The sequence below is a fragment of the Heliconius melpomene genome, chromosome 3, assembly GCF_056956725.1.
Source record: "Heliconius melpomene rosina isolate 202511_hmr_F chromosome 3, ASM5695672v1, whole genome shotgun sequence".
NCBI lineage: Eukaryota > Metazoa > Arthropoda > Insecta > Lepidoptera > Nymphalidae > Heliconius > Heliconius melpomene.
In genome coordinates this window covers 10035953-10177296 of record NC_140391.1, presented here as the reverse complement: position 1 = coordinate 10177296, position 141344 = coordinate 10035953, and the positions used below count along the sequence as shown (strand labels likewise).

General features: G+C 33.0%; 10 protein-coding genes across 18 annotated transcripts in view; 4 read left to right on the top strand and 6 right to left on the bottom strand.

Annotated features, from left to right (window-relative positions):
- Positions 1-2945: 2945 nt before the first annotated feature.
- On the bottom strand, positions 2946-6420 carry LOC146540167 (salivary peroxidase/catechol oxidase-like). Its single transcript, XM_085207658.1, has 4 exons — positions 6181-6420; positions 5480-5653; positions 4883-5069; positions 2946-4116 (listed from the first exon to the last, which is right to left on the bottom strand). The coding sequence occupies exons 1-3, from the start codon at positions 6287-6289 to the stop codon at positions 5032-5034; spliced, it is 321 nt and encodes a 106-aa protein (XP_085063784.1). The 5' UTR covers positions 6290-6420; the 3' UTR covers positions 2946-4116; positions 4883-5031.
- A 540-nt stretch (positions 6421-6960) lies between these two features.
- On the bottom strand, positions 6961-14283 carry LOC146540166 (putative transporter SVOPL). The gene is made up of 11 exons (XM_085207742.1): positions 14127-14283; positions 13362-13523; positions 12149-12311; positions 11918-12039; positions 11336-11580; positions 10525-10673; positions 9912-10038; positions 8326-8460; positions 7899-8044; positions 7464-7591; positions 6961-7186 (listed from the first exon to the last, which is right to left on the bottom strand). Exons 1-11 carry the CDS (start codon positions 14176-14178, stop codon positions 7116-7118), a joined length of 1500 nt encoding a protein of 499 aa, XP_085063868.1. The 5' UTR covers positions 14179-14283; the 3' UTR covers positions 6961-7115.
- A 13716-nt stretch (positions 14284-27999) lies between these two features.
- LOC146540165 (putative carbonic anhydrase 5) lies at positions 28000-41482 on the top strand. Its single transcript, XM_085207592.1, has 8 exons — positions 28000-28261; positions 33574-33606; positions 33991-34158; positions 34456-34579; positions 35344-35446; positions 36052-36161; positions 37189-37312; positions 38653-41482. The coding sequence occupies exons 1-8, from the start codon at positions 28216-28218 to the stop codon at positions 38902-38904; spliced, it is 960 nt and encodes a 319-aa protein (XP_085063718.1). The 5' UTR covers positions 28000-28215; the 3' UTR covers positions 38905-41482.
- A 4145-nt stretch (positions 41483-45627) lies between these two features.
- On the top strand, positions 45628-50935 carry LOC146540164 (putative carbonic anhydrase 5). 2 transcript variants are annotated; one of them, XM_085207386.1, is made up of 7 exons: positions 45641-45820; positions 46834-46960; positions 47394-47496; positions 48277-48389; positions 49344-49467; positions 50288-50460; positions 50804-50935. In XM_085207386.1, exons 2-7 carry the CDS (start codon positions 46863-46865, stop codon positions 50835-50837), a joined length of 645 nt encoding a protein of 214 aa, XP_085063512.1. In that variant the 5' UTR covers positions 45641-45820; positions 46834-46862; the 3' UTR covers positions 50838-50935. The 2 variants fall into 2 exon arrangements, with proteins under 2 accessions (XP_085063511.1, XP_085063512.1); XM_085207385.1 differs by having other exon boundaries at positions 45628-45820; positions 50288-50866.
- An 834-nt stretch (positions 50936-51769) lies between these two features.
- LOC146540163 (FAST kinase domain-containing protein 4) lies at positions 51770-59594 on the bottom strand. Of its 4 annotated transcripts, none has more exons than XM_085207378.1 (11): positions 59378-59594; positions 59004-59172; positions 58628-58815; positions 57753-57980; positions 57280-57452; positions 55430-55655; positions 54590-54740; positions 53942-54172; positions 53582-53648; positions 53127-53232; positions 51770-52972 (listed from the first exon to the last, which is right to left on the bottom strand). In XM_085207378.1, exons 2-11 carry the CDS (start codon positions 59170-59172, stop codon positions 52847-52849), a joined length of 1665 nt encoding a protein of 554 aa, XP_085063504.1. In that variant the 5' UTR covers positions 59378-59594; the 3' UTR covers positions 51770-52846. The 4 variants fall into 4 exon arrangements, with proteins under 4 accessions (XP_085063504.1, XP_085063506.1, XP_085063507.1 ...); XM_085207380.1 differs by having other exon boundaries at positions 58628-58776; XM_085207381.1 differs by having other exon boundaries at positions 58628-58776; positions 59004-59251; positions 59378-59501.
- Positions 59595-59776: 182 nt separating this feature from the next.
- LOC146540162 (uncharacterized) lies at positions 59777-116572 on the top strand. Of its 5 annotated transcripts, XM_085207377.1 has the most exons (15): positions 59777-59929; positions 63141-63206; positions 64270-64336; positions 95204-96613; positions 96704-98660; positions 106029-106206; positions 106501-106628; positions 107036-107157; positions 107480-107580; positions 108196-108245; positions 109632-109735; positions 110033-110104; positions 110524-110603; positions 110911-111008; positions 111241-116572. In XM_085207377.1, exons 4-15 carry the CDS (start codon positions 95219-95221, stop codon positions 115461-115463), a joined length of 8508 nt encoding a protein of 2835 aa, XP_085063503.1. In that variant the 5' UTR covers positions 59777-59929; positions 63141-63206; positions 64270-64336; positions 95204-95218; the 3' UTR covers positions 115464-116572. The 5 variants fall into 5 exon arrangements, with proteins under 5 accessions (XP_085063503.1, XP_085063501.1, XP_085063500.1 ...); XM_085207375.1 differs by lacking the exons at positions 59777-59929; positions 63141-63206; positions 64270-64336 and adding exons at positions 75752-75963; positions 93525-93901; XM_085207374.1 differs by lacking the exons at positions 59777-59929; positions 63141-63206; positions 64270-64336 and adding exons at positions 75752-75963; positions 93522-93901.
- A 219-nt stretch (positions 116573-116791) lies between these two features.
- Positions 116792-126954, bottom strand: LOC146540160 (mitochondrial protein C2orf69 homolog). Its single transcript, XM_085207384.1, has 10 exons — positions 126780-126954; positions 124010-124160; positions 123000-123127; positions 122697-122801; positions 122126-122234; positions 121579-121631; positions 120395-120550; positions 119678-119784; positions 119429-119541; positions 116792-119140 (listed from the first exon to the last, which is right to left on the bottom strand). Exons 2-10 carry the CDS (start codon positions 124136-124138, stop codon positions 119012-119014), a joined length of 1029 nt encoding a protein of 342 aa, XP_085063510.1. The 5' UTR covers positions 124139-124160; positions 126780-126954; the 3' UTR covers positions 116792-119011.
- LOC146540161 (TWiK family of potassium channels protein 7) lies at positions 124857-126743 on the bottom strand. Its single transcript, XM_085207383.1, has one exon. It carries the CDS (start codon positions 126415-126417, stop codon positions 125344-125346), a length of 1074 nt encoding a protein of 357 aa, XP_085063509.1. The 5' UTR covers positions 126418-126743; the 3' UTR covers positions 124857-125343.
- A 239-nt stretch (positions 126955-127193) lies between the features above and the next one.
- On the top strand, positions 127194-132295 carry LOC146540159 (uncharacterized). Its single transcript, XM_085207365.1, has 7 exons — positions 127194-127358; positions 127872-128288; positions 128620-128715; positions 129014-129487; positions 129970-130179; positions 130693-131498; positions 131964-132295. The coding sequence occupies exons 2-7, from the start codon at positions 128005-128007 to the stop codon at positions 132290-132292; spliced, it is 2199 nt and encodes a 732-aa protein (XP_085063491.1). The 5' UTR covers positions 127194-127358; positions 127872-128004; the 3' UTR covers positions 132293-132295.
- A 6441-nt stretch (positions 132296-138736) lies between these two features.
- Positions 138737-141344, bottom strand: part of Fkbp59 (FK506-binding protein 59kD) — an 8617-nt gene continuing 6009 nt past the window's right edge. Inside the window, exon 7 of the mRNA XM_085207368.1 lies at positions 138737-141344. This exon is cut by the window's right edge and continues 332 nt beyond it. The gene's annotated coding sequence lies outside the window, so the exon portion shown is untranslated.

The window sequence follows — 141344 nt, the reverse complement described above, 5'->3', positions numbered from 1 at the left end:
TGCGAATATCGAGAACCAGTACCAGTACCTACCAGCACCTACCAGTACTGTACGTACATACGTGGGGTGTCGTAAATCAAGACGGGCAGGCGCACCTTGACTTTGAACTTGGACACTTGTGTGGAAAAGTGATTTGCTAACTTTTTAATTTTTGCTAAAACGAAAATATTGTTAATATTAAAAAGGTCGTGATGACGCCGCGGTGCAGAGTGTGATTGCAAACGCGACGGTTGTGCGTTCGATTTTGACTTGGAAGAATGAATTATTAAAATTTTTATGCTCTGGTAACAAATCGAAGCGTGGCGTGGATACTGTCTTGACACTAGGTTCCTTCTACTTAACATTCTAATGCAGAATATAGCGTGAATCCAAAATAAAATCAAACATGCATAAAGCAGATACCGTCCACCTTATTTAATGGACACCGTCGCGACGTTACCATTTTTAAATAGTTTCTAAAATAGTTCTTTTATTTCGTTTAGTGTGAATAATACCTACAAACACATAATAAGTATTAAAAGTATTTTTATATGGACATTCTCTCAGTTAAAAACTTGTCGACTGTGCTGTCATAGCTGAGTTGAAGGAATGCTAATTGTACACAAAATAGTTGTATATTCCTACTACTAAGTTAGAAATGAAAAAATATGAAAGAAAATCGGGGCGTTGAGTTTCGCAACAAAACGTTTCTAATATTGATAGAAAGCGTGTAAATACTGTCTTAAACCCGTGCCACCCGCTATAAACAAAATGGTAAAATAATCTATATATGTCATTAAACGTTTTCCTCTCATCTGTACCCAGTTGGAGGTTTTCTCAGTAACAAAAGTAAGAATAAACCAATTTGCGTGGCGATGTTTGCGGCCCGCGCCCGAAATGTGGACACGACCGCGCCGTACCCTCGTGTGTACTCCGCTTTATAGCTAAGGATCGTCAGACGATAGTGAATATAATTGCGACTTTATTATAATAGCATATTTGTTTTTTTAAGTTTCACGCTTTTTATGGAAAACAAGGCAAACGAGCGTACGGGGCACCTGATGGTGAGTGGTCACCGCCGCCCACGACTCCGTGCAACACCAGAGGAGCTACAGGTGCATAACCGGCCGTTGAAGGGTTGTTTTATCCCGCATGTAGCGTTCCGCGTTCCGTTCAGCGTTGCGCTTTGCTTACCACTGTCAACACAGGGAAATAAATATAATTCTTCGTCCAGGTGAGGAACGAACTAACAATCATCGCGTGTACTAATAAACCATATCCCACTGGGTCCAGAGTAATGATTAGGTATTATATTAAATATATAACAATTATGTTAAATTTTAATAATAGCCGGCCGACCTCAGAAGTAAGGCTTAGTCAGTAAACACGACGAATTTGAGTTCGACACCCACTCAGATGTTGAATTATTATCAACTGGGTTCCCTCGGCCTACCCTGTCAGATGCGGGATAATGCTGTAAAACAGCGCAGACACACCAACCGTGTGGAACGACACTAAACGTCTAAAAACTTAGTCTTTTCATTTTGAGTTGTAATTTATCTTCAATCGATTCACAGAAGTGCAATGAGCACGTCGGAATTCGGACGCCGAGGACGAGACGAGGACGAGGTATCCTTGATGTAAGGACAGTTATAAATATTGTCGGACCTACTTTCTTTTGTCTCGAAAATTAAAATATTTTATGAAGTCTTAATAAGTAAAATGGTTATAATATAAAATTGAAAATCAAAATCAACTCTTCACATTGTATACCGCACACAACAGGGTAGGCAGAGGGAACCTTATGGTAAGGCACTCTGTTACTTATCCTGCCTTGACCAGAGCAAAGAAATGAAAATGTAAGTTTAATAAATATTTCACTTCGCGTCGCGTCACGCTGTACACTGGTGTAGAGAATGGTGGAAAAGGTGGAGTGGAGAATGAAAAACGGATTGCTTTAACAATAGGTTCCCTTTGTCCATCTTTCTGTCTGTATTTATAATATCTATCTTTGTAAAAATATTTTCATTTTTTAAATTTATTTCTTAACATAAAATTTCTTGAATCTACAATATTCGCGTTCACAGTCAGGCGCTGTACTGCTGCGCCACAATGGTATTTTATTCACCTAACATCATGTAATTGAAGTTTATAGTTTGATGTTCATATTCATTTATTTTTTCAAAATGTATGTATGTACTTAGATACATATTATACTAAAAAAACTCGCAAATTAAAAGACTTCGTCCTTATGACCGACTTTTACAAAATGATGTCCAGTTATAATGACTTGTGTCATTTCTAATATCTTCAATCATTTTGGTAACCGTTTTTTATTAACAATCTGTGTCATCGCATATTATTATATTAACAGCATTGATATAAAAAAAAAGTATTTTTTACTAATTTTTATTCTTAATATGTAATATTAACTTATATATTACAATAAACTTTTTTAAATTGTGTTACTACGTTTTTTTTCTAATAGAATCGTTTTTACTTTAAGTTCCTATATAATAGAATAGTTTAATCAATTAAGGATAAGTAAAGAGAATTTAATTTTCTAATGGCACAACGCAAACATAGTTTGTTCGGAGCTCACGTTGTTATTACGTGGTGACTGTTAAAGTTCAGCGACAGTATGCTTTTTTGTTATTATTTAATTTTCTTTCTTAGCTTCATGCTATATTCCGCATAGCAGTAATCAAATTTATTCCAAAATGCAAATTAAATACATCATTTAATTTACATATATCTGCGTATTTCTCTTTCATACCCTTATTTTACTAAAAACATTGATCGAATCTTTTCCGAACTTTTCGCTTTGTTTTTTTTTAACATACAAAGGCAAGCGCGTCAAAGGCATTCAAGCGTTTATGATGGATTGGATCTTGTGGATGCTTGCCAAGCTACCGGCAAGCGTGTAAACGAACCATAAGGATTGGACAACAAATAAAATGATCGTAAAAATCCATTGTAATTTTATTTAAAAAATTGAGAAAAGCATGCAAATATACGACACATACAAAACGTAATTTCAAGACGTTACATTATTTGTACAATATTCTATTGATCATTGATTTCATTGAAGTGAAGGAGCTCCTTAACTTATTATATAAATAAATTTATATTCATACAATATTCTATTACCACAATGAATTTAATAAACAGTGAATGATAATCATAATTATTATTAAAATCAAAATTTTATAAAAATAATTTTATTAATTGTTAAAAATCCTATCAAAATCGACACATTAAAATATTTACATACAACCATTATAAGCAAAATTATATAAAAATTTTGATTAAAATACATAAAAAATTGCATGGCAACACCGCTCTTATCGTTTCACGTAAAATTAATTAAAAAAACAATCCGTCCGTTGTCGTGGCGTAAAAGGCACTGGAGATTATTTACAGATGATTTTTGGCCGACGGGTGCACTGAGAGGGTGTAAATATTTTAATGTATTATAGATATATAAAATTATTATCAAAATGCTATCAAAAATGTCTTAAAACACTCGATTTCTAGATTTTTTCTATTAAAAAATCACTGAACCGAGTTCTTTTACATACCTCGACAAAATTAAATTGAACAATCAATGAAAAAAAAAGAAAATAGAAAAAGAAAACATAAAATAATAATTAACTATAGCTATAATTTTTTTTCTCTCTCAAAATTCACAATCTACTATAGAAATAATGAAAGAGAAAAAACGATTGAAAATCAAGTAAAATCATTTACAACAATCAACAATATTACAAAAGGTCATAATCATTCATTAATAAAGAAAAAAAACCGCTTTTGCAACAAAATCATATTGTTGTAATTGGATACTCATTTTTAGTTATTTTTTTTAAAATTAAGAAAGAAAATATAAAACACAGAAAATAGAATGAAGATAAGATAGACTTAAGTTTATAAGTTGATTGCTCAATTTAAATTAGTCGTTCATTCAATAGTTTCGTTCCATTCGTTCGTTTGATAGCATTTATGATTTAGTTAATATTAATGATGTGCGGAATTGATGATATTATGTATTGAAGACTGGTTGAATGGTTTTAAATCTCCGTGAATTTCCTGCTGTGTCTTGTTGGTATAATTGGACTATAGCACTGCACTGGTTGGTTCCTAAAAATTTTAAATTATAATATCAATTAAAGCGTAAATAATTAAATTTATGGGGAACGGAGGGTCTTAGCAGTAGATTCCCTTTGCGTACCCTGCTATATGTGGGATACAGCGTAAACTTGAGAGAGAATAATTAAGCAAAAAGGCAAGAATCAAATCCACACTGTAATATATTAATTTCAAATTATTCTTTATTCAAATAGACTATTATAAGCTCTTTATTATTCGCATGCAGTTATTATACAATTTTTTTCAATTTCATACTTACTTTGGTTTATCACAACTTATAAAAGCTTCCCATATGTCACTGTTGTCACAAATAATTCTTGGTAGTGTAGCTTCCTTTGACCTGAATTAGAAATAATGAACATATTCTTAAGCCTTACGTTACCTATGTATATATAAATAACAATGTCATCTTCTGCATATATTTGCACAGTTGCCCTCCCTCCTTCCCTCTGCCTACTATGCCATGCGGAATACAACGTGAGGCAAAAAAAGAAATAATTGATATATAAAATGATGTCTGTATAATACGTAGTTTCTGCTATATTTATTACGTAAGTTATGTATCTTTATAAATATATAAGATAAATCAACAATTCAAGAATTTTTATCGTCGTTTCAATTGGATTAAACAGAACTAGGCTAATGAAGTCAGAAGCAAATCTATTATACGTTTTAAACATGAGAGGATTTTTTCACTATGTACCGACAGATGTCAGCAGAAAATACCGACAAAATAATAATACGACAAATACTATACCAGATATGAAGCAGGCAGCCCCGTCTTGGATATTGAGACATGCCCTTTTCGTAAGCGGAGGCAATTCTCTTCTATAGTCTTGGAATACATTTAACAATCCACCAGGCTATGGCATCATCCCCGAGATCAAAAATAAATGGAAGGCAAGCTTAATATTGAAGGTCTGGAGGAAGCGCTTCGCCATTTCCTGAGCAACATATAAATGTTCTATCGTTAAATATGCAAAAGGTATGAAAAATACATGAATATCTTAAAATAAGGTATATAAATGGAAAGTTACTTGAAAAGCCAAATGATAGTTTTTTGCGAAATTGAAATTTACAACCATTAAACAGAAATATTGAGGCTGTAGGGACACAGCGGTACTGCGTCTAACTGTAAACGTGACAGTCGTGGGTACGATTATAATTTAGGGGAATTTTCTGGTAACAAGATAAGGAGCGGCGTTGATCACGCCACCCAAAACACCTCGACAGTTTGGTGAAGAGCGGAGATCATAGTGTCTTAACACCAAGTTCCCTCTGAATCCCCTGCTTTATGTAGAACACCGACTTAAGCTACCAAAAAAAATAAATATTAAATACTATTATTACATACCAAAAGCAAAATCCACCCCCATACTGACATCATAAGATATAAATTGTCCAAATTGTGTAAATATTAAATGGTATGTAGGACTTAGATGATGACCTTCTAACAAAAGTTTCTTACTGGCACCTCTGACACTTGGGAGTGGAAGACCTGATACTGAGTTACGTGGTGCCCAGATTCCTGTAGGAAAAGATAAAACAAAGAATTGTTTTTTATAATATTTCATAACACTTTTGAGAACAATACAATATATCAACACGTACCTACTTAGCTTAATATAATTGCACGTTTTCATAAAAGCTTTATTTCTGTAGCTTACAAATATTTTATTCCCACGAGTGGTAACATAACCCACAATCTGTCATAAGTAGGAGAGGGAGCCGAGTGGGCCGTGCCCACCCCAGGAATTTTACTTACAAAATTTGCTCCGAAAAATAAAAAAACAGCATGTACACCATGGTGGTTTTATTAGTATTTCATATAATAATATTTTTAAAGTGGAATGAATCCTTCTTATTAGAAAAGAATGTTAAACACATTCTTTACGCACGGAACGGAGAAATTTTGATTGACTTTTACATACAAAAGAAGTAAAGTGGATGAACTAATTAAACTCACCGTTTTCTTTCTCCTATTTCGAAATCAATCAATCAATCCAAAGATAATTTTAATTATATTTTTAATATGAATAACTACTGACTACTAACCTTTATCACCATGCGTTTTATAGCGACTCCTTATTGACATAACCTCACTTATTGGCCACGAAACTATTAAGAACACTAAACTATAAAATAATAATTTATTGAAAACCATATTTATAATTTAAATTTTATTTAAGAAAATTACATTTATATTATAATTTGGAAATTTAAAATAATGAAATTGTTTTACTTTATCACGTTATCATTGTCTTGTCCCGGTGTAAATGACCGATACATTAGTTTCTGTTTGTCAAATATGATTGTAATTGTATGGGGGTAGAATTGAAAAATATTCATATTGAATAATATATACTTGAATTTAAATAATACACATATTATCTGAAATATTATAAAACAATTATATAACACAAAATATTTTGCAATTATTCTTTTAAAGGATATGAGTGTATAATTTTAAAATGTTCATCTGTCAGTTGGTCTAACATCTGGAAGGACCGACGAAATATCATAATAAATCGATAAAATTTAAGAAACGAGGAAATTATACATTATCCAAAGATAAAATATTGAAACTTGAGGACGTAGCAAGGAGTGAACAACTTTTCACTTGGGGCAATGACTATATTCAAATTATTTACTTTTCTTCAGTAAAACAAAAGGCAGCCATGCAGCAAACGCAAGATATCAATATGGAAGCATGCCACTAGAATTAATGAGGAGAAAAGAAAGAGCAAGTAGATTCAGTCCAAAAAATGGCCAAAAATAAAAGAATATTCAAACAAAAATATATATTTTTATAATATTAAAACCTATATTATACATCCAGATACACTCTAAATCACAGCAGACAAAAATAAATTATAAAATTGTAAACTAAACACTCTTATTTCTTTTTATTTCCTCAAATCAGATCTCTAAAGAGATTTCATATATTGATTGATATTTATTTACACTTTGCTTATAGTTATTTCGTTGGTTCAGGTGTCAATAGGTTTGTCCTTCTTTATTTTAACGTCACTTGGTAGTAAAAATGATATTACACCGCCAACTGGAAATAAGAAAGTAATAATTAGATATTATTAGATTTTTTTTAGTTTAACGCTTTAGGTTTAGACAGTTAGCCAGAGACAACGGAACGCCAAACGCTTCAGCCTCTGAACCGCCTCGTCCACTGTCTTCAACCTCTAACCTTAAATACAAAATTCTTGACTTCTCGTACAGGAAACAATGTCATCCTCGAAAAATCTATCTATGGCGGTCGAAAAATTACAGATTATACACGACTAGTTTATTTTTATAAAAAAAATATTTGAAATTAATCTTACCAAGGGTCAAACCGCCGAACGAGTAGAACGCCAACTCACAGTTATGTACCAGCATGTGCTTCAATATGTTGATACCAAATACTGAGCTACCTCGACCTACCATCAACGTTAGGCATACTGCCATCGCCCTGGAAATAATTTAAAGTTATATCTTAACTTCTATTCTAATACCACAAAGCTGAAGGTTTTGGTTTTCCTATGAAGCCAGTCGTGGTGCAGGGGCACGGGCGTGTGACTGTAAACACAACAAGGTTGTGATTTCAATTTCCAATCGAGGACATGAAATATTTAATATATTAATTTCTTCGAAACGCGACGTTGTGTTCTGCCACTCAACACGCAATGCCTAAAGAATTCGGCGGGTACTGGGAGTGTCTTAGCACTAAGCTCCATCTGCCTAAAAAAAAGTAAGAAATTTTCAAATTCCCAACTCACTTGACATAAGTAGGGAACACGTCGACACTAAATGTGAACAAGAAGCCATAGTTAAGGACTCCACATATAAACATGATGAAAAAGAAGGAGCTCAGCATCCACGAACTGGTCATACTGACACAAATACCTCCTATACCAGCGACCCACTGAAAAATATTATTTATTATATATCATATTTAATTTAAAAAATCAGAAAAATCAAATCAGCTTCACGCTATATCCCCCGCATACAGCAAGGTAGACAGAGAGAAATGTTAAAACACTCCGTTCCCCACTTTATACCTAATTCTGGACGCAATGCGTGTTGAATGGCGGAACTCTCACCGGGTTATACCTCGACACCACAACGAAGAAATGAAAATATAGATTAAACACTTTGCCCCTTCTACCTTTGTAATTTTTATAAGTATTTAAATCATCAACTCACCTGAACAGAGATCAACATTCGTTTCCTTCCGACATAATTAATGGCAGTACTTAGTATGGTGTTCAAAGCCGCGATCGTGACATTTATGACGCATACTGCCACCATGGCAAAGCTATTTAAAGTGCATTCGTGGTTCTGAAAAGAAAAAAATATACTTCCACTATTTTACTAAATAGCAGGATTTACTAAATGAAGAAAAACGTGCTCAGGTTAGCACAGCTCAGGTGTTTTGGGCACGTTGAAAGAATGAGAAAAGGATTTATGAAGCAAGCATTTGTGGAAAGAGAGGAAAGGTGAGACCTCGGTTGACCTTCGAGAATACATTAAACACTCTGTCGAAAATCTAATTGGTCAAAATAGACGATGTGATAACAATATGCAGAGACTGTAGCGTTTCGTCCCTTCGTCCTTCTGGATATCCCGAAATGGATAGTGTTAAGCTAAAAATACTGTTGAAATAGCCATATCTATAGATAGGAATTTATATTGTACTGGACTTTAGTCTTGAACATATATCTTCGTGTAAATTTTTTCTTTTTTATAATATTCAGGGAAAAGTTTTTGATAGTAGTTGTTAAGTTGGACTTCTGAAGGAACTCCGTGTTGAGTGGCGCAACTCAATACCGCGATGGTTACCAGAGCCAGAAAATGAAAACATTATCATTTCCTCGGGTGGGAATTGAACCCACAACCGGTCGCTCAAATATATAAAGTATAAATGATTTATCATATCAGTATTTGTATTTCACATAGCGCCGTTATATTGTAATTGAAGGCTGTTCATAATGTGACCATTCTTCGTTAGGCTCAAAACAGGACGTCGATTTTATAATTTACAATTTTAATTATTTTTAACTATTATTATTATAACTATTATATTTATTTTTTTAGGGAATGCTTTTGGTTTATTTGTTTGAGGTGTACTTTCTTTTTTTAGGCTTTCGGTTTTTTTTAGTTTTTTAGTTATAATACACTACATTTTAATTATAAATAATTTACTACTCTCGTTTTTTTGTGGACTATTACGTTTATTAACCTTTTCACATACCGCGATAATCGCGACAAATCTTCGTCCAACCGACCAAATTTACGTGCCGAAAGAGCGGATGTACGTCGTGGCGCCAAAAACGGGACAGTCCCGTTAAAATGGGACGAGTGGTCACTTTAGTTAAACATAATATAGGTTCAACGTATAATGTTAACAAATATATATATAAGTCTTTATAAACATATATATCTTGATAAATATATTTATCAAGGCAGTATTCTTATTGTATCAATTCGTAACACGAGAAAAACAAAGAATAAACGAGACGTTTGTTGACAGCAACAGAGTTTTATCAGTAGGAATATGATGTAATGAATATGTAAAAAATAATTATATTTAGTCGACTTTAGATAGAAAGATGATAATTAATTATGTTTCTCTTTAAGAATTGTTGTTTTAAAAAACTTGGTCCTTTGAAGAGCTTGTATAGATACAGATCCAACACGTAATACGAAATGGAATTTAGATATACACCAGGGCACTGTGGGTTCGATCCTCGCAAGGGGCAATAAATAAAAATAAAAAAATTGAACTTTACCTTTGATGCGCTTTCAATGTCTGCTGCTCTTAACATGTCACAAAATGTTATATTATCATTTCCTTTCTCAATAGATTTCATGACTGAATCGGCGATGTATGGCAGCCACGTTAGAAAAGGATTTACACTGCAAAATATGTTCAATAACTTATTATGATCGGTGTTTAGATGCTAAAAGTCTGTTGAACGAAATAGTTTTGGGTTCTTATTTGAAAAAGTAAACGGCCAGCTTCACGCTGTATCCACTCCAGACTCCCCGTTCCCCGCTTTCCGCCGAATTCTGGAGGCATTGCGTGTTGAGTGGCAGAACCACACCGCGCTTTGCTTCGGCACCAGAGCGAAGAAATGGATATATAAATTTAAATAAATATATTATCTCCTCTAGTGGGGATCGAACAAACAACCAGTCGGTGTTACAGTCACACTTTGTGCCCCCATTTCTTCGCTCTGGAACGATTCAAACGCAGCGTTGAGTTCTGCTACTCCATACCACCCTAATGGGGAATGGAATGTCTTAACGTTCCGTTTCCCAGGTCCCCTCTGCTTACCCTGCTATGTGCGGAATACAGGATGGAGCTGGAAAATAATAATAATAATTTCAAATTTAACTTACCCAAAATAAACTATAACAAATAATACAGAGAGAAGAACAGTAGTTTTAAGTAGAGGTGGTTTCAGTAAAGGCAGTGTTTGTGATGATATCGAGGACCATAATCCATTTGTGGGCTTTCTATTGTCTTCTCCTAATATTACAGATGATACCTAAAGCGATATTTAAAATTAATTATAATTACTAAATAAAATTAATTATATAAATTAAAATAATTGTATAAATTTGTATTTTATTTTTTAGGTCATGTAGCTATATTATCTAAAAAACCAGAATATTGAAAATTCTATCTATTCTACTATTAAAACACTTCCGCTTCCCACTTTCCACTATTCAACAGCGCTCTGTCTCGTTAACAGAGCGAGAATTAAAAAATATGAAATATTTAATTTCCTCAAATAGAAATCGAATCCATAACCTGTCGCGTTTACAGTCGCACGCTTGTGCCCCTGCACGACGACTGACCTCAAACGACTGAGTATAAATATAAAATAAAATAAATCAGCTTCACGCTGTATCCCGCACACAGCAGGGTAGGCAGAGGGAACCTAGTAACACTCCGTCCCCCACTTTCTGCCGAGTGGCAGATCTCAACGCCGCGCTTTGCCTTGACACCAGAGCGAAGAAATGGAAATATAAATGTAAATAAATATTTCACTTCCTCGAGTGGGGATCGAACCCACAACCGTCGCGTTACAGTCACACCCTTGTGCCGCTGTGCCACGACGGCCTCAAGTATAAAGATAAATATGTAGAAGTTATGAAGCATTTAATTGTAATAAAATTAACTTTGAAATTATTTTTTAATATTTACATTATAGTCATCGCCACTCTTCCCAGTATTGATAGTAAAAATTCCTTTCAGAATTTTCAAAGCTTCCTCTTCCTTGCCCACGGTGAGTAGGAACCTGGGACTTTCGTAAGAGAAGTACACGCCAGTCGCTCCCAAGGCGGAAGGTGTTGCAAATACGATGGTCAACAATCGCCAGGAGGTAAAGTCAATATTGAGATAAGGTATGAAGTAGTGGAACTTCATTTGCAGTACAGGGATTAATATTACTGAAAAAAAAGTACATAAGTTACCGTTACTCTCTTTCGGTTGGTGATATGGCAAATCTGTAGGTACTTCAATGTTCAATGTTGCTAACTTTATTTTTAATGTGCTTATTATATGAATTTAGATTTTTTTATAATTGTATAAGACGCGAGATTCGAACCCGCACCTCTTGGATAGTTTCGGAAACGGAAACTGCCAAAATTTATTTTCTTTTGGTTCTAACAAAATAGAATATATTTTTATTGTTACTGTAAATTTAATTATATTGGGCACAAGACTATTCTGGGGTAGGCACGGACCACCCCTACTCCTTCCTAGGGTCCTGATGAAAAGGCTCACCCGCCATAAGTCCAGTGGCAGACAGAAATATGGTGCTAGTCAAAGCCACCATTATAGCACGACGATGCGTCGGCGTGCATTCACTCATCAGCGTTAGCGATAACCCGTACGTGCCGGCTACACTATTAGAAAATAAATAAATTCATATTTACAATATTTCTGTTTGTCTCTAATGTTCCTTCAAAGGTTTCTTTTAGAAAAAAAAACGAAATACAAAGAATATAAACTCACGCGCATGACGATAAAAACTTTAGAACGCAAAACACTATCCAGTCAGGTGATAAAGCGGCTGAGGCACCAAACAAAAACGCTAAAGTCATACATATTGCCAATATTCTCCTTCTCCCCTTTGTGTCGGCCAGGTATCCCCAGAAATGAGATGTGGCTATAATACCTAAAAAGAATATTGTCAATTATAAGCTTGTAAATTTTAAGTCTATTCCAGTATAACCGGGTGGGCGAGTGAACCTAGTGTTCCGACACTCCGCTCTCCGCTATAAGTCAAGACATCGTTTATGGAGTAGCGAAATTTAACGCCGTGCTATCTTTACACAATTATTTATTTATAAATATTTGTATAAGTATACTTAAAAAGAAAATAAAACTTATGATTTCACTTTAATTTTCACACATTTGCATATACACAGGTCACAGCCAGCTCGTATAAAAATTTAATTTATCAGCTAGTCAGCTGATAAATTAACTTTTTTACTTAAGTGAAAAAAACACAAGTAAAGATGTTTTAAAACCAAGTTTTTTACTTATCATTTAGCTGATGATTAATTGCATTAATCAGCAAGTTAAAAGGAGACGATATCGACGTTGGAGTAACCCACTCAACACACAATGCCTCGAAAATTCGGCGGAAATTAAGGAACGGAAGTGTACTAATGGAGACAGAGTGTTTTAAACTAGGTTCCCAGGTTCTGCCTACTCTTCTAAGATGTGGTCGGTACAGGATGAAGCAAAAGTAAATTTAAGGCTTTAGTAAAGAGGCTGTGTTGATTGACACACCCACATCCACACATTTTAATTTGTGTTGTTTATAAAATTACTGTTAATTTAATTTTATTATAAATTCATTTTATTATGTATATAATTAGTGAAGTAATAATTAATTTTAAAAAAATGAGTAATTACTACGAACTTGTTAAATTAATTGAAAAATTTTAAACCTTATTATACTTTTTAATTTTTTATATTACCTCACAACGGTAGCAAAAAATTTACAATCTTATATGATGGCTTAATATTATATAATAGTCAAATATCTACTGTAGATAACTAGTTACGCAGCCTTTTGTTTGTTTTAGATGATAATTATTTATTACATGTAAGGCCAACAATTTAGTTAAGGAAAATGTAACCTAGTGTTAATACAATCATTCCCATTAAATGAATAATGGAAAATACATAAATATAAGTAAATATAAAAATAAATCACCTAATAAAGGCACCCCAGCCATAAGTCCTTGCTGGAAGTTGGTAGTGCCCAATTCACAAGCACTCGCTGGCACCAAGTACGCCACTGACATGATTTCAAAACACATACCCACTATCAAGCTTATGTTGACTAGCTGCACGAGAAAGTTGAACTTGCCGAAACCTACGAAAATATAAAGATAATTGCTTATATTTTTTCTTAAAGTGGTAATTGACAGTTAGATAAAGAAAATACTTTTTAGAAAACATGATGGAACATGGAGCAATGGGAAACGGATGTGTCTTAATGGGAACGTAGTGTCTTGTCTTGATACTAGTTTTATTTAACTTAAGTTAGAGAATTAACTTAATTAAGAGTAACTTAAGTAGAAAAAGTCTTAAATAGTGAATATAACAATAAGATCCCTTGTCTTATTGTTATATTCACTATTTAAGACTTTTTTTACTTTCTGCCAATTTTAATTACAAAGCCCACTGATTGCCCTGATTTCAGCCTCCCAGGTTATAACCTGGGAGGCTGAAATTATCTATGTAGGATAACTGTGATTAACTTTTACAAAGAAATCAATTAAAATATTTTAAACTGTAATTTTACAACACAGAAAAATGAAAATATTTTTAAGCATTCTCTTAAAAGGGATTCGAAATTATAATCACTGTGTGCATAAGGCTCGGCTCAAATACGCTTCAGAAGCCTTTTTTTCAATTAGCAAAATAAAATGCCTTATAATTATAGCACAGAAATAAATATTTCAACTTTACATACCGGTCATGTTCAAAGCTTCCTCGAAGTGCACCGAATGCATTTTCGCAACCATTTCTCCTTATTTCACTCGAATACGGTAATCCAATATAAATTCTCATTAATAAAAAATAAATTGATTGTAGAAGAACAACTGAAAATGCAACTCTCTATAGAAAGACGTAACCTCACTGATATAATTATATAGTACACCCTGAGATTTATATGAGCCGTTATCTTGTGCATACACAGCTGTAGTATATATATATCTGTTTGCAAGAATTATTTCAGCTTCATAATATCATTCGGGGCAACTTCGCAGAACGCAGAAAGCAGCACCTCACCAACGTTGCCAGAAGTCCCGAGGACGGGACGTCCCGATGTTTCGCCCAAAAATTAAATGTCCTGTACGACAGTAAAAGTTAATCCCGCTTTTCACGCTTTATTCCAGTACAGTTAGAAATATTTTTTATAATTAATTTAAGATTTTATTTAATTACTAATAATTTCATACAAATACAAATAAGTTATGTAAATCTGAAGACTTTCAAACCAAAACAATAACGTTTAAGTATAGTGACATTTTTTCATAAGAAAATATCTTATGTTGATATCTATCACTATTAAAAGCTTTATTTAAAACTTGTTTGTCCCTCTTTTAGCGAAAGAATACCGTTTTTTTACTTAACATGTTTAAAAATAATTTGCAAATATAATAAAGCTGGTACGTTAAAAAATTCTCGCCAAATATATTGAATAATACCCCAAGTGAACATAGAAGTCGGCACCCGCATACATAACCCATTCTTTTGTGGATGAAGTCTAGAGCGACGGATTACTTAACATTTTACTTGGCTTTCACATTTATATTTATAATGTTAATAACTATTTTTTAAATTTTCAGTTGTTTTCTTTCATTTTCTTTTTTGATGTAGGTGCCTTAAAAGCTTCGACCGGCATTGTATAGGTATGGCTTAAATTCAAAAATGTTCACTTTTAATATGATTCTAATATATTTTTAGCAAGATGCTTTACAATAAAATAGAAACTTAAGGGGAGGGGTGACTACGGAGCACGTAAAAGCTTAAAGAAATAAAGACCTCAAAACATTCCTTTTTCCTTCTCTATAATATTATAGTAGTGACAGTATCCCGCACACTGCAGAGTAGGCAGAGGAAACCTTGTGTTAAGACTCCATTTCCCACTTTTCGAATTCCGGAGGCATTGTGTGTTGAGTGGCGGAACTCAACGCCGCACTCTGCCTAGACACCAGAGCGAAGAAATGAAAATATAAATTTAAAGAAATATTTTCATTTTCTCGAGTAAGGATCGAACCCACAAGCAGCCGCGTTTACTGTTATTTTATTCCGCCTTTATAAAACATTTAATGATAACAATCTACTCTAATATTTATTTCTGACGTACAAAGCTATATGTATTTACTCTGTCATTCAAAATGTAATCCTACGCACACGCAAAATTAGTTTTTTAATTTTATTTATAAATATTAGATCATTTTAAATTATACATAGAATATTTTATTAATAGTTTTAAATAATATCTTCTGCTATGCTGCTGCTATGCTTGTAATATAACGAGACTGTGGGCAGTGGAAGAAGTGGCACCTGTGTTTGGACTAATTAATACAATATATACTCGTATGTTTGCCTGCTGGTCTGAGCACACACAAGTGTGTCGCGTGGTAGATCCAAAAAGTCTGATGTCGATTTTACGCCGTTTTTTTCAACCGACTTCTCCAAGAAAAAAAGGTTATCAATTCGATTGCATTTTTTTCTGTTATAAAACTACGTTTGTTCAGTTAAATAAACATAACATTTTTACTATTTAACCTAAAAAAAACATCACGTTGGAGCTAAAAGTAACAACAACTCAAGGTAAGTTGTGCCAAGTGTGTGAACTGAACTTGATTATAGGCTAAATGAAGTTCAGGAACGACAGATATACAGACTTTAAATTATAGATAATAAATAAATCAAATACATCTCTCTCTCTCTCTTTCTCTCTCTTCAGAATGTCCATACCAGCCCCGGGTTCTCCTACTTAACATATTATACTTCATAGTGGAAAAGTACTTGAGTTTAAGTGATGGGGGTAAAATATATAAAATGCTGTTTGTTGCACGTTTTAAGGGAAAAAAGGAAACCTTATAAAATCACTCAGTTGTCCGTCTGCCTATCTGTCAAGACCCCTTATCTCAAGGACGCTTGGAGATATCGGGTTGAATTTCAAACCATATATTCAGATCTGCGGCCACATGATTTCCTGATAAAAACATATTTCAATATTTACTTTAAAAAAGATATAGCCTTGTATCGCAAAAAAAGCGTATTTTGACACTATGAAATTCATAGGGTACTTCCGAGTGACCTCGAAGTATGAAATTTGGCAACTTGCATCTACAGGTAATACTAGTTCTGAAAAAATCTAAAACTACACTTTTGTGGTTAAATCCTAAAAATAAAATAACATAACCTTAAAAGGGAGGCAAAATTTGGTATTAAAGCCGCTAGTTGAAGTGAGGTATCAGATGAAAGGGCTCTAGCTAAGCTAAGCCTGAATTTCAGAAAAAGCTTGAGACCTCCAATTTCTCGAAAAAACTCTCGGCGAGCGAGAGCGACTAGCGTTTATCCAGTTTTTTTTTTAATAATAAAGGTATATATAGTATAGAAAACATCATAATTTGAGTTTAGTGGGATTCGAACCCACGCTTTTTGGATACTGTCCGTATGATTTAAGTTTTTTTTCGTATACATGTCTCACGCTTGTGTGTGCTACGACCTTACTGCTGCTGTTGACCTGGCCTGAAATACATTATAAATACTAATGGTTTCAATGAAAAAAAAATTTTCATCGGCAATAGTGAAATTTCAAACAGCTATCGTCGCCTGCAATCAGATATGTCGCACATACACATTTCGACAGCATAGAAGTGTTGCTAATATAAAAATGACAGGAGTCGCTTTTCTCAATTAAAAAAATATATATTATGTCGTGTCGTATGATCAAGCGTGTTATTGTAAATGCAACAGATTGTGGGTTCGATTCCCACTCGATTAAATGGTACATTTTATATTTTCTTTTCTTTTTTATTTAAAAATATATCACTAATACTTGTAATGTTATTTAGGTATTTCAAAATAAAATTTTGGCTGTCTGTAAAACTGATTAAAAAAAATAAAGTAATAACGTCATAAGAAAACATTGATGATTTTATTTAATTGAATAATTTGATAATTATAACTCAGTGATCTGAATTATTATTATTTTGTATAGAACTAGGGAGTTAATTTAAAAAAAAAAGTATAAAAAAAATTTTAAGTTAAACGGTTTTATATTGCAGATAAATGTACTAAAAGCTAAAAAATAATTTCATAGAAATTATGATTACTAAAATTTAATCGTGGGGCACGTCCAATATCTACAATTGAAAGACATAGCGTGAGACTTCACCCACCTAGTGGTAAGTAGCAAGTGTCCCCACGATTTTATTTTAGTAATCATAATTTCTATGAAATTATTTTTTAGCTTTTAGTACATTTATCTGCAATATAAAACCGTTTAACTTAAAATTTTTTTTATACTTTTTTATTTTTAAGTTTTTAGTTTTTATTTCTCATGCTATTCAATTCGTTGAAATGAGGCTCGATGTCTCATTATTGCAAGGTTAATGGAGAATGTTACGAACGACCCCCCCAGAGGTCCAATAGAGGGGCAAGGCTATGTACAACAAGATGTGCCTGAATCTTGAGGGGAAAACGCTAACGACATATCATTTTTATCCACCTAGTGCCATACAGTTCTCGGCGCGCTTTTACCTTTTACCTTGGGTGGTACCCCTAGCGACGTATCATTTTTAGGCACCCTATAGCCACACAGTCCTCGACAGGATACCAGATCTTGACTTAGGTGGGAGATTCATATTGTAATTGTGTATAGTATACTGTATTATACTTACCAAGCCCTTTATTTTGATACCCATATTGATGGGATTGAAAACTACATTATCCGCCATTTTGTAGCAGTGGCCATCTTTGATTTTGATTTTGTATAGAGCACTGAATTCTACTTGACAAGCCCTTTCATTTGATACCCATATTGATGAGATCGAAAAAACTAACTTGTCCGCCATCTTGTAGCGGCGGCCATCTTGGATTTTGATTTTGTATAGTCCACTGAATTCTGCTTGACAAGCCCTTTCATTTGATACCCGTATTGATAGGATTGAAAAAAACTAACTTGTCCGCCATCTTATAGTGGCGGCCATCTTGGATTTTGATTTTGTATAGTCCACTGAATTCTACTTGACAAGCCCTTTCATTTGATATCCATATTGATGGGATTGAAAAAAACTAAGTTGTCCGCCATCTTGTAGCGGCGGCCATCTTGGATTCACAATAATATTGAATATGGATAATTGTATTGTCACCAGAATCAAAGGCGTATACCAAATTTCAGATCAATCGGTTAACGGGAAGAGGGTTAAATTTCAATTACTAAATTTGACCCAAACAAACAAATAAACGGGGTGAGCTAAATAAAACCGTTTAAAAATACAATTTTTTCGATAAATTAATATTTATATGCAAGTTTAGTTCACAAGTTCAAATATTACCTAACTTATGCAGATTATATATATACTATTTAATTACAACTAACAATAAATGGATGAAGCGTCACAACTCGAATTCCTAGCCTATCGTGGGTTACAATCACTTCATTTTTTTTTATTGTTATAGGTAACACTAACATTTCCTATACTTAAGAGATTATTAAGTAAAATGGAAATAACCCTTAATTACTAAGGCTGGTAGCAGTGGAAAAATATTGAATTGTATTGAAATTATTCTTTATTTCTTTAATTATTTATTTGGCACCTTTATATTGCAACGATTTTATATCGCCCCTAAAAATGAAGATTAAAATTATAAAATTAATGTTTAAAGCGGCGACATGCATCAAAACGGATTTCTAATTTTAAAATTAAAAAGTGAATCATTATTAGACTTCAAAGAAATATTTTTATCAACAAAATATTAAAAAAAGATATAATCTATAACTTATAAGATTCATCTATATACTTATTATGTGTAAAAAAGATGGTAATCGATAAACATATGGTTTTAATCTTTTTATGCATTCTGTAGGTTTTTATTTTTCAAGAATATATTTTTATGTTCAATCTGTATATATAAAAAAGAGCTGTAAATTGTAATTAGTAAGTTATTTTAAAATTCATTACAATAAGAATCGGCATCTCAACGTCAGTCATTCCCAATGCAGTCTATTTAAATTTGAATAAAAATAAAAAATAAAATGCACCCGTCAATCAAACGTCAAAAGTACTCAAGTTGACGTCATGAGTCATTTAAAATTAAGCAATTTTCTTTGGAGTAGGTATGTCCATACGTTATTATTATAAGCATGAAGGAACGACTTTAAAATATTTTTGGACATTATTGTAATGCCAATTAATATAATATTATTGTTTTATTTTCTTTTAACATACAACGTATGAGCCCAGTCGTGGCGCAGTGGCACAAAGTGTAATCGCGATAGGTTGTTGATTCGATTCCCACTTGAAAAAAATTAATATTTAATATTTAATTATCTCGTTCTGGGTACGAGGCGAAGCGTTGAGTTCCGTCAATCAAAACGCAATACCTCTAGAATTAGACAGAAAGTGTGGTAAGGAAGTGTCTTAATGGGAACGGTGTGGCTTAACAATAGGTTCCCAAGTTCCCTTTACCCTTTATCTACCCTGCCTAGCAGGATACAGCTTGAAGCTAAGATAATACAAAATACGCGGACGACTACTTATAGCATAAAAATGATTACCAAAGTAATTTACAACAGATAATGTAATAATATTTATATACTTTTTATTGTATATATAAATTTTGTTTTATTATTTGCTTCATTTCTTTGTTTTGTGAAAACATTTATTATAAGCGACACGCATCATTCGCGTGGAGCTGACTAGGCGAAAATTCTCCGATCCCTGCCTAACTTCAGTTGTACCTCAATGACTGTGGGTTCGATTCGCACTTGGATGAACGTTTATTTCAATACCCGTTGACGGTACAATATTTTTATAGTAATACTCCCCTGTCAAGAATGAATGATGAGATTTAAAAGAAAATAATTTTGAGGCCAGTCGTGGCAGTCTGACTGTAAAATCGACTGGTTGTCGACTTGAACAAATAAAATATTTATTTAAATTTATTTTTTCATTTCTCTGCTCTGGTATCGCGGCAAAGCTCGGCGGTACTCGATACGCAAATCCTCCAGAATTCAGTGGAAAGTGGGGAACGGAATGTCCTACCACTAGGTTCCCTCGGCCTTCCCTATTGTGAGCGGGGTACAGCCTGAAACTTTATAATTTTGAACGACTTTTTTTTTTTTTTAAACTACTTTATGTTTAACTATAAAAGTTCAACATAAAAGATTATATAATAAGATCCTACTGTAGAATGGCCGTAATATACTTATCGATATACTAATGATGAATCACTGATGAAGAATGACGCTTTTAATCGAAAACAGTAATAATTAGAAAAAAGTATGATTCATTACTTTAATATCTAATAAAAAAAATCTATATCTGTAATTCATATGAAATTGTAAGCTGTTATTTTTGATTTTTAAGTTATCAAATCTATTAATATTGTAAGCTATGTTATCAAAAAATAATAGTGTATACTTACAGTGGCGCGTAGAACCTGTGACTAACCAACTGTACATGCAAAAGTTGTAATCTCTATCCCAACTCGAAGAAAGAAATAATATATGTTTTTTTTACTTCTATGACTTAACAGACGGAGCAGAGAGAATTTAGTGTCAAAATATTCCTCCAAATTCAATTTCGCACTTTGGATTCACAGAGAGGAAAAATAATTTGATTCTAATAGAATCGTCACTAAGTAAGAATCAAACTTGCAACCATTAATTAACCCAAGCTAATAAACTCATAGCGCACATCACCGCGGCAGGGTGGACAGAAAGCGAACCTTGGAAACTAGTGTTAAGATACTCCCGTACGATTTCAATAGAACCATCCCCGAGAAGGAATAGAACTTGCAATCATCGCATTTATAATAAAAACCTGTACAACGTTTAAATAATTATTATTTTAGAGCGTGATATTAAATTCAAAACCCATAAGAATCCCCTTTAGGTGTAACTTAAATGCGTCAGTTGCGTCTAATGATTTTGTTAGCTAAGACACTCCGTTCCCATTTAGACACCGTTCTTTACTTATTTAATCATTCATTAATATTTGTAATTCAAAACAATAAAAATGCATACACACAGCTCGTGTTTCAAAAGATAAATTAAAAGATTAAGTAACATTATTTATACGATATTGATCTTAAACGATATGATAAGAGTTATTTTTAGCCATTTTTGTCAGTCCCTAGATAAATTATTTAATAACATCCGCTAATGGCACTATAATAAAGATTTTTTTATCAACTTTGCAAATAAATTGGTATTTTTAAATGTTTTGTTTGTCTTATACTACCTTTCACGTTTCATTCCTTACCTCCTTGTTTTTCCAAATTAATATTGTTTTTTAAAGTATATAGGTCTACACCTATATACACGTACCAATATTAACACGTTACTAGTCAAATAATATATAAATATTTGTCTGACATTCTGAGTGTTAATAATATTCGAAACAGCTGAACTGATTTTTATTTATCATATATTATCGACGGTCGACGCACACCACCTTGAAACACCTCCAAATGAAGCAACGGAGTGTCTGAACACTAGTTCTCTCTGCCCTCTGTAGGTGGCTACGACACATGACCCGGTATGGTACAGATCTTGATGAGATACAGCATCACAAAATAGTATCAGTAATCAGATGATTACTGCGCGGCCGTGACCTACAAATGAAACATTACTAAATCTTCATGTCAGTGACAACTGGCACTCGTATTCTGGGAGATAAATAAAAACCTTGGATATCTATAGAAACTAATAGAAATATCTAATGTAATATAGAAACGAAAATTGACATTAATTTTTGAGTTCCGTAGCTCAACGCCGCTGTTAAAATTATATGAACATGAACATTCTAGACGGAACCAAATGTTAAGGCGAAACTTAACGCCAAATGAATTATTTTGATTTTCCCATTTTCGACACCAAATCGGAAAATTTAAAATAATCCCGTGAGTGGGAATCGAACCCACTACCAACGTTTTTATTGTCAAATGCTATACCACTACATATATACATACATTATATATTATTCTAGAATATATATAAATAAATAGCCTTTATTGTCAATCTGTTGATAAACTATAAACTACAGTCTACCTTCGGAAGCGGGTAACGGCAGTCATTGACTGGCATCCGCTTTACGTTATAGAGCAAAGAGTATGTTGACCAACAACTATATTGTTTTTTTGTATTTTCTTAGTAATTATACAATCTATATAGTATAGAAGAACTTAAAGCAAACACACTAGGTTTTCTCAATATTTTAAAAATAGTCTTACATTCATCTCACAAATATCTATACAAAACGCGGCGTTGACAAAATGTATCAAGAATTCGGCGGAGAGTGAGAAGCAGAAGTCTTATCCCAAGTTCCCTCTGCTATGTGCTAGATCCAGCGTAAAGCTGAAAATGGTTTTTATTCAGCTTCACTTGAACTTAAGCTTCTTCATAAGGAAACTGCGGACTGAGTTATTATATATAAGGAAGTTATTATGGTATGCTTTCCTTAGTACACAGTAGGTTGAATTATTTTTAAACATAAGCATTGTGTTTGAAAATGAATTGTGGAGAAATAACTTAAGGCCCTATATCTAGCTTATATAGTAAATTACTAGCTTAAAAAACCAAAAACACAATTCGTAGCTTACTTTCCAGTTACATCGTCGATCCTAGGCACAAGGTGTAATGAAGTGTCCAAACTCGCTGGTTTTCATAAGAGACGTCCTAGGGTTTCGTCTCCCCCCATCTGACTAGCCGAATGATACCATATTCAACTGAGCTTCGAAACAATTATTATTAATATTATTATAAAATGTTGTCAAAGATGCATATTTACAAATCAGCTCAAAAATTGTGTTAATGATATAGTAGTATTCCGCTCGTGCACTGTTTTGGCTATCTCTATAATTTTATAATAAAGCTACCTCTACTATAAGTGCTCTGTGTACCATAGAAGACAGTTCCATAACTAATGTGGTCATACAACCTATTTTAAGACTTTATAGTTATAAACTTATAATATAAAAACATATTTGCCACTTCTGGGTCCATATTATTAGTTTTAAATATCAATCATAATTTATTTGATAAAAATTGCTTTATCTTTGATGTGAAGATCGACAAATTGCATTTACATGCTCATCAATTTGCAGCTATCTATTTAATGAAAATGATATAACTTGAAATTTAAATAATAAGTTTATCTTTTTACTGATTAAAATAATAGATAATATATATAATTAGATCGTGGTTTGAGGCCAGTCGTCGTAGTAAACGCGGCTACAATCGGTCGGTCGATCTTAAGATCGTTATACATGCCCCCAGAATTCGATCTACTCCAGCTGTTTTTTTTAGTTCCAACTGTCAAATGAAAATAGAGTTAATATATAAGAGTATACTTTAGTTTAATGCCACATACTCAGTGCCAGAGGTCTAAATAACCTCTTGTGTCACTTATTTATATTATTCATACTAAAGAAAAGTGTGGACCCATAAATAATTAATAGGATATGATACAATTCTCTATTAACTCAAGAGGTCAAATGAAACAGCATTTCCTTATTTATCAAAGCAATACTTAAAACAATTCTTTGCCTTCAGCACTTCCTTATATCCTGGAAAGTTTATCATTATTCTATTTCATGTAATACAACATCTATTGAAGTACAATTGTACAAAATAAGTTTCACATTTTGGTTGGATTTTAATCTAGTACCTTCCTAATCAACCTGTAGTAAAAACACCCTTACGCTTTTCCCGCATAGCAGAGCAGGGTATGCCGGGGAAAACTATTGTTATGACACTCCGTCCCCCAAGTGCAGCCCAACTTTTTAAGCCATTGCCTGAGGAGTAGCAAACATCAACGCCGTGCTTTGCCTCAACACCAGAGCGAAGAAATGGAAATATAAACGGAAATAAATATTTGACTTCCTCGAATGGGGTTCGAACCCACACCCTTGTGCTGCTGCGCCATGATGGCCTCTTGACTTCGTTTTCATCCAGTTCCTATTCAAACCGCTTTGATTTGATGCATTTCATTCATAAATAATTGATCTATTGCGTATTATCCCGCGATAGCCTTGATCGTGACATTACTGTCAACTACATATAAAGTAAGGGCACGGCAGCTAGCGAACCAAGGTTTTCAGCTTTCGCATTCAATTTAATATAACTGTAAGTTAGCAAGTGCTGCGCGCGATATTTTCGCGCGGGTTCAAATCCTTTTTATACTTTACATGCTTCAAGCTTTGTCTCTAATAGGGTAGCCACAGAGAACGGGGCACTAAACGACTCCTTCATTCGTTTTGTCCACTGTCATCAATCTCTTATACATATGTCCTCATGTTTTTTACGTAATTTTCATTCAGTCTCATCGATACTGTTCGAAGGTTAATCGAAGTCTCTTCTTCATCGTTATTGAAGTAGAGAAATAAAAACATAAGAAAATATTCTTCGGTGAATGAATCAGTGAATTCTTTAAATGAGAGAAGACAGAAAATAAAAAGAAAATTATATTGGAAAGTTATAATTTTTACGGTAGTTTTCCATTTCAATTGGAGGAGAAACTATTGTCCCAAATAAAAAAATAGATGTGTAGGTATATCTAATGACATTATCTCTATCTAATCACGATGACAATTTTCTATTGGAAAATCAAACATGATGTTTAAATTATTATCATTGTCTTATTATTATTATTTTTAACTTCACGCTGTGTCCCACAAATGGCAGGGCGAGTAGAGGGAACCTGGGAACCTAGTTTTAAGACACTCCGTTCTCGTTAAGACACTTCTGTTTCCCACATTCCGCCGAATTACCATCACTCAGTGGTAGAACTCAACTACCAAATGCCACTGTACTACGACGGCTTCACTTTATTATTTATACTAAGTAATAGGCACAAATCGTAAACAATAATATTTTGCGAGATAAAATCTGGGCTATCTTGAATTAAGATAAGAAGATACGTCCTAGAGAACAATTGATGTTCAATAACTATTACATATTTTATCATATAGAAGCGTTAGGTACCTACTACATATTTTTAGGACGATACAATTGTAATGAAAATTGATACTTCCATATAGATATAGGTTATGGGTATAATTTTTTTTTTCAGCTTTACAGTATCCGCATCTAGCAGGGTAGGCAGAGGGAACCTAGAGTTAAGACACTCCACTGCCCACTTTCCGCCGGATCCTGAAGACATTGCGTGCCGAGTAGCGGAGTTGACTTTGCCTCGACAGCAAAACGAAGAAAATGAAAATATTAAATATTTCATTTTCTCTAGTGTGAATCGAACCCACAACCATCGCGTTCACATGCAAACGCCACGACTGGCCTCATAACATGTCCAGACGTTTTGATTTATTCTACTGTAGGTACCTGAGGTCAGAGTTACCTCGGTTAGGTATGTACTTAGAATGTGTACAATTCTTAGTAGTTTCACAGGCGAAGCCTCTGAAAGTGCAATGGACAATATTTGACAGACGGACAAACGAACAATAAAGTGATCAGATCAGTAAAAAACGTTTTCTCTGGCTACCCTGCTATATGCGGGATACAGCAAGAAACTCAAACAAAAAGTTGTAAGTAAATAATAGTGTAGTACAAGCGGGCGAACCCGCGAGCGGACGGTAGTAATAAATAAAAAACAAACAATCATATGACTACGTCAATATATCTTGAAGATTGACAGGAATTACGACGGCGGAGCGCGTGCTACGATTTAGAGTAAACCACTTGACTACTGCAACGTTGATAGGAAAAATTGTTTAAAAAACATCAAATCATGTTCTCTTAAAATGCAAAAAGATACGTAGAAAATATATAGTTCATGTGAAACGTCAATCAATTTAGCACGAGAAAGTTATTAGCTAGAGATCAGTCGTAGCGCTAGGGCGTAGCGTGCGACTAAAAACGCAACTGGTAGTGAGTTCGATTCCCACTCGAGATATTCTGGTATTTTCCTCTTTCGGGTAATAGGACAAAGCACTACGCTGAGTTCTGCCACTCAACATGCAATTTCCCAAAAATTGGACGAAATATGGGGAATGGAGTGTCTTGACACTAGTTTCCCTCTGGCTACCCTGTTCTACATGTATGTAGTATTCCTAAATATCAAATTAAGATATTTTACATAATCATAAACTAGCTTCACGTGCGTTTGTGTACAGCATTAAAAGATTATAGATTCCTTACAATATAAATATTTCTGTTTCCATATTATTATAATATCTACATTTGATCGTTTGTTTTTATATAACTTTACCTACTGGCACTCACTCAGTTAGTTGTGTAATAGTCTTCGAAATAATTACAATTTGTAGTTTTTTCACGCAAAGCGAGATAAACAGAGCCTAGTGATAAGATTCTCCGTTCCCCATGTTACGCCAAATTTTCGAAACATTCCTTGTTGAGTGGCGGATGTCAACGCCGCGCTTCGATTATTAGAGGCCTAGCACTGGGCCCCGACGACATCAAATATGTATTTTATTATTTGAATTTCAAAATTTTCGAAGGTGAATAATAAATTGATATAAAGAAAATAAACAAAATTGTTGACCCTTTAAATTGTCCAAAGAAAATAAAAAAAAATATTTATTACATTTATTTTTATATGTAATGTTAAGTAAACCTCAAAAGAAAAATAAATTACGCAACAATCAAAGATTCAAATCTCACTTGAAAAAATAAGAGAAGCATACAAAAAATAATAAAAGAGGCCATCTTCTTCTTGTTCTGAATGGCATTAGTCCTCGTTTTTATTGACATGGTCTGTCTTCTGTCTCAATCTACTCTACTTTCCACGGTCTTCAACATCCTCGGCCACTTAGATCTTATGCCCTGCATCACCAGCTACCGTTTCCTTAGACATCGGGGAATCGTAACTCCAGAATTAGATATATAGAAAAGCTAAAAAACATTGTGTAATCAGACCACATAGTTAATCAAAGCGCAGTATTGAAATTTCATCATTCACTCAACATTTTTGAATTAATTAGTGAAGAACAAACATAATGAAATGAAAATGAAAAAGAGAATGTAGTAAACATTCTCTTTCTTTATTGTACAAACCGGAAATACGAAAAAAAAAATTTTTTTTTTGGGTTTAAATTAGTAATTTAGTTATTTATAACTCCTGTACCTACCAGCTATATTTCGGGACTCATACAAAGTGTACAAGCCACGCCGGTAGAACTTCCCAAGAGATTTTTATTAGTAAATTAGGTGACCTGCGCAGAGATATTCGTATTGCGACACACGGACACCGTCCTTGGTGACGTATGAAAATGTATTATCTTCTTAATACATTTCATATGTCTTATGTAAAATTTTACTAGAACTCGGATTAGGATAGAAGGATTCTAAAAAGAGCAATTAGAAAAAACTTCTATATTTATTTATTTTTGTTTCATGTTGTAGCTTATAAAGATACGCAGAAGAATTGTCTAGTGGTGGAACTCAACGCCGCACTTTTCCAACTTTTGTGTACAATTCCAATTCTAATGCTAAAATAATATATTTGTATTTAATTCTATAATTTCTCTCGAGGATAACTCTACTACATTTATTAAATAGCTATAATCATTTCTACACAGCAGTATGTCACGCAGTCTTTATCACAGCTAGAGAAGGCGCGTCGGTGCAGTATCAACGAAGCCTCACGCCGCTACGCCAGTCTCAAAATATCCTAAAATGTATAAAAACTTGGCGAAATCAAACTTTACCTCAGTCGGTATTCGATCCCGGTACCCTATGCATGTTGAGTAAAGACTAAATTGCTTAATAAGCTTGACAATCTTCAAAAATTTTATATATTTTTTGGCATATTTTTGGATTATTTTAGAAACAAAAAATGTGGATTATTGCAGTGTTTTTGACTTCAATAGCGATGAATTGGGGTAAGTTGTTTATTTACGTATTACTTCAATGCAAAACGCGCCGTTAATCTCCGCCGCTCAACTAACATGTCTCGAAAATTGTGCCTAAAAGTGGAGAACGGAGTGTCTGAACACTAGGCCCTCTGCCATAATGTAATCGTTACATTATTATTTAATTACTGTAATCTAAACTTAGAAAGCAGGGAATGCAAAAAAATGTTTACAATTGAAAAATAACCAGTTCAGTGTTTATTAAACACCATTTTTATTTCGAATTCTTATTATAAGCAAGTTATTTTAATAGAAATAATAAAATTATATTTTAATATTTCTCTTATTAAACATAAATAATTTATAACTGATAAATATTAGAGGTTAATAATTATATGTTGTCATTTTATAAGTATATCTATATAATCATTGATAACATGTTTAGATCACTTCGATATGACATATAAGAACCTATACTATACTTTACCTTTTTTCAGCTTCACGCTGTGTCTCACACACAGCAAGGTAGGCAGAGGAAACCTAGTGTTGAGGCACTCCGTTCCTATTAAAACACTTTCATTTTCCACTTACTTTACCTAAAATTTATAAAATCCATTAAACGACGATTTATATTATTCCATAGTTAGTCTATATACAAACTTATATTTTATTAATATAAACAAAAGAATATAAAAAAATGTTTTATTATTTTATATTTACCTTTACGAAACAGAAATAATAAAAGCTATTTAAAATGTCATGATATAAATTCATTAATTTATATAGTTTTAAATGATATCATAGTGTCAATAAGACGAGTAATTTTATTTTTACCTAAAATGTGAAAAAATGGCTATCATCCAATCCCGTCTCGGCGGAATGGTACAACGCCTAATTATGAACGCGACGGTTGTGGGTTTGATTCTGAGTGAGATGAATTATTTTCATTTCTTTGCTCCGTTGAGTTCCGCCACTCAACACGCAATATATCGAAGATTCGGCGATACAAGGGGAAAAGAAGTGTTTTAACACTAAATTTCCTCTGACTACCATGCTATTTTAAGGATAGGGAAATAAATCAAATAACATAAATATTTTTTTTCTATCTACTATCTATTTATCACACAGATTATTAATTTGCATACAAAGAATTGCGGATTTGATTTTGGAAAAAGATAATAAAAAGCGATTTATAATCTAAAATATGTAAAATTGATAATAACAATTATCTGTAAAATATAATATGCAATATATGTATGTATAATTACTTTTGTGGGGAACGAAGTATCTTAACACTAAGATCCCATTCCATAAGTACCGAGATGCTGAAAAAATGTATAATATTTCTATTATCCATTTTACTTAAGTTTAATATTATTTTATTTTTTTCTTGTTTGTTTGTTGAAATCCATATTGGCGCACGGATCCGCATCTGATTATTATAAGTGCAACATTCCTCCCTCTAGAGTCCGAACCCGTGACCAGTAGGTATTTGCTGTTAGACCCAAAGCGCCCCACGATAGTGTGCACTCATATCTACCTGTATAATATCTTACTAGGCCAATTTTGATAAAGGTAACGTCAATCAATTGTCTTCGAGATGAGCGAGCTGTTTATTTAAAATACATATAACATATTATGCTGAGGCTAGTCGTGGCACAGCGTCACAAACGTGCGACTGTACCTAAATGGGGCAGGTTATGGGTTCGATGCCCACTCGAGAAAATTAAATATTTATTATTTTCATTTGCTTACTCTGGTAATAAGGCAAAACGCGTTGTTGAGTTTCGCTTTCTGCTAACTTTTTAAATGTTATCTACACATATCTATTTTTTACTCTCATGAATTTCTTTATCACTCGAATTATCGGCCATATAATATTATATTACCATAATATTTGTAATCCTTATTATTAATGACGTAAAGCATTTCTAAATCACTACTTAATCTAATTCCTAATATCTAATTCCTTCTTGTAAAAGTTGAAATATTTCCTTTATTTAATAAGAACAAGAAATCTATTACAAAAAAATTTAAGTCTTCTTGACTTATTAGATAGTATTCCTTGAGGTGTGGACCACCAAAAAATATTTAAAACTTGTAATAGTTCCTAGGATTGGTGCGTTTAAACAAACAAATACATAATATAATAGATACTAATATATTTCAATACAATTATAATACAATAAAATATGGTTCTGTTACATTACAACGCATGTTAAGTGACAATGGCAAATTTTACGCTTCAATGTTAGGAAAATCCAACATTGAAAATAGAGATTGTATAACAATACACTGCTATGCTGCTCTATATATCTGATTATATATAAAAGTTTTAGGTTCAAACATTATTGGAGAGAGAGTTTAAATTATTAAAATAACAATATTATTATTTTTCCAGTCATTGATCATCAATCGATGGCTGCTACTGATTACTGACTAACTAACTACTAGAAACTACTAAACTAAACTTACTAAACTTACTTAGAATATCAAAATTTATATATACATACGTACAAAATAAATTAATATTTTTAATAAACATTTTAAATAATAATAAAGAATAGAATTCATATCGAAAAGAGATTATTAATTTGCGTACAAATACTGTGCATTTGATTTTTGAAAGAGATAGGTGTATCTGTCGATAGGTACCTCATCTGAAATATGTGAAATTGATGATGCTTATTATATTTGAGACGTGCATAAAAAAAACAATAATTATTATTAAATATTATGTAGTTCGAAGCCGTCGAATAATCAAAGCGCAATGGTCGACAGCCACAGGTTCGATTTTCACTCGGGACAATATTTGTATTACAATTATTTTCATTTTTCCGTTCTGTTATACAGTTTGGAACATAACGGACTTAACAATATGTTCCCTCTGCCTAACCTCCTATGCGCCGTGCTAATATATAAAATGGGTTCCATTTACAATTTAAATTAAAATTAATTATATTTAATTAGTGCCCCCTTACACACCCCAGGGCAGCATTCTATCCCCCTACCTCTTTATGTTTGTCACTAAATAACGGAAGAGTTTCGTGTATTATATAGATTTACGTACCTTAGATATTATACTAGTGTCGCTACCTTACGTTGTCTTTATTATTGTTTTTGTACTACTTTTATGAAGAAAAACTACAAAGGTACCGACAATAGACCGTGAAGCCGCTTAATTGCGCCTAACCTCATCTACATACTCGTATTATCTGAACATGTCTCTTCTGATCCTATTGTCCACATCTAAGAAAATCTTCTATGAAATATTCCATCAAATTTTATGTAACATTTCAACAAATCAAACCTCGTTTGTTTTACTTATCTATTAAATATTTAAACTGATAGTTAGTTTAAATATTATTAAACGTATTTTAGTAATTCTGGTGAACGGAATAAAGAACTAAATCTACAATTCAATGAGACCATTGTGGTGGAGTGGACTGCATCTTTAAACGTGATGGGAGTAGGTTCGATCCTCATTCGGGATATTGAATTCATTTAATTTTCCTGTTCCAACAAAAAAAGGCCGGCGTTGATTTCTGACATTCGACACGTTTCGAATTAAGAGGAAGATTTAAGAACGAAGTATCTTGACACTAAGTTTACACTGCCTAGTGTCAAGATACTCTTACCCTACCATGCGTACCAGATAAAGAGGTTCAAAAAAACGAATAAAGAATAAAGAGCATAGAGTAACTATAAAAAAATATATATTGATAAAATTCATTATTCATATAAAACTTGAGCAAATAAAGACTCATGTTCCGAGATCCGAGATAAAAATAAATTCAAACAAGAAAAAGACAAAGGAAGAGAGTTGCAACACTTTTCAAATATTAACAGAGCTTTGAACAGTACAAGCGATGACCGCGGGTGCAATAGTAGTTCGAGCATATCTAGTGTCTAACTTCCGTCATATTCCGTTAACACTAAGATAATTGTCGTGACTCGTCCGACTAATTAAATAATTAATAATTAATTTTCTCTAAACTTTCTCTAAGCCCTAGTGTAATCTATTCTCCTAATTATGTGTTATTCTTAAATATAAATTTAATTAAATAAACAGATCCTTGCAGATTTAAGCAATGGGATCTCGACCTATATGTAGATTAAATTTTAATACAATACCATGATACCATCGAGCTGGTCTGGTGATTGAATTGGAAGCTGATGGAACTTTGGACTGGACTTAGACAGCCATCACTGAATAAATAAAATGAGTCCATCGTGGTGAGGTTGGATAGGCTTTCATCCACAAATATGTAACAGGATAATTAAAGAGATTATAGTGTTAAGTGACTCTATTTGACAACTTCCGCTCGATTTACTAGACGCGCGGCATGCATTGTCTGCCTGAGCGCGAAAATGAAAATATTTAATATAGTACCCCCCAAGGACAGAACTTACAGCCCTCGTTTACAGTTCCATTGCACCACGATGACCTTCATTACCTATAGGTACAAGTTACCTCATTACGATTATCATAATGTTAGTACACCGCCGTGTCCGGCTCAGTCCAGTTCAAACGGCGCGAGCGCATCGAATCTGCTTTATAATTACATAAGTTAAAATAATTGACCCACTGGATTGGATTAACCGATCACTAACTGACATTTTTTGGCTTCACTCTGTATCCCGCAATTAGCCGGGTAGGCTAGAATTCAGACGGTCCAATCCCCACGCACCGTCGTGTTAAGCGGCAGAAGTTCATCCTCCTGAGTGGCAATCGAACCCACCACCTGTCGCGTTTCTAGTCGCACGATTGTGCCTCTGCGCCACGACTAGTCTCTATGTGGCCTGGCCTGACCTCTAAGACAAATATTATTCATTATTGTATGATTCAAAATATTATTATTGTAAAATTTAAAAATTTAAGCTGTTTTAAAACTTACCTTACTAACAATTTATATTTAAAAATTCCATCTAATTTTGTATGGATTCACATATTCATTTCTCGAGGGAGGTCGGCGAGGAGTCGAGTCATATTCATGAGGTTATTACCCAACTACCCCTCACAGGGTGTAAGGTTATACTTTATAGTTTTCGTACGTAACTATGGATTTTAAAACAAATTTAAATTATTTAGATTTTCTATTCATTTTCATTTTTCTATTCATTTTCTATTTCTATTGAAATTATAATATTGATTTATTTATTATTTAAATTAACGTAAAAAGTAGGTACTTTAGCTAAGTCGACATTTTTTCAATAATATATATTTTTTTAATATATGTTGTTAATTTGAACATGAAAATAAATTTTCTTAAGCCAAACTTATCTGACAAGATTATGTCTTTAAAATTTAAATAAAGCAAAATTGTTTTTTTTTGTTACAGGTGTCGCTACCGGAGATGAATGGTCATACGACTGTAAGTATTTCGTATTAAATTAAGTGATTCTTAATTTGTAGTATTTCCATAGCTTAGTATTTGTCATTATATTTTTTAACAAAAAGTTTACCAAATTAGTTGAAATTTGCAACCATTTTTCATACTTAGTTCCTACTTACTATTTTTCATTTTTCATTTTTCCTCCGCAACTCATCACTCAATATTACGAAAATTTCACCGGGTGTGGGCAACAGAGTGTCTTAACACTTATAGGTACTCTGCTATAACCGGGACACATACACTACGTTCCTTATACTTTCTATGTTCTGGATACAGCATGAAGTAAAAGAAAGTCTAAAATTTAGATTTTATAAACATATTTTATATTAAGAGTAGAATACAATAAAAACAATTATCCCACAGACGAGACCAGATGGCCCGGCGAGTGCAACGTAGGTCTGCAACAATCACCTATAAACATAATGACGCGCGACGCTCTGCTGGACAAGCAAGAAGTACACATTAAAGGACCTCTAATGTTCCGGGGGTATGGGAACGTCAACGCATCTGCCAGAAATGATGGACATACATGTAAATATTTGTTTTTTATATATATCATTTCCATAAAAAAATAGAGCAGTGTATCCCACATATAGCAAGGTAGACCTTAGTCATTCGAAATAAGTAGGAGATAATGAAAATATTAACGTGATTTACCGCCTATAATCTCCCTTAATAAATGGTTTGTCCAAGACAAATGCCGTTCTTTAATTGAAACCAGTAGTTCCTTAAATTAGCGCCTTCAACCACACGAACTCTTCAGCCTTATAATATTAGTAGCATTTATTTAGTATATGTAGTATTGTTGACGTGAGTGACATTCCACAGTAAAGTGGACGATAGTAGAAGACGATCCCAATCCCATTGTATCGGGCGGTCCGTTGAGGGGCAACTACAGCTTCATACAGTTTCATCTCCACTGGCTTTCTGAACACGCGATTGATGGAATGAAGTGAGTATTTTAGTGACTTTAGCGTCGAGACACTCTGTTTTCTAACTTCAGGCTGAAATTTAGACACTGCGTGTTGAGTGCAGAAATCAGAGAAATGTTAATATTAAATATTTAATTTCCTCAATGAAATATTTAATATTTTTATTTCCTTGTGTGAGAATCGAACAATTTCCGCGTTTACCATCGCATACTTGTTCAATTCAATCAATGGCTTCTATTCTACTTGGGAAATTGTTTATAAAAAGTCGACAAAAGATAAAATTACTTGATTTTAAACCAAATCGAAGTTTCACCAGCTTAAACATTAAAATTTATGCCATTTTTATTTAAATGAATATATTTAAGTCTACCATTTAAAACTCCACATATCTATTTAAAATATGAAAGGAACGCTTAAAACTTTTACGGTCACCCAGTACGTGTCAAAAGATATGCATTTAGTTAAAACTGAAATAAAATAAAAATATAATTTATGAAAAATTATGCACTAACATGTATCCATTACGTACAACCTTGACCGATGTTAGATCAAGCGACGATAATATTACTATTATACAATTGTTACATATTTACTTCGTAAATAGGAATTAATTGGAAAAATTATCTATTATTAGTTATACTACTCATATCTTAAAATTGACCGACTACGCACAAATGAATGAAATGAATTTTAATTTTAATGGAGTTCTTAGCGCCAAGTTCCCATGCTAAGTTTTCCCCATAAATTAACAACAAAAAAATCAACTCATGGTTATCGTCATCAGGTATCCCATGGAAATCCACATGGTCCACATGAAGACAGGCTTAACCGTCGAAGAGGCGCTCAAACGACCTGACGGCTTGGCTGTTATCGGCATCCTTGCCCAGGTAAAACTTTATAATATGCATTTAGATTTAATAAAATATACATACTTTATATACAGGAGAATCTTGTAAGTGGCTGGACCAATTTGTGAATACTATGGTATTATCATTATAATTAAAAATTAAGCCTAATAATTTATTATTTTTTAGGGTTCCGTACCACAATAGAATAAAACGGAACCCTTATAGGATTTGTTGTCCATCTGCACGTGTTAAGCACATGTTCATTTTTGTATCCATCAACGTAAATGTAAATAACAAAGGAAAACTTTTATGTATTGAAAATCCATTCTACGGTTATACCAACTTTAAGCCTTAAGTGAAAAAGCGTCCCGACATTTTGAAAACTTTTAAATGAATTCCTATACTCCGCTTAACCTAGTTCCAGAGTTAATATGCTACCGAACTAATATTTAACTAATTACAAATTGAAATTTTTAAATAAAACTCGCCAGTATTTTTTTTTGTTTATTTTAGTTTAAATTCATTTTGATATGAGCAGCATAGTGGTAATTTCTTTATTTTTTTCGCTCGCTATGCCACTGGGTAGTCGTAAGTTCGTTTTGTATTTCTTCATTGTTATTTTCTATTTTCTCGTTGTACAACAGGTGCACAGCGGCGAAGAGAGTGAATACGCTTTAGGAGAAATCACACCAGCACTTCCTAAGCTGATTGAAAGGAGGGAGGGATACTCTCCCGCATCCATTATTGACTTAAGGTAAGTTCATAATATTAATTTAAAAAAAGATTTTTAGATCGCTAAAAAATTTTACGTAAAATCCATAAAGACTGATCACTACGAAATTGGTATTATTTAGTAAAAATTTCCCTACCGAGATAACATATATTATGTGGTCCGACTGCTAAGACGGTTTCCAAAGAACGCAGCTTCGAATCGATATTTATCAACATATCAATCTAATAACTCAACATTTATTGATCAAACGACAACAACACAAACAACACTGAGTCACGATATCATATTTCGGATGCACGGGTGACGGGAGGTACACACGCACCCTTCTGTCAACCATAAGTCGTAAAATTGTAACTTTAAAATATTTTTTATGTGGCGAGCGTGTAACTGTTAACACGACAGTTTGTGGGTTCGATTCCCACTCGAGGAAAGCGATAGGTTTCCCCGCTCAACACAGTCTTAACACTATGTCTTTACACAATACCTACGGCATGACACAAAAAAAAAATATCATCTTGAATTTTTTTTATAAACTTATTATGTCAGATTTATATTCAAAAGCCACGTGGCCTGGTTTTTAAAAATAAATCTTTATACGCTTATATCAAGTAGTAAGTAACCTTCACATTTTGCATTCGTATAATTACGAACCGTTTAATGAAAGATTTAAATTTGTTAAAGACTGCATTGAATACATAAATGAGCTTTAAAAACGAAACAAAATGTATTTTTAATTGCAATGGATATTTAAATATCACTTGAAGAAGAATTTACATTTATTTATATTATAATCTTAAAATGATTATGACTTCTAATCCTATATACATATAAACAAAATTTTAATAAAAAAAAATCAAGAAATCCTCTTTTTTTACTCTCCTCTCCAGACTCTCCTACACTTTATACTCGCTCTCGTTATAAATGGTCTTGACAGAAAGACAGACGGCCATAAAATTATGTAATTCCTTAAAGGACTCCTATAAGATTTTCCTTCTTTACTTTTGAGGTACGGAAAATTTCAATAAGTATTATGTTTTATTTTGACCAGGCGTCTATTTAGCCCGGACATGCAGTCTTTCTACACTTACCACGGATCGTTGACCACGCCTCAGTGCCAGGAAGTGGTCACTTGGATAGTTATGGACAAGCCCATCATCATTTCTGATACACAGGTAAAATTTTTTTTAAATTTAGACTCCTGATGCAAAAAGTTGACAATATACGAAATATAGAATCGATCAGACTAATGGAAGTTGCTTCCATCCTTTTATCTTTTTTAACCAGAAAAAAAGGTGATGATCTTCTAACAGCTGAACGTATTTTCTTGATTCATGGCTAAGAACACTGTCGATTGTCAGTTGGGGCGCAGATATACACAGACTTGTAACACCCCTCTGTTTGTCGGGGGCTAATAAAATAGAATATAGAATAAATCATTATATCTACTAATGAGTGTTCAATTGACCTAGAAAACTTTATAAATCCAGAACAAACCAGACTAAGCCAGTTTTAACAGGGCTATTTATAAAATATCTATTATAAAATATACATATTAGATGAATAGATCCAAACGGTCGATATCGATATTAAATATACGATAGTTGTCTAATTGAAGGATTCATATTATTCAGACCAGACTATAAACGATACCGATGTAAGTTTAATTAATAATTGGTAAAAATCGATGTCAAAGAAATAGGAAAGGAAGTTTGAAACGATATATCTGTAACTTTCTCTTTACGCTACATTCCCTCTGCCTAAAAATAAAAATATAATGAATTGAGACAAGATACTAAATTGAATAATATACGTAATCAATGAAATCAATTCAAGTACAAAAAATATCAATTAAAATTATTATTATCAATAAAACAATTATGATAATTAAAAATAACCTAATGATTTTATCTGTAAATGTGCAATATGTATCAATCATAATTAAAAATAATTATTTCCCCTACCCGGTAGAGCGCATTGAAAACAAAGAGATTAGCTTAAAATAACAGTGATAAAAGTATTTTTTTATTTATGCTAAAATCTTATCAGCTTTTGTCTAACAAGGAACAGACATTATACATACTAGGTGCAGCAATTTATTTTGCCAATGTGGAGAAATTAAAATATTTAATTCCCCCTACTGGAAATCGAATGCACAACCTTTTACAGGCAAATACTATACATACTATACGTACACAACAATGTGTTCAATTTCTATGTATTCCGCTTCATTCTGTATACACAGGCATTGCGTGTTGAGTGGCGGAAAATATTTCCACATTTAATTTCCTCGAGTGGGAATCCAACCATGAGCGTAGTCGGGTGCCCACCCCAGAAATTTAACTTGCAACAAAATTTGCACCGAAAAATAAAAAAAACAACTTTTACCCAAACATGTCTGTTCAAAGCTAAAGTACCTACAGCCAAAAAAAAACTCTTGATACGCTAATGAATCGAACCCGCGACCTTTCATTGATTTTCTCTAAAAAAAGACTAATTAACCAATATTCCACAGTACAAACTGTTCAGCAAAGTCGACGTAGGCGGCATCGACAACTACAGAAGCTTGCAGCCGGTCAACAGAGTTATATACAGAAGTGTGGCCTCCTGCGCCTCTATCGCGTTACCTTCTCTAGGCCTTCTAGCCACCATTCTAAACCTGTCGGCGTCCATGTCAAGTATTTTGAGCAAAGGAGTATGTACTTTGGTGAATTTAAAGAAAAAAATCTTAGGAAATAAGATTGTTAAATGTGAAAAAACTGATTGAAAGGAAGAAATTGTGAGTGATACTAGTCATGTATTAAGGTATGTTGTTATTTAGAGGGTATTACATAAGGTTACGGTTGAACTCTCAGCAGGAATCAAACCTGCATCTACTGGGTAACAATATAAATTCAGGTTCTCCAGTAAAAAGTCAGAGTTAAAGTGTATGATAATCTTTGGCTTGCACATAATTCCAGTAATGCTAAAAATACCTAATTAAATGAAAAAATGCTGTGAAAATAAGTAATCACCTTATTCGTATTTTATCTTATAAATGAATACATATTAAATGTAATCTTTTTAATATTACTAAATTTTAGCAGTTATTTCTTATCTGTATATCATAAAAGCATTTAAGAAAGATAAAATAATCGATAATTAAAAACCCCCTACACAAAAAGCTCTCAAAAGAAAACAACTGGAAAAGAATTAATAATTTTCAAACGTCTGAAAATATATTCTTGAATCATATCTAAGAACAAAGAAAATTCAATCAAAATCGGTTCATCCGTTTGGGAGTTACGATGCCACAGACAGACATACAGATGCACAGACGAGTCTAACTTATGACTTCTGTCGGGGGTTATTAATATGTATATTGTAAATAATACAGAAACCTTTGATTTCTGATATTGTATTTACAAGAAGGTAGTAATATGAAAATTGGGACTAAGTCATAGGGGAAGTTCAATACTTTAAGTAAATGCATTTGATATTTTGTCAGTAGTTAGTATATTTTATAATACTTTAAAGTGCTATTTAAGATTAGAAAACTATAATAAAATATAAATAAGAATTATTAATTAATGCTATTAATTATTTTGATCTTTTGTATTGGTTATCTTTACCTTTGAGTCCATGTCAGTGTTGTCAAAATCACTAATGTAGCTATCCTACACTAGTGTTGATAAGTTAAAAAACTTCTTCACCCCCCTTTTTTGTCAAGAAGCGGCCCTGCTTAAATACAAATAGACTTAAGTGGTTATGTTATAGCTATAGATAGGGTTGAGGAACCACGAGTACAAGGCATGCAATTGTAAAAATTTAAGTTGATACGAAGAATCTTTATGATAATTATGAAATTTGATATTTTTTCATATCATCAATTACTGCTTGAACCGGTACAATCGAGTATTTATCGATAAATATTATCTATCATTTACGGTAATTTAATTATTCTGTTACCTAAGCATTTATGTCACAAAAACGTAAATCATTTTGTTATCTTTTACGCGTAAAAGTAAATTGCAATTGATAATAATATATTTGTCCTTAATATTTTACTGACTAGCTATATTACTGACAATAAATCATCTTCAAAATGGTATACATACGTGGACGAGTATCTCTGACGTCAAATTTATTACTCTAGCGTGCAAGTACCTAAAATTATAGGAAATATCTAAAAAAAATTACAGGGTATAGCAGAGTAGGCAGAGAGAATCTTGGAACTTAGTGTTCCGATTTTCCGCGGAATTCTGGAGGCATTGAGTGTTTAGTGGCGGAACTCAACACCGACCTTTGCCTCGACACCAAAGCGACGAAATGAAAATGTTAAATATATTTTATTTTAACTTTAATCAATGATTAAGTTAGCCGTTATAGAAATTATTTAACATATAAATTATATTACACTGATATAATACACCTATTATATTGCGGCGTTGAGTTCCGCCACTCAACACGCAATGCCTCCAGAATTCGGCGGAAAGTGGGGAGTAGAGTGTCGTAACACTAGGTTCCCCCTGCCTACCCTTCTATGTGAGGGATAGAAATCGTGAAGCTAAAAAACAGATATTATATACATATTATGATAAAATATCAATGTTTTTAACAATATTAAATCATTTATTACTGAATTAGAAATAATAATAAAGTAATAGTTTAATTAAAGCCGGAGACAAATAATGTTTTAATAAAATTTAATTATTATAATAAAATAATTAAAACAAACATGTTTATTTCAAAAAAAGGACTCTCCTTTATCGTCTCTATCATGACATTACTCTATAGTGTATCATAAAATTTGAATTTTATGAAAAGAAAAAGAAAGGTAATATCATTTCCTATTAACAAAAGTTTTTAATTCGTTTTATTAATAAATATTTTAAACTAATATTTTAATATTAATTTTGATCTTTTTCTGTAGATAAAAAATATTTTTACCTGCTATATATATTAAGATTACTTTATATAATATTTATTTCTAGAGGCTGTGAATTGTAAAGATAATGAGAGATTGATTTATTGTAGAGTGTTTATTCCCAACATGGATTTTATTGTAAATATTATATATACATACAGTACGGTTGAGAAGTCGTGGCCACCCTAAAGATACATGTAAATGGCAGAGCAGATTTGATTTTAAGATTTTTCTTATTATTGACAATTTTTTTCCCAAATGAAAAATGAGCAAAAGCTTAGAAAAATCAACTTCGGCCGCGATTCGTCGACCAAACTGTACTGTATATCTGTGCTATAAATACGTTTCGAGTAAAAAAGTTTTGTTAAAGGTTGTGTTTTGTGTTCTCTATTTGTTAAATTATATGAAGATTTTTATGAAATATATTATATTAAACATATTTATATTGTTTTATTGTTCCATTTATTAGCACATTATATACGTTTAAGTGATTTCTTTGCTTCCTTTTCCAAAGAAGGCTCTGTTCTGTCTCTGTTAGATTTTACATTTAACCACGCGTGCGAAGCCGTAGGTTAAAACTAGTGTTTTTCTAAAATATAGGTCAGTACTTACACTGACAACTTTAGTCTTTATTTAAAGTTCAGCTGTTCAAGGATCATTTGTAGAGTACATAGTAAGTTTGATAGCCTTTGACACAAAGTAGCTTAGGAGTTATCGAAGACATCAATTAGCACTTGTCTAAATAACTTGTCAATTATAATTAGTATATTTTCATATAGAAACAAAGAGGCTATATTAATGTTGTATAGTAATTTATCTATTTATATTGTAATTTTATTTTTAACCGACTTCTGTAAGAAAAGGAGGTTATCAATACGACTGTATTTTTTTTTTATGTTTGTTACCTCATAACTTTTGACTGGGTGAACCGATTTTGAAATTTTTTTTTATTTGAAAGGTGAAGCTTCTCGAATGGTCCCATTTTTTTTGGTCCATGTCTGACAATGGTATCCATGAGAAAATCACATAAGTCTTAAATTTGCATTAGGTATGTGCGCGACAAATAGACGAATAACTCAATGTTGCGCTAACCGATGTTGATGATTCTTTTTTTATTTGAAAGGATACACTTCAAGGATAATTTGGTGAAAGTTTGGTTTGGTTCCGATTATGAGATCCGGTGAAAATTGAGAAAGTTTGTTTTCTTTGTTAAAAAATTGATTATACTGTAATAGTTACAAGCAAAAACTTTTTAAATTGATGTCAGAAGTGAGATTCCTGATCGTTGCATTTCTTTTCAACCAATCTCAAAAAAGAGGATGTTCTCATTTTCAACCAACTTCAAAAAAGGGAGATTCCGAATTTACCCGAATACTTTTTATGTATGTTCTTGTCAATATACCAAAATGTAACTTTGCACAAAAATAATAACTAATTAAATGAAGTTTTACATGGGACAATCACAACCACTCGTGGACAACCACTACTACCACCACCATCACCATTCGTTCAAGAAGCATCATTTTAAGATGTACCCATCACTAAAAATCGTAAAATAAATTAATTTTTAACAAAAAGAAAAACCGACTTCTAACAACGAACTAAAAAGTGAAAAATAATTATATAAAGATTTTATAATTTTGAAGTCGGTGCAAAGTAAAACAAACAGGCTTAGTAATTAGATTTGACACACAATTATTTTTCACTTTTTAGTTCGTTGTTAGAAGTCGGTTTTTCTTTTTGTTAAAAACTAATTTTTACTTTTAATATTGCAAAACTACTACTGCTTTAAAGATTATATCCGCTGTGTTGCTGTGAACGCTCTGTAGCTTTATACGTGTGTATAAAATTAAATTTGTACTTGAATTTGAAAAATAATTGAGAACAAAGTGTCTTGGCATTTCTATGAAGAGACATTAAAGACACTAGTACCTACTAGTGCACGAATAAAAACAACATCTCACATAACAATACTTGTACTGTTGACTGTTAACATATATATTTTATATGACACCTGATAGCGTCAGTTAAATCTAGACTAATCAACACGTCCTCCCATCTAGATCTTAGCTAGGGTCTCAATAACCCTCGTTACCTCATTGTGATGCGAGATCCTACTATTGTTATGCTGGATACTCGATAACGATCACTTTCAATAAAATTAGATGTATATACTTATAAACATTCTTTGATAATTTTGTTGACAGTTGGTGATGGAATATTGTATCTGATTACACATTATGATGATTTTTGACTCATTCAAATACTACCAAAACATATAAGTAAATGTTCATATGAGAATAAGCGACATAAGCGGGCTCGATTCAAAATCGAGAAAATGAAATGAAATATTGAATATTTTCAAATCCTCGCTCTGGTAATTAGATATATCGTATTTGATATAATCTGGCGTGAATTTTCTTTATTAATGTAAATGCAAAAGAAATAAAAAAATGAGGCATTTACGAAAGTGGCAAGGATATAAAAATTCTATTTTTAAACAGAAAATTTTAATTCTAACATTCTTATATGTTATAATTTAAATCTACAGGTTAAAGAAAGAGTTTTTATATCCTTGAGGTATTACGAGGGCTGCCACTCTACCTATGAATTGTAGTTTACTACAATAGTAGCGTAGTACTTCAAGACTTATAGTAAAGTCACAGGATACAAGAGCGTTGTTCTTATAAATGTGGCAGACAGGAAGTAAGAGATTCTCTTGCAGAACAATTGAGTTCACACACCGGTGAGCTATTAATAGATAGAATACATCATCCGTCTAGTTTCTAGATTATAGATAGTTCTATAAATTTTAAGTACATATAGTATAAATAAATGTTAGTAAAATATCGTAAGATATTTATATACGAGTATAAGGACATAGTAGCCATTGTAATGAGTAACACATGTATGAGTTAAATCATTACTAAAGTGAATTCTATACCAAGACTGGAATATTATATGACTAATCCATCTTACATACGGGGAAACGGAGGGTTTTAACACTAAGTTTCCTCTGCCTGTTTTACTATATACAAACTAAAACGTGAAGCTAAAAAAATAATAATAAGGCATCTGCTTTTCCAATAATTGCTTTTGGAACAATATTCATTAAGTTGGCTGCGTAATTATTGGAACTACAAAAAAAAACTTTTCTGTAATCCTTAGTATCGTTTATAGGTTAAAATAAGTAAAAAAATGGTTTTCCTTAGGCGGATTTCAGCATGATGGATAGGCCTGAAAAACCTACCTTAGAACACAAGTTAATATCTCAGTATTACACGCATACTCTACTCATTATTATTTTAACTCGGTGTTCTTCCACAATACATTCGGAATGTTTCCAAATTATAAACAATACAATGAAAACAATCGTCGTGTTCAAATAAACAAAACATTATACGACATGTTAATTTTCTTCTTACATTTGTCATTTTTCATTGTGTTAATTTAGTATGAGGTGTATTGTAGTGATAGTGATGTATTTAAGTAAGTTTTTTTTTTAAATATTATTAAATATACTTAATTTAGTGGTCAGCTATAACTTTTTGAGCGTGGAGCTTAAAATGAAAAAGGAAAAGTCCGATTTTTCCCGGTCCTCAAAGAATTTCGGGAAATATTCTCTTAGAGTACTTTACAATCGCTAACCTTTCTACCTTTCACGAAAAGCTCAGAAAGAAAATAAATCTACCTAATAGTAATATTTCAATTTAGCCTGATACTAAAATAGTTATATACTCTTTCTATATAAAATATAACAAGTTACAAAGACAAACATGGTTTTTTTACTTAAAAGGTAAAGAATTTTCACACATTTTTAAAAGGCAATTAGCCCAAGTGCTCTTCTGCAGCAGCTAAGGTCAAGAGCAAGGACAGTGTCTTGTTCACAAACTTTAAACATTTGCTTTTACTTCAAAGCAACTCTAGTAAATAACCGACTTTTTTTTAAATACTGAAATATTTTCGAAAGTAGTTTTTTTAACTGTGCTATTTGAAATTGGGGAACGGAGTGTTCTAACACTGGGTTCCCTCTGCCTACCCTGCGGTTTGCGGGATACAGCGTGAAGCTGACATGATTGACATGAAATTTATTAATGTTAGGAGGATAAAGCGAGTGCTTAACAAAAAAAATATCGATGAAGTATATATTTGCCTATTCATGTTTTCTCAAACAAAGGGTATTGTAATCAATATTGTTTTCACGCGACGACTGCAAAAAACTGCTTCTTATTCTTAATTGTATATATATAAATTTGATAGCATAACATTTTTTTTTTATTAAAAAATATAGATTTCGCTTCACCAGTCTCCTTCTACGGTCCTACGTGGAGTTATAATGGCAAGTATACTTAAAACATCTTTATTTACTATAATTTTCTTATTTTACAAAGTTTCCATCTTCTTCTATAATTAACTGTTAGAGTATAGCAAATCGTAAACTGTGTGTACTTTCGTAGGAGTCCTAAAAAATTATTACGAAATCATCGCTTCGAGTGAAACTTATCCCCATTCCACTTTTTAGAAAATAATTACTTTTTGCGTTGGTTCTTAACTTTATGCCTAGATATCTGTCAGTAACACTTAAAGTGTTTACTTACAGACGAAAGCTCCTGGCCCGGAGGATTCTGTAAGAAAGGAGGGAGGAGACAGTCCCCGATCAACATCCAGACGAGGCGGGTCATTACAGATTATGACAAGCAGTTTATTAGACACGGCTCCCTCAACTTTATAGGATACGAAAATGTATTATTGTCGGGGGTCAACAATGGTTATACAAGTAAGGATTTTTTTATTATTTATTATTTTTTTAACTCCGCATTCCCCATATATTTTGTTAGTACTGAAACTTTAAAAACTTAAACAATAAAGCTCTATAAAAACATAATCATTTTTTGTAGCTACAAAAGTAATTATTCAAGTTTATATTATAATTTGTAGTTACATAACTTGTATCGAAAAAAAATCAGCTTCCCGCTGTATTCGGCACACAGCAGGGTAGGCAAAGAGAACCTAGTGTTAAGACACTCCGTTCCCCACTTTCTGCCGAATTCCTGGAGGCATTGCATGTTGAGTGGCAGAACTCAACGCCGCGATTTGCCTCGACACCAGAACGAAGAAATGGAAATATAATATAAACGTAAATAAATATTTCACTTCCTCGAGTGGGAATCGAACCCACAACCGTCGCGATACAGTCACACCGCCGCTTCGCCAGGACGGCCTTGTATTATTTACTTTATTAGTATAGCAGAAGTAAGCCTCAACAAACTAACAGAACAGTCAATCAAAAGTTTCTGTAATACCACACTATATCTCACTTAGACGAAGTGAACAACAAAGCGCGCCCCATACATAATAGCTCGCGAGTTCTATACAAAGTAAGTTTTGCTTTTGTAGGCCAAATTGAATTGCTGCAGCGTATACGCTAATGTACAACCTTTGAAAGGAATATTTGTTTTATTTTATAAAAGACGCAAAGTGAGAATGGAGATATCTGTCACTTTCATTTTTTTTTCTTATCTTATCACTCCATTCGTGATGGAATACTTGCAGAAATATCACTACCAGATCACCATACCAAAATTTGCAGATTACAGAGCAGGCAGACAACTGTTTCCAACTCCTCCACTCCAACCGAATTTCCTCTATTGAAAATTACAAGATTTTCTCGAAATTAATTAATAAAAAAAATATATTTCTAAAGTAGCGCTTAAGCTCCAAACTATCATCTATTTGATAAAATAGAGGTAGATTAGTATTTGCATACCTAAATTAGTGTTTTATTTATAGTTCAATTCAGCACAGAAGGCGATAAAGAAATGCACCCACTGGTTACTGGAGGACCTCTACAGCATACGTACCGACTGGAACAGCTACATTTCCATTGGCTATCAGAACACTCTGTTGACGGAGTTAAGTGAGTTAGATCGCTAATTTGAAGTCAGATCCAATTTACTTAAAAATGAGCACAGTTGGTCAGATCACGCACACTTTAAACCAGGTGTTCCTCCTCCCGAATTTTTAGTAACAAAAAATTAGGCTTGAATAATATAAAAAACTTTAGAACAAAAACACTAATTCAAAGCTGAAGTCAAGTCTCTGGAAAAAATATCTAGATACGTCTATGTTGACATGCCAACCAGGACAGCATCGGGTATATTATAGTGCGTTTACTTAGTTTAAAATACTCTCAATTCTCTCTCTCTCTCTCAAGTCTCAATTCTCAGTCAAATATTTTTTTTGCGCTATAATTTTCATAATTTCAGTTTGTTTTCCGTTCAACACTTAGCCTTCAAAAGACTTTTTAATATTAATAATTTGGCTCGAACATTACTTTTTCCTTGTTCCAGATATCCAATGGAAATCCACTTCGTGCACGTTAGAGCTGATCTCAAAGTACCAGAAGCTCTAAGTAAAAGAGATGGGCTGGCTATTGTGTCGGTGTTTTGCGATGTATGTTAATATCGTTTCTTTGTGTATTTTCCGTAGTTAATCTTGTGTCCTTATGAATGAGGCTTCGTGGGACAAGCGTGCGACTGTAAATGTCAGGTCAGAACAGGTTCTGGATTCGATTTCCAACCGGGGGAATAAAATATTTAATATTTCTATTTCGTCACTCTGGTAACGAGGCCAAGCCTAGCATAAAACAGGCTTGAATTTGAGCAGAAAACGGAGAGTTTATAAAAATATTTTAAATACTATTACAATGACTATTTAATTAACAAAACTAAGCACAATTTTAGTAAATGTAAATATTTTTATTTGTTCTTAATAAGATTGCTGCACACAATTCTAATTTAACAAAATCTTATCTAAATATCAACTAAGCATGATATAGCATAATTATACCACACAGGTTCTTTAAAATTGTTATCCTATCTTTAACCCGCGGTTTTGCTCGTATGGTCAAATGGAAATTCAGTCGTGACTCAAGACGCAAGGACACACGACTGGTTGCGAGTTCGATTTCTACTTGAGGAATTGATACATTTACTGGCTCTGGTAACACATAATGCCTTCAGAATTCGACGGAAAATGAGGAATGGGACACTGCCTACCCTGCTATGTGGGAAATACATCGTCAAAAAAAACGAACACTTGAATGTGACAGCAGGGTAAGCAGAGCAAACTTAGTGTTAAGACACTCCGTTCATAATTTTCCGAATTCTGGCGGCACTGCCTGCTAAATAAAAAAAGCAAATCTGAAAAAATATGATGTTATATTATTTATAGGTGAAAACTCAATTAAGTCATAGCCAACAGGAAGCTACTGAAGACATTATGGAATATATACCACTACTATTAAGAACTGGTGACATCATAAGCGGAGTTCTCTTAGATTTAAGGTATTTGACAAGGAAAATTATATTATTTGTTAGTATTTTATTAAACTATAAAAGAAAAATGTTATATAGATATTTTTGTCATATTGTTTTGTTTAAATTAAACAATATTTCCAGCAAGTTTTCTGCGACCAGTCTACATGGTCTACAACTTACAAGCAATACGCAAAAATAAATCATAATAAATAAAAAAAATATTATTATTATCAGTTATGTTAGTAACAGCTAGGCTTAGACCTAGTTTAGATCTCCCGGTTACCAACATAATAATATTTATTTTTTACATTTTTAAAGTTTTATTTAAGAAAGAAAATTACTTTTTTAGAAAACATATAAAAATTCGATCATAGTGGGATTTGAACCCATGCCTCTTTGTCTTGGACTAGAGGCGCAGGTATTTTATGTTTTCTAAATAAGTATATTAATATTTATTTTAACTTCTAAAATAAGAAAGAAACATTTGTAATCAATTCTTAATCGAATAAACTTAGAATTTAGAACTTCAATAAAAAATTTAATCTGTCGGCCGAAGTAGTGACAGACCCAAATCAAACAATCATTTCTTTCCGCCGATTAATTAATTCAAGACCAATTAGGTACATACAAATGTTGACTGTCCCTACGCAGGGAGTTGTAGGATAAGTAGCATTCTTGTAACAACGTTGTAACAGGTTCAAAATATGGAAAATAATTTAAAAAAAAAACTTAATTTAGTTTCAATTAAATTAAGTCACCGTGGCATTTAATCGTGGTGGTATTTAATCGCGATGAAACCTCTCTCACGCATAGGAGTGATGAATATCATTTCTTTTCCTGCTCTGGTAAAAATGTGGCGTTAAATATAGCCATTAGCACTAAAAAATATTATTTTAAGAACTGTTATTTTGTTTCTAACCTATTATATTATTATTAAAGTATGTATAATTAAAACATTAAAATTTCTTTTCTTTTTTTCAGAAAGCTTTTAAGCCCAAACAAAAGCTCATATTTTACATACTTGGGCTCCCTGACATCTCCAGAATGTAATGAAGTTGTAGTTTGGATCATTTTCGAAAATCCAATATTTATATCTGACGCTCATGTAAGTACATAATAAATATGTAATTCAAATATCAAGAAATGCTGAAACTGAGATATAAAATTATTAAAAACGTATTTATTTTAATGACACCATTCGACGCATCACGCTCTTCATATATTTTCTATGCAGGAGTTATGTGGAAAAAAATAGAATCAAAAAATTCACATCTCGTGTAACAGAAATAATACCACTTGTCTTAACCTACATTCGAATCCAAAATTATTTCTAAAGTGCACAACAACGTCATACATTAGAAAATATGTTAAACATAATTTTTATCAAAGTAATTTAAAATCCTCAGCTCGTAAAAATTATAATCAGTTTGTATTTAAACTATTTGGGACCTAAATAATAAAATATTTTGCGTCATATATGTACATATATATATTTAATCTAATAAGGCCAAATATCTTCATAAAATAGAAAAATATTTAAATTATTAGGTTTAGACGTAAATCAATTTTATTAAGAAAAGCAGACCAATAGAATGAGCTATATATAAGAAATACAATACATTTTTGATGCATTTGTTTTATTTCCACATATATTCTCTATCTATAGTAGATACCTACGAAAGGGAGAGTAAGACCACTAGAGGCCAATAGTGGCACAAAGTGTGACTGTAAACGCGACTGGTTGTGGGTTTGATCCCTACTCGAGGAAATTAAATATGTATTTAAATATATATTTTTATTTTTTCGCGTCATTGTGTACGGGATACAGCGTGAAACAGACTTTGATATTTATAATACTAAGTATGGACGTAGTGCTAAAACAATCCATTCTTCATTAATATTTTAATTTTTTGTCTTTATTCCAGTATCGTCTTTTCAGTCAGATAGGCGTCGGCCGTCACAACTTCAGAAGTTTACAGAAGGTGAACCACCACATGGTGTTCCAGCCCCCGGGCTCGTTCTTCACCACACCTAGTGGGATCCTCGTTATGGCAGATGTTGTTCGACGAGTTTCGGATTTTTTTAAGAAAATTACTAAGTATAATAAATATGTAGTTACTTTCTTTTTATATTCTATTGTTTATGGGCGTCACGCTTTTTCCCGCCGGCAGAGGGAAAATAGTGATGAGGAGCACTCTAAAGAACTTCCAAATATTCGACATATTGCGTGTAGAGTCGTGGAACCCAACACCGCGCTTGGCCTACCAGAGCGGAAAATGTGATAAAATATTAAAAATTTCCGAGTGGGAATCTAACACACAACCGTCGCGATTAGTTTCACTCTTTCCTATTGCGCCACGAAAGCCAAATAAAAAAATTATAAAATGACATAAGAAAGAAGACACAAGAAGATATTGATATATAATAAAGTTTTTTTCCAGGTTCGTGTCAAGAAGCTTTAAATCAATTTCATGAAAGTGACGTACCTATAACTATTTATTGAAGAGAAAATAATAAACATTTTGTACAAGTTCTATTTATTAATTTATTTATTTTAACATTTCTGATAGTCACACGCTGTGCCACTGTGTCACAACAGATGCTCTCGAGTTGATTGAGTGCGTCATTTCTTAGATACATTTTCTTCACTTTTTGCTATAAATAATTAAAATGTCATTACATAATTGTAGAGTTACTTATAAACAAAATGATGATTTAAATTACTTGTTCCTTTCTTTACTTTATCTCTTTATAGCCAGTACAGAAAATGATTTTTTTTTATTTTTAGGTATAGCGCGCACTAGTGATTTTTGTCACCGTGACTGTTGCGCGACTGTCACCGTGTACATTACACTAAATGAAGGTGCGCGCATTTGGATACGTGACAATTGGGTGACTTTTTGTCCGCGGAGGCCGGCAACACGCCGGTGACGCAACTGTCACCGCGTCCATAGATTTGTATGCCCGTGCGCGCATTAGCAACTAAATGTCACCTCCCCCTTGCGGTTTCCATACTAGTCGTCTTCCGCATAAACATGAAACAGCAGCGTGTTGCATTGCAGCACAGAATTTTTATGTCAATAATTGCGTCAAGTTCATCACCAAGGCAAAACGTGTGTTTTCATGAAGATGAAATAGACAATGACAATACTGATTGACGAAATTGAGTTGAGGCTATTGCTCTATGACAAATGAAAAGTTAAAAGCCAATATTTTCTACATTTGCTTTTTTTTCTATTTCTTAATATAAGTGCACAGACAACCATCTCTTCGAGATCCATTTTATCAAATGTAAAAAATTTCGTCACTGTCATCGCAAGTGCGCGCAGTGGCGAAAAGTATGGTGACATGTCAGTGACAAAAAGTTTATTGTCACCGTGACAAAAGTCACCAGTGCGCGCTAAGGGTATATGCAACAATTAATTACATCGACGTGAAATATTGTATATTACAGTAATCTCAGAAGTCTAAGGATCAGTATAATTAGAAACCATTTCAAAATGATTTTAGGTAACTATGATAAATAAAAATTAAGAAGCCCTATTCTAAGTAACAATAACAAAATATTAAAACATTTCAAATAATAACTAAACTATTATCAGCGACAGCCATTTTTATTGCGACAAATTTTAATAAAAATATGTTGCATATAATATTACAAAATGTTTCTGTATAAATTAAGCGAAGATGGCGCTAATTTAATTAATCTGTGTCTGTGATTATTGTTTTAATTATTATTGTTTTAATTGGTGTAATGATAATATCTTTATTGTAATTATAAAATTAAGTATCTACCTACTCAATAGTAACTTTTACTCAATTATGAAGTAAAATTTTTTTTAGCTTAACATTGCATCCCACCGCATACAACAGGGTAGGGAACCTAGTGTTAAGATACATCGTTCTCCATCCTACCTTTTTATTAAAGATTTTAATTGCTAGGAAAACAAAATTAATCGGTATAGGTAATGAGTATATATATAATTTATTAATAAACAAATAACAGTATTTTTAGAGATACAAATGCAAATCTCATTTCACGCCTCGCGAACTGTTTAAATGTATGAACTGTCGAAATTATTGTAAAAAGAGGAAGCAGTTGATTATTTTAATTAAATAACTGAATCAAGATTTTTTTTAATATCATGATATAAAATAGTTCATGGAGGACTAAATTCGCACCTTATTTTGTTGCTTTAATAATAGAATTTATAGAAGTGTTGTGAAATTACGTTGTTTCGTTTATAAACGTATACCATTATTCCTAAATAACCAGCAATTGGATCAGTACGATGTTGCCACACCAGCAATCTTATCCCCACATATTATATACAGCAAAATGTAATAATTACAAATTGTTAATTTTAAGTTAGACCACTTACATTTTAAGGTGACATTAAGGTTACACAACAGTACAGTCAATAAAAAGGAAACAGATACAAATAAAAATAAAATAATTTACTAATTATAATATAATATAAAACCTAGCTGACAATATCTGGCTTTTGACTGACAACTTCCTTTAATCTCGTCTCAATATACTGTACCCTTGTCACTAATTTGTCTTTTGGATTGAACTCTGTGTATGGAATTTGCAGTACTTTGAAACCCTGGAAAAGAAAAAGTTCATTATCAAATATGAATATTTACAAATATTAAAATTAAATAAAAATATTAAAATTAAAATTACAAAAAATATTGAAAAATATTTTTCATTTAAAGTGACTAATTACATATTTAAAAAGGCTATAATAAAGTATTTACCTTCAATTGCAACAACTTATTATACAATTTGTTTGCACCGAGAGGTACCGGTTCCTTTCTTGTCAAGTCATGGTAGTCTAAACCTAATACTGCTATTCTGTGTATACTGAAATAGAATAATGAAACTTAATATATTAAATTATAAAAAAACACAATAATTTATTGGACAGTTATCCACTTGATTGCGACCATTATGCTGTTCCGTTTATAGCAAGGTAGGCAGAGGAAATTTGGTGTTTTACACTCCTTTCCCTACTTTGACGTGGAATTGTGGAACTTAACGCCTTGCTTTGCCTTGCGCGAGAAAATGAAAATATTAAATATTTCGCACTCACTCAGTCGAAGGCACAACCGTCGCGTTTGCAGTCACACGCGACAAGACGGCATCAAGGAAATAAAGAAATAATTAAACTTGGTATATTTAATTATAATAAGGAATAAATAAGATAACTCACTCATTTCTGCCTTTCGCCTTATCTAAAGGTACCGGGTGACATTTTGAATCCACTGCAAATTCCGCATCTACGAAGTAAATACACTTAATTATAGAAAACGCAAATACCTATTACTCGAACATCACATTAAAATAAAATAAATCATCCTAAAATTAAAAAAACATATAGCAGGGTAGGCAGAGGGAACCTAGTGTTAAAATTTTCGATACATTGAGTTTTGAGTGGTGGAACTCAACTAAACCTTGTCTTTTTACCCGCTTCGTCGTCCCGCGACACTCGTTTTGGAATGTCTAAATGGAAATCGAATCCACAACTGTCACGTTTACAGTCAATTCTCTTAAAAATTACATAAAAACATACCATAAAGAAATCCCATGCCCGACTGACATTCCTTTTTAAGAAAATTCTCCGACGACACTAAGCTCTTGAACGTGTCCATAATACTTTGTACATATAGCGCCTTTTCCTTTGTATACACAATGGGAACACCCACTGAAATGTCTTCAGCGAGGCGAGGCACGTTCGATGGGAACTTGAGCCCTACGTACGCGTCTATCGCCATTAGTTTACGACGTGATGGTATAGGGATTTCTGTCAAAGAATATTACAATTTGTAAGTTAATAAAATTACTACGGTAAAGAAGTCGGTTATTTTTTTAAATTATTATTAAAAACGTTGAGTACTTTATACGTTATAAAACTGGAACCTAGATCGCAAAATATATTAAAGAAAAATATATTTTATTACTTTTTAAAATTATCAGTATGATCGTTATTTATTATTTGTTACTTATAAAATTTGGGCATTTTTAATTATTTTTTTGCAAATTTATAATGATTAGAAACATTGGTTTAATCATTTGATATCAAATATTTGATTATAAGTCCGAAAACTAATAAATTGACATTAACTAATAAATTGAATTAATTGACTTTACATTTTTTAAAAGATATATTCAATCTAAAAATAATCCTAAACTCATTGCAATAAGATCTAAAATCACTCACCACCAGAAGATAACAGTTTATCAATAAACTCTGGCTGCAAAGTCGATATTAAATGGTGTTTTTCCGCTTTGTCTAATATAAGGAGTGAGAAGACCAGGTCCAACCATGAAGATGCTTTAACCAATTCATCCTCTTTAAGCGTTAGTGCTGCCTGAAATTATATATTTTTATATTTTAGCTTCCACATGTCCATTGGGAAACCTAGTGTTAAAGAGTTAAGATACTCTGTTTCTCACGCACTACGTCTTTTCAAGGCATTATCTTTTGAGTGGGGGAACTCAACGCCGCGCTTTGTATTCTTAATAGGCATGATGACAGATTTAGTGAAACTGTATAGTGTTGAGAAGTATATAACATACATAATTGTAGACTGACCACTGTCCTTCGCAATGAAATAGCTTTGATTATATTTACTATATTGCAGATAAGAGTTCATGTTTGAACTTTGGTAAATAAGAATTGAGTATAAAGAAGGCTATGGGTTCAAAGTAGATTTTATGAGTCATATTAATAAAATACATTGCTTTTACCTAAAATACTAGGAAAATCAGCCAAAAATATTTGCTTTTAAGCTAGTTATATATTAAAATTGGCGAATATTAGACTATAGACACAAAGACATAAAACATCATTTTCATCAAACATCATTTCAATTAATATTTCTTTTGCTATTCCCACCTATACATATTTGAAAAAGACACTTAAAATATAATTATATTATGTATCCATCCATCCATCCATCCATCAGCCTTTCAACGTCCACTGCTGGACATAGGCCTCCCCTAATACTCGCCACTCTAACACTAAACACTTAAAACACCTAAAATATAAAACATATACCTTCAATAAATATTCAGCTTGTACAGGCAAGTAATCAACCGTAGCCAAAGTAACAACCGCCGAAGCTATATCACTAGGTCTACAGACATCTCTGTGTGAATTTATCCATTCTATCAAAGACGATAGAACTGCTTCATTCCTATATTTAAGAAGACCTAGAGACACTATGATTGAATTCACTACTGCTGGCTTATCTTCATTTGATGGTAGGTTGTTCATGACATCACTGAAAAGAAAGATTTCATTAAATAAGTATAAAAAAGCCTTGAAAAGCAATTCTACTGAGAAAAGGCAAGAAATTCAAATAACAACAATATTGTTTAATAATACATAATATATATTATACTAGCGACCCTCTTGCAGCTTCGCCCGCTTTTACTACTGGATTATTTATATAATGTATGTTTGCAAAGCACTTTTAAATGTGTGCTACTAACCTTTTCAAGTACTTATTAAAATATATTTAAATGACTATTTTTAGATAGTTAAATGATTATTTTTAAACGGAAGAAATTATAAACAAAAGCCTACCTACTAATAACTACTAAAAAAAATAAGAAGCCAAATATATCGCGCTGAAATAATACATTCAACTCCAATTATCCAATACGTGCAAACGCATCTAAGTCTTCGTTGCTATAAAGGCAGGCGGGTTTTTTTTCCGAGCTTGTGGTTAATGTTGTTAGCCCTATTGGCTTTTACAGCGACACCGGGTGGAAGAGGGTACTCTGTCCCTGATGAAAAGCAAACACTACGTGGCTGCCTGTGAGGAAAATTAAATAGAATGGATCGGCCAGGAATCGAACCCGGGCCGCCCGCGTGGCAGGCAGGCATTCTACCACTGAACTACCGATGCGTATAAGGCAGGCGGCGCGGCGGACGCGCTTGTATAAGCAAAACGTCGCGGGGCGCGGTATTTTTTGATATTGTAACAACTTCTAAAGTACTTATTAAGATGAAAAACAGTAAAAGACAGTTTTGATCTACATTAAATGGCCAACGTAACTAATATACTTATTTATATGCTGAGAGTAAGGGATAAGTGAAACTCGACTCGATACAGTTGTGTGTGAACGGCGTGATGTGTCAATAATAAAATGCGTTTTTCTCTAAAACTATTCGCAATTTCGAAATAGTGTAAAAAGCAAATTTTATCTTCGTTTAACGTAGAAATTTAATAAAGTATTTTAAAGGATAAGGATTAATACCATTATGGAAAAATATCCCTCACAATAAAAAATATATTGAAATTACTATTTTTAGACAGAAATATGATCACTACACGTTATTCTTGAAAGATATGAATATGCTGTCGCGGACTTTTTTGTAGATCTTATTAAGAGGAACAATACTCCAGAACATTATTTTCATGTAGTACTTACCATTAGAGCAGCGCATGCGCGAAAGTGTCTCAACGGGTAGGACTTTATACATATTTATCGTATTTATGTTAATTTACATAAGAATGTACAAATAATAAACTATATATAAACCTTCCCTGAGAAATACTCGACCTAATAGTGAAAACCGCATAAAAATCCGTTGGGTGGTTTAGAAGAAGAAGAGTTAGAAAGTTCAGACAGACACGAAAAGCGACTGTTTTATAAGATATAGGATTTATAATATATTTATTTTGGCACAATATTACTCTCTACTTACTCTGATATAATACAAAAGATGAATTATTAAAAAATATGTACAAAAAGTAGGCTGAGAAGAAGCTGTTTTTTAAATATTTTTAAGACACATCATTCTCCATCACCATTTTCTTTATTTCCACTTTTCGTTCAATTTTCAAGACATTGCATGTTGAATGGCGAAACACAACAACACGCAAGAAAATATCGTACCTTGATATCCTATCCAATAACACTGGGTCAGGGAAATTCAATGCCGCCATAGAGAATAGTAAATCTGCTGATTTCTTCAAGTCAAGGGTTTCTGGCTGTTTAGTTATGTTGAATGATAGGGCGCGTAGTAAAGGAGTGCTACGACGACCTTTTTGCTGGAGGGCCTTTATTACCTATTGAATGGGAAATAAGTATAAATAAAAAAACACGACTTTTAAAATTTCTGGAGTAGTACTATAAAAAAATGTTGTTCAGAAGGGGTTAAAAATCGTTTCCTATTAATTCATCAAAATTTGTTTCTATAAAATTCTCTACAACAATTTTTAACCTAGATTTAGATCTTCTGTACATTACTGTATTGTAACAAATTAAAAAATACTCCACTACACTTATTATAACAGTGTACAATTTATATTTAAAAAGTAACTAAAATATAACTACCTCAACTACTTTAGTTGCTAATTTATGCATACCTTGATCATTTGTGTTAGTGATAAATTAGCTATCAATCTAGCAGCTTCATCATCTCCTGTGATACCCAACACCGTACCTAAGTCTTCAGCCATTGTCAAAGAACTTATCGCATGGTTGGCTGGACTCTTGCCCAAAATGCGGCAAAGTTTTAGAAACCGTGGGTCTTTTTCAAAATCTGATATCTTAACTTTATTACTACTCGACCATTCTGATAGTATAGATACCATCTGTAAAGAAAAGTTGCTTACTAAACTAAACTAAAGTACTTTTTAAATGGTATATGTCTTTAGGAAAATCCTAATTGTTGTGGATTTGATCCTCATTGAGAAGTGACAATTATTTATATACTCTAGCAAAACAAAGCATGATGTTGCTGCCAGCTACTAATCATGCTATTTAACATGAAATTTATTGAATATATGGCATAAATCTGAAAATAGAGTTGCTTGTAACTAGGCTATCCTTATATTTATGTTGTATGCAGGATATAATGTGAGATTCCCCTGAGTGGGAAATAAACCCATACTTGGCACACTTACAGTCAGAGCTGTGATCCATACTATTACTACTATTACATTATAATAATACTAATATTCTTACAAACATATATACATACACTTCTCACTTCACATTTTATCCCTAGAGGGGTAATCAGAGGAAACAGATCACCCAATGCTACAGTCTCTACATATCACTTTCGCCTCGTCCACTGTCATCATCCTCTTCATACATGCCCTCCAGGGGGTCCTCATACTTTTTACATTTTCCTCTAGTATCTTTGATACTATGTTTTCGAAGGTTAACCAAGTTCTGCCCCTACCTCTCTTATCACTCGCTTTACACAATATACTTACTAATATTTATATGTTATTACCTTTAATGCATGCCTCCTGGATACAATGGGATTTTCAGCTACAACTAATAAACTATTTACATCATTAGCTTTCAGTATTTGACTGTCAAGGATCTGAGTTCGGCTTTGTTTTATAGATTTATGACTGGCTTTCTTCTTGTACTCATCATCTGGAGTATTTAAAGATGCAAATGCTGCAGCCACTAAATCTTAAAAATATATATGTATAAGAGAAATCACAAAAATCTTAAAAAAAAAATTGAATTGTAAATTAAGTACTAAGCAATAATTGTAGGTTTATATTATGCTTCATGTTACTATTACATATTATATAATAAATCAATTAATTAAACAAATAACATGGAGTTAGTAACACCCTTACTTATTATGTACTTACTTGAACTTTCCTTTATGCCTGACGTAGTAGCTTCGACATTTTTATCAGTAATGTTGCTTGATGAATCACCTTTATCAGATTTAAACACTGTTACGCTAGGAGCTGAATATTTTCTTAAGGTACTTCGTGATCCTAACCTCCAAATGACTACACCACTAAATTTCAACATCTTAAACAAAAAGAGATGATATTATCTACCGACAAAGAAAGTTGTCATAAAATGCCTAATAAATTTAGGACATTTTCTCCTGTAAATAATGTAAAAACCACATAAATAACTCAAAATTTGCCTTCTTACATCACGACTAAATGTTTAAACTATGACATTGTTATTAAAATACATATAATATCATAATTAAGTAACATGATAGTACCTTGTAGTTTTATATATATATTATTTATTAGAAATAAATATTTCTAAATACATTTATTTTATATACTAAATCAAAATTTTTATGAACTTGACAGTTTTATCAAGGCCTTAAGTCAGAGCAAAAACAAAACGAAATTTTTGAGTAATGATAAATTTTATAAAGAAAACATGTATAAGACACTTATAATATATATCTTTTGTGTCTCTTTCTACAAAATAAAAATATAATATTGTACATTTTTACATTTATCATTATTTTTTAATAATAAACAATATTATATTTTAATTTTAATTTCTATATCTTAGATTAACCGTAACGTGTTACAAGTACTTGAAACGTTTAATTTTCTTGAGGTTGGCACTTGACAATATTTTTTTTAATATCCTTTGCGTTTGCACTTGCAGATCCAAGTAAAACCTTAACTTAAATTTAATCTGTGCTCCCGAAAGAAATTGCAAGCGGTCGTAGGTGGGAGATTTGTTGTGATTTTTTTAAATTATTCAATGATTTAGACAAAATAAAAGTGAAAATAATCTAATTATCCATAAAATGGTAAGTATTCTTTGTTCTATAGTAAAAATAATAAGATTTCACTAATAATATGTCAAACAAAAACATTTTAAGTGCTGCTGCTGTTAAATTTTTAACGAAGTTTTAACAAACTTCTAGTATAAAATGCGATGGAATGTTTGATAAGACTTAGGAAATATTAATACAGTCTTAGAAGATTATTCTTTAACAAATAGTTATGTAAAATTATAATCGTTGCGCGGCTATAGCTATATAAAATAAATAAGAATCTACCTTCACCTTATTGATAAATCATTCTCGTAATTACAAGACCAAACGGATCTTATCTATTCTCTTTTGCGTTATTAAGAATATCGTTATGTTTGTAACTCTATTCTAAAAATAGAACCTAAAAGTATCCTTGAGACCAAATACCAGAGAAAAAGTTGAAAAAATAAGTTGATCTGCTAGTATAAAACAATACCCGGATCTGCTAGTATAAAACAATACCCGGCTATTATAGTGTCATAAACTGTTAATCTTTTGAATAATTTTAAAACCATTTGTTACAATATAAATAATAAAAAAAAAAATATGTTGCATATGAATTAACAATACTACGTCAATAATATGTGTACACATAATGTGTTCAAATGAAAGCTACTAATAGTTATGTACAACACATAACAAATTCTAATTACCCAAGGGAGCTTTGATCACAGGTACAGATGGTTACATCGTAACAATTAATCTGATTTAATATAGCCTATAGTATGATCAATAACTAGACTATCAATGACATAAAGAATTTTTCAATATGAATCAATAGTTCCTGAGATTAGTACTCTTAACATTAAAATCCGCTCTCTTAACTCCACACCAATACCAAATTCAAAATTACTAGTGGTGTCTTCGAAGTAGATTCTAGAAAGGAATTGGTGATAGTTGACATGCAAAGATGACAGGCCAAGATCTTGTAACCTGTAGTTACTGGTACTGCTATATTAGAGTCAAATACCTGTAACCTTACATAATAGTCAGATAGTCCAATTACACAAAGTTTTTCATATTTCTAATTTTAGTACTTAATTAATAAGTAAATTTCAACTTCCCATCTTAAAATTTGTTCTGTTTTATTTTTTCAATATATAAAAATAAAGAATATTAATTATTCAATATATTCAGCATTTTGTAGACAAAGAAACTTAAGACACTTCAGGTGAAATTTTTTTTATGCAAATCTAATTGGACTAACACCTTCATAAAAGGTTAAATTGTAATCCAATTGTCCTTACCACAATTGAATTACTAAGCTTTGCTTGTTTTTATTTATGGTTTAAATTGTCTTTTTAAACTATTCATGAATTATAATTTCTATAATATATGTTTTCTTTCTTTAACCACAATGAAAGAAGAATAATATATACTTGAATGATATGCAGATATCTATTCTATTATAATGTAACTCCAGAGTTGGTTTTGTTGATTGCACTTATCTCAGGAACAAACTGAAAATTCTTCTTGACTTGTATTGTCCTACTATCTGTACAATATACATGTCATATGCAATTATTGGTTATTTCACTACAAAATGTGAAAATTTTATTGATAGTATATAATTACGTTGAAAGCAAAAAGATACTTTGGCAGCCCAGAAATTATTTTTACTATAAAATTTGTTATTCCACTTTGTTATATAATGTAATATATAAAAACTAAAAACGTCTTATCAGTGTGCCTTTCATCTTCATCAACGAAAACATTTAATTAGTCACGCCGCATCGGTTTCATAGCAACGGAAATACATCTTTCTTACAATTTAAGTTTATTTTCGTATCTCTTCGACGTATGGTGATGAAGCAATGTATAAGATAATTAGTAACAAACAATACTATTACAAACAGCATTTTCCTGTTGTAGCACAAAATAGAATTATAATAAGTATAATTGCTATATTTACCATTATGCTAGTAAGCTTTACTTAAGTATATGGAGATTTTTTTCTTTACTATAATATAATGTAATAGGTTAGGTTTATGTTTTACACGACATTTTTGAGAATATTTTGTCACTTGGCCGTTGATGACGGCACAGCGGTAGACATATTGATAGAATTCAGTTAATAAAAGAATGATGCGCGCATAGATATATTTTTTATTTCCTCGCTCTGGTAGCAAGACATAGCGCGGGGAAGAGTGCTGTCACTAACTGTTGTCTGGACAATTGGTCGTAATGTGGAAAATAAAGTGTCTTAACAATAGGTTCGCTTTTTCTAACCCTGCCACATGCGGGTCACAGCAGGAAGCCAAAAAAAGGTAAACAAAAACATATAGTTTTTTTACTTAACATTGTATCGTAACTTCGTGATGGATAATCCAAATCCACCAGGCTATATTATTATATAAAGTTAATTATTGCTCCATAACCCACTATACCTACAGTCAAAGTTACGTTAGGCACTGTGTGACATGTGGCATGTCATGCACAACTCTCCGTTATTTCCATGTGATCACGCGGACGAAGCCGTAGGTAAAAGCTATAGTCAATATAAATTTTGTTAGTAAAATACCTTTAAGAGAAAAGAGAATGTATTCATGAAACAAGGCTATAAAACCTAAATAAAAAGACATTATCTTGGGAAATTATCGGTATTTCTGTAACTTTCGCAAAATAGCTCTAGAATTTGAAAGATTTTTTAACGATATCATTGCTAAGTAATTTATCATACTACGTTTAGAAAATCGATAAGGCTGAGAATAGATGGTTATCAGCTAATTTAGTCCATATAAAAAATTATGTAAAAATTATGTAGAAATACTATTTCTATTCTATTGCTGTGCCGCTGCGCCACGACGACTGTGTGGCTGTGAATGCAATGGTTGTGGGTTCGATTCCCATACTTGTGAATGAATTACTTCTTGGTCATGGTAATCAAAGCCATATCCTATATGTAGAAAAGCTGCTTTTTTAGTAATCTGTGTTTATCTCTAGGTTCTTAACCTGTGAACGGGAAAATATGAAATTTATTCTAGCTCATTCAATAAAGGCAAAGTCAAGTGCAAAAAAAATATTTTAAAAAGTTCTGCTGAGATGTGATGTGAGGCAGTACTAACTAACTAGTGGTAAACTATTAGACTTTCAAAAAATTAAACATTTTGTTTGTTAAATTTTTTGAAAGTCTAACTTTAATTTTAGATCCTTGTTCCTGTGTGTTTATTAAATGTATATTTATATTTTTTTCTTTCATCACCAGGCGGGGGCAGATGGCGTTGGTGCGACTTGAGTCGGCCCCGCTCCGCGCCCCCTCCCAAGGAAATAGGTAAAATAATATTAATAAACTTTCATTATAATGACTATATAATATCAGTAAGTGCAGGTTCTAATTCCGTGTATATTTTATCACCTCTCTGATTTTATTCTGAATATTAAAAAAAAAGGTTTAAAATATTTGAATGGAAACTATAATTAATAAAAGAAGCCGTTTTTTTATTTCTCATTACGGAAATACTTGTATTTAAATAAATAACCATTCTCCTGTTCCGGATAAAAAAGTCCCATGTTGGGTTTCGCCCAAAAACCCAAAAAAAACGTTTTTCGAGACATTGCGTATTGTGAAACTTAACGCCGGACTTCATAGGTACGGATATATAATATTTAATTTATTTTCATTGGTATACCTTTCGCTGAGTGAGAATCGAACCTAGAACTGTCCCACTGCACCACAACAGTCAAATGTAATTCTACAGTAGTAATATTAGTATTTATCCATATTTTAGTCACATTTAAATATTTCACTGTGCATTTCTGTTAGTACCTACTTATTTATGCTTAATTTATGATATGTTTAATTTTTTTCCATCCACTCGCAAAAATCTCCATTTTGCAAAATAGCGATGAGCCGTCTGAGTGTGGATAAACGCTTGAGGCATTACCCTCGCTAGCTTAAGTCTAGATTTATGTACAGCTTAGGGCTATATTTTATATTCTTATTCTGCAATCTGAATGAAATTTCCTCGAGGTAAGGTTTATCATATTGTTTTCACCGTGAACGGATGGATAGTCTATGACTTAAATTAACTTAACTTCACGCTTTATCCTACGCGGGGTAGAGATGGATAGGCTATATTGATATTTTTTTTATATTAATAACTTGAGTCGAGGCCGTCGAGGCGCAGCGACAAGTATGTAACACAACGATTGTGGGATCACCACTCGAAGTTATATATAAATATTTATTTAAATTAATATTTACGTTACTTCGCTCTGGTGTCCAGGCAAATCGCGGCGGAGTTCTGACACAATTCAATGGAGTCAGACCTTCCCCACGTTCTGCCGAAAATTAATAATTATTTTCAACGCAATAACATAAAATTTATTTACAGTTAGACGCATCTCGAGATTTCACATCACTGGAGGGCCAATGGATCACCAGACGACTTGCACTAAAAGGTTAGTACCTACCAAAGTTCGCCTAATTTTAATTAAAATTGGCCATATTTAATTCCAATTACAATTCAAATCACAATACAAGTAATTATTGATCATTTATTTCTGCGGAAATCATAATTAACAATTAATTGTGAGTTTTACAAGAAAATATTTATTGCTATATATTTAATTGTCAATTACAATTAAAATTTACCCATTTATACCTACATATTTAACAGAAAGTGTAAAAATAACAAACGTATAAAGATTTTAGTGAAATTCTTAGGACAATCTCGCGTGAGAAACTTGAAGTGTTGAGATTGTTAAATGTAAGACAGGCTAAGGAGTGTCCTTGTGAAGGCATCTTAACATGTCACATCCTTAGGAGCTTATTTTTGTCTAGGCTTAAAATATTCTTTGTGTTTTGGTTCAAAGTATGAAAGTAGAAAGTTGTAAAAAAAGTAGTATTATGCTAACATTTATCAATATAATGTCTTTATTCTTATGCCCCGTTAACAATCGACAAGTGGTTTCAAACAATCGCGAGGGTGCCTGTACTGCAGTAAAGAGCGCTAGACTTGTGTGGGATATGTGAACAGGCTATTGTTTGTTCAGACGTCCTTATTGATTTATTAATCCTAGCATAAACGGATAACGTGTATTTATTCATTTATCAGTTATTTTATACGGTCGAGAAGAGAAAAATTATTCTAAACTCAGCGAGATAAATGTACCGTAAGCACTAAATTCGCACAATTTTCACAATTTTCAACTTGAGAATATTATAAACATATGCTTCTCTACTAATATTATGAATCTGATGAGTTTAGTTGGGTGAACGGCTTAGTCTGAAAAACTTCTGGTTATTTTTTTTTTGTGATGTATAGTCCATCTATCGAGGAAGGTTTATAGGTATATGACATCATGGTAATCGTAACCTACTGTATTTGCGGCCAGAATTATCTCTGACATTTAAAAACGCGACATGTTTCACACATTACTTTAGTAAACTATGTAAACAGCTTTGACTCTTACAAAAAAAAAAACAAAGTGAATCAACACTAATATTTTTATCTTGGCACAAAGCTAAAACCAGAATAAAAGTAAAGATGCACTTCTGCCTCACGACGCAACAGGGGTAACTTGCCCGTAGCCATAACAACCCAGAACGCAATACAGGGGAGGTGTAATCTAATATTGTAGCAATATGGAATCCCTCGGGTACCCTACGGAGATTAACTTCAGGAATTTGGGATTAAGGTCTCTGAAGTAATAGAAATGTGTTTGCAAGGATTAAAATATTTGTGGAAATTATCTTCTTGCTAATAAAAACTCCTGGGATAAATGACTTAATATATTTTTTAATTATCCTTTTACGTACATACTCTTTATCAAGCCGAATAGGCATGATAAAAATGATAACACATTTTACTGAAAAATTACTACATTCTCCACATTCTATACACTTAAAGACATGCTATGTATAACCAAGCTATTTGCTGCCACTACATTGTTTACATTGTATTTTATTTTAGTAAAATAAATATATATATGGGCTATACGTTATACGTAGTGAGTATGTTAATGACCTACAGGATCTCAATATTATTTTACACTCGAAAGTCTAATCACGTACGAAGCCTTAGCAATTACATAAAACTACCCCCAAATTGACAAAATAAGTGGCGAGAATCCCACTCTCCGGTGTAGGTAGGTTATATATATAACGTTGTAATCGGGTCACGTGGCCGAGGGTCCTTGAGGGCGCTTTTAGAACTGATCAGCGTCTACACGTGCTGGTGTCGGCTTACTTAATTGATTTTATTGTAATTTAAATTAAGAATATTGATAGTTATTATTTGAAAGTAAAGATATGTGGTATTAATAATATTTTGGCGTTGAGTTCCGCCATTCAATACATCTTCGTCGCTTTTTAGTGGTTAGTTATTTATAACATTACCTTCACAATAACACTTTTTTCTTAAAACTATAAAAATCCAAAACTTGTACGACGTTAACATACTATGTGCTTTTAACGTTTCCAAGAGGAGCGGGTTCAAATCCCGTTGTGTTCAAATTTTGACATGTTTACTAAAAAGTATTATGTAATGCTGCTATAACCATAAAGCGTGTTATTCGGGATCGATGGTTCACGTTGCAGGGCTATGTATATTATATACTCTATAGGTCAATTCACGTGTGAGAGGTGTCGCTGTCGCGCACACTGCTTATCCAAGCGTTGTTAGCGTGACTGCCCGCGCCGCTGCTTTGAACATGTTTCAAATGTTGATATTATTTATGGATTTATTAATTATTTTTAATAGGACCATTGTAGTGCAGTGGGGCAGAGCCTGATTGTAGATTGAACGATGATAGAAGGTTTGATTTTCATTTCATTGCTCTAGTAAGAATATCGCGCCGTTGAATTCCGCCATTCACATGAAATTGGATTGGATTCCGGCGGAAAGTTGAGGATGAAGTGTCTTGACTGAAAACTAATATAATATAATAAATATTATGTTGATGATGTTTATAAATAAACAACATAATTCTTCCAGAGCTACTGCTCTTCTTAAATATAATATATAAATATATATAAAGATATCTAGTTCGCATTTTATCTTAGAAATATACAATAAAAAAATAAGCTATATACAGATAAGATATACAGATACCTACGTAACATTCATCAATTACAATAAAATGAGCTTGAAGCCAGTGCTTCCGTTTGATTTATAAAAGTTTCCTTTCAGTAATATCGTAAAAGGAAAGAAGTGACTAATTAAAGTTTTCGTGGCGCGAGGTAGAGAGCTTTGAAGTCGTATCTGAAAAATTAACGAGTCGATTACTGTCTGATGAGCTTTCTGATCGAAGTTGCTGTTTGCCTCGACTTTTACTGTTAGTTATGTTTTATATTCTGTCTTTGTAGGTTTTGAAATATAAAATTTTTGGTTTTTCAGCTTTTTTGTGGGAAGGCAGAGAAAATTTTGTGTACACTCCATTCATCGCCTTTCGTCTGATTGTAATGTTGGAGACATTACATTGGCACAGTGTGTCAATGTTTCGTTGTAAACGTAAAGAAAAAAGATTTTTATTAACTTTTTTCGTAAAACGATTAACTTTATGTAATCTATCCTTATAGTCTTCCTCGCAAAGTAAAGTATCCAAGACAAAAATATATTTTGAAATTGAAATTTCATTCCTGAGATTAGCGTGTTCAACCAAACAAACACTTGATTATAATATAATATTCATAATAATTTAATATATCGCACACCTCTCACAACAATAATATACTTCCGCACTAATATTTTCAATCGATTTGTATTCTTTAAACACAATATCCTCAGCAGTACGTGTCTCGAATCTATACTATCCTATTTAGACAGTGACTTATAAGGCAACACTAGCATTCGTGAATGGGTTTGCGTGCAATTTTATAGAGTAGTCTAGACCAATAAAGAAATGGCGGACGTATTGTCTGCTCGACATCTTTATAAATTATATCTTTACTATGTTAAAAGCTAAAAATAGTAGAAGAGAGCTTTCGTAGTAATATCTAAAATATTTAATTTTTGTTTGCATGCAAAGCCTGTATTTTTAAATTGACAGGAAGAGTCTGATCACGCATGAGATTGTCTGCTCTGCACAAATTATTCTTAACTTCCACTCAATCACTAGTGTGAGTTATTAATATTTTAAATTTAAGTATTCTCTCGTGTGGATTTGAAACTACTTCTGCGGAGCGTTATTTACTACAGATAAGCGTTCATCATCTGTTTATTGCAATATTTATTATAATTATAAAACAGAAACGAAACACTAAAGTTCTATAAAAAAACTGAAACCTCCATGATTTGAAGTCACTACCCACTAGTCTCACTCACCTCTTATTCATACAACCCAAGTGACGTATGTACCAGTGTATCAGTCCAAAGACGTCATCTGTAATCTTTCTACCATCTGTCTATGTATATCTGTACGTGATTTAGCTTCTAAATTATGTAATAAGGCAATCGAGAAGATATTACTACATCTTAGTACTAAGTAGAAGTACAGTACGGTCAGCGAGTCGTGGCCGCCATTAGCATCAACGGAATCTTAACAATATGTTCCTTTAGCCTAATATGCTTACCTTAAAAAAGCCAATACACGTTTGCCAACAAATAAGAAATCTGGCTCATAGATTAGATTAAACAAGGAAGGTCAATAGCAGAATGAGAGTAGATGAGCCAACACTGCATCGTATCGATTCAGTCGTATGTCGTCCGCCGCCCACGTGGCGTCTGCAGCGAGGCTAATGCAGGCTTTGCCTTTTTTATTTTGCTAAATATTGCACTTACTTCCTGTTTTGTAATTATTGAAAATATGATAAAAAAAACTAAATGGATATTTTTTTAAGTTATAGAATAGTAAAACTGAACGCGGATTAATATTATATATTTTCGACGTCATACACAACAAAATAAATGTTCGTCATATTGGTTTTTTCAGATATATTAACCTTGAGGGTATCAGAAGGCAGCTATCATATAAAATTATAAATGAACGACATAAAAGAAACGTTATCGCATTTATTGTTATTCATAACAGCTGTATGCGGGATTCTTATATTGACGTATAACAAAGTGCTTTTAAATGAAAGCCGCGGTACCAGACCGCCACATCAAACAACGCCCTCTATCGCTAATACATCCATTCAGCACGGCGGGCTCACCTCATCCCTTACTTTTCACGCTGAAACGCGATACAAACAATAATCCACTTTATTACCTATATATAAAGGTTATTTTAATGAGCTCGTTCCCTCATACACCGTTGTAGATTCGAACCCAAATCGATTGGCGGGCGTCACTGCGACAATGGAAACAGTGCCGTATATTGCAGGTATGAGGTAGGATTTCGCGTTGGCGGCATGCGCGGGCACGCAGCCTCCCCCGGGGTAGCCTTCGATCCTGCCAGTCGCCTCGCCGGCGTGGCCCGGACGCGTCCCCGGAACAAAAATCGAAATAAAACCTATTTTATACACAAATATCCACACTTCCCTTCTTTTTATGAAGGAAACGTGCTGGTTTAATATAATAATAAAGATAATTTCGCGTTATTAGCTCTGTGTTAACTACGTTGAGACGATTCTTTTGTATTTTTTAATATATTTTCTTTCATAAAAGCTCAGTTCGAGGTTTGCTTGTGTGTGTGACAGTGATAAGTGTATTTTTGTATTGAAGTTTTCATGTTTTCCTTCTAAGCAGTGAGTTTTCGCGAAACATCCACGTCTCGTCCAGCTTAGTATTTAGAGCTTAGTTATTTCAGGATATTTTCGGGGATCGTTTCGAGGTATTTTCGTTATTTTCATGTGTTGGGTATGACCGTGTGGCTTGTAGTTAGGACCGCAAACTGAACGCTTGTTATCGTCTTTGTGAGACAAAAGGCTTAAAACTGCGGTGTTTTTGACATTCTGCAGAGTTGTGTGCCATAATGAATGCGACACCGATATTACGGGTTAAGTCCAATGTTTGAAAAATAGAAGAAATATACTCTTAGTTGCTTAAAATGTGTGAAAAATAGAAATATATAAAGTAGCTGTTTAAAATAACTCTTAAATAAACAATACATAAATTTTTGTAATAATAATAAATAAATCAGGTTCACGCTCGCAGCGGGGTACGCAGCGGGGTAGGCAGAGGGAACCTAGTGTTAAGTCACTCCGTTCCCCACTTTCCGCCGAATTTTTCGAGGCATTGCGCGTTGAGTCGCGGAACTCAACGATAGGCTTTTGCTCTGGTGCCAGAACAAAGAAATAAAAATATTATTCCATAATAATTCATTCCCTCGAATGGGGATCGAAGCCGCAACCCTCGTGTTACAGTCACACCCTTGTGCCCCTGCGCCACGGCGGCCTCTAGTAATCTCTAATAGATAGTTTTGATATTACTTGTTATTAATATCCCATAAACACAATTATTTTTATTTTAAACTAATCGATGCTAAAAATGAAAGTGACAATATGGATTAAATGTTGCGTGACAATTTAAACTTTATTACTGAATCTAGATTAATTTGTACTGGACTACGCTTGATTACCGTAGTAATTAGTAGACCTGATAAATATTATAGCGAGCTAGCTTTCCCTTTTTTAAGCCTATTTTGACTATAGTAAATGAAAATAGAAACGCGACAGGTTGTGGGTTCGATTACAACTCGAGAAATTGAACTATGTAATATTTTTATTTCCTCGCTCTGGTAATGAGATAAAGCCTATGTTGAGTTCTGCCGGTCAACACCAGAATTTTAAGGAATGTGGAAAACGGAAGTGTCTTAAAGGCAACGAAGTATATTAACGCTAGATCCCCATGTTCCTTCTGCTTGCCTTTGAAGCCAAACACTTATTTAACTTTAGTTAATATAAACTTTTATATATTAATGTAAATTCAAAATTGTTAATTCAGCTTTCCAAATGTAAATAAACACGAAAATAAATCATAATAAGGCATCTTTTCTCATAAATTTTCATAAGACAAATTTTTGAAAGTACTGACGTAAGCCAATTAGCAAGGCAATAAATTAGAATAGTATGACATCAGAGTAATGAAAACTGTCAACACTATGTGGACGAGGCCAATAGAGATTGATTATTATGCACCCTTACTGGTGGCACTATTAATAATCTAGCGGGCGCATCCTTAGTTTCTCACGACATACTTTAAAAAAAAATATTAAACCTAGTTTTAACTGTTGAGTTAAAATTAACTTAAATACTAAGCCAAGTTTCATTTTGATAGATAATATTAGGATTTTTAAGTTGATTTAGAAATTGCAAAATATGCGCAATATTGATACGTTTAATTCGTTCATTGCGCATGTCGTTAATTTGTATGAAAAATACAAAAATATAACTAATAATAACAATGAGAAGCCGCGTGTAACTCGCTAGTTTATTATAAAAACTATTTATAATTACCTCATGTTGTGATGAAACACGCGTATTCTATGAACATGAGTAACAATTACTAGCGTCAGACCTTCACGTGCGGTGTTTCATCGAGGTACGGTTACGCAAACGATTTCCTTTTAATTGCGATCTTTTGAAGTTTTCGCTTCATTTGTTTTGTTTTATTTTAATATATTAATTGTAGAAATCTTAGCTATGGTGAGTTTATGGTGAACCTAAAATATGTATAATCTGTCTAATACCAATGGCTCTCTTTATACCTTCACGCTGTCTGTATCGCTAGTTAGCAAAATATGCAGAGCGAACCTGCTATCAAGACACTCCGTCCCACAAGCACCCCCTAATATTTTGTAAGACATTGCATGTTCATGGAGCTCAACGCTGCGCTTTGTCTTTTCTTATCAAAGTCAGCAAATGAAAATAATTAATTCCTCCGAGTACAAACCGAACCACAACCGTCGCGTTTGCAGTCAGACGTTTTAAAATTGACAACTTTTACTTTAAGTACAACAATTTGTTGTAAATGTATAGAAAACGATGCCGTCGTGGTGCAGTTTAGATTGCACGCGATAGTTGTGAACTTAAATCGCTAGTCAATTAGGCAATTATGTGGTGTTTGATTCTAACGTTCAAGTCCAACACGCAGTCTCTAACATAGGTTAAAAGTGAAGATTTTAGTAATTTTTCATATGGCGTTAATTGAACCATGAAAATTGCATTAATATTCTCATCCCCTCGTCCAGGAAGCGAAGGGCTGAGTTTGACACTAAGTAATTAATATCCTGGAAAGTAGGCTGGAAACTGGAGTACTGGAACTACATGCGGCAAAAAAAGCGGTAAAGCTGAAAAAAGTGCTATAGAAATAAATCAACATGATCAATAGATAGCAAGTTTTTCTTATGTCATACTATTTTGGAAGCCATCTTTAATACTTACGAAAAATGTTTACGCTGGACATCATATTTTACGCAAACACACCTTTACACTTACCTAGTTCATTGCCCGCTGTGCGCGGGTGTGGCGTGTTAATTCATATTTCGTTTACACTTTGCAAGGGAATCGCGTTACTATTTTGTTACGCTGCTGCATATGCACAGGCGAAGAGAACTTAGTGTTATGTCACTCTGTTTTCCATTTATTCTCTGTTTCTCTTTAAAAAATCTTGCTATTCTTTGCCTGAAATAATCATAAACTTATCACTTTTCTTTCGAGATGCTTCTTTCTTCTCGGGATATGAACCCATGATACAAATTATAATTTAAAAAAAAAACTTACAATGTAACATTCCTAATGGAGCATCGTTTGTATTAATTGCTTCCTGCTAACGGTATCTATGCTAATTTAAAACGACACGCTAATTTAATTATTCATTTATTTGGGTCACCCTTATTTATTTTTAAATATCATATTACAGTTTATAGAATACTATTATATAATATATAGTAAGAAAAATATTCATTTAGAAAAGGAAATCGATATACTTTGGCCACTTTTTTTATATAAGGAAAAGATGAAACGTGAGCTTCACAGGACGAATTGAAATAATTCATAATATAAATTCAGAGTAATAAGGTATAAATAAAAATAATATAAAAAGCTTTTCTTACTTTCTGAGCAAGAGAATCGAATAAAGTGTCTTAACACTAGATTTCCAGTCTCCCTCTGCCTTGCTATGTGCGGGAATACGGCGTAAAGAATCGAATTGTTCCACTTTTTCCAATACATTTAGTCTTGGATGCTAAATATTATAAAATGAGGAGTAACTAAAAAAAACTTTAAAAAATGTGAGCTTCACGTCATAATAGGGTAACTCTTCCCACTTTTTTTCACTTTCTGCGTTGTAGTATAATTGGCATAAACATCGTTTTCTTTTCAAAGAGCATGTCACACTTTGTATAATTATTAATTACGCTTTTTTAGAGTAAAGCTTCTATGCTCCTCTAAAATTACCCAAAAAGGTAATACAAAATTGGTAAAGTAATTATCGATAATGCTACTTTCCTTTGATATTCTAGATATTAGAATATCGAATCAAAGTAGTAATTGCATCACCACGTGATTAGCATTTACGACGTGCTGCTGCAATGCTAGCTTTCTATTCATGTTACTATGTAATTAAGTATGTATCTTTCTTTACATTTCTTCAATTCTTCACTAGTGTTTGTCTTATTTCTCCAAAAACATGGAAAACGCAATTTGTTAAATTATGATTGATATAGTCTCTGATATTGACCTTCATACAACAAGGGGAATACCGGGATCATTAAAATATCGGTATGTTTACCCTCGCGTGCGGCAGTGGCAAGGGGAGGATATCGATTTGTAATCTACAGAGAGCGCACGCGAACTTCCTACTTTAAATAATACGATAAAGCTACAATATATTCGTATATAGATTTATATACTCGTATATATATTTCTTAGTCTAACTCAGGCTAACTTTGTCTTTTGTAGTATGAAATATGTTAGTTGTTGGGAGGTTTTACTTCTGCAAATATATCTTGTAAAATAATATTAATATTCCTTCGTGGTTGGAAGTTATTCTATTTAAAAAAATACATATTTTGGTTTCCAGTTCTCGTATCTTCTCATATTCTAACTAAAATTGCTATAACAAAAAAATATTTTTATTTATAAATGCATATAATTTTTGTTTTTTTAAATTAAAAAGAAACTAGTGTTATATTTCAAAGATGAAGCATCTAAAGCTAAAACTTCTGTATAATATTAACGAACTTACGGAAATGAGTCCAAGCATCTTTCACCGCCGCCCGTCCTGTGCCACTCGGAGAGCAACGAAACGAGAGAGAACAAAAAATATGATATGACACGTTTAGACACTAGACAGCTAGCGACGATATATACATAATACTGCATGAGTAGAATAAGCAAAAATATTTATTTTAGCAATCCTTACTTTTTTTAAATTTATATTTTCACTAAACACTACAAACACGTGGTCTGTATTTTTTTTACATTTCCATAATTATCAGCTTTAATTTTATATTCATCTGCTACTTTAACTAACCTTATAAGTAAATATAATTATCTAGATATTTCATTCGAACATTTCTCATAGTTCATTTTATTTCCTGAGTTTCTAAAGTTTAAGAATATTAACATCAAAACGTAATAAAATTAAATAGTACAACAACACAGGGTTGCTCATAGAATCTAACCTACATATAGATACCGTTCATTAACTTTTGCACAGACATTATACTATTTATGTCTCTGTAATTTTTTTTCTAGATATGGATTTTTTTACGCTATATTCCAACCTGCAGGCATTATTTGTATTGCGTTTCTACATATCGTAACTGTGCTTCTTTAATGTCTATGAATATTCATATTATAAACCACACACAGACAACTAGGTGGTGGTGGCCCAGTAATTAGTTTGTTAAGATATTTACTTATTGAATACTGAAGCTAAAAAATATATAGCAGCTCACAGTTTTTTAAAGACAAGGTAATAAACTATGTAATATGTTACTAATATCTCAATATTCCTTAAAACGTCAATAATTTTCTTAAAAAAAATCTTACAACAATCTTTTAATATACCTGCCTATATAAATGATATTGAGTAAATCCCACATCAATTATTGCGCAGTAAATATCTTATTAGCTAATTATAATTGTATAACAATATGTGATGAGGACAGCGCAGACGCAACTGTTCATCAAATCGGTACAATCGATATGCATGCGTGCGTGCGTGTGCACTTGTTATGCGCTTTCTTACGTGACGCCAGATTAGATGCTCTGTTTGTGATAGTCTATTGGCCTTTTGCTAATTGATGTGTGTCTGTTTGTACGATCTTAGACTTTAGATGATGGAAATGGATTTTGCATCTGTTTGATATAGTTGTTGCTTCTCTGATGCTAATTTTATAATTTAAAACTAAAATATTGTTATTTAGTTATTGTTTGGACTGGGAAATTATCTTCCTCCTGATGTTCCCTATGCGCCATAATTTGAAGGCTTTGACGCGTCGTGTTTACAGGCACATTTACCTTCAAGACCGACTCGTGTTGTAGATAAGGAAAGTAGTTTTCAAATATCTTGTAAGCAGAATATATGAAATTAAAACAGATTTTGAATCTTATTGAATTATGTTAATTAGTAATTAAAATAGCTTTACGGTATATCCCGCATATAGCAGAATAAATAAAAAGAACTCGGTGTTAAGACACTCCGACCTCAATTTAGCCCAATTCTCAAGACATTGCATGTTGAGTGGCGGAACTTAACGCCCCGGTTTGTCTTGGTACCAGAACGATCGAAATAAACAATCATATTATTATTATTAGTTATTTAAAAGTAATATCAATAACAATAGAGCTAGAATCCGTCGCCACATACACATGTGCAGCACACCACTTTACAATAAAGTAATCACGTGAAACACTATCCCCGTATCGCACGCCCGCGGCCGCCCGCCGCCGCCCGCCGCCGCCCGTCAGTCGGTCTCGAGCCCGCGTACGCGCGCCATACGCCTTTTACTTATCCGCTCATCCATACTATACGAATGCGTTTTTTTGACAACTCTTTAAAGTGACAGTGACATTTGGTTCTTTTTTTCTTTTCTTTTTTTTCTTCCGAAAATGCGGTGACTTAGTGGCCAGTGTTTTAGTGGAATGGAATGCGTAAATCGTCACGCACGAGCTCGGAAAATGGAGAAGTGACCAGGTTGCGGGTACTTAGATAATTTCAGGCACCACTGCCTCTACCCTGATTGTCGTACCGTTATGATTGCTTGTATTGGTAGTTTCTTACAATAAAAATCACTTAAATAATATTGAAGTGCGTAGAATATTTAATGAGAGAATATATTTTTCTCGACAAGGAAAGATACTTAGTCAAATGAAGACTGTAGTTATTTTACTACCGGATGTTGAGATTTGCCGGCTTTAGGGAACTTTTCCCGTTCTCTCCTAGGCGATAAAGTTCCAAATTTAATAAACTTGGCCACTCTTGTTTCGTAGTTCTAATTCGGTAGTTTCAGTTTCAGGATACGGTCGAAACTCGAATTGATTTTTCGGTGCCTTTTTTGTTTATTACTTGTTTACGTGTGATAGACTCGCGTATAAAATTTTCATATTTTTTTATGATAGTTTTATTTAATTACTTGTTCTGAACTAAAATCAAAACGATAACGATAGCCGTAGATATTATCTCCTATACAAAAGTTAAGCAACAAGTAATAGTTAAGTAATATATTGAGTTTATGTATTATTATATGAAATATTTTTTAACAACCTGCTGTTTAACACCATACATTAATTTGAGCCCTTTAAGCGCAGCAACACAGCGTGTGTTAAATACGACGGTTGTGAGTTTGATTCTCATTAGGAAGTATGATTTCTTTTTCATCGCGCTGGAAAATTTAGCGGTATTTGGGAAGCAGAGTGTTGTACATAGTACTTTGAGAATGGTGCAAGCATCAACCACGCACTTCCTTCTTACGTACTTTTCGATGTATGCATCTATTACAGCATTATATGCAAAGCCTGATAAAGCATGCTATTATTTATACTTCATAAATAAATTTTAATTAATATTTCAGTTTTTCATGACTAATAATCACTGACTGAAATTTTAAGAATGTGATTTGTCACTATATTAACAAATGTAAAATATTAGGTACATCATGAAATTTTCACAGATGAGGTGTTTCTCAAAAACAGAATAAAATAAATATTTAAGAAAGCTTTCTATACAACAAAAGTGACTTTTATAGACAATGGTATTGAACATCATACAAGTCCGACTCGCACTTGGCTGGTTTTTAAGATAAATTAATGTCAAATAATGTTTCTGAGTGCAGCTGTCTGATGAATGCCATATCGATATTTTAGTATTATTTATAACGGTTGTTGGACAATGTGAAACATATAATTGGACTTGTAAGCGAAATCACCTGCAAAGTTAATGAGAGTTTTGTTTTTTTATCAATTTCTTAGTATGTATTTTTTGTTGTTTTTAAATAATATAAACTAAAGATAGTTGATGGCAGGTGTTAAACAATTGGACCAGAGACGGTACTGGCTGCTCACTGACAATGACTCACCAACCAGAATAGCATGGCGCTTGCGCTCAAGCGGGTCACAGTTATAAAAGTAATAACTCTTAACTATTATGGATAGTATCGTATGAAACAGATGTTGATTATTTGTTTTGAATTCTCATATTTTTTGAAATAATGGGGAACTTAGTTGTTATCTTTGTTTGATTTGGGTGTAAAATGGAGAACGGAGTGTCTTGAGTCTAGATTCTCTATGTCTATCCTGCTATATATGCGGCATAAAAATGACATATATTATAACATGCTCTAATTATATCATAATAGTTTATTCTATCTAGCTAGCTCTAATTGTATCTAGATATAAAGTGAAGTGTTGCCTATAATGACTTCCATTGTATGGCAAAGCTCCTCTGCTATACTTCAAGTTCTATTCAGAATACTGACGTATGAAATCTATCTAAAGTGTTATGGAATTAGGCCAAGCATGTCGTGGTTTATGAGCTTATTTTAGAACCCTTTGATTAGTTTTGTTCCATTTTTTAAATTTTATTATTTTGGTTTTGATTGCTTGATTTGATATATTTAAAAAAAACACATAGTTGTAAAAGCAAAAATGAATTATTCAACGTTATCCTGTAAAATTATCGACGATTTAATAAAATGCAATGTTTCAGTTATTCATAAAAAACGCCTAGTTATCGCAAAAATAAGTTGCAAAGTTTGATTGTTCTAAAAAATAAAAAAATCCCCGCACACAGCAGGGTAGACAGAGGGACCTAGTGTTAAGACACTTACTTACTTTCCGCCGAATTCTGGAGGCATTGCGTGTTGTGTGGCGGAACTAAACGCCGCGCTTTTTCTTCGGCACCAGAGCGAAGAAATAAACATAAAAATTTTAATAAATATTTCATCTCTTCGAGTAGGGATCGAACCCACCACCAGTTGTATAAAAGGTAAAACCTATGCGTCTAGAACGTTAAGGAAATTTTAAGAAATGTGTGGTTTCGTGTGAAATGTTTAAACGTCCTCGTTTTGCACCAGCTAGTGACCTAGTGCTGACCTGAACGAGGGTTGAGGCTTTATTTCCTTTTAAGCTTAAATGTCTGAGCAATTAATGGAGTAAACATCGTCGTCTCTTTACGTAACTTGATCTTATTTTGTATTGAATGTTGATGTAATATTTGTAACATAATGAGAATACAGTTTTTTTTTTTCATAAAATTTTTATTTAATTTGAAACCTACATTTACACAACTACTACAGAAATCTGTAGATAACTCAGTTCTCGTTAGTGATTTTGTTCTTTTTATAAATAATTTTAAAAGTTTCCAAAATTAGCTTGGAACAAAGAGTGAGTTAATCTTGTTTACGTTTCATTAACATCATAAGTGCTTAATAGAGATGTACATATCACATCATTATAAATAGTTTATATTTTATGATTACAGACCGACAGACACACTAAATATTTTTATTTATATAGAAAATAAGTATTTTTTATATTTTTTCAGAAAACCACTGAGCCATACAGGCTCTGATTAAGCTACATCGACATTCTTATAAACTTAACAACTCATATCCCATAGTTATATTTTTTATTGCAATTGCTTTAATTTTTTACGTTTTAATTTAATTTACTTTTATTTTTGTAAGAAAATTCAACTTTTTAAGTATTTTCATCTTTTATTGTAGAAAAGTATGAAATATATTATATTTTTTTAACATATTACTCAATGATAACCACCATATATTTATGTAAATATTTTATATGCAAATCAGAGACGCAACGACGCTACTCGCCTCCGAGATGATTCATACGAAACATTAGAGGACTTTAAACTTTTGTTTTTAGCGTGAAGGTTGCCAACTAATAACATGTGCTTTCGTTTTTGAAAGCCAATAGTTTTAAAAGCTTGAGTGTAAATCGACATTTATGATGTCTTTCGTAAGCACATTTTGAAAACAAAAGTTTTAAATTATATTATAAATACGTAAACTTTATTAAGTGTCTTAATGGGAACGGACTGTCTTTAACACTAAGTTCCCAGGATATCTGTGCCTACAGCGTAAAGCTACAAAAATATTTTAAATAAACGTTATTTCTCGTAATTTTCTTCTTGCACTAGGGACTAATATTTCTGTAAATATAGTATACTACGCGTCTCTAAAGTAAAACAAAGTTCTTTTTGTATTTTAAAGCTAACATCGTAAATTCCCTTAACGTTAAATAAAGAACTGCGGCCAACAATGAGAGACTGTATGCACAATACAATGTAGTAGGTATACCTATACCTACATTACATGTACATGTAATACAAAATATTCTGTAGGTACTTTACAAATATTTAATAAAGAATCTTAAGAAAGTATGTTTTTACTAACTTTAATAAATAAGGGAGCCAATTCGGATACTTTAATGAATCTGGAAATCTAGTGTTAAAACACTCCGGCCTTTGGACACTTCCGCTCATTTTCCGCCGAATGAGTTCTTGAAGCATTTCGTGTTGAGTAGTGGAACTCAACGCCGTACTTTGCCTCATTATCAGACCGAGAATAATTCTCTTCGTAATAATTGAAATAATAATTATTTGACAAATTAAACTTTTATCTTCTCTTTAAATGAATATTTCACAACTGACCATACCTTACGTCGATATACGAGTATAATTGCATCACGGATTGCAGACTCTTCTATACCCCGAATGAGTCAGAGGACCGGTCTACGAAATTCCTCAACCGCTTTGGGAATACAGGTCAGGTTAGCGAACGTCTGGTGCAGTGGTAACTTGTACGATTGCTTGTATTCGATTCGACTGATAAAATATTGATAAGCTTAGCTTTGATATGTTATAGTTATTTACCTCGATACATATTTGTAGGGGTGTAATCTATGAAATAAATCAACTCTATACTAGCTTGGACTCAGTTTTTGTTTGTTTTGTAGAAAATTTTCTTTGTACCTGTCTCTAAAATTTCTTTATTATATAACAACAATAATTATTTTGTTTAATTTACCTCTAAATGTCTTGTTTTATAACTATTATTAAATGCTTAATTACATTTATTCGTCGCAATTATATCAAAAATTGAAATTGAAATGTGAACGAATTACTTTCTTGCCAAAACTAGTCTAGTCTCCTTTTTTTTTCACTTTACGTTTATTTATCGTGTTTTAATTTAAATCTATTCCTGACATAACATTCCTTTCACTTAACAACTTTATGAATGAAAAAACGTACTTGACTTCGCCTTTTTTATTTTATTCTGAAATATACCTACAATAGAACAAAATAAATTTACTCAGAATTATAACAACTACCTACAGAAGCTCACATTTATTTCTTTAAATTATACCCTTAAATTTTTTTTAGAGTTCCATCACTCGATACAGAAAAATAGTTTTAAAATAGTTTTATCTAATAATTAGAATCGCTCAAATCCTCTTAAAATGGTATTAGGTTGCAGAAATTAAGTAAAGTACTAAATTGTGATAGTATCTAAATTCTATATATCCTGCAAATCTTAAGCTGCCTTCCGTCCTACTTCGTTTAATCAATTACGTGACTTAACTCTTCCTATTCACTTCATCTGTATCTCTGCCCACAATGGCCAATCTTATATTTGCGAATAGTACTAAAGTTGAATCTTACCGCTTTTATTATTTAATTGGTATTCGTTTAATTGTAATTATAAATATTAACAAATTAATTGAAATCAATACTTTTGATTAATTTTGTATATGAAATGTTGAATTTTAAATTATGCATAATTTGTTCAATTCCCGATGCAAACAGCTTTACTCTTGGAATATTTGACAAATTTGATATTTGGTCGCAAATAAATAAATCATTTAGAAACACTAACTTTTCCGTTTCAGACATTGGTTGATAAAAGCCACAATCAAATGCCACATTAAATTTGCGGAGGAAACACCCACTGAAACTAAAGTTACTATAAGTATCTGTGACTCGTGATAACTGCTTTGATCTAACATATCTTGTCTTTAATGTAATACTTCTACTTTCATGAAAAAAAATTAAATAAACTATACTACTAATATCATTAAACATATAACTATATAGAACTAGTTAAAATTCAAGTTTAATTGATTTTAGAGATCGTTCAAATATTGAAGGGGTACCAACCGCCATAAATTAAAGTTATTCAATGCTGCCAACAATATAATAACAATCTCAATTCTATATTATTCTATTGTTATATTATATCTCCTTGTGCAAAATAATTACCTATCTTCTCTGTACACTTTGGGAGGATTGCGTGGTTGGTACTTTTTGTTAGCAACGTCCCGGGTTCTCCTACGCATCTACTTTATATGCACCGTTCAACCTTCGACGCCGTATTCGGTGACCATACCACGCTATCGGCATTATAAATTCATTTATATTTTATCGATGATTTTGCATTGCTTAGTTATATTATTGTTGTTGTTAAAACAACAATTTAGCCATCTGTCGCTGTCGTGATTACTTTTTAAGGAAGAGAGTGATATAGAAAATACAAGATACTACTATAATAGAATCCCAACTTATGAGTGCCCGGGGGCACATGCGACTGTAAACGCGGCAGATTGTGTGTTCGAATCCCATTCGAGGAAATGGAAAGGAGGAAATTTCATTTCTTCGCTCTGGCTACGAGTCTCTCTGGGTAAAACAATCACTAATACACAACGCCAATTTCAGTATCTTATTTATGCGGCTTTTTATTTTAAAAAGAAATTTATTTGTGCAAGTGCAAGTTGTTTTTTTTTCTACAAACATCTGGTTAGTGTCAACGATGTATAGAAACCTGCTAACTATCGTACAGGGTCAGTATATTTCTTTCATAATCCCTTTCCCTGTTACCGTATTACCTTTAGGACTAAACGGATATGTTTCCTATTATATTGTTCAAAGATAATTAAACATATCTATTTTAACAATATAAATATTGGATGCCTAAGGAGCGACTATAAACGTAGCAGGTTGTGGGGTCGACCTCCCCTCAAGGAAATATTTAATATTGTCATTTTCTATTTTGGTAACGAACCCAAAGCACGGCGCTGAGATCCGCTACTCAACACGCAATGCCTCCAGAATTCGACGAAATTGGATTGGATTTGATGGAACGCATGTAAATCATAACCGAATGATGTAGGTATAGGGGGAGTGGAGTGGACCATTCCCACTCCAGAATAATCCCCTATTTTCCTCAGAAATTTTACTAACAAAAGAATAGCCCTAAAAATTTAAGATATTATTCCAATATTTTTGTACGTTTGTAGCGAAGTAGTTTCCAATGTTGTTGGTTGTGCCAAAAGTTTGCTTTCACAAAAAATACGTATTGTCTCTAAAGCGCGGCAGTCATTTTACAAAGACATATTTTTTCTTCATTGACATTTTATTATTTTGCCGGCTTTGAACTTTTTTAATTTACTATTTCAATTAAACAGTTGCGATAAAGTTTTACAAAACTTTTGTTATACATTCTCTGGCATTCTTTAATAAATGTTCGTTGGTTTTTATATTCTATATTAAGGGTTTTTTTATATTATTATTGTCACTCGTTGGAAGGCAGTCGTGGTTAGGGGTTTGATTACCGCTCGAGGAAATAAAATATTTCATATTTTCTTCGTTTCTGTAACCAGGTCAAACACGCCGTTAAGTCACTCAACACGCAATGCCTTCAGAATACGACGGAAAGTAACAAATAAATAATTAAAGAACACAGCTTACATATATTTTTTGTATTCATTTCTTTCAATTATAATTTATTAAATAAAAGTGGTCTATTATAAAATGCTTATCGATCATTTTGTTGTATTAAATATTGTTTATATCATCAATATCCGTCCATACTAAACGTCCGTACTAAATTAGCTAAATTGAAAAATACGTACCCAAATCCAGTACGCCGCTTCCTCGCCTTCAGGCATTATTATAATAGGTAGATGTCGACACCATGCTTGACCTGGTCCGGGCGGAAATTGCAAAGTGCTTCCCGTAAAGGAACTAAGCTGATGTGATTCCGAAGCCCCTTCAAATTTCCTTTGACAATTTCCAACTAATGTATGGGTGTTTTTGTTGTGCAAGAACAGATTTCTATTCGTGTGTTTACAATTTATCAAACATTTTGCCGCCACATTATAGCGGAGGAGAAACTTGGAAATTAAGGTTGCAATATGATTTAAATTAAATGCAATGTAATGATGATATGGAGTAAGCTAAGCTTTCTCGTTATCTTGTTAAAGTTACGACATCGATAGTAATTTCTCAGGTGACTAACGAAACTAATTTTTATATCGGTTGACAATTTAAAATCCTTTAATATTTCAATACACTATGGTGTATTCTGTATGCTAGGTTATGTTTTTCATTTATTTACTAGTAAAAATAATGTTTAAATGGAAATCAAGTGACTTCCAAAATAAAATAAAAATATCATCATGTACAACTCGTTAAATTCATGATTATTTTCTGTTGGCAAAATATTGGTCTCCCTTTGAAAATATAAAAGTGTATAAAAAAACATAATTAAAACTTATAATGCCGTTAAAGCCGAGAGAGTATGAAAGTACTCTCACTTTCGTTTTCTACGCTACCTCATCTACGAATTATAATTGCTTTTTAACTCTGCATTTTTATTTTACCACTATGTTACAAAACTGTTCATTTAATTTGAAAACGTCTATACCTAAATACAACATTTTTTTACCTTCTAATATGATATAAGATATCACAATTTTATACATATACTAGCGGCCCGCTCGCGGTTACACCCGCGTGAACTATGTTATTATGAATTTCTGTCTCCATGACTACGTGCTAATGACGTCTATGCAAAATTTGACACTCCTAGCATTTGTAGTAATGAAGTTTCATACAATTTTTCAACCCCTATTTCTTCCCCTTAGGAGTCGAATATTGCAAATTCCTGTCTTAGCGAGCACCTACGTCCTATAAATAACTCCTATGCAAAATTTCAGATTCCTAGCACATGTAGTTACTGAGATTTCTTGATGAGTGAGTGACCTTTCGATTTTATATATATAGATTATAAAAAAAACTGTGTATTTGCAAAGCTCTCGTTCATAAAAAGTCCATAAATTTGTAATCTTCAAATATTCTGTAATAACCTGTACTTATAAAAGTAACTATTAGTACTATTATTTCAATTCAATATTATAACATTTTTCGTCTTCAATTTAATTATTAAAAAAAAAATCAATACAGTTACTGTGTTGTTTATTCAAATAATATAAACTAAAATAAAATTACAGGGGAACTTTACAAACTTTGCAAGGGTACTAAATTACTTAACATTGTTGAAATACAACATACTTTTCGCTGGAGATAGCGTCCGAAAGTATTAAAAGATTGAAAGAATTACTAGAAAACGCCGTCGTTTTCACTTATACACTTATTTTAGTTCAAAAATAGATATTTGCCACATTTTCAAGTCCATCTAATATTATTTGTTAGGGTTATTGAAATAATGGAATATCATATTTTTTTATGTTTTTAAATAGTTATTCCACACTTCCAAAAGTTATTTAGGAAACTAAGAAAATAATAATAAATAAATGCTTTATTTATAAAATTTAATAGATTAAGAGATACTAGATTAATATGAGTTCACAGGGAACCTAATTTTCATATAACATTTCCTAATATTACATACACAGCAGGTACCTGTCAGGTCTACTCGCTCATTTTTACCCAGCGTTACATTAATTCATTGTTAGTCTTTTTGCGCTATCATTGTTTGCTCTCTCATTTTCATATCACATAACGCCTTCATTTTGCCGTTGTTACTTACGTAAGGCCTGTGTTATTGTTTTCAGACTAGATCACTAATAGGTGAACTATAAAAAGTCGTTACGTATGAGAAGCTATTTTTTTTAAGTGCGGTGTAAGATAGTTGATTTTTTTTCTATTTTCTTTTTATATTAGTATCTACTCTTTTGTTTTCCTCATCTTATTGGAATTAGTGATATAACAGTCTTCTAATTTCAACTCACAAATACTCATCTAAATATCAATTTAAATAACAAATTCTAATGACTATTTTCCTTTCTAAATCAGTATAAATCAACTTTGGGAATAACAATTATTTTAAATATAAAAATTTTCCAATGAGGACTTAAATTCATAACCCATCCTGAAAAGTTAGATATATCGCATAAGCGCTATAATATTTATTCAATAAATATTTTAATATTATTACTCAATTTTTATTGACTTGCAAATCATTAATATCGTGTTTTACTATTACTTCCTACTGGCGAACGTTTAATTTCACAAATTTCTCTTACATGATTTTATATTTCCTCTAGCTGTTACTTAATCTGCATACTCCGCCAATATTTGCAAGTACGCAGTTTTACTCAGAGCAGGTTAGGCGGAAAGAATCTAGAATCAAGACATTCCGTTCCCCAGTTTGCGCCCATTACGGCGGAACTCAACGCCGTGCCTTGTGTACCACAGCGGGAAATTTAAATTAGTTTACTTATATTAATTTATCCAAATGGAAATCGAACCTGCAAATATCGCGTTTACTGCGTCTAAATATGATTTGCATAAAAACCTTAAAAAGAGTATTATTATAATGCAAAATTTTTATTTATACGGTCAATAATTTTATGGTAAGTTTTAATTAATTATCCAGTAGTGTTATGTTAGATTATGTAATTATACGCACCTACTATAAATAACATACTTAGTTATAAAGAAGTCTATTGTTTCTCCTTTATTCTCAAGATGCTAATCTAATAGAATAGCCTGCGTCATCTCAGTTTCATCGGATAGGAATGCTAAACAACCTTTCCACTATTGTTTGTCTTTAGGTCTAGGTCTTGATAAAGTATTTTTTTTAATATAAATTGTGATATTTTATAGATATGTAGGTAGTAGCTTCACACTGTATCTCGCACACGGCATGGTAGGCAGGCGGAACCTAAGTGTTACGACACTTCCTGTTGCCCACTTTCCGCCGAATTCTGGAAACATTGCGTGTTGAGTGGCGGAACTGAACGCCAAGCTTTTCCTCGACATCAGCCTGAAGAAATGAAAATATTAAGTGTTTCATTTCCGTGAGTGGGAATCAAACCCACAACCTGTCGTGCTTACAGCCACACCTTTGCGTCTCTGTGCCACAACTGGCTTCCAATATAGGTAGTAGCTGTTTTAAAAAGATATTTGTCAATACATTTTCTATTCTCGTACAATAATAGCTTTACCTTTGTGGAATCAGTCTTTACTTCTTTTTCTTTTCTTACTAGGTTATATTGTCAAGTAACACAGTATCAGTTTATGTAATTACATGTCAACCTAGATAGTGCCCTAGATCATATTCCAAGAAACGGCGACATACATGTAAAGACAATTCTCTAATAGGTACGTCGCTCTATATTGTATTTACAGTCGTCGTCTATGATAATGTCTTGTGTGTAAATTTACTTTATTTTTCACAGGTTATTCACGAATTATTTAATTTATTAAAACACTTAAATAAAATGACACTATTGTGAACGGTTTACCAGCTATCTATCGATTTCTTCCTTTTGTGTCAGAGACGATATAACACTGCCATAATTCAGGACACCGGATAGAAAACGATCTTCAATCTCGTAGAGTTCAGGTAGACATTCTTCTCTTTATGAATCGTTAATACTCTATTTAATTTCATTGTGATTAGATAGAGCGTAGTGGACGGCGTATGACTGTAAAAGCGACGGTCGTGGATTCAATCCTCACGCAGGGCAATGATTTAATTCTATTCTAAATGCGGGATATAGCGTGAAGCTGTTTAAATATTTTTGTTCGTTTAAATCTAAGAACTTCATATTAAAAGCAAATAAAAACCATTTAGTGCCATCATAATTTGCACGCTTAAATACACACAGTATATATAAATATGTAATTTGAAAAGTTATCGTATTTTTAATCCATTAGCGAGCAAATTGAGGGGCGCGAGTTGAAGATAATTGAAATGCGGGACTAACGTTATTCTAATTTATACGATAGTTGCGGGTAGCTATAGGGAAACATGTTTTAATTAAATTAACCTAAAACTTTGCAAAATATTTATTGAAGAAACTACATTTATGATAGTATATTTAGAATTAGGATTTTTATATTTAAATCTAGTAGAACATAATTATGATAAAATTAGATTGGCATTGTTTTATCATGGGTTGTCCGATTAATAAACATTTTTTTTTATTAGGACTCATTCGATTGCACTGTGAGACAGTTAACGTTTCAATTATTTACTAGTATCTAGTAATATTGAGTATCTTGCTCTCTGTATGCCCTGCTATATGCGGGATACTGCGTGAAGCTAACAAAAAAAATAACCCGCATACGAGCTATGAATAAATCTCTTTGCTACTCATTAATTAGATACACGTTGGGTGCAACCACAAAACTACCTTTATCTCCCTGAATGACGTCTAAAATATTATGAAGATTTTTTCATTTTTTCTAGAAAGACCCAATCAAAATTATATTGATATTTATAACAAAATAATCTTAAGGAAACTTACTTATTATAAGTGTAAGAAATCGTTCGTAACAACTTGATACATCGTGGGAAAAGTACTTTTTTTATTCTTTCGTCGTCGCTTGTCGTAATAGCGTCTTTGTTCGCGTTTCAATCAATCCATTCGATTGTCTTAATGTATTTTACTTTCACTTGCTATCTTTCTATTCCTATTTAAATATCTTTTCGGTTCAAATGATTTGCAATTACCAAATTATGGTTATTTAACATTGTATTTTTTTTTCTATTTTGTGTATAATATTAAAATATAAAATTCTAAGTATTAGTATTGTCTATTATATTTTTTATCTCATTCGTTCAGGTTTCCTTTTGCAAATGATAAGTTTGTTATAGTACCGACGTAATTTAAATTATATTTTTCACATAAATAAATGGTATCTAATAACAATAGAAAGTAAGTAATAACTTCCGTGTTTTCTTGTAATGGTAGTTTTCGTTAGGTAACATGTTTCTATTCTTTTAATTTTATGCAAATATGGCTATGGATTTTCGTAATTATCTAATAATAATTAATTCTGTTTCATATAAACGTATTTTAAACTCTTGCTATTATTTGTATTTACTACGAAATCCGTTCTAATAACGGCTTCATTAACATGATTTGATACTGAGGTGTCCATATCTTATTACGCGGCTATATACATTTAGTTTTATTTCATTCATATTTAATTATTTATGATGAACATTTGACAAACTCATAGTTTGAAAGAAAAGTCTCATTAGTATTAAAGAAAGGAGAATATTTAAAAATTTAAACGCAGCAGGACTCGAACCCGCGCCTCTTGCAAGCGCTCGTCGAGATTGTCATAGACACGCTTATTATAACATTTTTTTTATTGTTACTCATAGTTTTTTAACGTTACCATGGTTACGGCAAAAGCATAAAGGTCATCCATCACACTTGCGCCATACAGACGTTTCACTCCAATTACCATAATAGTTGGGTGCATCGCGAAATTCCATAACACCACTTTCACCTGTATCTGGATGCCGGCCTTGCTTTCATGACGGATAGTTCTAGCTCTCTGTGAATTACTTTTCCTTCTAATATTTTAGTTATAATTACGTTTTTGTTCATTTCGGTTCACCAGATGGAACCTAATGTCGAGACATTCTTTTCGCCCTAATTTTTGAGACATTGCGTGTCACGTGGCGGTGTTTAAGTTTTAATGTTCTTGTAATTGACGATTTCGTTTTCATATTTCTTGTTGTCCAATGTTTTCTACGTCTAGCAACCTTCATGCTGGATTATTTATTGCATATTTTGGATTTTATTGTCCATATAATATTGTAGAGGTAGTGGAATTTAAGTTGTTGCGCAGGAGCACAAAATATGACTGTTAACGCGACAGATTGTGGGTTCGATTTCCACTCGAGGAAACTTAATATTAATTATATTTTCATTTCCTTGCTCTGGTGTCGGGGCAAAGTGTGGCGTTGAGTTCCGCGACTCAACACGCACTGCCTCCAGATTTCGGCGACAAGTTCGGTGACTATGATTTTTTTTTACTTTAGTATATAATCTCTCTCGTTATAATGCCCAATTAAATGCATTATAATAAAATAAAGATAAATAAATAAAATATTAATATTTATTTGAAAACCAAGACTACCTTTGGTAAAAATTGTTAAAATCAAATCTAAATTATGAGATACTAATGACTTGTAGTAAAAGTAAAATAAAAACACACAGTTCGTTCTCTATATATAAAACTCACTTCCTGCATTGTCAACTTTTTGCCTCTAGTTCATCGACGTTTATTTTATGAAGAAATTTTAAAATTACTTTTTAATATGTTATAGATTATAGAGTACTTTGTGTTAAATTTTTATTATTAACTTTATAAGAGTAAGTAAATTACGTATAAATACGTAGCTATTATAGGGCAAAAAATATCTACGCGTTTTCACTAATATCAGGGTAGACAGATTGAACATAGTATCACGACACTCCTTTTCGTGCTTCTCCAATCATTGTTGTTCTGTTCAGGACAAGGAAATAAAAATAATTCATTTCTTTCAGTGGGAATTAAACCTACAATCTTTTTTACATTTTAAAGTGTTATTCTACACCTAGGTAAGAAAAATATTTTTTATAAACCCGCGCTTTGAGACCGTCAAAAACTATTATGCCCGAGTACAAAGTCGACTAGGTTCAAATTTTTATGTTTCTAAAAGAGAACGAACCCATAATCATTGCGTATACAGTCAAAATCTGATCCACTGCGCATTGATGGTATTAAATAATTGTAGAGTACTATTAAACCTTCTATATTTGTAGATCCCATTTGCCCTTAAATGTAAATTGCAAAATAAGAAAGCTCCTACAGGCAACACGAACGCCGTTTCCACAAATTGAATTGCACTGAATTAAAAGCAATCATACCAACGACCTTTAGTTTTCGCTTCTCTTATGTAACTGACCAGTTCATTGACACCACTAAAACAGTAGCTTCTTATATTACACTGTGGTTAGAGTGGTTTTATTATAAAACTATAATAATATGCGGGAACTCTTTTTAAATGTAGTTATTGTTAGAAATAAATGAAGGTAGATCGAATTAAAGTAGGTTAGAGGAAATAGATTTTTTATGCTTTTTGTATATGAAACTCATAATGATGATGATCGTCTTGTATGCATTGGCATATACGAGTGTTACTGATGTTTTTTTATCTTCACTTTGTATCCCGCACGTAGCAAGCTAGAGGGAACCTGGGAACCTAGTGTAAAAAAATCGTTCTTCACTTTACTTAGAATTCTAAACGCATTGCATGTTGAGTGGCGGAACTTAACGCGCTTTGTCTCATTATCAGAACGAAAAATTAAAATGTTATATAATTTATTTTCTCGAGTGGGAATCGAACCTACAATCTGACGCATTTATAGTTGTACGCTTGTGCCCCTGCGTCACGACTGGCCAAACTCAAAATATTGTATTATATCTTAATTTTTACCTAAAGAAATCTTTATGGAAAGAGAAACTACATAGGTATGTTGTAAATAAGTTATTCTATATCTTATATATATAAAATCGAAAGGTCACTCATTCATCACGAAATCTCAGAAACTACATGTGCTAGGAATCTTAAATTTTGCATAGGAGTTACTTATAGGACGTAGGTGCTCGCTAAGACAGGAATTTGCAATATTCGATTTCTAAGGGGTTGTTTTTGGGGTCGACAGTTTGTATGAAACTTCGTTACTACAAATGCTAGAAGTCTCAAATTTTGCATAGACGTCACTAGGACGTAGCCACGGAGACAGAAATTAATAATAACATAGTTCACGCGGGTGAAACCGTGAACGGGCCGCTAGTTCTACATATAGGTAAGCTACGAATCAATAGAAGTTTTACAAATTAATCTAATGTAAAATCAGTTCACAAGAAAATCTCAAAGTACAGAAAAAGAATTGAAGCCCCTCATGTAAAAAGTTGAAGGGCCATCGAATTATGTTCGCGTCAGATTCAGGTCAAGGGATCTTGTAATAACTGAGCTCGCGTCTTGGAGAAATGCTGCCCAACGACCGTGAAAATGTTTCATATAAAACAATGCTATAGGTGGAGGTACCCACTGGAGACAGTTTCGTGTTGTATTTTGAGTTATAATAGTTTAAGGGGAGAACATTTAAATGGAAACCTAGAAATTTTCAGGACATATATAAACGTTGATGAGACAAGTTGTCATATTGCATGGTATATGTAGATAGAAATAAATAGCGATCAGTATTGCCGCTAAAATTCCATAGGTGTTAGTGAATGAGGAAGGAACTGAGTATTTCCTCCGTTCCAACTACTAGGCTAAATATTTATTTTTTTATTTATGTAACAAATAATATTATTTCGACATTAATTACATTAATTTTTCCAATGAAAATAATATTTCCACCACTGCAGATAAACATCCTTAGCAATAAAATGATAGAACCTTGAAGAAGCGGTCGGTTCTACTAGTAAAATAACACCAGCGGTTAGTAAGTCTTCAGTTACGTGTTTTTGTGTATTTTTATCCGACCCGGTACCATGTGGCCGGTGGGTGTTATAATTATTATGGGAACGAACTGCGTTCGATGTTGGAAAACAATCGACGGATGGACTTCCTTGTAATGTTTCTTCTTGTCGGATAAAAAACACGCTTTTGGCGGACTCCATTATTTATTCTGTTCGTGGTGCTTGATTTAATGTGACATGTATATACATTGTTTTTTATTTACTCAGTTACTTACATGTGTATAGAGAGAATTCATAAGAAATCATAGGTAAAGTAGTAGATATATCGCACTCACAAACTCTCTTTATAAATTAGCCAAGAGTTTGCTTAGATTGTCTTTAAAATAAATATTTAAAATCTAAATTACACTTTGATATTGTTATATTTATTACTTTGTACACTTCTTCGTTTTCCGTTTCCGTTTCAGCGTTTTATGCTGCGTTATATGCATTAGATAATTTTATCTTATAAACAAATACGTTTGTATATTTTTCATTCATAATGAGTATTTTTTTGGGTTGTACCGCAAATATTCTAAAACGTATTATTCGAGGTTCATTCATTACTTTTTGGTGTTTAGCCAAGTAATTAAAATTATTTACACATCTTCAAAGTATTTCCACTTCTAGTTTTTTACTATTATAAATATCTAAATATTTTGTAATAATTGTCATTTTAAATATAATGGCACTTAAATTGTTTCACAAAAGAAAAAGATTATGCCTTCAATTCTAATTTAAAACGAAAGTATCCTCAGTATTTATTATTTCTATATTTTTCTGGCTGTTTATATTATCTGACCTATTTTCGATGATGTCTAAAACGGTGTTATTCAGTACGTTGTTTATTGTTTTAGGCTCTGGAAGAGTAATGGTCGCTTTACTATAATATTTCTTAGCATCAAATACTTGATCAGTGTTGCTCTGAAATATTGAGGCTATTTTAAAATTCACTTGCGATAAGTGAGAAGATGCGCGGGGCAAATCTTGCTTGCAATGTTTTTACACGTTTTATTAAAAAGTATTTTTCTAAAAGATATATAAAAAATATACAGTAGTAGCTTTACGCTGTATTTCAAGGAAGGATCCTGGCAACCTAGTGTCAAGACACTCCGTGTGATGTAATTGGAGTTAAGACAATTCCGTTTCTTTCGTTCACTTTCCGCCGAATTCTGGAGCCGTTGGATGTTGTGAACGTCGCGCTTCGCCTCGTTACAACACCGAAGAAATTAAACATTTAATATTTAATTGAACCTGCAACCTGTTGCTTTTACGGTCGCACGCTTGTGCTACTGCGCCACGACTGACCTAAATTTTCCAGTAGTAGTTTACCAATTTTTAACATTAATATTAATAATTATTCTTACGCGCGAAGTAATAACCTCGATTATTGCTATTATTTCAATAGATATACATATATCTAAATGTATCAACAAAAGATATATTAAATTAATGTTATAAAACTGATATTACGACCTTCCACTTCAAATATTCGTAATATCGTAAAAATACCGATGCGTCTTAACTATTACGATGTTATCTCCATCCTGACGCCATGCTAATTTTATACGCGATAGATAACCGTGCCAAGTTTACTACGGCCGTACCCAATGCATCATTCATGTTGAACCGGCTTTCAAAATAACTCGCCACTCATTAAACTATCTAACTAGCAGGCGATTCGGTAACGATGCGAAGCAATCATAACGGAAACACAATATAAAAGTAAGGAATATACCCAAATAACAATAATAAAAGTGACAAAATGAACCGCGACTACTACAAAGTGATGTTCTCCAGCAAGAACTCCAACCGTTCGAGTGTGATGGACAGTCACGACGTCCTAGACAACGACACGGAGTTCAATGCTAACCAGTTCAAACTGTACGACGACTTCACGACGGATTTGCGTTTTAACTTCAATGCGTTGAGGAACTTTCACGAGGTCGTGAGGAATGAAGTTAGGCGGAGAGGCGATCCCAACGACTCCGGCGTGGACGTTGAGAATGGCAACCCGTTGGATGACGCCACCGCGTCTAATGATAGCGATTTGGTAAGTTTGTCGTGTAGCTAGCGTCATCGATATTCAGAACCGTTTACGATATTTATTTTTTCTCTTATTTTTTTATATTATTAATTTCATTTCATTTTGTATATCACCTGTACAGGAAATTGATTTAGACATGTATTATATATATCAGACACTTCTAGTTTTAAATAGAGTTAATTATATAAAAGTTGAATCGAATTAGTCAGTTTGCGGAGTCCATTTGTCGGCGCTAAGTCATTGTGTTAGCGGAACATTAGCATGCCTCGTTTGTTGTCCATTCGTTCGCCGTCGCCCATTGTTATTTGAAACTATGCAACATAAACAATAATACATTCATTTAGCTTCCTTTTATTTTTATCGACATCGAAATATTGCAAAAAAATTTTATAAAAATCAAAACAATGTTCTCTTTTGATTAATTTAGTAGATTAATCATAAAATAAATTCATTTTATTGGTGGTAATCACATATGGACTTGAGTAAGTTTCTTCTCTAAAGACCATAAAAAATCGTGAACTGGATTATACCTAAGAGTGCATTTCATACCAGCACTTTAAATTACACATAAAAGAAATGCTTGATGACGACCACAATCTACTTTCTCCATTAAACGTCAGCCTTAATGATTGTATGGACATTACAATTTCTTGTGTCCGCAGACACGTCCGTCATCATTACCGGCATGTGCTATATTCTGAGTTCGATTCTTGCCAATAAATCAAAGAAAAACAAATGCTGAAGCAAATAATTATAAACAAAGAATTCATAAAAGAAATAAACTAAATAAATATTTAATTAAACTATTTTCCTTCTTATTGGCTTTTATTCTATAAATATTTATTATATTTTATTATAATTATGTAGTGCGTCACTTGCTACTTAAGTACCCACATATTGTAACAATACTCGGAAGTGCAATATGATGCTCAAAAATTCCGTTATGAATACAACGCCTTATGATTTTTGTGCTAATTTATAAAATACCGCTCGTTGTGTGTGTTTGTATGTGCAAGGAACTATGTTACAGAACTTTGATATAAAGAGCATTATTTTGTAGGTCAGCTTTACATTTGAGCACAAGTTTTATTTCTTGTATATTTAATTATCTTTTAAAATGTTATACCGACGAACAACATGCGTGAGTTCTGCCTGCGTTTCAGTTGAATGACCTTGACCGGATAGCCAATAATTCTTTTGGCTGCATTTTTACGAGTCGATTGCCTTACGAGTTTTAAAATGCAGCCTTGACTTCAATTTCTTTTGATAATTATTGGATTTAAAAATTTCCACGTTTTATTGTTTCAGTTGGAGAACGAAGTTATGGTAGATCCTTGGAGCAGTATGGACTCCTCGAATTCACCATTAACTGACTCTGGACCCTCTGCCAGTGAAGACTGCACCCCTTCTACTTCAAGTGAACCCCATCGCGGGCCCTTAGATACATCTTCCCCTGTATCACCGGACACGCGCCGCTTTGTTGACCCAAAAGACACCAAAACGAAATACTCCAAACACCTTACCCCCAAAACAAAAGACAAAGCGCGGAGTCGTGATCTAACACTCGAATTAGATAACCTCGAACATGATCCCATGTCACGCCGCCCGCATTTCCTTGATGACGACTACCAGCTGCCGTCAAAATCGAATATCGAATGTCGAATCCCTAAACCACACTTCCTCGATCACTCGCCTTCCCCGGACGAATTCGATGAACGTAGTGACATAACAAATCCAAACTTTTTAGAAGATGAAGCAGAAGGTGATGACAATCAAGTACAAAAGAAAGCTGGTGCTCTTCCAAAGAAATCAACGAAACCACAGTCTTCCTACACAAATCAAGAAGACCGACCGCACAGAACAAATTATAGAAGTACTTTACATTATGGACTGGAAAATGCAGCAAGATCGACCGAACGAGACAAAAGAGCCTCACAGCTATATCGTGGCACGTGGCCGGGAGAAAGAGATGTGTGGACATCTCATGATTCTTCCAGTGTTCGTAGTTTCTCTAGCAACGGATCAGACTGTCCACGACCTTCGTCTAACTTAGAAAACAAAATGGAATGTGTGTGTTCTCTGATATCTTTACTTAGTTTGTCACCAGAAAACAATGCAGATCTAAGCGGGCCGCTCTTAGATATGAGTAGATCTGTAGAAAGTTGTATAGCAATGAGACAAGCAGGGTGTATTCCTTTATTGGTCCAATTAATTCATTCAAAAGTAGCTAGAGAAACTAGAGATCGTGCAGCAAAAGCGTTAAGAAATATAATACATACTCAAACAGATGATAAAGCTGGTAGACGAGAAGCTAGAGTATGGAGATTATTAGAACAGGTCAGAGAATATTGTTACGTACTAGAGGATTTAGTTGAAGCGAGAAAAGAAGGAAAAGAAGCGATAGAGGATGATGTAACGAAACATCCGAGTCAAAGTGTAGCTGCGTTAATGAAATTATCCTTTGATGAGGAACATCGTCATGTTGTTTGTCAATTAGGAGGCTTGCAAGCTCTAGCCGCATTAGTCAGCGGAGATCAAGCCGCACACGGGAGCAGAACTGACGATAACACGTGCTTGACAATGAGAAAATACGCTGGTATGACATTAACAAATTTGACATTCGGAGACGGAAACAACAAGTCATTATTGTGTTCTTTCAAGGACTTCATGTTGGCGCTGGTTGAACAACTGGAGTCTCCTAATGACGATATGAGACAAGTGAGTTATATAAAATAAATAATAATAAATTTCAATAATTTTCAATTAATGATTGTACTTTAAGATGTTAATGCAATTTTTTTTTTTTAGGTTACTGCAGCTGTGCTCAGAAACTTATCATGGAGAGCAGACACAAACAGCAAACAAGTCTTAAGAGAAGTAGGTGCTGTAAAGGGCCTCACAAGGGCAGCGATGACATGTCAAAAAGAAGCAACCCTGAAATCTGTTTTATCCGCCCTCTGGAATCTTACAGCACATTGTTCTATGAACAAAGTGGCTCTGTGCTCTGTGGACGGAGCATTAGGCTTTTTAGTAGATATGCTAAGTTATAATTCCCCTACAAAGACATTGGCAATAGTGGAGAACGCAGGTGGCATCATGCGTAATGTGTCGAGCCACATCGCAGTACGGGAAGATTACAGACAGATTCTCCGCGAGAGAAATTGTTTAAGTGTCTTGCTCCAGCACCTGAAGTCACCAAGTTTGACAGTAGTCAGTAATTCGTGCGGTACTCTTTGGAATCTGTCGGCGCGATGCCCTCAAGATCAACAGTTTCTGTGGGACCATGGGGCGGTACCGATGTTACGAAGTTTAATACACTCTAAACATAAAATGATTGCTATGGGCTCAAGCGCTGCTCTAAAAAATCTACTCAATTCTAAACCTGGCAAAACACATATTATATCACTAGACACTACGGCGAGAAGTATGAATTTACCAGCCTTACCGACCTTGGGGGCGAGGAAACAAAAGGCACTAGAGCAAGAACTAGATCAAAATCTAGCTGAAACTTGTGATAACATCGAACCTGCTACTTCTCCTAGTACGAGTAACAGAGAGGAGAAGAATTTGTTCACGGCTACTGAAAGACAAATCGCTATGAATTTAGAAAGACATAGAATGACGTCTAGTTCACCTCTCATGGGAACTTTAACATCTCAAATATCACTCAGCCATAGCGCACACTTAGCGAGCTATCTAAGTTGTAGTAATACGTTATTGAAAGGAACATTGGTGTCTCGTTCTTCAGGTAACAGTTCAACAAATGTCAATAGATCAGATAGCAAAGATTCCGTAACAAGCACCCATTCGGATTCAGTCTTTGAAAGAGGAGTACGACCTGGGAAAGTCCCTGTACCTACACCGAGAAATAAAGATCTGATGAAAATGGATACTGGAAGTGATACTTTCAAATCTTCCAAATCCTTAACAAAGGATTCAACGTACCTTCGATATTCAGGGCAACCCCCAATACCACCTCCAAGAAGTACAGAAATGAGAACTAATTATACAGAATCTGGTTACGACGTCGACCAAGATTCCTGTGATCAACCTATAGACTTTAGTAGAAAATACCCCGAAACTAAGGCTGAATCTGAACCCGTCGAGAAACCAAAAGCAGAAAAGAAATATTCTAAAAAAGATAATCCAAGCACGTTCGGAGATTACCAAGAGACTGATTTGGATCAACCAACTGATTATTCTTTACGTTATGCAGAACACCAATCTGAAAATGGTTCTGACATATCAGAGCCACCAGCGCCGTCAGTCCACGAAGACACTATAAAACATTTCGCGACAGAAGGCACTCCGTATGAAACTCCTATAATATTTTCTACAGCTACATCCATGTCGGACCTCCGGATAATTGGTAAAGACGGCAAACCTAAAACTTCAAGTGTCAAAGAGCATCCTGAAGCAATGACGCATTCAGATGAAAAGGACACCTGTTCTATAGAAGATCCTCCACACCATGACAACGATGTCGCAATATCAACACCGCCCCCAGTATCAATATCTGAGCCTGTAGTTGAAAAACGTGGACTTTTCGATACAAAATTCAGTTCGGGCATGATAAGTCCAGAGAAACCAGTGAATTATTGTGATGAAGGAACACCAGGATATTTTTCTAGGGTCAGTTCGCTAAGTAGCCTGGGTGAACCTACCGAAGAAGACAGTTTGGCGAAAAGAAATGCGCAAGCTTCTATCAATGTGGAACCGAGTCCACAAGAACAAAGTACTAGCAGCTCCGGGAAGGATAAAGAGGGTATGTTATTTCTTGTAACAATTTGTTAGAAAGTAATAAGACTCCTACAAAACAATACTGCCGTCATTACAAAAAAGGCACAAATAACATTTTGTAAATATCGAGAATACGGAGTTTAAAGTATTTTTTGGTTTTGTTGAAAAAAAAGGCCAATAACATTGGTTTTTAGAAAATGCAAATTTAAATACTTGCATTTATATAGTAAGTATAAGTCCATGGCATTGTAAAGATTTATTTTTAATGTGTATAATAAATAATTAGTTTATTTTTTTTCTACTTAACGTAAAAAGTAAAGTAAATTCTGAAATATTACGATTTAAAGGCACATATGACCAAATGCGCCTTTTCTTTGTAAAACCTTTGTGCAAGCATTCAAGACAGCCAATGTGAAAGGACACTTTTATTCAATTATGTCTTCTCATTGTAATATAATTAGTTAAATATTAGATATTAAATACTTTTCTATAAATAAAAGAAGCACTTGTGAAAAATTAACATTTATTTTTAAAAAGATTAAAGAAAAAAAATTATCAAATCAATTAAATATCTTATTTTTAAATTAGGAACCATTAAGTTATTATAAAACTATATAATATATCAATCAAGTAATTTAGTTAAGTTTAATGATTGTCACTTTAAGAAAATCTAGCACAAAATAATTGTCAGTATCATGACTGCTTTTATAAAAAAGTAAATTAAATTCTCTACGACAATTTGCTTAAGACATATTATTCATGTAAGCTCGCGGGTGGGATTTTTTTATTATAAATATCGATAGGCAGTCTTCAAAATCATAAAAATCTTGAACTTCCATCTTGTTTACTATAGTGCGAGAGCCAGTATCACATACAGCTTTACAGAAGTCTTCAAAGTCATAGATACGCTTTTTTTTTTAAAACATCTTTCCACCCTGTGGTGGAATTCATCTGCAGCCATGAATACGTGATCGGTTTCTAAGTACCGCAAAGTAATGGTTTCAAAGTTGTTCTCTGCAGAGTTTACTAAATATACTAAATACAAAAAAAGTATCCAGTTTTTATTTTGTCTCGATTTTGTATAAAAAGGCCCTAAAACAACTAGCAATATCCTCTTTTTTTCTACCAGATACCGCTTCATGCTACAGGGTGGGTAGGGTGTATAAATATGACCCAGTCCATGTATATGTTTGTCACCAATAGACACAAAACTTTGATTGGAAACAATAAGCCGCTGGCAAAACATTACAGTTTTAAATTGCTCCATTCGGTGTAGCATTATAAATCTGCGGCAAAAATTAAAGTGTTCACCTCTCCCCCCTCACTTCATATTTTCCACTTTTTTTTAGTAGTAAAGATACATTAGAAAATACATTATTATTTGGGATGTGACGATGCACAGCATCTGTGAGAGGGCGCTGTATACTTCCCTTTGAATATCCAATGATGTTCACTTCCGGTTGCTGTTTTCGACCAATCAGCGATCGCCGGAAGTCACGTGGTCTCAGGTGGTAGGGCGCCGGAACGTATAAAAGGCGACACTACGCTTTTTACCTCATAGCGTCGTTATTTCCCATCAGAGTAACATTGTTTAAAAGTGAAATTGCTGTGGTAAGTGTAGTGTTGGAGGTGGAAATTCTTCACATCGTGAACCGGATTTCTATATCGGGCCTACTCCTGGGAAGGCCTCCAGCAAAGATGTTCATCCTCATCAGAGAATTTGTTTTTGTGAAATTCAAAGGTAAAAAATGGACAACGGGTGAGTCATTTGAACCTCTTGTTTAACAAGTATCTACATGCATGTAATACTGTTCTATTGCTTGGTATCATATATACCAATACAGTAGTGGATTCTGAGCTTCACCGAACACGACTGTGTTATAACCTACAATAAGGTTAGGTATATGTCTCAGATTTTCAGCAGTTATGGCCCAATTTTATTCAACTAACGGGCATTGCAAAAAGCAAGAGGACTCATCGCTTGTTTCACGCTCTTGGGAACGTTCTCAGCATAATATCATGCGATGTAAACGGAGTTTACTAAATAAATCGGTTTTCACCGAGTTTACTTAGTTGTATATTATCTATTAATATACTACCTTCGTTTAAATGCGATAAATTCGTTAGGAGCGTATCCTGAGCGAGTTATCAAATATATATAGTGGCTAGTTGTCAAAACCAGATGGCGTTGCCCGTCACTCTGACGTGACACCGATCGATGACAATCGGAAGTTGGATCGGAACAAGCTCCGGTCCCAACCACCTTATTCTCCGACATATATAAAAAGTCTGTCTATTTTTAGATAATCTTTTTTATTTATTTGTAATAGCATAATTACTAACGCTGTTGAAATGTTATATTCGCTGAGAGCGTATCCTAAGCGAGTTAACAATGGATAAATCTGCGTAAGTTTCTTTTAGCTTCTTTTGACAATTGCAAGCGAATACTCGGAAGAATTAGACACAAGGATTCGAAGACAATTTCAAAGCCTCCTGGCAGGAAAAGTGTTTCAAAAATGTGTCTCAATCCTGGAGGAGTGAGGATAAAAGAATTGTGGATTTCCTGCTTATTCGTGGTTACTGCCATCACTATGAACGTCATAACAGTTAGCAGTGGGCGTCATAGTATTTGGCAATCACGGGATCTTCTGTATGGCCTCTCCGGCAAAGATTCTAGCCAGTCACCTTATCTTAGCCTTAAGGGGGACTCGGGCTATTACTTGACATAAGGTATGTCCAATTATTTAAAGTGCATTTATCCGTACCTTAGAATTTAAAAAAGCTCGGTACTATTTTAATGCCCTCAATTGTACGGGAGGGGGGCAGTTATAAGGAGGCTGCCTCTGAGCGTATCGGAGGCAGTGGCTGATGGTTTGGGCTCCGCAGGCCCTTCCCGGTTTAATCGCGGGAATGCATCTAGCCATCTACCTCCATGCCACCAATAATCCTTTTCCAAGATTATTTGAAGCAGCTAGACCTTGTCAACCGTACATGCATCAAAATTGAGAAGCGTGCGTTGAGTATAAAACTCTAGCACATTTAATTATACATTAGCAATTCTCAGGTATCGGTGCATACCGGATATCGACAGTTTGGAGTGAGAATCCGCCGACTGGTAACACAAGCCCAGAACTTAGTACAAGGGTATTGCATGATTGTTAATAACTTTATTTAAATGTATCTGTATCTTTCTGTATACATTGTATTGAGAAATACGGAGGCTGCCTCTGGGTATATCGGAGACGGGTGTAGATGGTTTGGGGCTCTGAAAACTCTTTTCGACTTAATAATGAGCATTCTCCATATCATCTCTGGCTTTATCCAATAAGAATTCTGAAGCGGTTCGAGAAAGCAAGGATAGAAAATAGTTCGACTCACGTTCGACAACTGATAAAGCAAACCAATAGGAAATTTTCTAATAGATAACGAAAGGTTTATCAAAAGAATAAAAAGTTTTATATATGGATTGTTAAGTAATGGATAAAAAGAAATAATGTGTCTAAAACTAAATTAAAGTCCACATAAGTATTATAAAAAGTCGCCGAAGGTTTCTTCGGCTAATAGGGCATTATCCTCGTGCCAGTGAGTGCACAACCCCGTGAGTACCTCGGCAAAAGTATTTAATAGCTGACGTACTATATATTAGAAACTGTGTATACCTGTTGTGTATCCCAGTAACCATCAGAATTAAGCAGCTGATGTAGTGGAAGAAATCTGTAATCCAGCTAGAAAAAAAGCATCCAGCTAGAAAATGCGGAGGCAACACATAGGTTAATATTTGGAAGAAGTAAAATTTGCATCTAAATAGAAGGAAATGTTGGTAAGCAGGAGAAAGTGGAAAAGAAAGCAGTTAAATAATTCAGAAGGCAAATCAAGACCAAATTAAAGTCTCCAGTTGGGCCTATCAAGCAGTGAATTGTATTGTATTAGGACCTTTTATTACTGAAGTAGTCAGATATGAAATGCAAGAATTACAGACAACCTTTTATTACTAAGTTATTGGATACCATAACGTATGATACACAATAATAGTGCAAAAAGACTATCAAGAAGTTTCATTCATTTTTTTTGTAACTTTGGTTCCAGAGCTGGGAAAAGCTAATGAAAATAATATCTTCATGGAACATGAGGGCTGTGTAAAGGTAGTTGTGCTAATTATTACTGTCAACAGTCTTGTTATATATATGTCTGCATATAGACCTTGGCCGATGTCCACGTGCGTAACGTAGGTGCATATTGCTATGAGTTTTGCATAATCTGAACCTGGCTAGCGAGGTGTACACGTAGTCGCAACTCCAATATGGCGGAGAGCATGTTGGATGTCTACGACATCATTAAGTCCGGGGAAATCGGACGTTTATATTGAGTACATCTGTATTTAAATCGTATAAATTTTGACACTAAAGTTACTTCTAAAGGCGAATTTCAGAGAGTGAACTATTGTAGTTCTAAAATACAGCTAAGAAGCGATAATTGAAATATTATAAAATTGATACATTTATATGTCAATGTATAGTAGTATCAATTACTTATAACTTTATTACACTTCGAAGAATGATATAAGCATTAGTCGGCCTAAATTTTGGTTGAAAAACTAATGAGCTTATAAACTCACATTTTCTAACGCGTCGTATGTCAAATCCAGTTTTCTTCAAAACTGTACCTAAGTAGCAGATAGCACATTCATATCATGAATTGTCGGTCGGGTCGCGGTTCTGGTGAGTATTCATTGATGCTTTTATGAAGTTATAATACTCAAAGTGTGTGATGGTGGACTCAAGTCTTAAATTTTACAAAGGTGTTCAAAGGTTTGACCAGTTTAACTCTAAATTGGAACATATTATTGGGCCGAGTACATAGTATTTTGTAAAGCATTCTATTAAATGCGCTAGTGTTATTAATATGTTGTACTAATGGCATCAATTACAAGGTAAAAATTAACTCGGGTAACTACTTCATCATCATCATCATCAGTCTATCCTCGTCCACTGCTGGACGTGGGCCTCTTCAATGGCGCGCCGCTGGACTCGATCTTCGCATCCGGCCGTTGCCGGCACTTTGCGGACATCGTCACCCCATCTAGCGGGAAGACGTCCTTCATTACGCTTGCCAAGGCGTGGTGTCCACTCTAGAACGCGTCTCTACTTACTATAAATTTATTATAGTTGTTGTTGGAAAGGAAGGAAGTATGGAGTTGGTTGCCGGTTCTATCTAGGACCTGCTGTCTGAGCCGGAAATAATTTTCAATAGACCGGACGACATTTTCATGGGCATTTCGATCCTGCTCGTACTTCTAATATCATATTTCGTTTAGAAATATTTCGGTGTTACAGGAGAGACCTGTTGAAAATTACGCTCTAAAGACGGTGGTGTCAGCCTAAGAAAAATGTTTTTCTAGGTTCTACATTAAGAAACTAGCTAGACCACCGGAAACGGGCTACAAAAGGTAACAATTTTGTTGTGTAATTTAGAGGGGAGGCTACGCAAGGGCTTCATGAATAATAATCGATACTTATATAAACAGGTTAGTAAATTATCAAAAGAAGTGAGCACGTCTAGCCTTATTATTTAGACGGTTATGAGAGCTTCCTCTCCTACTCATGCTTATCAGCGAGTTGCGAAACATCTTCTAAAATTTGTTTGAATGCAGATTATAAGTAAATCTAATAATTGAAGTTAGATTATTTAGGCTCGCTTCCGGCAGAGCGATTATTAATTGAATTAAAAAATTAAGCAATTTACAATTCTTTGTTTGCTTATAAATAAAACAATGTTACTCATGTTTTTTGTGGTTTTACAGATAAATTTATCTGAATGTATCAGAATCAATTTATACAATCATTCTGATTTAGATCACATAGCGTCGTGCGTGGTCACCAGGAGTTATAAACACGTCTCTCACAGATGCTGTGCATCGTCACATCCCAAATAATAGTACAAGTTTTACATAACAATAAAACTTGTATTATTGTGGAGAGACGATGCACGGCATCATTTTAAGGCTCCTGGTGAGAGTCTGCTATGAGGTAAAAAGCGTAGTGTCGCCTTTTATACGTTCCGGCGCCCTACCACCTGAGACCACGTGACTTCCGGCGATCGCTGATTGGTCGAAAACAGCAACCGGAAGTGAACATCATTGGATATTCAAAGGGAAGTATACAGCGCCCTCTCACAGATGCTGTGCATCGTCTCTCCACAATAATACAAGTTTTATTGTTATGTAAAACTTGTACTAATAATGCGAAGTTGTAAGTATAAAAATAGGCGCAATTGCCACTAATAAGTCTTTAATATTTAACATACACGTCAATTACGCCTTTTCAATAAAATATTTTAAAAATATAGAAGTGAGTAAAAGTAATATCTCACAATGTGCCTTTTCCTGTACTAAAACTTGCAATATGGTGCAATTGTGCCCTGTAGGCTTGTGATATCTCTGTTTATATTATTACTAAAAATACACAAAAAATTAGGCAGATAAATCATTTTTTTCCTGATGCCGAATATATAATAAATATAACTCAATTTTGAAAAAAATGTTAGTTGTGCCTCTTTTCCTTATGGCGGCAGAATAGTTTGTGTTGATTATAGTTAATCTTAAAAATATATTGCACTAAAAGTCTAGTAGTAAAAGTGAAAGTTACAAATCGATAATAAATTTTCTCGGAAAATACGTGGTCCTTTAATTAAGGTTATATCACTACGACAAGTTCATAATAACTATTTAATAAGCAAGACTATCATCAAATAATGGTTAAATATTTATAGAATTTTTAAATATTAGAATGCTTAAAAATTAAAAATACTTTATTTATCTACATTCTATAATGAAGTTTACTATACGCTGTATCAATGACTTGTCGCTGTATTCGGCATAGTGTTAAGTAGTGCTAAGACACTCCACTTACCACTTTGTGTTGAGTGGTGAAATTCACCGTCGCGTTTTACCTCGACGCCAGAGCGACGAAATGAAAGTATTATTTTAATTTCCTCCAGTGAAAATCGACCACATGCTTTTACTCCTGCACCACGACTGCCTTTAAACAAAATAACTTAAAGATATTATAATAGGGGGAGATATTGTCGTTTGTTTATCCGCCCATTGTGATGCAAAGGCACATCCTGACTGTAAATACGACTATTGTGGGTTTAGTTCCCTCTCGGGAACAAGCCAAATTGGTTGTAGTCGGCCTCTCAATACGCAATGACTCGAAAATTGAGTGGAAAGTGGGGGACACGTTGTGTTAACATTATCTATATTATATATATATATATGTATTATTTTTTTGGTTCTGGTATCAAGGCAAAGCTCGGCGTTAAGTTCCGCCAATCAACACGCAATGACCTATATGTATATTTCAAATTAATTCTCCTTATTCATATCACTTTTCAGCGTCAAAAGCAGTAACGTTCGCATGTGAACCGATATCAATAGTCCAAGAGACGTCCAGCCAGGCGTCACCGCGGTTCATAGAAGACACGCCATTAATGTTCTCCAGATCGAGTTCCTTAGGCTCCTTGCCGGAATGCTCTCAGCAGGATGATCAGGGCTCGATTGTGTCTGAAGTAAGGTGAGATGAACTCCTATTGGTATTTGTTTTCAGTTTTTTTGGAAATAATTTAAAAAAATAACTTCGCTGGATTTGTACCTGTCGTAGACTTGGGCCGTCCGTGACTTGATCATTTCGTAATATCCAAGACACGGAATATCCAATTACTAAGTTGAAATATTTCTTTCCTAAATGTGGATAAACACTTTAAAAATGTATTTATTTTCTAATTTTTGATTTCCTATATATACAACCATTAATTTACAAAGTAAATAGTATATGAAACTTTAATAATAATACATAATTCCCTTTCAGCCGTCTAACGTCAGGGTGTATATCACCAAGTGAAATCCCGGACTCCCCCGGACAAAGTATGCCTATATCACCTCGTACGAGACATGCTCCACCGGAAATACATTCAGAGCAGCTAACTCCGCCACCTGGTAAGAACATGAAAACAAATTGGGGAACAAAGAGTCTTAACACTAAGTTCCCTCTGCCTGCCCTGCTGTGTGTAAAGGGATACAGTGTGAAGCTGAAGAATTATTAATTTTAATTTTAAAATACAGTAGAGCGTCGATTTTCCAAACTAGTCTTGCGACCATCTATTGAGCTGGAAACCATCGCCTGTACAACAAACGCTTTTTAACTGCGCCAGTGGCGTAAACCATTAAACTCCATATATAACTTTTTAATTTGTTTGATTTTAACAATTTATCTAAATTTATAATTAATTAATTTAAAATAATTTTCCTGTATGAAATTTTAACAATATATACAAAAAATAATCAAATTTATAAATTTTGCGTATATTGTCGTGATTTATTTACTAATATAACCTATTTTCTAGTGGAACCGCGGAACATCTCGGTGTTCGAAGAACGTACATCTCAGTTCGTGGTTGAGCACACTCCTGCGCAGTTTTCAGCCAACACAAGCCTTTCCAGCCTCACTATAAATGATGAACCTAGGGTTTGTTTGATTCATTTAATAAATATTCAGGTTTATTGTAATTTAAACGTGAAATGTATCTGTATCTGTCACAGATAAATTATGTATTATAAATTGAACATACGCTTGCCTTTATCGCCTATAATCGACATGATGATAGATTTGGAGAAACTAGTGTATAATATTGAGATATATATAATATTTACTACGTATATCGTATTTCTGCAGAAAATAAAGATTTGGTATGAAAAAAATCACAAACAGCGTCGTCATCGTCGATATATATATATTTTATCTGTGTATTATTTCAAATTAAAAAGAAATACCCAATATTTAATTTCAGTTACCATTGCTGCTTGAAGACATAAATAAAGAAGATAATCCAGACTTAGATGTGTCTTCGCCTGTAAATAAAACTATTGACTCTGAGATTCTCGATGAAAGGTTATTAGGAATTTATTTTACTTTTATGACCAATATTTTGTACCTTCACTTTTAATTGGACAAATTCTGACTGTAGAAACATCAGAAGGGGCCTCAAAGCGGTCGTGGTTATCACTATTCTTTTGTGGGCGTTGTAGCAACAGAGATGTTTAAATAAAATTCACACTTATATTCTACAATGTCTTAATTACTCGTTTACATAACAGTTTTACAATAAATCTCACAAGATTAACAAAATTACAATAGATTAGGAGCCAATAGGTTAATTGGTGAACATCTCACGCCATAGCTGTCAATCAATGACATCTGCTATAACTCGTGGCTACACCTACTACCCTATTCGGGGTTACCCGCTCCATTTTAAATATTCTTCTAATATAATCCATTACGTAAATCAATTAAAATCGAAATGTAATAATTGCGAAATTATAATTAAAACTAATACATAGCAACGCGCCGTCATTCTGTTTTTCTGAATTCTGAGTTTCGATTCGGGAACACGTTTATATTTTAATCACTGTGTAATTTTTTATAATAATTCTGAATAATTAATATAGTTATGAATGTACGTATATTAGAAGAATGTACTTATAATAATATTTCTTTATTCTCCAGCCCCCCAGCAGAAGAGCCCTCATCGGATGCAGTTGTTGATATAATGAAAGGTAATTAGAACATACATTTTTAGTTGTGGACTCAATCACCTCCCAATCGATTTTTATTTTCCCTCTCTACCGTAATAAACTCAGTTAGTTGTTACTCAACACGTAAAGTCTCAAACTCGGATAAAAAATAGAAAAAGGTAATCCATACCTATATTATAAATTCGAAAGTAACTCTGTCTGTCTGTCTGTCTTTTCCGCAATCAGGGCCAAACCGCTAAATTAATTGTCATAAAATACTCATATAGAGATACTTGAGGATCCCGGGATGAACATAGGATACTTTTTTTTCTCATATTTGTAATATTTTCGTTATATACCAATATATTAAAATAATTAATTTGACAAGGAATTTATTCCGCCATGTTAATAACAATCGTCGCTACGCGTTGCTAAGCAACAGCTTGCAAAGTTTGCTGTTTTAAGAAAACGTCACCCAAAGTGAGTTTGCTTAATGCATACATGGTGCGCGCCGATATAGATTTATACAAATCTCTTTATACAAATCATTAACAAAAATTAGATGATTTCTATAATTTGATATTCATCCTTATGAAAATAAATATAATAGTCACTTTTAGCATTTCATCTAGATGGAAATTATAATTTACTGTATAACATTCTAATAAATAATTAAGATGTGACTGATTCCAAATGACCTAGCCTTCGGGCGGCATAATATGAGTATGACCGACGCGAACGGGCAGATGACTTTGATGATTTTGTAAATTTTTATAGATTTTCGAATTACTATTATTTTTTATGTAATTATTTGCTGCTTATAATTAATTTATCTCAGTTCGGTTATCTATACCGATGTTATACACTTAAAATATCGTAATTTTAATCATTTGAGATTTTATTTAATATTATTCGCAAAAATTAATAATTATTTAATATAGAAAAATGTTTAGTACGCGCGCACAGCAATCTTTAGGTTTTTTTTTCTAATATTAAGAATTTCCTTTAGTTCCTTTTTTTACTTCTTTGGTTTGTTCATTTCGGTTACTCAGATATTTTTTCTAATAATAAATCTCCACTTATTATTATTTTTTAACTTATTTTAATGATTTAGGCTTATATTTTCGCGGGCGTAGCCGCGTCCGGGCCCACTAGTATTAGTATATATTTTTACATATTGTCAAATAATTTTATTGTATGTTCACATAGCCGACATTCGTGTCAATATACATTATAAATATTTGCTAAAAGTTTCAACTACACTAGCTCCAAATGAATTAAAGTACTTCTTAAATTAATAATTACTCTTCAATGACATGAAAAACTCGAATATTATGACAGAATATTAGGCCAAGTTTAATCCATTTTTTTTTCATTTTAAATTATTTCTTATATTAAAAGTTATATCTAATAACACATATGTTTCAGACACATCAGACATACCAGCGATAGCGCCGTCCTCTGACAGCGAGGCAGCCAGCGACCGTGATGCAGATCTTCTTAATGAGTGCATACAAAAGGGCATTGCACAGGTAAATTTTCAATTAATTAATTTATTTATAGTTTTATGATACTTGCTTAGGGACATGACTGTAAACACGTAGGTTGTGGGTTCTATTCTATCACAAGGATTGAAGTGTTTTCATTTATTCACTCTAGTTCTAAGATAGCGCGGTGAGTTCTGCACTCAACCTCTAAAATTGAACATCTAATATCTCGAAAATTGGACGGTCCGTCGGGAACAGAGTGTCTTATATCTTTAAATATGTTATTTTTCTAATATTCTTTTAATGGATTTTAATAACTACATAAATTAAAATTATCTACAGGTGGTCAAACATAAAGGTCCTGCTTCTGACGTGTCCTCTATTAATAAGTACCCATTAAGAGATGACGTATATGTGAGTCGTATATAATTATATGTTTTTTTTCTACTTAAAGTTGTTAAATTAGTCTCGATCAAAGTGATCATATTGGAAAAATGGCAGAAACAATTTTAATTGTATGCAGGCCCTTGCCTTGGATTTAAATAAGCAATCACACCCGTCTTAATCAATTTATTACAGAATATTACAGAATTTCTTCTATATGCTTTTAGATTTTTTTTTCATTTTTTGTTACTAACATTGAGTGAAAACTCTATTTAAATCGACTTTGTTTTATATTATACTTTTTTTAAAATGTTATTCGACATAAGGTTAGTAAATATGTTATGTTAACATATAAAAATTTTAACAGCCACTTTATATATTACTTTATTTAGACGCGGGCTCTAGTCCCGTTAAGTTCAAATTCTAAAAGGAATATGATATCTTTACAGAGATCATTGCCACCATATCTGAGATCGTCAACAGAGACTGTGATGATATCACACGACTTTGTAAGAAATATTAAAGAGAGGTTAGTAATCTTTAGTACATATTATTTATCATTTATAAATCAATTTGTATATAGAAATTATTAAAACATTAGAAAATGTCTGCTGCTTTTCTAGAGAATATAAAAATTTACTTATGATAAATTCTCTTTGTTTCACTTTATAAGATTTAATGCATAAACTATATCAGAGAATAGTATAATATTTGGCTTAGTAATTACTAAAAAAATATAAAATACATTAATAAAACCCTTTTTTGTGAATTTTATTGTAAACTATATGTAAATTTTATACCGCATTTTTCTAAATGAACATATCTTTTTGTAATAGTAGTCCACGTCAAAGTCCACCCCCATTACCGCCAAAGGTACGCCACCCCGAAGCACCACCGCGACCACCGCCCTTTGAGGATCATCAGCTAATTGAAGGTAACTTTATATGATACTAGCAGCCAAACAAGCCTTCATTGTATTATTTATTTATTTGTTTTTTTTTTTGCTGATGATATTTTTTATGTCATTATGATTACTTGTTTCTATGTGTTTAGATAGTCTCTACTGCATACAACTTGAGAAAAGATTATATATAATATGCTTAGTAACATTAACATGTAAAATAAAATTTACTAAAAGATTTATATATATTTTTTTTTTGTTATAGGACGCAGACACGAAAGTCGCCAAATGGAAAAAACGCGTGACAAACTAAAACTACCGGCGACACAGAATCTAGCAAGAAATGATTCCTTGAGCTCTCTCAGCTTAGATTCCTTCGGTTCCACTGATAGGGAAATATTTGAAGAAACTGTAAAAGCGGGACTCTCTAGCGTCAATCCTCGAGCTGATTTCTCACTTGAAACTAATAAAAAAGCCCATTCTGTAGAAAGGAGACCAGAATCAGTGAAACATTCAAGAAACCATAAATCATTGGATCGTAGCGATAAAATATCCCATCGAGGCCCAAGAGTTAGAGATGCGGAGTTTGAAAAAAATTTGGCTTCCGGTGCCTATAATATAAAATCTACAAATAAAGTGAAAAAATTGGAGCAAGAAATTGCAAATTTAAATGTAAGATCTCCTTATTCTTATCATGGAGAAGTTTCTCATTATTCAAGATTTAGAGGACATTCGAGGTTTTATGATGATGGACCTCCCAGCTTACCAGCAAGGATAGATGATCCAAGGAGATTAGATAGAAGTAATTCGCTCAGTTCTTTAAGTAACGATTCATTCGGGTCCACTGATAAAGAAGTATTTGAACGGTGTGTCAGAATGGGTATGTCTAAACCACAACCAAAGAAGAAGGAGGACCCTAAGCTTAGAGTACGAAGTGATGATCGCTTAGAAATAAGAGAATCTCGGAGACGACGTAAAGAAAAACCACACCAAGGAGCCCTCGACAAAATGGTCGGCGAAGAATATTCAAAAGACAGAGCCATTCTAGAAGAAGTCATAGCTCGAGGTGCAGGTGAAATTAAAAACAGTAAAAACGGAGAAACTAACACTTCTCAGTCAAAAAACGTTCAGGCGCCGTCTGCAGTACTCGCGGCCGCAGACGCGCGCGCCGCCACCGCGCGAGACACTGGATCTGACGACTCTGCCATCGGGATCGACCTCACGTCGATTAATCCATCGATAGAAATAACATTAAACTCCCAACCGATATCGATTTTCGATCGCTCGAATGAAATGCCGACTGTCGATTCTGGGAATACTACTTTGGATTCCGATAGCAATGAAATGGATCATTCTAATGAGTGTTTGGCTCCTAAATCTGGTAATACAACAGTGGAATCTGAGAGAGATGAGCTTAATAGATCGAATGAATCGTATGCCGATGTTCTAGATGGCTCGTGGAGCGACGACGAAGATAAACCTAAAGAGTTGGACTCTGGTACTCTAACACGTAAAAACAAACATAAATTGGAATGGACGGACATTAAATGCACAGAAAATCAAATTAACTTGGAGGATGTTTCTAAAAGAGATAATGACACGTGGAATGAAAACACGTGTCCTGATGACGTCACTTTCCCTACAATTAGTGGGTCAGTGCACATGGTTTCTTCATTAAGAAGTGAGATAGTCGATGCTGCTATGGCATTACCTGATTTACTAGAAAAAAGCGAAGTCCCAAACATGTTTTCAAAGCCAGATCTGACTGACAAATTAGACGGCTTGGGAACAAGCGTCGAAGGACAGTTAGACGACAGATTGTTATTAGATAACATTCCAGAACCAACATTCACATCTTTGATTGACGACAGCGAGCAAAAATTCGACTCGCTGATGTCTTCTGCCATTGAAAAAGAAGCGGCAAGATTGGCGGCCCAACTAAAGAACTCCCAGTATGTTATGGAAAATAGTGTAACTTCACTTACGTCAGTAGATTTGGATAATGTAAAACCGCCCTCCAACTTAGGTAGTCTCTTATCTCTGAGCGCTTCAGGCCACTTTGATGAGTCATCTGCTCATCAGTCATCATCAAAAAAATCTCAAAAAACAAGAAAAAAATCTTTACCGGTCGCATTAATGGTCAAAAGGGCGCTCAGTAATTCAATGCATCAAGGAAGCTCGGAACACTTAGACAGTATACCCCTAAGTTTCTTAGACAATGTGAAACCTCCATCCGAAATGGAAAATATCGATATGGACGGAAGCATGATATCGGTATCGAGTATCGTATCGGAAGTTGCTGAATCGAGAGAAAATAAAACTCCAGTCGTATTCGATTTTAAACAACCAGTTCAAGATTTCCCTCTTTGCACAACTTTCACACACGTTTTCCACGATTTGGATAAAGTCAATCCGCCATCTTTGTTAGATGAAATGGCGGAATCCACTTTGGAATTAGAGCCCACTACCGCCCACGAAGTGTATGACGATTGTATATCGAATACTTTAAACGTTATAACAGATATACCATCAGGATCTGAGAATTGTACTCCTCTACCTTCAGACATTAGCAGCGTTGAATCAACTCCAAAGAGACAACGCGATTCCAAATATTTAACTCCAAAAGAAAAACGAAATGCAGCTAAATATAGATATCAAACGTATACTATAAGTGATACAGTATCAGAAAATGATGTTGTTTTAAAGGTTGAATCAGAAGAATTTATGACATGGACCAAATCAGAGAGTGACAGATCCGATGATTATGTCACAGCGATATCAGAACCTAAATCGAAGAGACGCGTTACTGCTAAACAACGCAGGCAAGAAGATAGAGCAAGATATCAAACACAAACTGTTAATATTCACAACATATTGACCTCATCTCAAGAAATGACGTCATCTAAAGATAAACCTAATCCACATATAGAAAGTCTAAAACAACGGCTGGCAGCAAAGAAGACCCTTAAACAAAAACGTATGGAAGATGCTGAGAGATTTAGAACTAGAACACTAAGTGAAGATATTCCTCCATCACCAACATTTGTAACTAAAGACGCTAACTTCGAAAACGTTGAAACCACAACTGGTTACGATAGTTTGTCATCTAATGATCTAAATCATCAACAGTTAAGCGATGACAGGCAAAGTGATGACGTTTTTAGAGACGTGGACAGTGGAAACAATGAAGATGATTTCGAACTAAATTCCACACAACTTAAGATTTTTACGCAAAGCTTTAGGACTTATTTACCAGTTATTGAAAGTCCGGCGGCGGTCGACATGTGTGTAGTGAATAACTTGAAAAACATCGAAATGACAGCGTCGTATCGACGTAATTTACAAGGTGATAAACATCAACACCCCAGCAGCAGTGATTTTGCGAGTTACGAGGGTGATAGCAATTCAGAAGATAAGGCGCATTCAGAATCTGATACAGAAACGCCGTCCTCTACACCTAAACCGAAGATAATCAAACCAGAAAGGAGAGACGAAAGCTTAGACTCTAATGATTCGGGTGACAAAGATCACGATGCGCCTAAAGTAGTGCGCGGCAGGAAGAAGGCTATGTACGTGTCACCATACAGACGGAACGTGCCCAGTCCGAAGAAAACTGTAACGCCGCCAACCAAGACGCCTACTAAGGCAGTTACGCCAAAAGTGTCAAGTTTTCCTCCTAAAGCTCAAACAAGTGCCAAAATGTCTGCCGTGCCTAATAGAACTCCCGCTGTTAAAGCTACAACTTCCCCTAAAAAAACACCGCCAAATAAATCTCCTTCGAAAATAGCTCAAAAACCTATAAATATTCCTTCAGTCGCAAGTAAACCGCTGCCGTTGGAGCGACAGGGTACGTTCACAAAGGAGGAGAGCTCAGTTCCCGCGAAGAACTTGCCCGTGCCTGATAAAAAGCCGACAGGATCTCGCCCAACAAGTTCTCCTACTAAAATCGCGAACACATCTCCTTCTAGATTACCACAGTTCAATCGAACTCGTCCCACTACGAGTAAAGCTGCTAAGCCAAAACAGAGTACAGCACCAAAGCGTTCTTCAGAACCTATGATGAAGAATTCGCTATCCAACCACAGCTTACAAAGCAACGATAGTGGAAAAACTATCATCCTAGCTCGAGGCTCCAGAGGCAGCACATCCAGCGTCAACTCCATCTCCTCCAAAACTAAAGATGTCGAAAGTAAAATAGCAAATTTATGGAAAAAAGTAGAGCAGACCAAGAAATTGCCAGCGAAAAGTGATAAAAAAGTGTACATCGAAAGTGATAAGACAGAGACGCCCAAGTTGATAAGGAGCTCGACGTTCGAGGGTCAGCCCGCGACGCACGTCTCTACTGCCACTAAGCAGAAATCCGCCATCGGGATACGAGTGTCACAAATCCCTGCATTGAGGCCGAAGGCAACAACGAGCAAGGCGTCAAATCCTCAAAATGCAAAGAAAACTACTAAAAGTTTCCTTAGAAAAGGCGGCGCACCTTAAACCTTGTTCCCCCTTGTCCCCTTGAGAATTTCCATTAAAAGTGACAGTAAACAGAGAAGTAGTAGATTTCCCAATTATCGATAATCGAGTTGTGATTAAAACGATTTAATTATTAATCATTCGGACGTTTTACAAAGAAATGATTGTGCGAACAAATTATCGATTTTAAACTTTTGCATAATTATAGAACTCTGTATTTAAATATTTCTCTAATTGAACTGCTGTTCTTATTTTTATTTTTTACTTTATATGTTGCATTTATTTACTCTCGGAACGAATGTGTAGTTTAAGTGTAATTTGCGATAAAAACGTCACAATTTTGTACTGACATAGAAATGTGAGCCTCTCTCTATTAACGCTAATTAGAATGTATAGTTTGGAAACATGGGCTTTTCGACTCTACTATTCCTTATGGTGTTTCAAGAGATTTCATTGTAAATACTATAATCTAGTGTAAGGTTACCATAAACGCATATTTGTATATTTTTCATAATTATTCGTACTTTAGTAATAAAATAAACGTCACATCGCTTGAGTAAAAATGATGGCATATTGTGGTTATGTCATAATTTCTTACGTCTAGTCAGTTTTAGATAAGCAAAGTAGATTTGGCTTACGATTTTTATTGAGGGCTTCGCGTAAAATAATGCATAATTCCCATACTTCCTGTAAGCAAACTGGCTTTCCATAGTGTTTTCTAAATTAAATGTAAACAAAAACTTTTTAAAACACCATTGACTCGTAAGTCAGACATCGTCTACGAATAACGTCAATTGAACTGATGAACAATGTATACCAGACTGAAAAAAAATGTCGCTTTAAATATTTTTGGAGCGTATGAGTTTTTTATTGAAAAAAAAATGCTAAATTAATCGAATATATTTTAAGTTCCATCGTATACATGTTATATTAAAGAAAAAAAAATATTTTTTATTTGTATTTAATTTCATTTACCCCCTAGGCGCAGTAGCAGTTCGTCGTAGTTAGCGTTGAGTAACTTTCGGTTGTATTCCGTAGAGTAGACGACGAGCCAGTTTTAGCTAAATGATTATATTACTATTATGATTAGTTTATAAGTTATTTGGTGGTAATAAATGGAACTTACCCCATTCTATGTTTTATTTTATTAACCTTAGAAAGTTGCCTCTTTATCTTTTGTAATTTTAGTGATGGTTATTTCTTTTTGAATGATTTTATATTACTCGTCATAAATGTCTTCTTGTTTTGTTAATAAAAACTTAAAACACCTATTACCTACACCTATACCTAATGTATAAAAATAAGTGAATTAAAAGTGGTATATAATTAAAGCTAAATAACAAAACAAATTACATTGAAAATAAGTTTTATTTTTGAAATATTACATATAACATTTGTTTTTATTTACATTTTAATAAGATATTCGTAGATATCATTCTTTTCACAACAATAGATTTTAGCATTTTTTTTTAGATATTTACACCAAATAAGATAAAGTCGTCAAATAACATAGGTCGATGAGTCGTGGCTGCCCATGAAGTTTTGAACTTTTGCACATCGTTTACTGGTTCTACGCAGCCATCTGCAGTTTACTTTAGGCCGGCCGAGACTCGTCGATCGCATTGTAAGTACATCTAAAAGCTTATAAACATCGAGATGTATTTATATTTAAAGTACACATATTAAAATTAAAATAATTACTGAAATTGCCTTATTTTAAAACTATATAACACTTAAACATGCATTAATACTAAGAATTTACGCGAAGAATATATTTTTATTCTTTGTTCTTAGTCCATTTGCCTGAGTCCATTGATATCTCATTAGTTAAAAGAATCTTTTAAGTAATCGTAAATTATGAACTCTTCCTTTCAGCTTCACGCATGTATCCCACAATTAGCAGGGTAGGCAGAGGGGTCTAGCGTTAAGACACTCCATCTCGGAAGCACCGCCCAAGACAAAATTGAGTGACGGAACTCAACGTCGCGCTTTAGCACAAGGAAATTAAAATAATTCGTTCGACCAAGTGGAATCCAATCTACAATTGCCTCACAACGACTACAAGAAATTATGAACGTTAGTTTCATTAATACAAATATAACACAAAAACATCAATTGAGATCATAGTTATTAACAAATTATTCTACAAATGAAAATTATTATACAAAATACAAATAATAGTCATAAATATATATATATATATATACACATGACATTTTTATAATAAAAGGAATTAGGATGAAAATAATGAAACATAGGAATGAGATATCTAAACATAATTATGACCGTTACAAGCCTAGGTTTAAGTAGCAGTTATAATTGAAAATATATAAAGAAAAAAATAATAATATAAGAAGCAAAAAAAAAAAAATGACTAAGTATAACAAAGTGCTGAACGTAATTAAAAATATATTTTCCAAATGCACATTAAGAAATAATTATATTAAATATTATATCAATAAGTGCTTTTTGAAAGTAGAAAACAAGCAGTCAGTTTTTATACGTTAATTTTCTAATAATAAAGCATAATTAAGTGGACTTAATTTTATTGGCAACTGGTATTTAGCAAAAAATATTTTACACTTTTTAGATGTTTTTGTATATGGTTTGTTTACACAAGCCACTATTACCCCAAACCTAAAAGAAAATATACACAATATTTTTTTTTACTTTTATATAATTGATATAAATATATCATGTATTTATATCTATTATATACTATACTTGTTCATTATAATATTTACAATGCCACTCTTTATCTGATAAAGAAAATGTTAATAAATTAAAATATACACATTACATCATACATCAAATATTAATTTATGATGAATGAATAAACAAAATGTCTTTAACACTAAAAACATATATTAACTGTGTAAACACGACCATTAGTACAAGTAAAAACATACTTATGTGAAGAAAGTAAAAATATCTTTGATTAAAAATTACGTTCATCCAAAGTTTTATTAATAACAGAATGTCACAAAAATCGATGTTTATAACAGAAATCTGAACTGCTTAGTTTTTAAATCAAAAGCTTGATATTTTAGTAGCATCAGTTAATCATTAAGCAACGACATTTGACATTGAATTTATACACACACTTATATTTTACACACTTTTTTTAATTGATCTCTTACACAATTTTTATATAGTAAATAACACTTTCAATAAGAAAATACATCATAAAAAATAAAGAATTATAAAATATTTTAGGGACAAATCATAACGTTTGTCCACAACTTAATATGTAAAATTTATTATTTCTTTCTTTTTGTAGCTGCACACTATGTCCCGCATATAATAGAGGCAGCATAAGGAACCCAGTGTTAAGTCGCTCCGTTCCCTACGCTCCACCCGATTTCCAAGACATTACGTACCGTATGATTTGTTTGTTATCAGAGCTAAGCAATAAAAATAATACATTATTCCGAATCGAAATCGAACTTCACAACTGTCGCGTCTACGGTCGGTCGCTGTGCCTATACCACGACGACCTGTATTTAAATATTACATACATCTTTAAATTATTGTTTTATAAACAATTGTTAAATTAACAATAAATTAGTTTAAGTGGAGGCGTCGTCGTCAGTGGTGTCGGGCGAGGGGTCCCGAGGCCGAGTGAAGGCGGCCAGCACCTCGAAGTGCATCTGCAGGGAGTGGGAGGATCCCGGGGGGGCGTGCAGGTGTCTGCTGACCTGGGAGGAGAGGGTATTACTTTATTTACAAATTGTAAATTATTATTAACCTAATATTGTATTTCTTTAATTACAAATTGTAAGACATTAATATAATAAAAAAATAAAATAATATAATAATAATAAAATTTAAATTAAAAATGAAACTAGTAATATGTTTTCAACTGTCCAATCACTTAAATTGCGAATACATTAGTATTGTACGATCGAACCCACAACCGTTAGGTTTCTAACTCAGAGCGCTGCGCCCCAAAGGCACAACGGCCTTAATAACAGAAATATACAAACTTTAGCTCCAAGTTTTTTTAATAAACTTGTAAACGCCTTCTCTTCTCGCCCGATCCACGGCCGGCCCTCGTCTTGCACTTGATATGGGCTTACGTGGATGTAGATGTTTACATCTTAAATATAAATAGGTATATAGAAATTAAAAATATATTCCAAAATATATTTTCGTTAGTTCTTAGTTAATAACAATTAAAATTTACTATTTAGCGAATAACATTAACAAATGTATAGGAAACAGAATAATCTCACCAAGCCTTGTCAACGTTTCTAGGAGAGAGCGTGACGTGATCCACGTGTTCTTCCCCCCGGCATGCCCGCCGTCCAGCCAGTACATATTTTCTATACGACTTATAAACCTAAAAAAACAAAAAATACTACAGTAGAATCTCAATTAACCGGACTAATTGTGGTCTTTAATCAAAAATCCGGGTAATCGAATGTATAAGGAAACGTGGGTTTGACTATTAAGAAATTATTAAGAGATAAATTTTCCAACGTACAATGGAATGGATACGTATGTACGTATACAATATAATTTGCAGTTGGCAGTCCGGAAAACCGCGAATCCGTATCCGTATCGAGTTGCTATCATTGTTGTTGACAATTTTGTGAAATTTGTATAAATTTAAGCTGCTTTTACACATGGCAGGATAGGTACTAGTTACCTGATGTTAAGATAACTTAAAATTTTATAATTTATAACAATATTAAGGAGAAAAAAAAATCTTATTTATATGATTAGCTCCACGTTATTATTCCGCACAGGTTAGACAGAGAAAACGCTTTACACCTGAATCTGATAGTGTGGAGTATCAGATTCAGGTGAAAAGCGAAAAGTGGAGTGGAGTGGAGTTTTTGTTGCTAACCACATAGCCCTCCTAATGACCAATCACATTTTTTTTTACCTAACCTCAAATTTCAAAGAAGAAAGAACTAAAATTATCATATAAATAAAGCTGTAAATACCTCATCATGTGAGCATCGCCGGGCGTTAAAGTTTTAGTGTAGTGGAATTCATATATCAATTGGTTCAGTACAACGCATCCCTTACTAAATCCTATTAAAGTGAGGGTAGTTTCGTCTAACGCCAGTTTATCTCGCCACCATAGGAGGTCTAAATCTCTGAATGAAAGAAAAATACAATGAAAAATGAAATGGTAATAAAGTCCTTTTTTTGGAAACAATTACTTTTTTACTGATGAGTTATTTTAAAAATTAGAACAAGGGTAAAAGAGCGAATTCAAATTCAAATTCAAAATATTCTTTATTCAAATAGGCAATTATTATAAGCACTTTTGAATCGTCGAATGAACATATGAACAAAACGCTACCACCGGTTCGGAAGGCAGTTCTGCTGAAAAGAGCCGGCAACAAACTCAACAGTTGCTCTTTTCAAAATCAATGGTACAATCTATTACATTAGTTGGCAGCCATCCTGCATTACATTCAATAGAACATTAATTCCATACATGCTTATCCTCTAAATATTCTTGAACAGTGAATACCTTTTTTACATAAATTTCATAAATAGTCAAATCATATTAGAAGATACATATGAGCTTTTATGTTTTACTTATAGAAAACATCGACATTGCCATTTAATATACAATTACTATAATTAGTTTTCATGCAAACGAAAACAAATGTTAAAGCGACACCAGAGCCATGCAATGACTTCTTAATTCCTACAATAGAAATAGTTAACATTATTATGAATGTTTGTTTGTTTCACTAACACGCAAAACTAATCAACGGATATGGATGTACCTACGGGCTACAATTTATGTAAATATTTTGCAAGATTTGCCTATAATATAATGACAATTTTAAGCGAGCGAAGCCGCGGAGATCGCTAGTATAAACATATAAATTAAGTTTGGTTAACATACAACTTGGTAGCGGGTTACTTAAATAATAAAACACTAACATCTATCCTAATTTAACTATCTTTTTAATTTTGCATTTTATATAAAAATCGTTCTTATTTGAAATTGGTTCAAATAATACAAAATGATCTCAGTTAAACCCAAATTAAAATATCTGAGTACAACTACAAGTAAAATAAATAAATATATATTAACACTACCTAATAATATAAATAATGATGCAGAAATAATAACACAACATCGATTGGAACTAAACCTACTCACGGCTTGGTGCCGCCATTAGCGCCCACCGCCTGCGATGACGTCACGGACGCATTCTGTTACACAGAAAATATTTAAATATTTTAATTTTGCTGCTGTAAATACAGGGTAGGCAGAGGAAACCTAGTGTTAAGACTATGTTCGCCATTTTCCTGCCACATTATATACATTTTAATTTTTACCGTTGAATTGTGTAACTTCTGAGCTAATTATTATTTTGAAGACCTACTTATTAATAAAATAATTCCCATGTAATAGAAAACAGTCTTCAATGCGAATTTGAGATCACATGTGTGAATGTGAGATGACATTTGTGTGGATGTTAGATCATATGTGTGGATGTGAGAGTACATGTGTCGATGTGAAGGCAGTGTGTGGATGTGTATTTTCCTTAGCAAAAGTTTAAAATATTAAATTTTTTGAACCCTATTTTTAACTTTTTATAAAAAAAATCTACAAGCCTAAATTAAATGCTAAAGTTATAAAAGTCCACTCAAATGAATTGGGGCACCGCACCGCCTAGTATATTATATTAATATTTAAAACTTACATGTAATTCCTCAATATCTATTTCTTCAGGTAGTGACACTGAAGACACTGCTTCTAAAAGCTCAGTGGTCGATAGTGACTTCACTCTGGTGGTGACAGTTTGGAGTAACCTGTAAATTGTGATAAAATATATTCTTATATACGTATATTTAGACAAGCTTCTACACTCGACGTCTCTTAACGAGAAAGATAAATTGAATGTTTAAAAATCAATAGGTATAAGTCGCGTAGTTGTTTAGTAGTGGGACACGATCATTTCGTGCCATTTTTTTTCAAAGCAGTGTTAAGGCATAAGGTTTTGTTCTTAATGTGCATGTATTATTATTGTTAGTTGTTTTGTGGACCGATAAAGAGAACATTTTTTTAATGATAATGATAAGAAAGAAATAAGAAATTTTAAAAGCCATTACATATAGAGTGATGAAGCTCAACGCCATTACTTGTCTTACCAGACCGAAGAAAAGGATTTGAAACATAACTGAAAAGCGTTCCATATTTCTTTCTATATTAGGTTTTATCTGATTTTGATTTGTACCAAAACACAAAATATCATTTTTCAGTATCACCTTTACCTTTCCAAATGATGTAACGCACTATGCGTGGGTGTGTGGTCGGGCACTCCCGCGTTGTTGCTGGGAACGAAGTTGTCGTAACAACTGAAGCTTTTGTACTCTATTCTGTAAAATAAATTTTGTATATATCATTGAATAGAATTGTAGATATAATTGTATAGTGTTAAGTCGGTTCACATTTTTTTATAAAAAAAGATCTTATTATATCATCATAAATCTAACATCATATTGCATCAGAATAGAATTCACAATGTGGTTAATTTTAATATGCAATTGTTACATAAATATATATAAAATATTCACCTAGCAGGTCTCACAACCAATATGTGTTTAGTGGGGAAGTTGTTGGATAGTACACGCGCCGTATTCTCCAAGTTCCATTTTAAATAATTTCTGTTATCTCGATGCGCTTGCATCACCTCTGGATAATCCTGTAACAGAAAACAATATAAAATTTTAAAGATTTTATACATCGAGAGTTAGCTTAGAAGACAAAGCCGACCTTTAAATATAAATTATTTATTTATCTTCCCGCATGTATATGACTGGTAGTACTCAGTGGGCCCGGGATAGGCAAAAAGAAAAGATACTGCGTTCATTAACAAGTGGAAAGTAGAAAAATGCCTTTTACGTGTAGAGTGACGACAAGTACTTTCAATAGTTAACGTAGTTAACGTTGTATGAAGCTTTCACGATTTTTATCAATACCTGTATTTCGTGTGACGCACACATACGAGTGCGACGTTGCCGCTTTAACAAAGTGTGTGCGTGTTTATGTTATACTTTAGAAATGGTATTTTATTTTTAAACAATAATTTTATTATTTATTTTGATTGGAAAAAAATAACTTTTTTATTTTTGGGGTTGTTTTTTTTTAATTATATTAGGCTTTTATAGAGCAGTTAAAACTGTGGTTTCATTTAAAGTGGTGCTGACAATTCCACCGTATATATTAAATTAAAAATAAAAGCAGCTTAATGCTGTATGCCGCACACAGCAGGATAGGCAGAGAGAATCTACTGTTATGACACTTCGTTTCCCACTTTTCCCAAGGTCAACGCCGCGCTTAGCCTCGACACCAGAGCGAAGATATGGAAATATAAATTTTAAATAAATAATTCATTTAACGAATTGATATTCATTCGAATGGGGATCGAAAATACAACCAGTCGCGTCCACAGCCACACTACACTTTGTGTCACGAAAGTGAAAAAAACACTACAGTAATAATTTTATCTCTTAAAAACCAAGCACTGCACCAATATATTCTTGCTAAAATTATAAATAAATGAAACCCAGAATTTTTCACGAACCTGTACATCACCACCAAAGAACACCACAGTGTGGGCGCCGTTCGGCGAAGGGCGGGCCGGCGGCATGAACAGTATGTCGTTCGCGCGGCCCTCGTGTCCGCTGACGCGCCGCAAGCGTAGCGGCAACATGGTGTTTACTCTCGATACATTACTATGACAAAATATTAATTATCTACATATAATTTTGACATTTTCTGCATTCATATCACGCAACATATTTCCCCGAATGGGAATCAAACTAGCAATCTTCGCATTTATATTCTACTGGTGCCGTATTGTGCCACTATATCTTGTATACTGTTTATTAACCAATTTTTTATAAACCAATTTTGATATAAAAATCAGTTCAGCACTTATTTATATCACTTGATTTAAACAAGCAAGAAATCTACAGACACAACTATAATATAAATGTACAAAATACTTAATTGTGAAATAGAATTTCTTTTAGAGTCCTATATATTGCACCTTTCTATTCTAAAATAGAAAGAATGTAGTCCATTTCACAAGCTTAAAAGCCAAATATACGCGATTTAAACAGAAATTATCATTAATGCAATTTTAAAAGATGGCATAATTTTGTTTCATTGAAATAATATAACATTTTTTAAAATATTTTTATTTTATTTAACAATTGAATCTTACTTACTGTGTATATTAAATAAAATACTTTTTACAAAAATTGCTAGTTTTAATAATAAAGAAAAAAAAACAATTAAGATAAATGCATTACAAAAATAAATAAGATTAGTTTACAGATGCAAAAAAAACAGTCATAATATGCATATATTATCTAAAAAATATATGTAATATTATATATATATATATATTAGCTAAAAATGTTGATTAAAACATGTCACATAAAAGTAAGCAAAAGTAAAATTAAGTATATTTCACAACCAACACAACCTAAATATAATTTTTAAAATATCAACATCAACACAAATATGTACTAAGCATTTGTTTTTCTTTCAGTTGCTTTATAATTTTGAAGCAAGCTAAAAATATGCAAGTAGCTATAAAAACTATGCTAATAATATAAAGCAAAAGATATTGTTTACTTAAATGCACTAATCACAGTAACTACTGGTTCCAATAGATTTTTTATTCTATAGGCTATATTAATCTTAGTAGTAATAATATAACCAATAGGAGCAAAGTGACAATGAAAAATATTGTGTAAACAGGAGAGCTTGAAAGCGTCCGGACGCACATGTTTTAGTTAATTTTCATTTGACTTTTTGACTTTTTTTAACTAAGCAGAAAAAGCCATAATTAAACCTAGTATGAAAAAAATTCTTGTCATTTCTCCAACTTCTATTGTTGTAACTATATCATTTTATATTTCTTGTTTGTTTCTGATGGTAATATTTAGTATCATTCATACAAACTGTAATTTTCAAAGTAATATCATCCAAACAGTTCTTTAAATCTTGTCGAAGTTCTCTAACTTTGACCCTCACATCTTCACACATTAAGTTATAACACATGGCCACCAGACCCATTCCTAATAATACATAAATGAAATTTATCACAAGTTTCAAATGTGACCCTTCTGCTGAATCAGCTATGTTGGCTCCAGGCACAAAATCTCCGAAGCCTATCTTGCATAAACTTATAACGCAGAAATATGTAGAATCTAGGTAGTTCCATTTTTCCCAAGCACCAAACATAATAGTGCCGGTTAGTATATAAAATGATATGACCCAAAGACAAGCTGTGGATGGAACAGTTATTTTTTTCTTAATTGGTTGTGCTTCACCATCTTCTAGCAATGGATCTTCTCTCCGGCTACACTCATGAGCAGTAATGTACAACCACTTGAAGGACTGAGCCAAGACTTTACCCATATTGCAAAAATATAGAACATAAATTGGTATTCCGAAACAGGCATAAGCTATAGTAACAATCTTTCCCCAAACAGTCTTTGGTACAACATTCCCATAACCAATCATTGTGAATACAGATAAAGAATACATAAGGGCCGCAGGAAATGACCACACATCCTCTGAAGATCTTCCATTGTAACCCAAATGTATGGCGGCAGTGACATTATTTTGAAATACTTTTAGAACTGTGTTGCTGTTTGACATCCAAGCCGTATAGTTTAATATATTATATTTGTTTGTAATATTCCACAATTGTTCCACACAATTTTTTCTCCATTGAATGACATTTTCCATTTGTTCGTCTGGACTATCTTTCTCTATATGCATGAAGCCCGCAGCGCCCAAGATCGCGTAGCACACAACTAGGGCGCCTACACCCACTTGCGTAAACATAAATGCTATGAATTTTCGAAGGCAATCCTTAATTTTTTCCCGAGGATCACTTTCTGCGGTCGATGATGAGTCTCTACTCCTAAAAGAGCCATGGGCGCTGGAGTGAATATTATATTGGCGCTCCATTTATCAAAAATTAGTTAAAGGTGCTGCGGTTTTACGTGCTTTTTATACGACACACAAGCTTGAATAGTTTATTTCTGGAAGTTAGCTGGCATTTTGCCAAGTTAATGTTGATTTGATCACGAAACATTAGACGAACTTTTGATTACTGACGCCCTTTCCGAAGGTAAACTAATGATTTTAAAACTTTAATATTTACGCGTAAATTTTTCCCTCAAGTTTAAATTTAACTATGATGAAATAAATATTATTAAATAAAAACAGAAACTCCTACATTATAAGTAAATATTTATGAAAACAAAGCAATATTAAAAGCTGTATTATTAAGCTGCGAGCTTACATAAAATATGCAAAACAATGCTTACCGTATTATAAAAAATATTGGAAAATTAATCGTCACTGATCACAGGTGTCAAATATAATATTTTAAAAGAGAAAAATTAATTTTAATTAAAAATTTCAATTAATTTACAACATTAATTAAATAATATGTGTGCAAAATTTTTATTGTTTATCATTCGAAATGTCAAATTGACAGTTATCCAGAAAATATATTTAATGTTGCCAGCTGATTTTGAATAAGTAGTTTTCTTTTTAATAAATCATTATTTTCATGTGTATTTATATACGGCACGGTATTTAAAATACTACCATATATATATTTCTGGATAAAATAAAAGAAGTACAGTAAGATAACTGATTAATATGTAATTGTAGCTTCAGAAGTAATAAGTGTGTATCCATCTTAATTATTAAAATTGATTATTGATTTTTTCTACAGCGGCTCCACAGATGTCAAAAACCAAAATCCACACGTTTTCTTGGCGTTGTTTGTCGTCCGGCGTTACATTTTTTATCGTTTATGTTTTATTTCGGCTGTTGTAATGTAAAATGTAACGTTGGACCCCTGTCCGATGCAAATTTATAAGTTTTTAATCGATTTTGTAAGTATTAATACACACTTTTCTGTTAATTCATTACATAGGCCGCATTCTGACCCTTAAAATTGATTCATAATTGGGGATGTTTTCAAGAGTACCTATTAATTTCTTGTGAATGATTTTTGTAACAGTAAAACATAATGAATTTTAAATATATTCATAGGCATATAATATAAAATTACGTATATGCATAGCTTTTGGAATAATACTGGACAGTCAAGGTCGCGAAAGACGGAAACCTCGTTATAGATCTTTTAGTGGAGTGTCTCCACTATCAGTTAATATGAATGAATTTACTACATACTTTTTATACCCTTTGCACGCTTGTTATTAATCCAACAATTCCAATTGAACATAAGTGATAATCTTTTGACCTCAATTTACGATAATGTTGTTTACATATGACGCCTAAACTACATTAAAAAGAAAGTTTCATATAAAATTACAAATATGTTATGTTCGTATTGGCCGGTTATAAATTCTATCTGTATTGTTATATGTATATATTTTTTACAGATCAAAAACAATTTTTAAAACATGTAGGTGCAAAACAACAAAATAACAATGTTCCCCGCATCAGTCATAGAAACCCACATTTGACAGACATACATGCTCAATAAATGGATTGCACTTAGCATAGGGGAATAAAATGGCTTCGCACACCCATATAGACCAGGAGCGACCACACTCAGCTACACAACCTGCCCAGTTGGGTCCTAAACCCACTACAATTGATTTAGTTGGTGGCATATACTGTCATATATGTCATATTATTTACGCTAATAAAAGAGAGTATGACATGCATTATGTTAAACATGAAACTGGAAGCAAAGACATAGTATACACTTGTGTAGTGTGCCACAAGGAGATAACTGGGTACCCCAGTTTTCGTGGCCACTGTTACACAAATCATGTTATCAAAGACAGATTCAAGTAAGTTAGAGAGCAATTTTTACTTATATATAACTTATATTTCAGGAAAGGGAAGAAATGGAATACAAATTGTATGCCATGGTATGACATGAGAGTAAAGAAGTTTAACATAATTGACTATTAAACCATCATTAACTTATGAGATTAACCCTCACCTCCACTGTTAGAGCTCATATTTAAATTTGTATTTCCCCAAAAACTTATTGATGATAAAAATGTCAATAATGATTAAGCATTCACTTTGCCAAGATCTGCTGCAGTAAAGCAGAAATGACTTATTAAATAAGGTGTGACAGAAGTTGTTAAAATATTTTCAAAATTTATATTCCAGGTGTGAACATTGTTCTAAATTATTCTCAAAGTCCTTATCTCTGAGAGAACATGTCAATGTTATGCATAGATTCAAATGTGCTTCCTGCAGTAAAGAGTAAGTAACAATTTTTGTTTTTTATTATACTTTAATTTCCATTCTATCATGTCCTTGACTGAATGTAGAACCCACAACTGGAAAAGAAAGGTACAATGGCACATCAAGTATATATGCTGTGCCAACATGCCATTTAAATATTTTTCGGGGGAGTTCTGGTGCAGTGGGACAGCATTTGAATGTAATATATGCAAAAATGCATGTATGCAAAAAATGTATGTATGCATAAATTTATATAAGATTCAGGAAATATTTTATTATGTGCCACCATATATCAAATGTTTTATCTAATTTTCAGATTTACTTCTAAAAAAGAGTTGCAGTTGCATCAAATCATTCACAACAATACTGATATGCCACCATTCAAATGTCAAGCATGTAACAAACAAATAGATACATTAGACGGCTGCAAGGAACATGTTGATACACACTCTGCCTCAATATACTTCTGTCCCATTTGTAATGAAAACATTTCAAGCAAAAACAACGCTTCGGAACATTTGAAAAAGCATTTTGGAGATATAAACGAACAGAGTACAGACATACAAATTAATTCAGATAAAGATGAGAATTATATAAAACAGTTGGGTGGGATTTTATGCAAATTCTGCCCTGTAGTGTATAAAGACAGAGTGGAGTTTGATGCTCATTTTTCATGTGAACATGGGAATGAGGATATAGTCTATACATGCAACGTATGTGGGAAGCAGTTTGAGAAATATTCAGTGTTCAGTGATCATTCTTACAATCATGTTATGAAGGATAGGTTTTGGTGAGTTTATATTAAGTATATGTATATGTTAAACAGAAAATTCTAAATCCTGAATGAATTTACATAAAACTTTACAATAATTTAGCTTATATATTATGCTTAATAACATACATACATTTTATTTCGTTTTTCTATAACATAACAAAATTTTTAAGCAGATGAGGGTTCTGGTGGCTGGTATTATAAATGTAAAAATTTTAATAAAATATTATAATAATGAAAGTCAAACCCACAAGCATAGCATTCCAGCATTACTATGATTAAATCAAATTAATTACTTAATAATAATATTATTAAGTAACATCTGTGAGATTACTTGAATTATCAATGCTAGTTTTATGATTAATTCATAGTGAAATTGATTGATTGACATGTTGTGATTTGTATACTTTCCTATATGACCTCTGATAATGCTACCTCCTACATGTGATGTGATGTGAGTACTTGAAAAAAGTTTTTATGTACTTATAATAATATTACAGCTGTGACATATGCTTGAAAACGTTCAGCCGCCTGTCACTTCTAGTAACCCACATGGGGGCATGCCAGGCCAGTTTGGATGCCAATGGAAAGCCATTCTCCTGTTTCCATTGTGGACACAAGTATGCAACGGAAATGAGGCTCAGAGAACATTTGAGGGATGCTCATGGAGTACACTGTGTTAGTTGTTCAGAGGAAGGTTGTAATAAAGTGTAAGTATTTTTTTGTTTTCTTCAGTTACTAAGCGATGGTTATACGTTTGACTGGAGAAATTGAATTATTTTATATTTTCATTTCCTTGTGGTTGTAACAAGACTTCCCCCCTCAACAAATAATGTCCCGAGACGTCGTTGGAAAGTGGCAAATAAGAGTCTTAATACTAGCTTCCCTCTGACAGACCTGTTAAGTGCAGGATTACTGTGAGGCTTAATAAACAATAACAAATATATTTGAGGAATTAACTCTTACAGTCTATAATGTGTCAAAAACAAAATATAAATATTATTATTATGTTTTAGTAAACTGCTTAGCTCAGCAGTCAATTTAACTTACCATAAGGTATTGATTAAAATTTAAAACAATTTTTATATTTTCTGGAATAATTTAAACATCTTTAATAAACATCGTAAAAATGTACTCTTTCATGTTATTTTGTGTTGTATATAAAAAAAATAATTCTATTACAAATTTATCGAGATTTTTTTAATTTAACTTATCTTCTCTAGGTTTTCAACACCAAAAGATCTAATCACCCATCAGCGTGTCCATCGTTCCCAACAAAACTGGTGTAGACAGTGCGGCCTCCTTTTCACTTCCCTCAAAGCTTGCGAACGACATCTAGACGTACACAAAAAAAAGCTGTATGTCTGTCCTGTCTGCAACCGAAACTATAGCGAAAAATATCTCATATTAAAACACGTACCACAACATTTTGAAACTGTCATCCATCTTTGCAAAGTCTGTGGGAAAGTGTACAATGCTAAAAACAGATTGATTGAACACATAAAAACACATTCAGAAACTAAAACACATAATTGTTCGTACTGTGGCAAGGGGTTTGTCAAGCTTGGTCAATTACAACAGCATTTGAATATACATACTGGATCTAAGCCCTACAAATGTCCCGTTTGCGAGAAATCTTTCGCCAGCTATCCTAATTGGCATAAACATTTGCGTAGAATGCACAAAACTGATGGTAAAAAATATAAAAAATCTGAGAACATTCCGGTTATCAACGAATCTGATGATGAAGAAAGTGATGATTTTATTAAAGAAATTGAAACTGAAATAAATAATACAACAAATGATTTGAGCGCGCATTTACAAGTCGACATATCTCAATTAACTGATGCAAAATTAGAAAGTATTATATTCAACGAACCGGATGACAGTACGATGGAGTCCGACAGTATCAATCCCACTACCATTGCAAAGGAATTGGAAATATTCGAGAATACAAATGAAACTGATGCCAAGAGTGCAGTCGAGTTTGTTAATAATATTTTACCGAATAATAGTGTGATCTTTGGTGGTGAGTTATATCTCTCAATTACTTTTTTTGTTTTAGTTTCTTGCTGTATCCCCTCATATGGAACACACTCAAACCGTATTGAGTGGCGAAAGTGAACGCTCAGGCTTTATTCACCGCGTCTTGTTTCATTTTCTTCTCAGCAGGAATTAACCCACAACTGACAGCGACTGACTATATACGCAATGGCGGTGGTTCGCTTTGTGGGATGATTAAATTAAAATTATCAATATTTCTTCGGATAAGTTAGAGGGATTTGAAAGATGTTTGTAAAATTCTACTATTCAACGTCTTGAAATAGTAAAGGTATAAAGGGCCTGTTTTAAAACCAAAAATAGAAGTGCAAAATAATGAATTCTCCCTGAGTGAATATCAAACCCACAACAGTTTTGTTTATCCACATTGATCTCATTGCATTATGAAGATCCAAAATAAGTAAATATATAATCAAATCAAATAAATTTTCAGATACAACAGAACAAAATCCGCAAACATCCATATCAAACTACAACTATCCAGCTGAATATGGCCCTGAGTTTAGCACATTCCCGAGCGACGGCAATGGCTTCCTTGACCTAGACGACCACATGCTACCCCATATAGACCCTCTATTGACCATAAACAATGAATACAATCAAGTATATGATCAAACTTACCCACCAGCAATTGAACCTACTACCTATGATACTCAAAAATGGGAACCCATCATAACTAAGGTATATCCAGAGTATGCTTACACATATGGTGACATGGTTGAGACTAATCGACTGTCTATTATGAATACTGATATATTTTGAATATTTTTTTTGTTTTTTTTTACATACTAATTGTATATTTTTAACATTTGTTATAAAATGTTATTCCACACTAAAAATAGAAAAAAGTTTTGGGAAACGAGTAAAGAATTGAATGTGCCGGGATGCTGCGCCTCTTGACTTTTGTACGTTATCTAAAATATTTTTACTAATTTGTACAACTTTTGAAGGTATTTTTGTATATACATATATATTTGTTTTGGGACACTCTGTCCTGTCCAAATGTTTGGTTACCATTACTGCCATGTTCAAGAGTTATTTACAAGATATTCTTATATATCTTTTTTGTAATTTAAAATAAGTTGTTTTAACGGCAGTAATGGCCGCCAACCTTCCACATAGCTACCTCAGTCGGAAACAATTATGTACCTCAATATACAATAGGAAATATTTTATTGTTGATATAATATTATATAAATCCCACCAAAACCATTTAGTACGGTTAATGTTATTCATATTTCATAGTGCTACCTCATTTAGTTAAGTTTAATTCGCTTATAAATAATAATAATAGTGTGTGCGTATGTCTGTTTGTCATAGATTTTCCAATTTTGAAGTTAATTTTATTATTGAAAATAATGTTCTTTTATATATTATGTTGGATATGCTGTTGCATTAGTATTTGCAATTTTTTTTTTCTTTATACCGGTCTTGAAAAGTATGGTTTTTTTATTTGACCTGTAAGTATTGTGAAGGCTTTGTAAACCATGCATTTTACCTGAAAGGTTACTAATTACGGTAATCTTAGTTTTAATGGATCTACCCACATTTCACATTACAGTTTAACATAATCATTTAAAAAAATATAATTATAATTTGGAAATCACTCCAAATCTTATATTAATTTACATAAATATCTTATATATTAATTCTAAAAAAAAGCAAAAAGTTCTTTATGCATAATATTTCTTTATATTTTAATGTGTTAAACTTTGTTTGAGAGGTCATTGAACTTCTATACTCAAGTTAATTCGCATAATATTATATTGTTTTTCTTTATATACTTATAAAGTTTTTTATGTTTTTTTATTATTAATTGTTGTACTGTTTTTTTTATTATTTTATTACTGGTATAATATACAGGGTGGAAGAGGCAGCGCTTCTTTTATTGAAACTGCACATAGGGTAATATATTTAAAACCCACACCTAAGAAATTAATCAAGGTACCTCAACAGTTTGGACGTAGGATTTTTTTTTCATTTCACGATTTTTATCCATACCTGTATTTCGTGTGACGCACACATACGTGTGCGACGTTTCCGATTTGACAGGTAAGTGTGTGCGTGCCTATGTTATACTATACAAATGGTGTTTTATTTTAAAACGATAATTTTATTATTTATTTTGTTTGAAAAAATAACTTTTTCATTTTTGAGAATTATTTTTTTTCCGATTTATATTAGGCTTTTATAGCGTAGTTAAAACTGTGGTTTAATTTAAAGTGGTGCTGACAATTCCACCCTGTATACGACTTCGTAAATTAACTACGAAGTTGGAAATCTATCACATACAATAAATATAAACGTACGAATTTTTGCATGAGAGGTGAGTGATTGCTTTTTTCGCACTTTCACTTTAGTTTTTAATGGACTATCACGGGCTTTAAGTGAAAAATTCTGTTAATTATATAACGTTCAGCCCAATTTTGCAATACACGCCGCCATGTCTCCTTAGAATAAGCCCCGCAATACATTTACATACAACAGCAATATACCTCAACCAATAGTGTTCAAACATAAAATAGTGTTTATATTTCATTATTATATACAATTATAAAATATGCAAGTTAAATAATAAAATGGCGGCGTACGTTGTGAAATATAATAGAATTTCCAAAGTTAGAAGTAAGATTTGGTTATGAAAAGAACAGCTTTTGTATATATTTTTGGTACCTACATAATTTTTTGCGGCACTTTGTAATTTGCATTTTTTATTATGCTTGAGTTTTTCTGCCATTGCTTCCTTGTTTTTGTTGTCGTTGCAATAAATTCTCTTTTAGAGAAATACTTTCTACAGTTTTAAATATTTCCATTTTTCACCATAATTCTTCTATGACGAAGTTAGTTTCTTAGCAATGTTGTAACGATAATACAAACAATGTACGGAATGGTGTACATGCATTTCAATTTCGATTCCTTTTTTTAATTATTTTATTGAAAGCCGTTAACGCAAAGCGTTTCGGCTTTAGTGTAAGTGAATCGATAGTGCTGTGATATTTTTATGTATATTTAGGTATAAGTGTGACGGGCGATATGTAACGAGTACAAACATTATTTATGATAAACAGCCGGAGCGACGTCCTATATTGCATTTGTTTGTATATATATATATAGAACAAAATGGCGTCTTCAATGTGTATAACGTACTCTCAGTTATTCAGGTACTTCTTTGTATTGAACGTAACCATTTTTTTCTCTATATGGGCGTTGTTCATTGCCCACACGCATATGGACGTGATTAAAAAGGAATAATAAATATTTGGCCCACAGATTATTTAAACTTTATATTCGATTGTCAACTAATCGATTTTCTAAATTTATTTGTATCGATATCCACTCGAATTATGTCGAATTTATTCTGCTCACTAATCGAATCGATATAGAAATATTAAAAAGTTTCGCTGATATGGCACAACGAGTTTGACGTATTATAGCGATTTGAGAATATCATATGCATAATAATATTGTCCTTGTAATTAATTATCTTATAAAGAAAATGTCCATATGCGGTCGAAATTCGTGTAAATTTCACGTGACAAAATTACAGGAGACCTAATAATAAGCAGGTTACTGCGTGACAAAAGCGTAGATATGAGAATACAACTAAGAATCAACTCCGAAATATATTTTCGAGAGAGTAAACTATTTACAATGTCGCGGCGAAGGGGTCTTAGTGATAGAGAAGTATCCAAAGACTGTATGTATTTATAAGTTCGACGAACTTGAAGCGTGGACACTACCCGGGAAAAAGTCAGACGTGAGCAAAAATAATAAAGAAATAGCTGATTAGCTTTTGGCCTTCGGCGGTCACACGCGTTGTTGCACCACGCGGGTCTACCCACGACGTATACAAAATTATAGCATCCAGGGGGGAGGGAGGTGGTCGCCATTTCAAAACCTCCCTCCTGAATAATCAAGCCTGCGCTGTAGTCATTCATCAATGGTGTCGATCTGTTTTTCTCCAAATTAGATTTAATGAATGTCATTGTGTAAAATTTATGTAAATAATATTATTGTAATTATGAACCGAGTCACTGACTACGGCGCAGTGTAAACTGTCTACACACGCTAGCTTAGCCGCAAAATGTACTGCGACATCAAAAAAAAGAAGAAAAACAAAAAAAATTGGCATGCTTTTTTTATTATAGTAAGATTGTCTCAGGCGCTATTTATATAGAATATATAAATGTAATGGTTGTTTCATACAATCTATAGATGTCTCTTATGTCCTCGTCGCAGTGCATTTTGTTCCGTTTCGACAGTAAATAGCATTATATTTGGTGGTGTTACATAGTCTTAAAAAAACCTCATCGTTCAATGTAATAGTACTTATTCAAAAATACTGCTATATTTCATTATAAAATAACAGTTTTTGTGTAATTTAGTCGCAAAGGTGGCAGTTGACGGGATTTTTCCAATTCGTGTTAAATGCTGCTTGAATAACATAGATTTTTCATATTGTCGAATAAAAATATTTCTATTTAATAAACTTTTTAAAATTAATATTAATAGTCGCTCGAGCGATGACACTTATTCGTAAGTGGTTGTTGTTATTTGAATAAGAAGTTTCAACTGGCCTAATTTCGATCTAGAAATGTCTAACATTCTAATTTTATAGAGGGCTTATAGAAGTTTTAAATCTAAATAAGAATTTCTCGACCCGAGCGACATATACATTTTAATGTGTTATACATTATATTTACACTTAAAATTCTATCTAAACAATTATTTTTGATACAAAAAAATGTCGAATACGCAACCTTTGCGATCTTATTGTCCCTTAGAGTTAAGTGATTTAGGATTAGAATCGAGCACAGGGTATTGTGGTTCTATTTTACGGATGTGTTTTATGATATCGATAAGTAAGCACCAGCCTCCGATACTGATGGGTTCACAATACTACCTCAATACCCGCCACGTGTATACTACGTATAACATCTAATTCTGTCTGTCTTTTTGTAAACTTCCAGGCCGGGCTTTGTCCGCAAATAATGTCTAGAAACTGGCTTGTAATGTTTAAAGTCTAGCCTTTTTGGGCTATATATAAACTTTTTAACTCCAAACCAGAAAATTAAAAATCGAAATCGGCTGTGTGTTTATAACCCATTGTCTAATAAAGTATGTTACGAAATAAAAAAAATAAAAAATATACATGTCTATGACAAGCCCGGTTGATGTTTTATCTAAGGAAGATATCATTTGTACGTATATTTTAGTGCTTCGAAATTGTTGCATAATAAATAAATAAATAAATAGTACATTTCATAGAATTTATTTTCTTGTGTCGAAATATTATAATGTATTAATACTTTTTTGATATATATTTGAAATGTTTATGTACAATGCAATGTCCTTGTCGCACATAGTATTGATGTTCTTTGATTTTTTAACCTTTTTATCATAAAATATTAATAGTTATATGTTAACTGTGGATAAAATGAACGGGAAATCCCCTAAAAGGATGAAAAATAGAAGATTTGTGTTTCAGCAGCAGCAGCAGCAGAATTTTTGTGTGTCTCATAGTTTCAGGGCGACAAGGACATTACTATATAAATAAAATTAGTGTTTGACATTTAATGTTCTATTAAAAATAAAGTATTTTTGTGCGAGAAGCTTGAAATTTGTAAATAGATATCGCTGTTCTGTATGTATTCGATTCCTAAACGTACATATATTTGTTTGTAAGATAGCTCGTATCGCTTGTAAGTCGTACTGTGAAGCACGGCCCACCGCCACGGGTGACGGGGAACTACTTCTACACAAAGACATGATTATATGAGTTTGTTTTTCTCTGTTACTTTTTTAAATAATACTTTTTGATTACACATTTTTACTTGTCATTAAGAACAACACAATAAGTAACATTGTTTCTTATTATTAAAAAAAACGAGACAATTAAAAACTCATTCCATTTTTTCATCATAGTGTGTTAATACCATCATGATTGCGGCTTGTAAAAAATATAATTTGTGTGCTACGTAACATTTAAAGAGGTGAGAGGGGGAGTGGAGGGGAGACTACCTGAACGTCCCCTCATTAGTAGGAACCACCGGCCCGTGGTGTCGCACCGACCTGCTGCACAGTTGTTATAATGTACCGATCTACCTCTGCATATGCATGCCTCCGTAAATACACTAACTATAGTTTTTTGTTAATATTTTTGTATGTTATATAAAACACACATAAATTAGAGTAAAATAGTTTTTACGCGATTATTGTGCTATTTCAAAATATAACTGTAATGGTAATGTAAGCATCTTTTCAGTTAAGTAGGAACACTCCTATCATGTACGGAACCATATTTGACATAATAAACAATCTGACTAGTTTTGTGGCTTTTCTTTTTGTTCCTTTGTTTATTTTATTCAAAATAAAAGTATCGAAAAAAAAATTGTATGAGGAGGATGTTACAGATCATTGAAATGTAATGTTTTGAATGAAAGAAAAAAAAACCTTTCAAATAATGTTTAGAATGAAAGTAGTGTGTTAAATAGGAAAAATAAGTATTCTGTATATTGATATGATTTGAACATTGTAAGGTAACGTCAAGCTTTGCGAACTGTTGAAAATTGACCGCAGATCCTAAGATTTTATGGTGTTTTGTTGCGACAAATATAGCACACCCCATAATGAAATATTTTAGAGTGCGCCATATTTGTCAGAAGATAGGCTAGGATATATTTTTGTACATCTGGCTGGCTCCTGGAACCGATTTGTTTTTAATATTTTATTTCTGACGGTGCTCTGAAAATTTGTACCTTTTTTTATTCGAAATTTTCATCTCTACGCGAATAACTAATAACAACTACAGCTGTTTTGGGCCAACTTGGACCACGTGAAGAGGTAAACAAAATAAAATTACATTTCACATTAAGAGTTTATTTTTCATCCCACAAAGAAACGCATATCTAGATTACATTTACAAACATTATCACTATATGTGAATAGATTCTTTTGCCAATTTACATGGAATGAATAAAACTTTTACAAGTGCTTACATTGTAAAGAAGTAAATGTGTGGGATGTGCGATAATTTTCCAAATACGTTAAAAATAAGTATCTGTATAATAATGTAGTCGTCGTACACTGTTAGGATATTTTCGATTATATATTAAACAATATCCGGTTCGGTCCAATTTGGTGTGGTATAGACGATACTTAAGTAGTCTTAAATTAATTTCTGAACTGATATAAATAATTTTAAAAATATTAAATAAAATTTAACACGTTCATTATTAAAACTTTCATATTGATGTCACTATTAAAATGACTCACAAAAAAATCTTTAAAATGTATCTCTATTCAATTTACATAGCAGTAGAAGAAATACCTAACAACTATGGTGACTCATTCTTCATTTACTTACACCTTAAAAGGAGATACAGAGACTCTCAGTGCAATTTGACTGAATCAGCTTCACGCTGTATCCTGCACACAGCAGGGTAGGCAGAGGGAACCTAGTGTTAAGACACTCCGTTCTCCACTTTCTGCCGAATTCTGGAGGCATTGCGTGTTGAAATGTTTTTAAAATACATTTTATAAGTAGTACCAATAAAAAGTCTAATTATTAGTTTACACATTTAAATATATAGCGTGATAGGTAACATAACTAAACACTGCAATCTGGAATATTATAATTACTAGCGACCCCCTTGCGGCTTCGCCCGCTTTAACTACTGGATTATTCATATAATGTATATTTGCAAAGCACTTAAGATAAGGTGAAAATTAATTAAACCCTAATGCAACCCGCATTTTCGTAGTTTCAATAAGGATTTTCCAATTGTTTTACACAGCAAGGATTTTTTAGTAGGTACCGTAATTTTAAATCTGTGCTACTAATCTTTTCAAGTACTTATTAAAATATATTTAAATGACTATTTTTAGATAGTTAAATGACTATTTTTAAATGGAAGAAATTATAAACAAAAACCTACCTACTAATAACTACTACAAAAAATATGAAACCAAATATATCGCGCTGAAAGGCCTCAACGTGCAAAGACATCTAAATCTTCGTTGCTATAGAGGCAGGCGAATTTTTTCGAGCTTGTGGTTAATGCTGAAGAGGGTATTCTGTCCCTGATGAAAAGCAAGTACTACGTGGCTGCCTGTGAGGAAAATTAAATAGAATGCATCGGCCGGGAATCGAACCCGGCCCGCCCGCGTGGCAGGCGAGCATTCTACCACTGAACCACCGATGCGTGTAAGGCAGGCGGGCACGGCGGACGCGCTTAGTCGAGTGGCGAGCCGTTTCTCAGTAAGGATTTTTTGATATTGTAACAACTTCTAAAGTACTTATTAAAATGAAAAACAGTAAAAGACAGTTTTGATCTACATTAAATGGCCAACGTAACTAATATACTTATTTATATGCTGAGAGTAAGGGATAAGTGAAACTTGACTCGATACAATTTATGTGTGAACGGCGTAATGTGTTAAAAATTAAATGCGTTTTTCTCTAAAACTATTCGCAATTTCGAAATAGTGTAAAAAGCAAATTTTATCTTCGTTTAACGTAGAAATTTAATAAAGTATTTTAAAGGATAAGGATTAATATTATTATGGAAAAATATCCCTCACAATAAAAAATATAATGAAATTACAATTTTTAGACAGAAATATGATCACTACACGTTATTCTTAAAAGATACGAATATGCTATCGCGGACTTTTTTGTAGATCTTATTAAGAGGAACAATACTCCAGTATATTATTTTCACGTAGTACTTACCATTAAAGCAGCGCATACGCGAAAGTGTCTCAACGGGTAGGACTTTATACACATTTATCGTATTTATGTTAATTTACATAAGAATGTACTAATAATAAACTATATAACCTTCCCTGAGAAATACTCGACCTAACGGTGAAAACCACATTAAAATCCGTTGGGTGGTTTAGAAGAAGAAGAGTTAGAAAGTTCAGACAGACACAAAAAGCGACTTTGTTTTATAAGATATAGGATAGGATGGTGTATACGGTGACCATTCCAAAGTTAAGTATCGTTTCAACTGTGCCAACATAGAGGGCCATATTATTCCCAAAGATAATTCAGTTTTGCACAAACAGTCTTAATACACAGAATAAACAAATTACATTAAAATATCCTTCCTAATTATAAACATTAAACACCAATTTCGACGGTGATCTACGACAAAATAAAAAAAATCACATTCAGCTTTATACAGCGTTGAACGTATGCACTATGCTATTCCCAGTGAAAGATCAATTTTATTATCATAATAACGATAATATTGTTAATATTAAAGTATATTAGGGAAGAAAACCATCTATTAGTAGTTAAAACCCTTAAAATGATAACTTCATAGTGGAACCCCATAGAACAGGGTAGGGAAGCTAGTGTTAAGACCAGGGGTCTTAACACTAGGTTCTTCGTTAGGTTCTTCCCATGCACCACCAAATTTTCTGGATATAGCGTTGTGTGACGGAAGTTAAAGAAGCAAAATCAGAAGGAGAAATGAAAACATATTTTTTCTAATCTAAATATTCATATTTCAAAAAAAAAAAGATTAATACATGAAAATTCATGTGAATTTTAATGTATTAATCGTAAATATAATATGAAATTATAAATAAATAAAATCTTAAATAAAATTCATAGGAATTTTCATGTCTTAATCTTTTATTCATATCTTCATATCTATTCGTTCTTCATATCAAATGAAATATAAAAGACTGGTTCAAAGTGAAAGAACAAATCTTTTATAATACAATGCATGGAATAAAAATTGATTGTAAAATTAAAAAACCCCTAAAAAGCAACAATCATATAGCCAAGTCATATCATATT

Bases quoted from the DNA above. Each gene is read 5' to 3' on its own strand.
- LOC146540167 (XM_085207658.1), bottom strand. From the start codon at position 6,289: ATGGTTTTCAATAAATTATTATTTTATAGTTTAGTGTTCTTAATAGTT. The intron at 5,654-6,180 runs GTTAGTAGTCAG...CTTTTCCTACAG, and splicing joins TAAAACGCATGGTGATAAAG to GAATCTGGGCACCACGTAAC. The intron at 5,070-5,479 runs GTATGTAATAAT...TATGTTGCTCAG, and splicing joins GGGGGTGGATTTTGCTTTTG to GAAATGGCGAAGCGCTTCCT.
- LOC146540166 (XM_085207742.1), bottom strand. From the start codon at position 14,178: ATGGTTGCGAAAATGCATTCGGTGCACTTCGAGGAAGCTTTGAACATG. The intron at 13,524-14,126 runs GTATGTAAAGTT...ATATTTTCGTAG, and splicing joins GGAAGCTTTGAACATGACCG to GTTTCGGCAAGTTCAACTTT. The intron at 10,674-11,335 runs GTAAATATTAAA...ATATCGCTTTAG, and splicing joins AGAGTGGCGATGACTATAAT to GTATCATCTGTAATATTAGG.
- LOC146540165 (XM_085207592.1), top strand. From the start codon at position 28,216: ATGTGGATTATTGCAGTGTTTTTGACTTCAATAGCGATGAATTGGG. The intron at 28,262-33,573 runs GTAAGTTGTTTA...TTTTTGTTACAG, and splicing joins TTCAATAGCGATGAATTGGG to GTGTCGCTACCGGAGATGAA. The intron at 37,313-38,652 runs GTAAAATTTTTT...AATATTCCACAG, and splicing joins TCATCATTTCTGATACACAG to TACAAACTGTTCAGCAAAGT.
- LOC146540164 (XM_085207385.1), top strand. From the start codon at position 46,863: ATGCACCCACTGGTTACTGGAGGACCTCTACAGCATACGTACCGACTG. The intron at 47,497-48,276 runs GTATGTTAATAT...TATTATTTATAG, and splicing joins TTGTGTCGGTGTTTTGCGAT to GTGAAAACTCAATTAAGTCA. The intron at 49,468-50,287 runs GTAAGTACATAA...TCTTTATTCCAG, and splicing joins TATTTATATCTGACGCTCAT to TATCGTCTTTTCAGTCAGAT.
- LOC146540163 (XM_085207378.1), bottom strand. From the start codon at position 59,172: ATGTTGAAATTTAGTGGTGTAGTCATTTGGAGGTTAGGATCACGAAGT. The intron at 58,816-59,003 runs GTAAGTACATAA...TATATTTTTAAG, and splicing joins AGGCATAAAGGAAAGTTCAA to ATTTAGTGGCTGCAGCATTT. The intron at 54,173-54,589 runs GTGAGTGATTTT...ATTCTTTGACAG, and splicing joins TAAACTGTTATCTTCTGGTG to AAATCCCTATACCATCACGT.
- LOC146540162 (XM_085207375.1), top strand. From the start codon at position 93,614: ATGAACCGCGACTACTACAAAGTGATGTTCTCCAGCAAGAACTCCAAC. The intron at 107,581-108,195 runs GTTATTAGGAAT...TTTATTCTCCAG, and splicing joins TCTGAGATTCTCGATGAAAG to CCCCCCAGCAGAAGAGCCCT. The intron at 110,604-110,910 runs GTTAGTAATCTT...TTTTTGTAATAG, and splicing joins GTAAGAAATATTAAAGAGAG to TAGTCCACGTCAAAGTCCAC.
- LOC146540160 (XM_085207384.1), bottom strand. From the start codon at position 124,138: ATGTTGCCGCTACGCTTGCGGCGCGTCAGCGGACACGAGGGCCGCGCG. The intron at 120,551-121,578 runs GTGAGTAGGTTT...TCTTTCATTCAG, and splicing joins GCTAATGGCGGCACCAAGCC to AGATTTAGACCTCCTATGGT. The intron at 119,141-119,428 runs GTTTGTATATTT...CTCTCCTCCCAG, and splicing joins TAAAAAAACTTGGAGCTAAA to GTCAGCAGACACCTGCACGC.
- LOC146540161 (XM_085207383.1), bottom strand. From the start codon at position 126,417: ATGGAGCGCCAATATAATATTCACTCCAGCGCCCATGGCTCTTTTAGG.
- LOC146540159 (XM_085207365.1), top strand. From the start codon at position 128,005: ATGGCTTCGCACACCCATATAGACCAGGAGCGACCACACTCAGCTACA. The intron at 129,488-129,969 runs GTGAGTTTATAT...ATAATATTACAG, and splicing joins GTTATGAAGGATAGGTTTTG to CTGTGACATATGCTTGAAAA. The intron at 130,180-130,692 runs GTAAGTATTTTT...TATCTTCTCTAG, and splicing joins GAGGAAGGTTGTAATAAAGT to GTTTTCAACACCAAAAGATC.